The sequence below is a fragment of the Meriones unguiculatus genome, chromosome 8, assembly GCF_030254825.1.
Source record: "Meriones unguiculatus strain TT.TT164.6M chromosome 8, Bangor_MerUng_6.1, whole genome shotgun sequence".
NCBI lineage: Eukaryota > Metazoa > Chordata > Mammalia > Rodentia > Muridae > Meriones > Meriones unguiculatus.
Window position 1 is genome coordinate 106,042,617 of NC_083356.1, and position 144,179 is coordinate 106,186,795.

The window sequence follows — 144,179 nt, forward strand, 5'->3', positions numbered from 1 at the left end:
CTGTGGTCAGAGAGCATGATTTATGTGACACCCATTCTCCAATATTCATGAAGACCTATGTTATGGACCAGAAGATGTTCAGTTTTGATAAATTATCCCCAGCTTCTAAAAAGAATGCATGTTCTTAACTTACTGGGTAATGTTCTATATAAATGAAATTTGTTTAATGAAGTCTCACATTTTTGTATATATTTAAACAGAAGATATAGAACTGAATGTAAACAAACATAACACATTAGCATGTTAGGGTGAAACTAAATATAGAAATTCTTTTTTAAGGCATATTAGTCATGAAAAAATAATTTTCTACTGCACAAATTTAAGAACAGAATAATAATAAGTGAGCAGAAAGAAAAAAAAATCCTAACAATAATAGTAGAAATCAAAAAAAGTGAGAAAAGGAAACATGAAATCCAATGAAATAAAAATTGTTTTCAAAAAAAGATCTTAGAATAGATTAGCCTCTAAATAAAACCAAAATACATTCTGTATTAGTAAAATAGAAGACTAAATATGGAGACTATACTAATACCCAAATGAATTTCAAATTCAATGTGAGTCCTACTAAAAGTCTCTTTTTGCTCTTTCACAGATCTGACAGCTGATCATACATTGACAGGTAAGCATCAGAGATCTAAAGGGAGCCTAAAAGTTTTCACTCCTGAGTTTTGAGAATGAACATATGGATAAATTATTGTATAAACATTACTGTTACTAATTTTACTAATCTTACTGTTTCCCACTTCTTTCATAAGACTCCTTGCACTCTGCCCAAAGGTTGCCCACAAGTCTCAGCATCTGCATTGGTAGTCTGCAGGGCAGAGCCTTTCAGAGGTCCTCTGTGTCAGGCTCCAAACTTGTTCCCTCTTTTCTCCTTCTTCTGATGTCCACCCTATTTGCCTCTCTGGATAGGAATTGAGCATTTTAGCAAGAGTCCTCCCTCTTGATTAGTTTCTTTAGGTGTACAGATTTTAGTAGGTTTATCCTATATTCTATGTCTATATGAGTGAGTAGGGGAGCAGCCTTACCAGGCCACAGAAGAAGACAATGCAGCCACTCCTGATGAGACCCAATTGACTAGGGTCAGAAGGAAGGAAAAGAAGACCTCCCCTATCAATGTACTTTGGGAGGGGCATGCATGCAGAGGGTGAACGAAGGGAGGGATTGGGACGGAAGGAGGGGGGAACCACAGGGGGATACAAAGTGAATAAAGTGTAATTAATAAAGAATTAAAAAAAAAGATTTTACTAATCAGATTTGCCAACCTGTCTTTTAAAACAATAATACAAAACAAACAAAGCCGAGTGCACTTAGCAGGTGACATTTATTTTCTGCGGTATCTCAAAAGGAGGATGAATACACGGCAACAGTCTTTTAGAAAAGAAACTTCCTGCAGTATTGGATGTTGACTGCCTACCATTCCTTACAAGTAAAAACAGAATGATTTTTAAACTCAGTGTGTCGTCCACATGAGACTCACGGAAGCAGGTTGTGATTTAGTCTTGGTATCTGTAGCAATTTCCACGTTAAGGTGTTCCCAGGAAGTGGAAAACTGAGAAGCGGAGGAAACACGGAAGCTGGCACATGTCTCCTGTACCCATCACATGGCAGAGCGAAAGGTGAAAGAAGAATACTTGTATAGAAAAACAAACAAACAAACAAACAAACAAAAAAACAGAAACAGACTCCGAAACCCCATTCACTTAGATTGTCTTCCAAGGCAAGTTGGTAAAGTTATTAAGTTTCTGAGGAGCAGAAGTTGGTTACAGGAGTTAAGGCTCAAGACCATGCATTCATTAAAAATACAGTACGCCGAGTTTCATAAAACGCATTTTAAGCTTGTTACATAAGTCAACAGAATATATATTTTTTTCTTTTTTAATTCTGGAGGACTTCATAGGCACAGTGAAATCAGTTTTTTATACAAAATGGAGAAAATATCAGATTCTCAAAATACATGAGGGAAGTAAACAATCTTATCAATGAGTGAAAATCAACTATTTTTATTAATAAAAATAATATTAGTAGTTAAAATTAATGTCGGCTATTTTACAGATTCTCAAATATAAAACATTTAAGTGAGTACTTTTAGTGTGACTTTTATACAACAAATAAGAAAGGAAAATGTAAATGAGCACTAAAACTCATTTGCATATAACGATGTCATAAAACACCAACTTAAAATCCTTTGTTCACAGTCCTTGTTGTTTGACAGATCACTTTTTTTTTTTTAAGTTACAAGAAGCACAAAGTTCAATGAAAAGAACTTTTAAGAGACCAGTTTCCTAATTAATGTTTAGGGCACTGAAAATTCCTATACAGGCTGGCTGCCCTCAACTCTTCTAAATCATGTGATAGCATGCACCAGCTATGAATAAATGGTAAAAAATACATCGGTTTTAATAATAAGGTAAAGCTTTAGTCCATTAACATTTATCTCTATTATATTCTTTTCGTAAATGTGTGCTCTTAAAAAGGAATAAATGTGAAGAAAATACAGAAAATGTACTTAACGTGTAATTTCCTCTGTGCTTGCTCTGAAGGCCTCATCTGTTGCTGAGCTAGAGCTCATGTATTGGTTACCAGCACAATGAGGAACCAGTAGTCCTAAAACAACGAAATATCTAATATCTAAACTAACAAAGAGCAGCAAAACAAACAAACAAAAAAACCAAACATATCAAAAAACAAGAAGAAAAAAAGCAAGGATGATTTTCAATCAAACATTTTAAGAAATTTATCTTGTAAATTAGCCCAGAAGTCTCTATGACAGAACTGAAAGGCACTTTCTGAAGAACTGCATTTTCCCCTTCCACCCGGCAGTATTTGTTTGTGAATGTTTGTGATTTAATGCAGTATCTTCCTACTTCTGAAGCACAATCTCACTTTAAGTAAGTAAATGCCAGAAAAGCCATGTCGAGAAAAAAAAAATTAAGCAGCCCAAACATGACAGTAGCCTCCGTTAATACTGAAGTGCTGTATTTCCTGATGCAGCGGCGGACTGAGTTCACCGTGTAGATGTGTGGGTACACACACGTGATCATTATCTCTACTGTGTGGTCAGTGCTCATGCTTAGTTAAGCTTTTAGAGGCTGGGGGATGCGTGAAGAAAGTAGAAGTGTGAAGTGCAACTAGATCTGGGTTTGAAGAGACGTTTTTTCCTCAGTTTTGTCAGAATGGACACTCTTAGAGGCAGGATCATCTCGGTCATGACCTTTTATAGGGATATCTGATATGTTTTTGTCATTTTGCCTTAAGCGGTAACTTTTATATGCACGCTGGATGATGGTTGCTGAAACTGCCTCTTGTTTGCGTTTCAAGGTAGTTGTGATTGGTTCATAAGTGATTTTGAAAGGGTTTGCTAACAAAAACCCAGATTCTATCTCTGAAAGCATTTTTTCTACCCTCTCATCTTTTCCCATGACTCTTTTCGTAAAGGCAAGTAAGATGTCAAGGCAGTGAATCCTGTCCCCTGCTGCCATAGGGAGATCCATAGCCACAAGCTGGCCCTTGTTTGGTTTTGCCATGAAAAGAGGAGGATCAAGGGAAGCTGCAAAATCTGAAAGCTTGCTGGAGTCTATGTACTGGGTCCTATCAGGGTCAAACCTGTTCCATACCTGGAAGAATTTCTTAAAGTCATCTTCGCTCAAGGTCCTGGCTTTTTTCTTAGAAGGAATACTTAAAAACTCCATGATCACAACAATGTACATATTGACAATGATCAGCCATGAAATGAGGATGTAACTGACAAAATAAAAAATCCCAACAGAAGGGCTCCCACAATCTCCTCTGACCTGAGTCCCAGGATTAATTTTATCAGGATCACAGTCAGACCACTGACTGTTGAAAATGGCATCCAGCATCCCATCCCAACCAGAAAATATTGTAACCTGAAAGAGGCAGAGCATACTGCTTCCGAAGGTCTCAAAGTTGGACACATCATTAATTCCAGCCTCTTTTTTAACATAGGCAAAGCTGTACATTCCAAAGATGGCGTAGATGAACATGACCAGGAAGATGAGAAGACTAATGTTCAGCAATGCTGGGAGAGACAGCATCAAGGAGAGCATCAGATCATAGAACGCCTTCGGTCCTTTCCCGGGACGCAGGATGTGGACGACCCGAGAGAGAAGTATCAGTTGTACAAGTGAAGGAGGCACGAAGTATTGTCCGATTGTCATAGGCAGCAACAGCCCTTAGTGTGAGGAAAGATAGAAGGAGACACCAGAATTATCCAAATGCAACTGTATATAGAAAATAGAATTTATTTTGCAGATAATCTGGTTTTCTATCATTCATGAATCTATTACTCCATCACTTAACCCATCTCATGTATCAGAATAGTAAATATTGGGTTAGCTAAGTATTAAATACATTAATGACCAAGATCTGTACCAAAACTTAGAAGAAAATTCTTTTGCGCTGTCATCTTAAGATATTTTTGAAATCACAGATGACTAGATAAAGCCACACTATAGGTCAATATTTGAAACTTTTCTAACATTGTTGGATTAATAAATTTTGCTCAAATTTACTCATATCTAATGCTTTAAAATGTGTCATTCAAATATGGGAAGATGAATAATATTTCTCTCAAAGATTTTATAATCCATTATCTTATGATAGTCATTAAAGATGAATGGAATGCAAGTCCGGGAGACATTATTAATAATTATGACTATAAAATGTATGATTAAGTGTTTCAGAGATTGTAATATTTCTTTTATAAATATATTTTTAGTCCAAATAACTTCAAATATGAGTAGGATATATATCTCCTTACTGCTTCATGTTGGTTTTTTTATTGAGAAGGTCATGGGGGACAATGTCATGGAGATTTGGTATATTTCCTGAGAGGAAGTATCATGCCTCAAAGATGGCACATTTGTGGGGTTCTGACATGATGTATTTTCTCCAATGTATGTTAGTGACTCTTCCACATTAGCCAAATTTCCATCTCTCCCCTGTCTTCCAGATTGTTCCATTATTCAAGAGACATTCTCATGTAATTGTGCACAAATTTATCCACATGTACCCTACGAGGAAATTAAACCTCTTATCTAAAAATCTGACTCTTCTGGTGACATTATTTTCCATGAAACACTTTCGATCTCAGAGGACATATTCTTACTCTACATTTTGCAGGCAAAAGACAGAATAAGTGTCTTTGTCCCTTTCCAGTGTGACTCCCAAGCACAGTTTGTCCAATCATTTTTAGTAAGAGATAAGATACATTTCTGACTCTCTGGATTATACTGTTCAACTCAATCCTTTCTTATCATGTCCTGACTCTGTGAGCCACACAACCCTCACCATACACTCAGCCGAAGGCTTTAGTAACTGGATCACATCCTCCTTGTTCACCTCAGCATCTCTCTCAGTAAACCAATCCAAGGGAGCACCCCAGTTCTTTCACCATCTCAACTTTACACTACTCAATATTTTACTTCAGTTGACTACATCAGTGCCTTGGAAAGATGACTGACTAGCCCAGAAGATTAGAGATTTAAGTTTAAAACAGCCTTCTCTATGGCTGCTTTTTCTATTCCTGCTTATTCTTCAATTTCTCCTTCAGTCACTGTACATCTGTAATTCACTTGCTTTCTTTCTGTTGCCTATCCCGATCTCCATGTACTTTTCTATCAAGCTTCTAACACTTTACTCTCAGTAGTTCAGTGACATGAATTCATTATTCTACTGAAAGAGTGAAATTTCTGAAAGCAAATTTGGCAGGTAGTTTATATATGTTTTCTGTTATGAAAATTCCTAAATACTAAAATTCTAATGCTGGGAAAGTTGGGAATATTTTAAAAATTTCAAAAGTAAGGAATCTTAATAAACTTTAAAAAGACATTTCATTTTAATAAACAGAACTCTTTTTCATGGCAGCCTGGCATGTGACAGATTACAGACAAACAAGCAGGTATCATGTGTTTGTGACAGATACTTTTAAGATTTTTTTTTAACACATAAGATATATTTTCTCACCCAGAAAATAGTGATTGTACATATATATTGCAAATAGTGATCTATCCTTTTGTGGGAAAAAAAAAAGTGGTCTTATTATTTTGCTTCCTAAGGGTCACTATCTCTCTATGCACTGTGAGAAACTGAACTAATACAATAAAGGGAAATTTGACAAGAGCAAACACTACCTGTAATGGAGAAAACGACCACCGTAAAATCATGAACATTCCACGCATTGGTGAAATAGTGGCAGTGGAAGGCCGTGAGCTTCAGTATGCATTCCAGAGTGAACAGCATGACAAAAATGGAGTTCATCCAGTAGACAGCAGCTTCCATTTGTGAACCCTGCTCATCGTTTTGTATCATAATGGTTGTTGCTTGGAAACAGATAAGAAGTATGACGATCACATTAAAGACACGATGTGTTACTAGGTCAAAAACGAAGCCTTGAAACTTGTTCTGTAGGTAAAGAAAAGGGCAATCTTTATTAACAAGATACACGTGTATGCAAAGTTTCTGGATTCTAACAAGTTTCCTCCTAAACTAATAAAAAAAAAAACCCACTTGAATCTTTGTCAAACAATGTATTTTATAATCTTTGTCAAGAAGCATTATATATATATGCATATATATGCACATAGTATTGCATTGTATTTGACTCTTTACTCTGAGACAGGATGATGTAACCCAGCTGGTCTCAGACTTGCTATGTTGCAGAAACCAGCCATGACTTCCTGATCCTCCTCTCTCAACTTTCCAAATTCTGGGATTAAAGGCATGATCCACTACACTGAACCTACTTGTTAATAATTTTAAAAAAACACATTTTTTAATTCATAAAATGATAAATAAAAGTTTTTATTTTTATTTCTTAGCAAAGAGGTTTATTTATTTATTTATTTATTTTTTTGATGCCAGTGATTGAAGATAGGACCTAGAATTTGTTAGACAAAAACTCTGCCAGAAAGCTATATTTGTAGCCTGAATGAAATGAACATTTTTTTAAAGATGCAAAATAATATTTTCTTACTATGGGGCGGGGTGCTGGTCTCTGAGAGTCTGCATACAAGAGCTTCTTCAGTGACCGGTACTGTTTTTTCTGTTTCACTGTTATAAACATATTTGATCCTCCCTGGTAAAAAATAAATTGAGAAAAAGATATATGCACTGTCTTTGGTTGGTGCTTTGAATCCATCAGTCCCTCTGAGCCTGGTTTATTGGCTCTGATGGTCCTTGTTCCTACTCTTCCACCATTACCTCTGTCTATTCTGTTTCCCATTATGACTGAGATTTACATGTCCTCTTTAGGGTCCTCCTTGTTATTTATTTTATGGGGTCTGTACATTGTAATATGTCTATCCTGTACTATATGATTAAAATCCACTCACAAGTGAGTGCACACCATGAGTATCTTTCTTCTGGGTCTGTGTTAACTCACTGAGGATGATAATGGTTAGGTCCTCTACTTATAAATACCTGGTGGGCATCTTAGGCTTTGTGTTGGCTCAATAGTCAGGGGAGTGGGGAATATCTCTGACATGGACTATGTTACCTGCTTTTTGATCACTTCCCCTGGATGGGACTGCCCTGCCAGGCCACAGGGGAGGAAGACCAACTCAGTCCTCCTGTGAACAGATGATCTGGGGTGTCTGAATGGGGTGAGGACTCCCCTATTCTTAAGAAATAGGGGGAGGGAAGATGTGGGAGGGTGAGCAGGACTGGGAGGAGAAAAGGGAAGGACCTATGACAAAGATGTAAATTGAATTCATGAATAAAAAAGAATTTTCCACCAACAAAAAAGATACATGAAAATCACACCTCAGTTAATCCTTTCCCTTTAGTGATGTGCATTTTAGAAACCTAGACTTCATTCTTTACAGAATCAAGCTTTGGCAGTTAGATATGAAAATCCATAGAAAATACACGGAATATACAATGTTCAATCATCTTCAATGCACTTTTCTCTTTTCAGTTAGTGAGACGAGGAGACACAGTGAAGACACAGAAAGCCCCACCATAAAAAAAAACTGAATTCAATAGATAATGTTTGAGTTGTTTAACAAGCAGAAGTCATTGAAATTAGAATTGGGTAAATTTGTAATTTTTTATAAATTCAAATACAGCCATATTTTGCAAATGCAACGAAAAGATTTTTAAAAATGATTCTAGAAGCGTAGAAGACTTACTGAACAGCACTCTCTCTCATTCATTTGTATTTCTACTGCTAATTCAGTATCTCATATAAAGTACATAAATTGAAGAGTGTCTTTAATCAGAGAGTGATTGTTTATGCTCTGAGTCAGATCATGGACAGGAACTGAAACGTATCACCATCATGTGGCCCAGAAACAAACCTTAATATTCTATCCTATTGGGAGGACAGTCCTAGGATGCTACAGCATCATGTCAAATGAGTCACAGTCACTGGGCTTTCTGGTCCCTCTAAGTAGCAGACCCACACTGTTAAACATTCACATGGCTTGGGTTTATGGCCTACCACTTTCTCTACTTAAAAAAGAGTTCTCTAGGGGATCCACAGGGAGACTGAGCTGCCTACGGGCTACATCTGAGCAGGGGGTCTAGTCCTCTCCTTTCATGGTCCTTGGTCGATGCATCAGTCTCTTCAGGCTAATATCCATCCACTCAAAAGTGAATATATACCATGAGTGTCTTTCTGGTTCTGGGTTACCACAAAGGGAAGCGGGAGCTCTCTCTGGCATGAACTGTGTTGCCTGCTCTTTTATCATTTCCCCCCTGGCAGGATAACCTTGCCAGCCAACAGAGGAAGAGAATCCAAGTCCTGATGGGACTTGATAGACTAGGGTCTGAAGTAGGGGAGGAGGAATGCAATTTTCAGTGGACTACGGGTGGGGGGTAGGGGAAAGAGGGAGGGATGGTGGGCAGGTGAGCAGATGAGGGAGGGGGCTACAATTGGTATCTAAAGTGAATAAACTCTAAAGAAAATTAAATATATATAATTAAATAAATATATTTAATACTATACAATAATAAAAATACTTTTAATTGAATTTTAATATATATTTAATTTAATTATATATATATATTTATATATGTCATAGACTACACCAAACTGGTTATGACTCTGGAGCCCTAGAGCACATTGAAGTCACAACTCTTCCCGGGCTAGGGAGATGCCTGATGGCAACATGCTTGCTTTGCAAGCAAAAGGACCTAAATTTGATATTCAGAACCAAGGTGAAAAATTCTGCATGATGATCCCACAGGCAAAACCAAGGGTAGGGAGGCAGAGACAGATAGATCCCTGCGGGTGCACTGGCCAGGCTAACATACTTAATGAGTTCTGGGTCAGTGGCTAGGGAGAGAACTTATCTCAAGCAAGCAAGCAAACAAAAAGGAGATGCCACGCCTCAGGAATGAGACTGTAAGTTGACCTTTGTCCACATATGTTCACATACACCTGAACATACACACATATGTGCCAACACATGCACACACACACACATACAGAAATGCACATCCATCCTTTGGATAGGGATGATGATGCCTATAGTTGGAGACAGAAGTATCTTAAAATTGAATCTGAGCCCATTAAATCTCAATAATTTGATGTATTCCTGGAAATACTTCATTGCCTGCTCAATATCAAATCTAAACTACATTTAATTTCTATACGTCATAATTTATGTCCTGTGATTGACTGCAAAACTTACCTTACTTGTACTTTAGCAATGCCTTTTGAAATTACCATGTGCTTACTCCAAACAATAGTGAAAGAAAAAAAAAAGAAAAATTTTTTTCTGTGCATATGCATATATTTGTGTATGGAAAAAGTAAGGTTTTGTCATTTGACTTTCATTACTCTATTATTTACAAACACACACGGAAATGCAGGAGCTTTTAAAATTTAACTCTTGTCTGAATATATTTTGAATATCACAGATACAACAAAATTGAGCATTTTTGTAATGTTTACAATGCACAAGAACATTAATATTGTTCTATTATATTCATACCATGTAAAAATAGCAACAAACCAATAAGACAATTCTAAAGCTGTTTGATTTTTAAGCATGGAGAAAGGATATTTATACTTATCTTATTTTTTTGCTTGTTGAAATTACTGACAATAACACCAATCAGCATACACAGTGGGAGAAATAATCCAAAGACCACGAAGACGATAAAATAAGTATACATGTAGAGGTTGTTTTCAAAATTAGGCTGCATATTTACCTAAAATTGAATGTGAAAAAACGAGCACACTATGTATATTAACCTGTTAAAATATGAGACTCAGAAGACAAATGATGACAAGAAAAACCCGACCCTGACAAATAAAGGAAATGCTCTCCTGGTTTCTTGGTACAATGGTTTCAGTGGCTTTGTTCATTTGAAATTTTAAAAGTGTATTTGGTTTAGTTATTATTTTAAAAGATGATAATCCTTCAAGTGGGATAACTGGGCCTCAGTTTTTTGCATATGTTATTGGAATTATATTCAGTGCCCATGAAACACCAAATCTGAAATTTAATCTTTATAAATCACTGTTGTTACCTGTGCTTAAGTTATCACCTTGACAGTGACATTAGGAATGTCTGATACTTACACCAACAGAATCAACTGCTGAATTCATAATACTGATCCATCCATTAAATGTTGCCTGTTGAAAGTAAGATATATGTGAATCTTATCCAAAACTTTTCATGGTAAAGAAGAAGTAAACCTTAATTACTTTTTGTTTAGTACTCTAAAACACTGGACAGTGAGGCTTGCCACACTTCAAAAATACTGTGTAACTAAGACACTCAACACGTTCATTGTCAGATTACATTATCTTTACCTAATTCAATTAAAATTCATAAAATATTTAACATGGTTTTGATAAAACAAGGGAGACAAAGGGAACTGTACTAAAATTCTAACTATATAACAATAACCATCAAAACATTGCTTGTGGCCTTATGTGATTTTTGAATGGATATCAGAACACAAAGTAGCATCACTCAGTATGTTTAGTAGTGTAGAGACAGTGGCAATCCAAGCCAGACTGAAAAGCTGTGACCCTGTTACCAATGAGCAAGAGTGGCAATCGTGAAGTCATGCCTTTTCCTCCCCTTAGTCTGCACTGTCATTTCCACGTGTTTCACTCACAGGATCAAGGACTGTATTTTCTTGGAACTTCAAAGAAGCCTAGGAAAGCATGTATCTCATAATTGTTATCTATCAGTTAATAACGCCTTGGAATTTCATAAGTAATTCTGTTCATTATCCACATTCTGTTCTAACTGCAAGCTTGCTCTAGCTTGAGTGCAAATTTGATTTTAAATAGGTCAAAGAGTGTACTCACCACTTGGAGCAAAGAAAGAAAACTGTTTCCAACATTATCAAAGTTAAGTTTTGCATTCTCCCAGGGCATTGATTCATTAAATACGAGGCTTTCACATTGACTCTTATTCATAACCTCAAACACAGGGAATCTTTCTCCACTTGTTGGGTCAATGCATTCATAAAACTTGCCAGCAAATAAGTGTACTCCAATAATACTGAAAAGCAGCCAGGTCATTAGGCAGACCAGAAATACGCCCATAGTGGGCAACGTTGTTTTAATCAAGGCTCTCAGAACCACCTGGAGTATAAGAAAATGAACATTTTAAAAAAGAAAGGGGAAAACATTCAAATTCTGATCAGATTAAAGGTACTTACTTATACAGTATCATATTGAGTCAGTAAAATGCATATTTAGAGTTTGGATACTTTATATGAAAATATTGGAATAACTAAACAACTATTCAGTTTTAATAAAAATATGCTAAGTCAACATATTTTCAAATTTTTCGTACAACACTAGCAGGCAACAGAACTGATAAGTTCAAACACTAGGCTAAATCTTCATTTCAGTGAATTCTATACTATGTTAGAATAGCTAAGATAATTTAAACTCAGTGCGTGAATTAGACTGTATAAAATACATAAAAGTGGTAGGGAATGGACCGTGAACTGACTTTAGGGCTATGAGCTTTGGAAGGAAGGACTTGCAAAGGAGACAATGAAACAAGGGCACAGGAAATGCAAAGCAGAAACTGACAGATTAGTGAAGTCAAAGAAATAGATTGGCTCAGGAAACACAGTAGCTATAACTTAGACTCTGCCCTCCCCGCTGAATGATGCTACTAAAGAGCCAGACTGAGAGTTTAAGAGAATAAATCCCTAAAAGTGAACACCAGCTACCAGAGTGGGAAGTTGGGTTAATGAATCCATGCCCCAAATGTAAACACCAGTCTGAAATCATTATTTTCATTTTCTCTTCTCTCTCTAGCAATATAATTAGAACTTAGTTCTTATTACTGCACAGAAACGGTTGGGTCAAAATTGAACTGCTTTCAATATCCAACAGAATCCCTTAAACCTTGGCAGTCTGTTTTGCTTTCTTTAGGAATTTATATTTTGTATTTCTTTTCTACTCCAGAAGCCCCATCAATCCTTTTTTTCATCATCAGTCTAAAGATTTTCCTTTTTCCCTTTTAAGCATTAATGTATTTATATCTTTTCCATATTTCTTTGCTTATATGTAACATATTTGTTTCCTAGGGTTAATGTTTCTAATTATGTTATATTTTCAATTGATTTATTACAACTCTAAAATGAAGCCACAGGACTTTTGTTGATATTGTAGATATTTTGGCATCTGTATATTTGAATTCATTAGTTTTCTTCATATTGTTCAGAGAAGCCTTTAGAATCAGAGGGCGGGAGAAAGGACAGGTAATAGTTGACTCTGTGTGATATGTGACTTTAAGTGAATTTTAATTTAGTAATATAGATCATATAATATACACTGTACCCCAGTTTAGTTCAGACATGGGAAAAGCTGAGATGACCTTCAGCTTTTGGTGGACAGATAATTAAAAGGAGGTATCAACACACAACAGAATTTCATTCAGCTGTGAAGAAAAATGAACCTGTGGAATGTCTGTGTAAATGGATTGCGCGGGAAAGCATTATACTGAGTGTGGTAGCCCGCACACGGGAACACGAACACTGCATGTTATTTATTACTCGTATTGAGTCTCTTCATTGGTGTGTTTAATTTAAACCGAAAAGGGGCCATTGGTGGCAATAGATAATAAATATCTTCAGGGAAGGGGGAGAATAGAACATAGGTGATATGAAGGACAATAAAGGAATAATAAGGAACAAGGTTTAACTGGGGTAGGAGCCTGGGGAGGGACAACTAACAGCAAATATGTTTCTAAAGCTGTATGGAAGCCTACTACTTTATAAACTTATATATAAATGTATATTATATGTATGTATGAATATGTATACACATTTATATAAAAGTTAAATTGAAGCTTCCCTACATAGGGGATGATGCTTATTCCAAAAGCCAAATATTGCTAAATAAAAAGCCTAGGGCAGGTAGGTTGAGTTGTTGGCCAGAGGTGACCCTGAGGTCCCCAGTACAATACAAGGTTATGGTCATTGCCTTTTGTCTCTCTGCAGAACTCAATGACAAGACCCTATTGCTAAAGGCACCATACTCATTGGTCACAGGACCTGGAGAAATCACGTTGGTACTGACTAAGAATCTGCCTCCATACTAAATTTCATAATGCCAGAATGTGCTATGCAGACTGCTACAGGTCAAGTCCTCAAACATCTCCATCAACTGTGAATGCTGTGAACTGTAATAATGACTGATGAGACAAGCCATGGCCAAGGGGAGACATGAGAATGTTATAGAGATAATTACCTGATTTCTGGGAGGCTAAGGTGTCCACCTCAGGAGGATAGATGCCCTGTACTGTAAAACTGCTCAAGAACACATGCTTTGGGAATTAACAAACCCCAGGTATACTTCTACTGCTATTATTTTGCTAAATGGACATGTAATCAAAATGTCTTGTAAATCTGTGTTTCTCTATCTGTAGATTGATGTGAGTTTTAGACATCACCACAACTTCCTTTGTGCACTTAATAATGACTAAAGCAGAAACAACTGGTGAATGTAAAGAGAATGAATAAGTGAATGCAGAGTGTTAAGGCACAAGTGGAAAATTTAAATCATTCTTCCTCTTCAAGGCTCAGGAACCATGACAGAATAAAAGGCAGAAGGATTGTAAGAGCCATAGATTAGAAATGTGCAGAGTGAAATGACATATTTAAGACACGACAGGACCCCTGCATTCATGAACTGGCAGCAGCTGTGACCGCCAACACAGATTAAACAAGTCAACATTCCATCATGGTGTAGCGAGGGGTTCCTGAACCCTATTACTTACTGAAGAGCTAAGGAGAGGAATTGCTTTTGGGGAGTGAGAGTTTTCTTTAGGGGTGTGGCTCCAGGTGGGTCAACTATATTTCAGTAGATTGCTCTCACCTAGAAAGAATTTAGTCCATACAGGGTAGAGCCAATGAGTTATTAAATAAAAGAGAAAAAGTTGATGTAATATCAGTGGGAGATATAGAAAGATGGGGGTTGGTTTAGGGGAAGATAAAGGGAAGTGTGGGTCAACATAATCAAACTACATTTCTAAAATTAATATACAATTAATTGAAATGCTAAAATAGTTAATAAATGGAATGAAGTTTTCCCCTGCTCATTATACACACATTATATACATATCACAGATGTATATAGTAGATATCATATATACAATGTAGCACAATTATACAAATATAATACAAATGTGTATATATAGGGTTAGAAATATATTGTTACTGAAACTGCATCAATCTCTCAGCTTTTATCCTCTTTACTTATTTTGTTAATTTTCGTATCTTTAAAAAATTTTATTTATTCATTTCACATCCTGATCATAGCCCCCTCCCTCATCCTCTCCCATTCCCATGCTCCCTCCCTCTGTCTCTGACATGGACCCTGTTGCCTGCTCTCTGATCACTTCCCCCTGGCAGGGCTACCTTGCCTGGGTACAGAGAAAGAGAATGCACTTGGCCTAGTTTTTGTATCTTATGAGCAATAGGTTCCAAAGTGTTTTAAGATGGGACTGACAGCGCTTCTTTATTCATAGGTACTGGAATATTTATTTGTTTATGTAAAAATACCCCGTAAAAGCAGCGATGCACCTTGTTGATTCACAGAAGTTTGGTGGTCCTAACTGAAAACCCACAGTTGAGTTCTCAACCTTCTGTCCTACCTTCATTCTTTCAAACTGAGAGAGAACTCTGAGTCCTCGAAGGAACTTCACGGAGGCAAGGGTGTTCAGATCTTCTCGAGTTTTGCCTATTAAGCTAAGACAAAACACCTGCACAAATAAAAAAAAAGTTAATACGATCACAAACTTTGTGCTTGTAATAAAAAAACACAATATCTAAACCCGCCATTCAACCCTTGAAGCACTTAAATATATATTTAAACCGTAAGAAAATAATTTTGTAAAATAATTTTATAAAAGACAAAACTAATAATTTCTAGAAATAAATAATATTCTTTTATAAGGATGTATGAATCTGATATTCCACATGATCAATATTTACACTGTTTTTAATCTGAAGTAAGATAACTTGTAATACAGCAATGAAAATGTATTCATTAAAACAAGTCATAGAATATATTTACATATTTACCGATATATAATAAGGCAACATATAATAAAAGAATTCAGAAGCCAGATATAAATATACTAATTTAATTTTAACAATTATATATTTAAAAAGTATAATCTATATTTAAGTAATTGTCAAGTAAATTTATATCCATAAAATTGTCAGAGCTTACTATATGTTATTTAGAACTGAAAAAGATGTGTACAGCTATGATTAAACTTTTATTATATCTCTGTGATTCCTACATTTCCAGGTCAACACAGAGAAACTATTTTTGTTCTTAGTTCTGTCCTATAAAGATGGTGTTGAGGTAGCATCAGAATCACAGGGTTGCCTACATCAGCATACAGGGATGTAGACGCAAAGAGCATTGAGCAGAGGTGTGATGTACTGTTGGGTCTCTGTGGAGTCAAAAACTAATGGTAAGAACTGACTCGGAACACAGGGGTCACCTGCTGCAAGTCATTGATGATATACAGAAAAGCCTACATAGTTGTTCGTAACATAGCCAGGCATCTATTCGTTGGGTAAACATTATTACCTATATGATATGCCTAGATGGCATAGGCGATAAAGGAGGAAAGAATATTATTCAGAAAATTTCTGCCTAATAGAGATTATCTTCAAGTGTGGGAAGACAAAATATAAATAATTGGATAAATACATAATAGTCACAGGCACTAAGGAGGTGAAGAAAAATGACAGAGAAAATACTGTGCTGGTTGTAGCTTTAATTAGGAAGCAAACAATGACGGAACTTCAACAGTTTCACTTCATTGTAAAATTTCAATGGGAGGGAGTACCAAGGAAATAGGATGGAAATCATATTGGCTAATTTGAAGCACTTCAAAAATCCAGTGCTGGTAGATCAGCTACAGAGATGGCAGGAGGAAAGAATAGGGGTGGTTGAGAAGAAGGAAGGAAGGCGAGCTCATCACATAATGTAGGGTCTTGGAGACTTCGTTTTCTTTCTTTTTAATTTTTATTAATTATACTTTATTCACTCTTTATCTCCCCTGTAGCTCCCTCCTTCCTCCCCTCCCAATCCCTCCCTCCCTTCCCGTTCTCCACCCATGCCCCTCCCCAAGTCCACTGATAACAGAGGTCTTCCTTTCCATCCTTCTGCTCCTAGTTTATTAGGTCTTATCAGGAGTGGCTGCATTATCTTCCTCTGTGGCCTGGTAAGGCTGCTCCCCCTTCAGGGGGAGGTGATCAAAGAGCAGGCCAATCAGTTCATGTCAGAGACAGGCCCTGTTCCCATTACTAGGGTACCCACTTGGACTCTGAACTGCTATGGGCTACATATGTGCAGGGGTTCTAGGTTATCTTCATGAATGGTCCTTTGCTAGAGTATCAGTCTCAAAAAAAGACCCCTGGGCCCAGATTTTTTGGTTCTATTGCTCTCTTTGTGGAGCTCCTGTCTTACTATCTCCCCCTTATTTCATAAGATTCCCTGCACTCTGCCCAAAGGTTGGCCATAAGTCTCAGCATCTGCTTTGATACCCTCTCAGAGCCTTTCAGAGGCCCTCTGTGGTACACTCCTGACTCATTCCCTGTTTTCTCCTTCTTCTGATGCCTGTCCTCTTTGTCTTTCTGAATGGGGATTGAGCATTTTAGCCAGAGTCCTACTTGTTGTTTAGCTTTTTAAGGACTGTAGATTTTAGTATGTTTATCCTATATTATATGGCTAATATTCACTTATAAGTGAGTGTATAACATATGTGTCTTTCTGCTTCTGGGTTACCTCACTTAGGATGAAGACTTTGTTTCTTTTTGAGATAGGGTTTCTTTGTGTAGCCCTGGCTGTCCTAGAACTAGCTCTCTAGGCCAGGTGACCTTGAAGTCACAAAGATCCACCTGCCTCTGCTTCCCACATTCTGGGACTTGCACCACCACCAGGCTGCCAAGAGAGACTTTTAATTTTAAAGAGTTAACTTTTGGCCTGAGGAGGATAAACTGTTTTTTATAGGGTTCCACAAAGAGAAGTTCATTAGCTGACATTCACTTTTTTTTTTTTTGGTTTGAATGTGCTATTTTTAATAAAATTTTTTATTTATTACAATTTATTCACTTTGTATTCCAGCTGTAGCCCCCACCCTCATCCCCTACCAATCCTGCCCTCCCTTCCTCCCATGCCCCTTTCCCAGTCCACTGTTAGGAGAGGTTCTCCTCCCCTTCCATCTGACCCTAGCCTATCAGATATTATCAGTACTGTCGTTCAGTTTTTATTTTTAACTTTGGTTTCTGTGCATAGAATAATAGAAGCTGCACCTTGGCCAGAACACGAATGTCAATATAAAGTCTACCCGATAATCCATATGATAAACCCTGACACTCTGGAGGCTGTTTATGAAAATAAACATACAAATTGTAGATACATTATTTAAATGTCAGGTCAACAGTATTTAAATATTTTTAGTGATATTTTCATGATATTGTTCAATAAACTTCTGTTATCAGTAATTTCATGGCTGAATTATTACAATAATCTAAAACTGAATTCAAGTTGTGGAGCGACAGGATACGAATAAACATTAAACATTACAGATATGGTAATGTAGGAAATGAGATGTTGGTGTGGAGGTTGTATGGAGGGAAAAAGGAGGAATAAGAAGATGAAGGGTAAGAGTGTTAAAAGGTAAGTAGTACTTTAAGGTGTTCTTTGAAATACGTACGATAACAACCAGGAAGTCCAGCTTGTACCAGTTGTTAGAGAAATAGGCTTTAAAGCCATAAGCCACCCACTTGAGAAGCATCTCCAGAATGAAGATGTAAGCAAATATCATGTCCGCATATTCCAGTAATATTTTAATGGTTTTTCGCTGATCAATATATATATCTTCAAGAGCCTGGAATTAAAATTTGAAATGTTAATATAAAAAAAATTCTTGGAACTCTGATTTATATGGAATCAAATTTGACTTCAAATTTGATGAGGCACAAAACTAAAAATAAAGAAAGACATTTCATAATGGAAAGTGAGTGAATTTCACAAATTGCTATGTGTTGGCAATAGCAGGTTGTACAAACTTGGACACTGAACTGCCATGGGCTAATCTATGCAGAGGTTCTAGGTTATCTCTATGAATGGCTCTTTGTTGGAGTATCAGGCTCAGAAAAGACCCCTGTGCTCAGATTTTTTGGTTTTGTTGCTCTTCTTGTGGAGCTCCTGTCATTTCCATGTCTTACTATCTCCCCCTTCTTTCATACGATTCCCTGCACTCTGCCCAAAGTTTGGCTATGAATCTCAGCATCTGCTCTGATACCCTGCAGGTTAGAGCCTTTCAGAGGCCCTCTGTGGTAGGCTCCTGACCTGTTCCTTGCTTTCTCCTTCTTCTGATGTCTATCCTCTTTGCTTTTCTGAATGGGAATTGAGCAACTTAGCCAGAGTCCTCCTTCTTGATTAGTTTCTTTAGGTGTACAGATTTTGGTGTGTTTATCCTATTTATATATCTAATATCCACTTATGAGTGAGTATAAACCCTGTAAATTTAATAATGAATAAAACTTCATTAAGTGCAATAGAATCAAGTATCTATTTCACTTCCTTTTCACATTACAGTGTGTACATTTTGAAATGACTGTATATTTAACTTTGATACTTAAATTTAACATCAATATTAAATACCTGTACATATTAGAAATATAAAATTTATCAAATTCATATATCTTAAATAATACTGATATTACATTTAACAGAGAATCATCTATATACAACGATTCTAGTAAAGTGTGACATAGTTTCTAGTGCTAACAGATTGCAAAGAAAAAAATGAAATCTGCTATATTAAGTGTTCTGGGCAAAGCCATCTGGCATAGCGACAATCTGAATTGCTAGTCTTACGGCCGATTTTCGCATGACATTTCCTGAGGCTGCGAGCTCACCAGAGTGCCTGTGCTGAGCAGAGTGACCAGGCCGATGAAACATTCAAACCAGCTGTTCTCTACTATCTTGCAGCAAGTTTTCCTTATGTTCTTCCAAATCTTTCCATTCCTGGATTCTCTACTGAGTTGACCAAGTGAAGATTTTCGTTCATAACCTGCCAAGAATGAAACTGTTAGAGGTAACCATCTAGGAAACATACAAAAGGATAAACATCTCAACTTTAGCTGCATTGACGATGACTTATTTACTGATTCTGGTACAGATGCTCTGTGATTTACACACATTTGACTTTTTACCCCTGCTCAGTGGTGTGTGATCAGTGAAGAGACGAGAACTGAACCTGTGGGTGTTGGAAGAGGAACAAATGTACCACAGAAGGTGGAGATAACAGAATGTACTTCTACCCTAGAGATAAGAGAACTAATGCGAATGAAACCAGTTTGTCAACGCTACTCTCAAAGGTGCACACAAATGTGATAACTTGTGAATCACATTTTGAATAATTGGTATGATCATTTCAGACGCAAATGACTTATATGAACCCATGTAATAATAAGTCAACTGCATTTCCTTGAAACTGACTCTTAGGCAGCACAGGAATGGGAAACTTCAGTGAGACAGTTTAAAGAGACAGGCATCCAGGTGCTCATGGGGTGAGTGTGCGCAGCTGTAAAGCATGCCTTGTCAGAGAGCGTTAACATAAACTAACCTGTAGCTCGGTAAGTGGATGATTATTGGGGTCTGAAGAAATAGGTGTGAGTGTGGTACAAAGTTAAAAGAACGTTTTCACATTTTTTAGTGTATTTTTCAGAATATGCTTCTTTACTAAAAAACAGAAAATATTTCTGCCTTTTCCTTAGATGGATAATGCCCTTGAATGCTGAAATATTTGTGTGTGTGTGTGAGTGTGTGTGTGTGCATGCACACACGTGTGAGGCACGTGGAGTATGCACTTGCCCATGTGGGAGCTTGTGAAGCTGATTCAGGGCTGTCTTCCTCAGTTGCTTCTACATCTGTGGTTTGACACAGGTCATTCACTGAACTTGGAACTCAGCATTTCCACTAGGCTGGCTGGCCTGCTGGCTTCCTGGATCCACCTCTGCTTCATCAACATGGAGATTACAGACAAGCACTACCAGACTTGGCTGTGAAGAGCATGCTTGCGACCTAAATTTTGGTCTAACTGGATTGTGTAGCAAGAACTTTATCATCAGAGTCATCTTTTCAGCCAAACAATATTCTTATTTTAAACCTACCAATTGGGCTTTTTGGGAGGCAGTTAATAATGTGATGATTATTCACTAATTTCCAAAGTTCAAATCTGTAGTAATTTATTAATCTTGCTAGGAAACCAATTTGATTTATAAATCACTGAGAAGTATATGTTATATATTATACCTAGGATGCTAAAGGAATTACTGAATTTGCATATTGTATATTTACTAATATATATATAAATAAATATGTAAATATGCTTTATTTTCCTATAAAGTACATAGGAAATTAAATTGACTTAATGCAAATTAAAAGTATTTTGCTTGTAATATATACAGTCTAGTGTGGGTTTAACTACACTTTTTTGCTCTAGTATAATGTATTCAGTTGCCTTAACTACACATCTGCAATTAAATAAGAACTTTAGATACATTCTTAACACTTATATTATGAAAGTGTGTTTGAGAAAATGGTATCAATATTACTCCACTAATCACAAACACTCAGTTTTCTTCTGTATCCACTATGTCAGTCACTATCTCTATAGGCTGAGTCAATAAGTTAGGGTGATGAAAACATTGATGGCATCACTGAGTATTCCAATTCTTTGGAAAAGATTATCTTCTAGGATTGCACACACAAATGCTTACCTACACATAAACATACACACTAATCTTTTAAAATACCATATGAAGTTTATCACTATTTAGATTAGAAGGCAATGAGAAGAAGAATAAATGGACAGTAGACAGAAAGGTGAAATCAAGTTATTGGTTCCAGAGATAGCTTTGTAACTACCTCATTAGACTGTACCAAACACACTTATCCTCTTTTCCCAAAGACGACTTTTTGGGAGAGGGAGAAAATGGAATAAGACAGGAGCCTACCACTAAAGGCCTCTGAAAGACTTTACCCTTCAGGATATCGAAACAGGTGCTGAGACTAATAGCCAAACTTTGGGCAGAGTGCAGGGAATCTTATGAAAGAAGTAGGAGATAGTAAGACCTGGAGAGGACAGGAGTTCCACAAGAGAGCAACAGAACCAAAATATCTGGGCACAGGGGCCCTACAGAGAATGATACTACAACTAAGGTCCATGCATGGAGAGGACCTAGACCCCCTGCTCAGATGAAGCCCATGGCAGCCCAGTCTCCAAGTGGGTACCCTAGTAAGGGGAACAGAAGCTCTCTTTGACATGAACTCAGTGGCTGGCTCTTCGATCACCTCCTATTGAGGTGGGCAGCCTTGCCAGTCCACAGAGGAGGACAATGCAGCCACTCCTGAGGAGACCTGACAGGCTAGGATCAGATAAAAGGGGAAGAGAACCGCCCCTATCAGTGGACTGGTGGAGGGCCAGGTGAGGATTAGAGGAAGGGAGGGTGGTATTAGGAGGGGATGAGAAAAGGGGCTACAGCTGGGATACCAAAATGAATAAATTATAATAAATAAAAAAATAAAATGCTGGGAAAAAGATGACTTTTTCCCTTGATGGTTTTTGTATCTGTTAGGTTATAGGTGTGTGAATATGTACACTTTTCAATGTTTGCAACCTGTCTACAATGAATGTAAAAGGTGGATACTATAGCAATATCTAAATTCAAAGAAATTTGGTCTACCTTTGAATAAAATTACTACTTGCCATTTTTGTGGAGCTTTGACTTTTCATGTTCATAGACCATTTCTTCTTCTTCAGAGATAGCAATGTCAACCGTGCTGCATTCAGATGAACTAGATTGCTTCATTTTCTAGAAGAAAAATACATCCCCAACAACAAAAAAATTATAGCCAAATTTTAACTTGATTATTGTAGGTTTGTCCAATTTTCAGAAGTAAACATGTTATACAGGAATAATACTAAAGTTAAAAGACTTCAAGGAAGTTTGGGGGCTGATACTGAAATGATATGCATTTTGTGTAAGTAGATTTGCTTTTTAAATTAGTTTGAAATGATAACTGAAAATCAAAGGTTACCTAAAAAATAATTTTACTCATGGTTTATTGATATAATTGGGTTTTGAATTTTAAGGCATTTCACAGGAGCCACATATGTGTTGTTTTAATTAGACAAACATCACACTAATTCATTTTAATGTTGAGGAGACAATGAATTTCAATATAAATGTTTAATCCAGCCCAGACTGTTTTGTGCTTTTCAGCGTTGGACATGAGGTTATTATGATGTGAAAAGAAAACACACACACACACACACACACACACAGAGAGAGAGAGAGAGAGAGAGAGAGAGAGAGAGAGAGAGAGAGAGAGGACCAGGACAGAAGACAGAATGGGGTGAGTGGACAAGCTATACAGGAAGATCCTGGGGACAGACAGAGATCTTTCTTTCCAGTCACCCATAACTGAAGCTCAAGGCTGCTGAGTTAAGGAGCTGATTGCTTTAACCATGTGGCAAATGCTTCAAGTTGATACCTTATTTTGAGATGGGAACAAACATACCATCCTTTAAATTTACCAGGATCCCATAAGTCAATAGCACCAGAAAATATTTCCTAATTAAGACAAATCAAATACAAGTATATAAAATTTTTACTAATTCAGGATTATTTAGTTAGGGTTTGGAAAAGGACCTTATCAATATTTGGTCATTCTTTTTGTTCTTGTGTACTATCAGTATAATGGAAAGTTTTCTTTGCCTTAGTTTTTATATGGCCAGTTATCATCTCAGTAAAATGTGTCGCTTGAACAAAGAAACAAAGTGGGCAGAAAAGTATTATTTAGACAAACCCTTGTACTATGCTATAGATATGATGAAACACTTGTAATGCACTGTAGATAAGATCTTTCAGTAGCTTTACTTTATTACAGCTAGCTCAAAATATCAATTATAATTTTATTTTATTTTTGGTAATTTCCTAAGTGTCATGGATAAGTGTCATTGATTTTGATAGAGTACTATATTTTATTTTAATTTTTACAATCTGGTATGTAGTGTGCTCAGTCTTATATAAACACATAAGTATTTTAATGGAAGGATAGATGTATAAAAATAGAAAATGTATTTCTGAAATTAGTCTATTTTCCATGCTTCATTTGTTATATTTTTTAGGCCAATACACATTAAATATTCTTGTACTACATAACTGACAAAAGGTCTGATTAAATACATAATTAAACATTACATAATGGAAAATACAAATAAAGGCCTAAAATAAGCACAATTTATTATTGACAGATTCTGAAATCCAATATTTACAGTTATTTTACTTTCATATGACAGTTATTTTACTCCATATTTTGTGCTCTAGACCTTCTAATTATATTATCAAGATTTTCTAAGGGATACCTGGTTCAGTTTACTATGGTAAACAGCAGATTTATCTAGAGCTGCACAGGAGCCAAGTCTTCAGAGAAGAAAATGTGTAGACTTAGGAAGGAATAGGAATTCCCTTCATCTTTCTATACTTTTTTTCTTATATTTTTTTTATAAATGGTAGAAATTACTGGACTAGACTTTTAGTCTTAGCAAGCAAGATAATTGTGCCCTCTTCTAAGCAATTTTCACCTCTTGAAGATGATAATGCACAAGGAATTTGAATCTCTTAATTATACACATCTATTTTACAAACTTAGGAGTCTTAAATATGTTTTTCTTCACTGAAAATTGTCTTGCTTATTAATTTATAGAATGTTAGAATTATACCATCTAATATCTCCAGAATTACTTTATTGTAGGCAAATTCTCTGTGATACTATGATAATTTTCTTACTTATTCCCTCCAAAAGAAATATTTCTTCATTTTCATATGAGGAAACAAAAACTTGGACATTTAAGTAGTTTGGTCAAAACCATGAAATCTTGTAATATTTACTTTTATTCACCCGATGTAATTGTTTTCTCTGAGACTTACTGCTGAAGAAGTTAATCCTTTCAAGCTCTTTCTGAACTCTGACTGGCTGGTTATACTCAACTACTCTAGCTCAAATTTCTCTCCAAGCTGACTGATTCAAACTGGCTTCTCAGAGCTTCTGATTTTTCACTTGGTTGTCCTTGATTTAATTAGCAGTCTAGCAATTTATTCAAATCTTCTGGCTCCTCATTCTCTGGCTTCAACTGGCTGCCCTGCACTGAACAGCCCAAATTCAACTCCACTCTACTTACTGAACTCCACTGACTGGACTGAAGTGAACTCAACTCGTTTCCACTGCCTGCTCTCAACTGCACTGACTCCCAACTGACTCACTCTTTCTCCCTGTGCTGCTCTTAAATAGCTTCTCTTTCCCATCCTGTTCTTGTGAGAGTTGTGCATATCTTATCTCTGACTCATTCTGTCAAATCATTCTCTGATTCATCACTTTGCCCCTCAATTAGATGTCAGTTTCAAACATGACTACTTCCTTCTAATTTCACCTCAATGGTATGTACTAAGGGCAGGATTCCAGCCAGAGGGATTAAAGGTGTGCGCATTCTAGCCTGATCACACTGACCTAGAAGTTCTTTGGATGTGATCCCTGGCCAGAGCAGCATATTGCGGGACTGAAATTCCTCTACAAAATCCAGTAGTTATGGAAGGTAGAGTTAGGTTCAGATGAACAATTTAACTGTATAACTTCAATGTTGATTTAATTGTTTGAAAAAAAAAACCCACAAATCCATACTTAATAATGAATATAATAGAACACCTTACCTCTTTACTGTCTCCATTCCCAGACTTGCTCCGAGTCTCCTTGTTATCCAGATTTTCTATATCAGATTCTCCTGAAGCAATTGGCACAGTTTCTGAGGCACTGGGACTAGCAATCAGTGACTGGCTCTCAGATTCAGTCACTGGAGTTTTCTCTGTGCCACTGCTCTTTTCCTTATATTTGAGAAATGTTTGTGTGTCACTCACTTCAGAAAGAGTGGGGACAGAAATATTCTCTTTAATGCTTGCATCACACCTTTGGTCTGTTGTTTCTGTAGCAACAGTCCTTTTTTTGCACAATATTTTCATAAGCACACAGTTTATTCCTGCCTTTATCCTGGACATGGCAAGTTGAATGTTTATGGCTTCTTTGCTCACTTCCATTGTAGCATCATATGAACTGAATGAGCTCACCAATGCCACAAAGAGGTAAAGTATCTCAAGAAAAGAAAAGAAAAAAAAATTGCACTTAATGTATCTCGCTTATTTCATTTTATATGATAAAAGCAAGCCTCTAAAAATTCCATTCTGAGACATGAAAACTCAACAACTGCATCACAGTGCTCACTGTCAGGTGCCATGCTAGCCGATTAGGGGGACAGAACTCTGTTTTGTTGTTCTGTGGGCTGCTGTTGCAGCTGTTTTGTTTTGATGCTAGAAACCGCACATGAGGACATTTGACTGCTAGCAGGAATTTTACCACTCCACTAAACCACTAATTTTAAGTTCACCCTGCCCCATGCAGTTTGATTTATTTCTGTTTCCTTGGTGAAAAAGTAAGGCTTATAGATTTCAAATCCTAAGGCTACTCTAGTTTGTCTTATGCCCGAAACGTACTTCATCATGGAGCCAGGCATTCTCAAATGAGAGAACAAATGCAAACTCAGAAAGAGATAGCATTACAAGTACTGGAAAGCACTCTACTAACAAATGCCTATAGTAAAACTGTTCTCAGTTGAGCCCAGTCCTGGGAAGACGTGCAAAGACCCTCCAAATCAACCCTCCAGTGACTTACCCATGACACTGAGCGTCACATACTTTTTAAGCCAAGGAAACAGTCATTACATAAAATATTGTCTCACAGTAAATGGATGCAGACAAGTTATACAAAACTAATTTAAAATCATTGTATATAAATTATTTCAGTGCAACAATAGTATATATTTTGACTTTATTATCAATGAGAAATATAATCAAGGCTGTTTAATTTATAGGAAACCAGTTTTTAATTCTGTTTTCAATTATATATGCATAATACTTTTAGATTATTGTTTTTCTAAAAGTCTTTTGGGATACAATTGATCTTCAAGGCATATGACAAAGAAAATATCAAGTCCCTTCTTGTTCTGTGAGAAATTTGTTTTAAAGTTTTTATTCCATATCATTGTCTAGAAGCAGAAAAGAGTCCTTATTCAATTCATTTGATAGTAGTTCAATACTAAAGAAATTGAAAAGTAAAAAGCTTTCTTCTTTATACAATGTAAAATACTCAAATACATATTGGTATGTAATCATTGCTATGCTGTCTGGTCAAGTGAGAATTAAAAAAATCACTGTCTAATGACAAATCCACATATCAATAACATCAGAATCTCTAGACATGGATTCTTGAAATAAGTACACCATTAACCATTCCCCAGGTAATGCCAGTGTGCAGGCAGGTTGACAGCCAGTGTTGCATTTAAGTGTTTTTTTAAATTTTAATGGACGAATAAATCTTTTGCAAATAGAGTTACAAGGTGAATTATGTTTCCATATACCTGTATGGAATTGGAAACTGCAGGTCTAATGATTTCAAAGCTGACTAACAGTATTATGACCTAGTGCTAGCCAATAGAAATCACACATGCAATAATAAGAAAGAAATGTTAATTTCATTAAGCTATATGTACTTTAATACTATTATAATAAAAATACACACATTCTTTGGGGATAAAACTTCAAATCCAGTATGTATTTCTCAGTTACTGCATGGCTTAAATTGGACCAATTGTCCTTCAATTGATAATAATCAAATACCCACTGTTTTGGAAATCAAGCTACAGATTACTGGATCTCATTAACCCATCCCATACAAATATATATATAGTATACCAGGTGTTTTGTTAAGAAAAATACAAAGAAAATCGATACTTACCAATAAATTTCCAATTAAAATAACCATCATGTAAAAAGGAATACACCAAGACAATCCAGCGACCTCCATACAGTCCCATAATGTGTCTATCCACTCTCCACAGAGCATCCTGAAAACGTTCATGTAGGCATGGAAGAAGTCACTCATGTGCCAGCGTGGGAGTTGACAGTCTTGGTCTATGCGGCAGACACAGTCTTTGTAACTTTGACCAAACAGGTTCATGCCGAACACAGCAGAGAAGTAAACGAATATGAACAGCAGCAGAACCAAGTCTTTCAGGGCCACCAATGTGTTACCAAGGATACGCATCAAAGCCTTAAATGGCGGCCCATATTTTCCCAATTTAACAAATCTCAACTAATAGACAAATGAAAAATAAAAGGGGAAAACGACAAAAGATAAGTGTAGATTATAGTGCATACTTAAATAATCAGAATTATGTCATCATGTATGTACAACTTTTAAAGTAAAACCAATCAACATTATTATTTTTTAATTAAATTTTTATTTTTATATATAATTAGTTTATTCATTTTGTATCTCAGCTGTAGCCCCCTCCCTCATTCCTTCCCCATTCCACTCTCCCTTCCTCGCTCATCTCCTCCCATGTCCCTATCCAAGTCCACTGATAAGGGAGGTCCTCTTCCCCTTCCATCTGACCCTAGCTCATCAGTTCTGATCAGGACTTGTGGCATTGTCCTCCTCTGTGGCCTTGCAAGGCTGCTCCTCCCTTAGGGAGAGGTGATTAAAGAGCCAGCCACTGAATTCATGTCAGAGATGGTCCATGCTCCCCCTACTAGGAAACCCACTTGGACAATGAGCTGCCATGGGCTACATCTGAGCAGGGATTCTAGGTAATATCCATGAATGGTCCTTGGTTGGAGTATCCGTCTCAGAAAAGACCCCTGTGCCCAGAATTTTTGGTTCTATTGCTCTCTTTGTGGAGCTCCTTTCCTCTCCGAGTCTTACTAGCTCCCCCTTCTTTCCTAAGATTCACTGCACTCTGCCCAAAGTTTGGTCATGAGTCTCAGCATCTGCTTTGTTACACTGCTGAGTAGCATCATTCAGAGGCCCTCTGTGGTAGGCTCCTGTCCTGTTTCCTGTTTTCTCCTTCTTCCAATGTCCATCCCATTTGTCTTTATGAGTGAGACTTGATCATCTTACCCAAGGTCCTCCTTCTTGCTTAGATTCTTTAGGTGTACAGATTTAATATATTTATATTATATGTCTAATATCCACTTATAAGTGAGTATATGTGTCTTTCTGCTTCTGAGATACCTCACTCAGGATGATCTTTTCTAGATCCCACCATTTGCCTACAAATTTCATGATTTCCTTGTTGTTGTTGTTTTTACTTTTTTTTATTACACTTTATTCATTTTGTATCCCCCCCATTAGCCCTTCCCACCTCCCCTCCCGGTCCCACCCTCCCCCCTCCCCCCTTTCAGCTTGCATGCCCCAGCAATGAAAAATAAGGAAATCATGAAATTTGCAGGTAAATGGTGGGACCTGGAAAGGATCATCCTGAGTGAGTTGTCCCAGAAGCAAAAAGACACACACGGTATATACTCACTCATATAGACATACAACATAGAATAAACCCACTAAAATCTGTACATCTAAACAAACTAAGCAAAAGAGAGGACCCTAACTAAAATGTTCAATCCCCATCCTGAAAGGCAAAGAGGATGGACATCAGAAGAAAAAGAAAACAGGAAACAAACTAGGAACCTGACACAGAGGGCCTCTGAAAGCCTCTGCCATGCAGACTGTCAAAGCAGATGCCGAGCCTGATGGCCAACTGACGGGCAGAGTGAATGGAATCTTATGTAAGAAGTGGGAAATAGCAAGAGCTGGAAAGGACAGGAATTCCACAAGGAGAGCAACAGAACAAGAAAATTTGAACACAGGGAACTTACCAATCAACATTATTAATAAAAACAAGTAACTATTTTTACATTCATAATACATCTTACACATTTTATAATTTTTTTCTTCTAGAAAATATAAGGTGAAGATTTTAATTTTTTTCCTTTTTTATTATTTTCATTCATTACAATTCATCCAGTTTATATCCTGGCTGTGGTCCCCTTCCTCATCTCCTCCCAATCCCACCCTCCCTCCCTCTTCTCCTCGTATGCCCCTTCCCTAGTACACTGATAGAGGTGGGCCTCCTCCCTTTCTACCTGACCCTATCATATCAAGTCTTTTTTATTTTTTATTTTTTTTATTAATTACACTTTATTCACTTTGTATCCTTCCTGTAGCTCCCTCCCAATCCTATCAGGTCTTTTCAGGACTGGCTGCATTTTCTTCCTCAGTGGTCTGGCAAGGCTGCAACCCCATAAGGGGGAGGTGATCAGAGAGGCTGCCACTAAATTTATGCCAGAGAAATCCCTTGCTCCTGTTACTAGAGAACCTACTTGGATATTGAGTTTATGGGCTACATCTGATCCAGGGTTTTAGGTCCTCTCCGTACATTGTCCTTGGTTGGGGTTCAGTCTCTGCAGGGCCTCCAGGGCTCAGTTTTATTGGCTCTGTTGGTCTCCTTTTGGAGTTCCTATCCCCTCCAGGTCTTTCTACCTCCCCTTTCTTCATATGATTCCTTGCACTCTGCTGAAAGTTTGGTTATGAGTCTCAGCCTCTGTTTTATACACCAAATCAATACGTATGTTCATATCCTACTTGTTAATTCACATTCAATAATGTACTTTTGTTATTGTGATAGGTTTGGGTTTTAATATCTGGTCAGAGTAAATATCCAGTATTTTTGCTTTTCTTTATAGCATATTTAGTTTTTCATAACATTAAAATTTTCCCACATTTATTTTCACAGAAAACATTAAATACCATTTAGAAACTGAGTGAATTTCACAGACGACTCTGATAATTCCCTTGAGACCTGATAAGCCAGGGTCAGATGGAAGGGGAGGAGTACCTCCCCTATCAGTGGACTTGGAGAGGGGCAGAAAGGAGATGAGGGAGGGAGAGTGGGATGGGGAGGGATTGAGGGAGCAGGATACAGCTGAGCTACAAAGTAAATAAACTTTAATTAATATAAAAAATAAACAATTAAAAAAGAAAAAGGTTTCAATAAAGGTCCTTTTTATGTTTAAGAAAATAAAATATACCACAATAAAAATGAAAATTAGGTCTTGAATTCTACTTACCGGGTATAACATAGAAACTGTAATTCCTTCAATATTCATTAGCAAAATTTCCATTAATCCAAAAAAGACAATCAAACTGTCAAAAATGTTCCAGCTTATTTGGAAATACCCATAAGGATGCAGAGCAATTACCTTCAAAATCATTTCTATCGTATAAATTCCAATAAAAACCTTAAAGGAAACCAAACATGGGTGTAAGAACAGTTGCACGGTTGCCCCTAATGTGCACATACAGACCAGTGACATGGAGGAAGCCCCACACGACTGCCTGTTACACAGCTCTGGTTGGTTTGGGGTCTGTATTATAATTAATCCATGTATTTTGGCTAATGTATGGACCATGTTAGTTTAATGGAAGCTATTCTTGAAGAAAATGCATATCTGAGTAGAAGTGATTATATTTTAAATATTCCCTTTGAGTATACATTGAGAATATATACTGAGACACTAACCATTCACTTCATAAAAGAGTGTAAGCAGTACATGTGTGTGCATATACATACGTGCAAGCAATAAAACTTAGTCAAACAAAGAGCCCATGGATTTGATGGAGAGTGGGGAGGGAATATGGGAGTGTTTGAAGGGACGGAAGGGGAAACACTATTGTTTTTAATAATTCTATTTATTTATTAAAAATGTGTGTGTGTGTGTGTGTGTGTGTGTGTGTGTCTGGGTGGTGGTGGCATACACCTTTAATCCCAGCACTCAGAAAACTGAGGCAGGAAGATCTTAGAGTTTGAGGCCAGCCTGGTCTACAGAGTGAATTTCAGGACAACCATGGCTACAAAGAGAAACCCTGTCTTGCAAAACAAATAAAGTGTGTGCACACACACACAGTTGCAGGTAAAGGCCAGAAGAGTCAGATCCCTGCTGAAGCTGGGGATCACGGAGAGTTGTGAACTGACTGATGCGCCTGCTACAACTGTAGGAACTGAACTCAGGGTCCTCCACAAAAGCAGTATGTACTTTAGTCACTGAGCGTCGCTCCAGCATCCTGTTACTGTCGTATAAAGTAGGTGCACAAGATTTAGCAACTAAGTGACGAAAGCAGGTAAGAGATTTAACATTTGCTTGAGTGTTAACGTTCATAAATCCATAGGAATCTATTTTGTTTCTTGTGTTGGTATAGAAAAAAAACTACACATGAATCTCAAAACACCATGTTAAAATGATAAGCACCAATCTAAAGTGAGACAATTGGGAGAAATGGGTCCAGGGACCGCTATATTCAGGATTCAGGATTCTGAAGAAAGCTACTGTTGTCATTAGCACACCCCTGCACTATGCTCATTATAGGAGAGCCATACCTAGAATGTATGCTTGGGAAGGATTAAACAATAAATCATTTCCATCTAATTTAATTGCCAGGTGTCAGGATAGGATTCTGAATTTAAATGGTAGAATTTTGAATTCTAATTGAAAAACTGTTGATAACTATTTACGATGCAGGAGCTGAAGTGAACATGGTATGAACATAACAGCTTATTCAATACCAGCACAATCCATGCTTAGAGCAACAACATGGGCTTATAAGATAAAACAATCACAAAATAAAATTAGAAAATAGAAACCTGAAACTATGAATGAAAACAATGAATGATGAGTTCCTACCAAGTCTCCAATGATGAGGAGAAACATGAGCTCCTCGCTTATTGGAAAATGTTTTAGGGCCAGGAAACATATGTTTAAAGTGATGCATATAACAATGAAAAGATCAGCAAATGGGTGTGTTATGATTCTATCAGCGAACTCGCTCAGTTTTATCCAACAGGGAGAGCATTTCCAGATGAAGCAGGTTTTAGCAAACTTATACCAGCACTGTGGGCATTTCTTCCTGGATGTTTCTGGTTCTGAAATATGAGAATAAAAGATGAGAAAAGTCAGTTATTGAAAAATTGTTTAAAGCCTTGATAGATAAATTTAACATTTTCAGGCAAAGGGCTCTCACATCTTGATTTTGTGTCTGGTATGAGCAAATACAAATAATACAGTGATGCATAGCAAAGTGAAATCTATGTCTCTTATTTTGTTTATGATTATCGAGCTAGAAAAATGTATTGTTAATGAAGCAAACAATGTATTAGTAGGAAACCATAGATTTCTCCTAAATCAAGCATAGGTGAGAATAACATGCTTTTCAATTCCTGGATTATATGTTTTATATTATACTAGCTCTTGATATGGACTATGATAAACAACCATCGGTTAGATATGAAAACAAAAATTTTGGTAAATCAATTACTTCAAGATATCATGATTATACAGATGATCTTATACAACATGAGATGAGGACAAAGACCTCTGCAACCAATGGTCCAGATATAACTTCCCAACCCCTCAGGAGCGTTAGCCGCCTGAGGTTGCTCAGAAGATTTACTAACATAAGGAGTAAGTTAACATTCTTTGTTTTACATGCTCTATCTGAGGTTAAATAGCTGTGAAGCATGGGAAATGGCAATATGCAATTAACTGAAAAGACAGACTGCTCCTGCGCATGTGACTAGCTCTGCACAGACTTTCAGAAGATATTTGGACTCAGCCCATTGCAACAGCAACAGGAGGCGGCTACAGAATGATTGTGCTAAATATTGAAACTAATATCATACAGCCATGGTCTAATCCTGCCCTTCTACATTTGTGTCTATTTTTCTCAACTGCAAATGGCAGAGTGTCTGTGATTATTCTTTGATGCCTTGTAATGATACTTTCTGATGTTGGGTACTTTATTCTGAGGTTTTAATATGTTGCTCATCTTAATATACTCATGCTGTTATTTATATTTTACCTTTTCTCACCTAGATCCTAAAGGAACTGCTCAATTATTTAAGAACAGGTGTTGCAAATAGTTTCTCCATTACTGAGTACAAGTAGTTTTTTCCACTTTACCTTCTTTGTGTCCAAGCGAAGTTTCTTCCAGTATATCCAATGTGGTGTTTATAGAAGTTGGTGATCTTTTCCTCATTTCTATTTGTGTAGTTTTCATCTACAAGATGTTTAATGGGTTTAGTAGTAGCTCCCCACCTTCATACCATTAGATTATAACTTTAACACAATACAGAATTTGACCTTTCTATAGCTTCTTGCTTCCAGAGTATCTCTGTGTTCCATCACTGGCCTCTTCCTTTGGCATTGGATGTACTAGAATTACTTAGATTTAGTTGAAAAATAAATAAAAAAACATACTAAAATTGGAAGGCACTCAAAAATTTCCCCTCTGTGCTGAACAACAAATAGAGCAGGATAGTAAATGCTGGCAACACTATTTATATTCAAAAACCAATTTAAAATGATTATAGGATTACTATGAAATATCCATTTGCCAAATACGCTACTGAGTAATGAGAACATTTCCCTAAAGACACAATGTTTTTGCTCAAGGATATTCTAAGTTTATATTTATCTTATAACATGGCCAATTCGCTCAATAAAATTAAATTTATTTGGATATATGAATAAACAAAACTTGAAGAATCTAAGGCAGTGGAATGGATTTAAAGGGTTGTTTAGATAGAATTCGTGATAGAGCTAATGACTGGAAGTAGTCTAACTCCATAAAGAAATCATTTCTTCCAGCACCTCATGTCTCTTCAGCAAAGTTTTCAATAGATGCTCTGCTTTGTTTATCTCTTATATGTTTCACATTTATTTAGTGAAAAAATCCAACAAAAGTGATTTTTTTTCTATGATCTCACAAGGACTTCTGACATAATCACCTTCACCAACAGCACAGGCTCTAAGATCAACAATCAATAAATGGGACCTCACGAAACTGAAAAGTTTCTGTAAAGCAAAGGACACAGTCATCAGAAAAAACGACAGCCTACAGACTGGGAAAGGATCTTCACCAACCTTATATCTGACAGAGGGCTGATATCCAGAATATATGAAGAACTCAAGAAGTTAAAAAGCAACAAATCAAGAAATCCAATTTAAAAAATGGGTACAGAGATAAACAGATTCTCAATATAGGAATATCGAATGAGAGAAACACTTAAAGAAATGCTTAACATCCTTAGTCATCAGAGAAATGCAAATCAAAACAACCCCCAGATTTCACCTTACACCCATCAGAATGGCTAAGATCAAAAACTCAAGTGACAACACATGCTGGAGAGGATGTGGAGAAAGGGGAAGCCTCCTCCATTACTGGTAGAAATGTGGGTGTGTATGTGTGAGTGTGTGTGTACATATGTTAAGGACAGATTGTACAAACACCTTGGAAATCAATCTGGCACTTTCTCAGACAGTTAGGAATAATGCTTCCTCAAGATCCAGTTAGAGCACTCTAACTGGATAGACTCATGGCAGCTTAGTCTCCAAGGGGTTCCCCAGTAATGGGAACAGGGACTGTCTCTGACATGAACTCAGTGGCTGGCTCTTTGATCACCTCCCCCTGAGGGGGGAGCAACCTTACCAGGACACAGAGGAAGACAGTGCAGCAGTCCTGGTGGGACCTGATAGGCTAGGGTCAGAGGGAAGGAGAGGAGGACCTCCCCTATCAGTGGACTTGGGGAGAGGTATGGGAGGAGATGAGAAAGGGAAGGAGGGTGGAATTGGGAGGGGATGAGAGAGGGAACTAGCTGGGATACTTTGTGAATAAACTGTAATTTATAAAAAATTAGTTAAAAAATAAAAAGTCAAAAAAAGATAGTACTTTTGAGTGTAGTTCTCAAGTGATCACTTATGACACAAGAGATGGACCTCATGAGGCTGTTTCAGACAGCAGCAAGTTGGTGGAATCACACCAAAGAGCAGTCCAGTTAAGAAAATTACCTATGTGGGAGAGTGAAGAATTGGAGGTGACCCCAAACCTAGTCTCAATAATTAATAACATACCACAGACTCTGGCTTTCACATCTTATTTTCCAAAGATATTTAAGTGAAATAGACATCATATTTTTAGTTATGTCTAAAAAGACAATATCAAAATTCCAATTATTATAACCAACCACAGTAATTTCATAGGAGGATACGTGGGTGATGGGTATAAATATGATCACAATACACAGTATCTATGCAGAAAACTATCAAAAAGATGTTAAACTAAAAAATGCTTAAAATAATAAATTATAAGTTTTATAGTATAAAAAGAACTTGTGTTCTATCAAACATACAACTGAAAGAAAATTCCACAAATAAACAAATTTGGAAAAACACTAAAAAAATAATAATTTAGTAATATTTTCCAATGCCATATCTGATTCTTATATTCAACTTCCTCTTTTGTTCAAAGACATTCTAATATAGTTGATCTGTTCCAAATAAATACAAATAAGTTTTACACAATGTACTTAACTTAAAGGTATTTTGATGATCTTGTGTTCTTTTTAGACTTTTTTAAAAATTTTATTTATCTATTCTAATTTATTCACTTTGTATCCCCACTGTAGCCCCCTCCTTCATCTCCTCCCAGCCCCATCCTCTCTCCTTTTTCTCCCTCTATGCCCTTATCCTAGTCCCCTGATAGAGGAGGACCTTCTTCCCTTCTATCTGACCCTAGCTTATCAGGTCTCATCAAGGCTCGCATGATTTAGATGTTAAAAGCATTGGATCACTTATACTATAACATTTTCTACATCCTATTTATTTATTCCAATTTATTCATTTTTTATCCCGGCTGTATCCCCCTCCCACTTTTCCATCCACTCCTACCTTTCCTCCTTCCAGTCCCTCCCTCCCCCGCCTTCCTCCTTGCCTCCCTCCCTCCCTCTTCTCCCCATATGCCCCTTCCCTAGTCCACTGATATGGAAGGACCTCCTTCCCTACTTTCTGACCCTAGCCTTACAGGCATCATCAGATGACTGCATCATCTTCCTCTGTGGCCTGACAAGGCTGCATCCTCCCCGGGGGGGGGGGGGGATGATCAAAGAGCCAGTCACTGAGTTCATGTCAGAGATAGCCAATGCCTCCACTTGCTAGGGAATCCACTTGAAAACTGAGTAGCCTATGGATTTCCTCAGAGTAGGGGGTCTAGGTCCTCTCGTTCAAGGTCCTTGGTTGGAGTATCAGTCTCTGCAGGACCCCTGGGCCCAGGTTTTTTGGTTTTGTTGTCTCCTTGTGGAGTTCCTGGCCTCGCCAGACCTTTCTATCTTCCTCTTCTTCCATAAGGTTTCCTGTGCTCTGCCCAAAGTTTGACTATGTGTCTCACTCTCCTTCGATATGCTTGTGGGAATGTAACCTTTCACAACCACTTTGGAAACGATCTGGTGCTTTCTCAGAAAAGTAGGAATAGTGCTACCTTAAGCTCTGGTTATACCACTCCTAATCATATATCCCAAATATGCTCAACCATATAACAAGGACATTTGCTCAACTATGCCCATAAAAACATTATTCATAGTAGCCACAATCTGGAATCAACTGCAGAATGGATACAGAAATTGTGGTACATTTTCACAATAGAATACTACTCAGCAATTAAAAGCAAGGAAATCATGAAATTTCCAGGCAAATGGTGAGAACTAGAAAAGATCATCCTGAGTGAGGTATCCCAGAAACAGAAAGATACATATGGTATATACTCATTTATAAGTGGATTTTACCCACAAAATATAGGATAAACATACTGAAATTTATAGTCCTATAGAAGCTGACAACAAGGAGGACCTTAGGGAAGAGGCCTCACTCAGAAGGGCAAACAGGATAGACATCAGAAGTAGGAGAAAACAAGGAACAAGACAGGAGCCTTTCACAAGAGGCCTCTGAAAGACTCTACTTTCTTGATTTAGCTCCTAAATTAATCTGTGACTCTCATAGGGTCATTCAATGACAGGTAATTAGATTAACAGGTATATTAGACTTAGGTCAGTTTTTGGCACAAAGATAATTGCATAGTGCTATGGGGTTTCCTGGCAATAATATGAAATAATTTTTGTCCTAGGGATAACTCTGGGCTTCTGACAGTTTTCATAGTTTCTCTCCTTATTAGACTAGAGTTTTGTGCAAATAGTATACTTCAATTAGCTGAATCACATCTTATCTCCAATATTAGAGAACTGGCAATATTGTTAAGATTAATTAGATACATGTTATAAGGTTGACAGCTTATACGTACCCTCAAATTACTTGCATTACTCAGGTTTTTAAATATTCCCTTCCTTTCCTGAAGTTTTACCAGTGGCTATTGCTGTATAGGAGAATTACCAATGCAAACTGTGTCATTTTAGAATCATACTGCTTTGGCAATGACCCATAAGAACTGTTAGGTAGCTAGACAGTGTCCAACAGATTATAGGCCACTTATGATGAGCTACTTCATCATGGTGGACTTTGGATCACATCCCCTGTTTTCCTAGTGACATTAGGAATGCCCCTGTAAAATACTAGACGGAAATACGGATCAGAGCTTCTTTGAGATCCATCAATGGAATCTACTATCACCTGATCAAAAGAATGGAGTCTGAGTTCTACCTTTTCCCCTGGATGGATAAATGACATTCTGATTGGTCCCCAATATTAGAACATTTCATACCATTGTCTTCTACCTTAAGAGTTAATCAATCTGTGTGTCCTAATAGCCTTGTTCTTAAAAAAGGCTAGTCCATCTGAAGAGTGATGGCTAATAACTGTTCCCCTAAAGGGACAGCCCACTTTTCCTTTAGGAGCTCCAGTTTAAGAGCAGTTGTTTGCAAATCCTCAATCTATGTCAGTCCCACTTTTCTGAGTTTGAATTAAAAAAAATCATAACATTTTCTATTCCTTATGTATCCCAACTCTCCACCTAACAGAAGAGGAGTGTTTCTTTTTCTTTGTATCCATTCCCTTCCTTCTAATTCTAGTCTAATTTAAATTAATTAGATATGTTATAAGATTTACATTTTGCTGAGATTTACATCTTGCCTTGCCTGTTATTTTATTATCAATAAAACTGGCCTAGAGTTTCTTTCTACATCTGTTTTCAGATTCTGGAAACTGTGTGTGTATGTGTGTGATATGTTGTGTTTGTGTGTATGTCTGTGATATGGTATGTGTATGAGTGTGTGTGTGCGTGTGCATGTGCGTGTGTGTGTGTGTGTGTGTGTGTGTGTGTGTGTGTGTGTGTGTGTAACTCCATGTGCAGAAGTAAGAGGACAGCTTTGCAAGTTTGGTTCTCTCCATCCACTTTTACATGGGTTTAGAGCTCAGAATAAGATCATCAGGATTGTATGAAGAGCACTTTTATGTGTTGAGCCATCTCCCTGTCCCTATCTGTAAACTTTTCTCAATGAGATTAAGAACCTGTAAAGGAATACAAGTTTTCCTTCAGGAGAACTAGGTAGTCAAGTGATGAACCATGGCTTCTCCCTACTGGTGAAAAGTCCAGTACCAGGGTGTCCTGATGAACATTTGTACCTGTCATTCTTCAACAAGAATCACACTCTGGAATTCAACAGTTCCAGAGCAGAAACAGACTTTATATGCTGCCATTAATGTTACTATTTAAAATAATGCCATAATACAGCCAAAGATGTAAAGCTTTTACGTTGATGTACTTTTCTCCATTCAAATTACTCCGGGTTTTAAAACTTCCATTCAGTTATTCTCTACAATTAATCTCTGATCCTTTATAGTTATTATTAGATGTAAATCAAATTTGAATAAAAACAACTATGGGCATTTATAACATCTGGTTTATTATGTCACACACATCACTTGGAAACTAACCCTCAATTTTGCTCATTGGAGATTTTTTTGGAACTATATCTCAAAGTATTGGCACAAGTATAATGTGTTACAATATATGTTAAGCCTTTTTGCAAAGAGAATGGCATAAACTAAGTAGTAAATGTTTCATAAAATTAACATTATATTCTTATGAACTAGTTTATATATAACAGGAGGGTTTTTTTTCCCTATAAGTGTCATGTATTGTTTTAAATATCAGGTGTTCATGTCTGTAATTGCTGCAGGATGCATCCTGAGGAGGGAGGATGAGTTTATGACTGTGGTGAACTGCCTTGTTAAGTTCCAGAAAACTCTACATGAGAAACATTCTAAGACTCTTCCAGGAAAACAAATCTTCAGAACTGAAAGATTTTAATATAAAACAGGAAAGTTTTACTAGAACTAAATTTTACCAAAGTGAGAGAAGATACCAGGAAATGCCAAAGCTCTCTCATAATCAAAGCCCTTTCATAATCAGAGCTATTTCATAATCAAAGCTAATAGAACACTTGATCTAAGAATAAGAGAAGAATTGTTAAGCTGTTGAGCACACTGGGATTGAGGGGCAAGCTCTTGAATTTCTGAAATGCCACTTTAAAACAAATTACACAGTCAACATTTCCTTCAGACCCTTCAAGTTCAATCTGAAAGACTCAAGACTCAGACACAGAAATCTTTTGTAATATTCTTTCTTGTGATTTACTTATGATTGTTAATAGCCTCTTTTTTGGTACATGTTTTGTTCATACAGTCCATAATTGCTTCTTGTTCAAAGGCATGCATATTACGGTCACAGGAGTCTACAAAGTCATCGGGTACATGCTGATATCCTGCTATTCAAGTGCCACTTGAGGTACAGTTATGTCCCAGAGCATGTTCAGTGATGGTTGTTGCTTGGTTGGAGGAGTGAGCATTCAGCTGCTTTAACTCGAAAGGGACCTCTCTACCAGTGAAGCTCACAGCTATCCTTCCTCCAATTACTAACTCATGTCAAACTGCTTGTTGACCTTTCTCTTTCCCCCACCTATATTCTACTGTTTTTATACAAGAATTTCCTAATGTATTTTCTCTCTACCTTTTGTTTTCTGTCTCAATTTTGACGTTTTCCCAGTCTTCCTGAAAAGCTCTTCAAAGAAGAGGTGTGATCACCTGAAATGCCAGAAGCTACTCCTTGATGCATTCCTCCGGTCCTCATTCCTGTTCACAAGTGTATAGGCAATTAACTTTTAAAAGGATGTCACAGAATGTCCTGAACATCACTTCTGCTAATACTTTCAGATTCACAGGTTGAATTTTTATAGGTGGCCAACAATCTGAAAATTACTCAAGTAGAATAGGGGAATTCTAAATCACACTAAAATATTATTAATTTTATTATAATGGATTTGATCATCCTTGGGTAAAATGATCCCTTGCTTCTTGAGCAGAAGATTTATTTATGTGTTTATCTTCTTTTCTAACTTTTTCTAATTCAGAAAAAAAAGTCAAGTTATAAGAGCACAACATGTCAAGAATTTCTCAACAGAAGTATTGGAAATTTGGGTCAACAATTTTACCTATGAAATATTTAAATACATTGGCCATTCTCACCACATTATATTAAAAAGAACACATACACACAGAAGATTAAAGAAAGCAAAAGTGAGTCTTCTTTAATGAAAACACATTATGAAATATTTATTTTATTTTTAATGGAGTGGTCCTATGTGTGGGTGAGTGGGTCTCTCTCTCTCTCTCTCTCTCTCTCTCTCTCTCTCTGTGTGTGTGTGTGTGTGAGCATGTATGCACTGTTTGTGTTCATTGGGTATGTGTGTTTGTGAGTTCAGAAGAGAATGTCAGAGTCCCTTGGAGCTGCCATTTCAGGAGATTGTGCTGACTGACATAAATACTGAGCATGACACACACACATCTTCACGAGCAGTACATGCTTTTAACTGAATAGCCATCTGACCAGCCCCAACCAAAGCACTTGTTTTTCTGATAGTATGCCATGCAGAGATATGACCATCTGTCAGAAAGCCATACACTCCAAGACTTGAAGACAGTCTTCTAATATTTGGAATCTTAAAAGCAGAAATTTATACCTCAGCTGTTTCCATTCTTTCCTCGTGTTCTTTCCCAGGTTGTTGAAATTTAGGTTCTGTGTCTTCGGATTTCTCAGATTTTCTCTGCTTTTCATTTTCATAGGTCATTGTGACTATGCCCAAGAACAAACTTGCCATATAAAAGGCAAACCAGAAACTGACCATAACAAAAAATATCATGTAGACCTTTCCTGAAGCATAAAGGATCTGCAGAAAGGTGAAACACATAAGTTAGAGAGAGAAACACCATTATCTTTTGATATTATTTATGTAAAAATGAAAAAGAAAAATTTCTTAGAGAAGTTGTTTAATTATAAATGCAATATAATAAAAGTATAATTTATGTATTTATTTAGGAAATCAATAAAAAGTGCTTCAACTTTAGATATACATATAAGATATAAAGTATATGCTAGCAGTCAGGAGATAAAATGATGAATCCCTTTAATTTGGTGTGAGCACTTGAGTCATATTCATTACCAGAGTAAACACACCAAGGAAAAACCTCGATCCCGTGCCATAAGCTGGAAAATACCAATACAGAAAATGCTCTCTTTTTTTTAAGTATAGAAAGACTTTTAAGCGTGTTGTAAAAATCATTACTTTATGGAAGAGTAACAATGTGCAAATCCTGGATGATAGAAGACGTGTGTCTCAGAGCATAAGAGCACTCGCTCTGATGACTTCTTCAGAGAAAACTGATTAGGATACGGGAGATTTATGTGACATAAGTACAGAAAGAAATATTTAAGGATAATTGAATATCGAATTTTATGTTACTGAGCTGAACATGACTAGCTTTGATTTCATAATAATTACATGTGCTAGGTCAAAACAAATTTAGAAAAATGTCAGTAGAAAATACAACTGATTAACGCATATGAGCACAACTAAAGAAAACAGTTATTTGATTTTTAAGCATACATTTGAATAAATAGAAAATTTTATCTATAGATGATATTTTGTGACTATAGAAAATTAAAGATGGGTTTAGAACAGTAGGAAATCCCAAATATATACTGAAACAACATCTTATTTACTTAGAACATGTTAGTCTTTAAAAGTGATTTTATTAACATGTTAGGACATTGGGACAGTTACTCATGATTTGATTAAATGATTTTACTGAGTAGTAGTTGCTTTAACACTAACACATTCAGTGTCAAGAATTGAATAGTCTAGCATTTGCTACAGGCCAAGGGCAATAAAAGGATCATATATTTGTTATCTTATCCAGTAAAACATTCATGTGATACTTGATATTATTTTCAGTAGGCATACAATAGTCAGACTGTTGAAATATTGTTCACAATATTTGCACTTTAACAGATTATATTTTTAACATATGACTATAATATAGGCTTAAACAACTACAAAATCCCTTCTCCTTTTTAAAGACAAGGGCTCTTTTATAGCTCAGGCCAGCTAACATCAAATTTACAATCTTCCTGCCACAGTGGCTGGCATTACAGGTGTGGACCATCTCTCCAGACTCAATATATGCATCCTTGCTAGCATAATAAAGAGGAAATTATTGTTTTATTAGGCTGCAGTATAAGATTGGCTAATTCTAGAACTGATTTTATAGAGTAGTCACAGATATGAGGATAAAATGAAGCAATTCATAAAAAACCTTGGCACACAGCAGATCCAAAACAAATGTTAACTATACTCTTAACTCTTTTCATGAGTTTTGCTAAGGTGTCTCAAGGAATTCAGGGAACAAACTTAAAATTGCCTTAATATTGCCAAAAGTACATGAGGTGTACCTTTTGGTAACAACTACAACATACCCAAGCCTTGACCAGTTGAGGTTAGGGAAATGCAAGGCAAAATCTACCAATAAATCAAAGCAATTAGCAATTAGGACCAGAAATCAAAGTCAGGAATAGACTCCAAGACTGAATACCTTCCAGATTCTGTTCCTTTTCCACTTGAAGACCCATGGGGTTGACTTTAAAATAATGCTAACTAGGCAGTTTTATAACAAACCCTTGGATGTTTAAAAAAAGAAAAAAATAAGGCCTTCATTAGCAAACAGGTTGATGTAGTTCACAACATAACCTACTGTTGTTTTCCTAAAGTTAGAAAAAAAAGAAATGCCAACATAATTCTTTACAGACCTTGAAAATAATAATTCTAAATGGAATATGAAACAAAACAAAACAAAAAACCCAGAATACCTAAAACAATCCTGTACAATAAAATAACTTCTGGAGGTATCTCTATTCCTGAAAATAAGTTGTATTATAGAGCAATAGTAATAAAACTCCATGGTACTGGCATAAAATAGACTGGTTAATCAAGGGAATTGAATCAAAGACCCAGAAATAAATGCACACACCTACGGACACTTGATTTTTAACAAAGGAGCCAAAACTATACAGCAGCAAAAAGATAGCATTTCAACAAATGGTGCTGGTATAACTGGATGTCTACATGTAGAAAAAAATGCAAATATATCCATATTTATCACCCTGCACAAACTGAAGTCCAAGTGTATCAAAGACCTCAACATAAAACCAGCCTTGAGCTCATTGGAACAGGAAACAACTTCCTGAACAGAACACCAACAGCTCAGACTCTCAGATCAACAATTAATAAATGGGACTCATGAAACTGAAAAACTTCTGGAAGGCAAAAGACACTGTCAGTAGAGTGAAATGGCATCCTACCAATTGGGAAGATATCTTCAGCAACCCTACATCCAGCAATGGATAGAAACAGATGCTGAGACTTACAGCAGCTCCACAAGAAGACCATCCAAACCAACTGACCAAGACGTAGGGGGCTTGTGAAGATTGAAGCACCAACCAAAGACCCTGTATGGACTGGACCTAGGTCTCCTACACATATGCAGCTGATGGGCAGCATGATCTTCATATGGGTCCCTAGTAAAGGGAGCAAGGGCTGTCTCTGACATGGACTCTGTTGCCTGCTTTTTGGTCACTTCCTCCTGGTGGGGCACTTCAGCAGGCCATGGAGGAAGAGGATGTGTTTAGTCCTAATGTGACTTGATGTGCTGGGTTTGTGTTAGTAGGGGGACTCCCCTTTTCTAAGGAGTAGGGAAGAAGGGGGTGGTAGGAAGAGGGAAGAAGGGTGGGTCAGGGAGGTGAGGAGTAAGGGGCTAATTGGGGATTTAAAGTGAATAATAAAAATAATAAAAAGCAAAATCCTTTTGGGGAAGTTTGCTTCCTAGGGAGAGAAATACCTGAACAGATATTCAAAATAGAATATCATAAGGATCTACATTCTCTCTGAAAGGAGTGAGCGGGAAACCTAAAAGGAAACCTGACTATTTTGAAATTAATTAATTAAGTCACTTTACATCCTGGTCTTAACTCTCCTCACCTCCCAGTCCTACCTTCCCTCCGTCCCCCCACCCCTCTCCCTTATTTCCTGGTAAAGGGGAGCTCCCCTCTTCCCATCCACCTCAGCTCATCAAGTTATATCAGAGCTTAGCATGTCCTCTTCCACTGTGGTCCAGAAAGGCAGTCCCTTCAGGGGGAAGTAACTAAAAAGCTAAGATTCTGACTCTTAATCATGATAGAAGGAAACATTAATTCTTGTGGAATTTAAAATATATGTGGAAGCCACCACAATAAAGGACCATTCAGGAAATGTCTTATTCCATCATCAAATACAGCAGAGGCCTTAAAGCACACTGTATTACACATATGGGCTTTGAACAAAAGTCCAAAGACCAAAACAAAAATAAAGAAGATTATGAGGGAGGCTAATTTAATAAAATATCAAGACATTTTAGAAATAAAAAGCTCTGGGTGCTACAGAAGAAGCCAAACCACATCATAAATGTTAGAAAATAGAAATGTAAACGCTAACATAATGAACTTAGAAAATCAGCTTACAAAAGAAAAACAAAACGTTATGTGCAGCATTTTCATCATTTTATTTTATTTTATTTTATTTTGGCACACACTTTTGCCCAGCTCTCAGGAGGCAGAAACAAGTAGATATCTTCAAGCTCGAGGCCAGCTTATATACAGAGAAAGCTCCAGGCCAGCCAGCTATTCTGAGAGACTGTCTCAAAAAACAAAAACCACAACGGCAACAAACAAACAAACAAATAAAAATCCCAGAATACAATTTGACTTGTAACCATGATGTATAAAGACCCTGGTGGAACTGGATTTTAGTCTATCATTGGCCCCCATCTCAGGGGGATCAGACATGTGTTTATATCAATCAGAGTAACAGCACTCTCGACATAAAGTATGTGGAAAACACCATAATCTCAACTCTTAAGAATGTTTAGAATTTAGAGTGACAATTCTTTGTTCTAATATCTTTTGATATTAACTATCCTGCTTTTCTCATAAGATCACATATTTTATGGTAATGGAGATGGTCTTTAAAGGAACTCCCAATCTCTATCACAGTATTATCCCTCCTGAGAGACTGCTACACAAAAGTAGCTATGAATTCAAATCCTTAAAACCTGGATATTGTGTTCGTAACAATAAGACATCTGTCATCACAAAGGGAACACTATTTAGTATTTAAGTAGAAAGAATAAAATAGAATAAAAGAAAATAGAAAAATTTACCTAATAAATTATTGCTTAATGTGTACCAATCTCATAGGCTCACAATATTTTTACTCAATAGTTAACTGCTCATTGTATGTTTCACATGTACTGACATGTCAGCATCACACCCTTTGGAGCAAGAAGGTGAGCTCCAGTGCTTACATTTGGAAATTTGGAAGACATCATTCAACCCACTCAAATCTTATATATAAAAAAATAAGTAAACAGATGTTCTTCAATTGAATATGATATTATGTCGAAATAAATTCACCTTGGGCTGAAAGTGTGTAAATGACGTGTGCACTGATTGTGGCTGACCTGACAAACAGATTAGTATGATCACACACACCACAGCAGATGGCTGCTTCCAATGGGACTGCATGGCTGGTGGTGACAGGCATGCCACTGCTCAGCATGATGAAGACGTTTTAATGCAATAGGAAAGATCAGAATTAAAATCTGAGTGTGCTTCTGTGGAATGCTATCACTTGGCACTGCTGTAAACAGCAACAGCAATGTCCTAAGCGAAAGCCTTGTAAATGAGGGTCTATGCATTGACCTTGGAGCATTGCTGTAAAGATAAAATATCAAAAACCAAACACAGTCAGGGCACAGGAGTTGATGGAGATTTCCCCTTCAGCAGCTGTAATTCTTTGCTTCTGTCCCTGAATTCTTCTTTACACAATGCACCTTGTACATACTGTGTGTGTGTGTGTGTGTGGGTGTGTGTGGTCACAATTTCTTTTTAACAATTTGACTTACATTTGTCCTGTATTATGCAAGGGTGGAGAAGATATTGCTAACATATGCAGTGCAGATTATCTCAGATTATCTTTTTTACCTGGTGATAAAGTAATTCAGGATAATCCTGGGTCATCAATCGAAACATAGCAAGTAAGGCCCAGCCAAAATTGTCAAAACTCGTGAAGCCATTGTCAGGATTCATGCCCTTTTTTACACACACATAACCTTCAGGACACTGGCTAAAGGAGACAAAGAAAGGAAGAAATGTTTGATATCAAATATCTTTCAGGCAATGGACTAACAGGGTAAACATACTAAAATCTGTGCACCTACATAGGCTAAGCAAGAAGGAGTACCCTGGGTGAGATGATCAATCCTCACTCAGAAAGGCAAACAGGATGGACATCAGAAAAGGGAGAAAACAGGGAACAAGACAGGAGCCTACCACAGAGGGCCTCTGAAAGACTACCCAGCAGGGTATTAAAGCTGATGCTGAGACTCATAGTTAAACTTTGGGCAGAGTGCAGGGAATCTTATGAAAGAAGGGGGAGATAAAAAGACCTGGAGGAGGAGACAGGAACTTCTCAAGGACAGCAACAGAACCAAAAAATCTGTGCAGAAACGGGTAGTTTCTGAGACTGATTCTCCAACCAAGGACCATGAATGGAGATAACTTAGAACCCCTGTACAGATGTAGCCCATGGCAGCTCAGTGTCCAACTGGGTTCCCAACTTATGGGAACAGGGACTGTCTCTGACATGAACTCAGTGGCTGGCTCTTTGATCACCTCCCCCTGAGTTTGGCGGGGAGGGGGGCAGCCTTACCAGCCCACAGAGGAGGACAATGCAGCCAGTCCTGATGAGACCTGATAAGCTAGGGTCAGATAGAAGGGAAGGAAGACCTCCCTTATCAATCAACTTGTAGAGGGGCATGGGAGGAGAAGAGAGAGGGAGGTGGAAAAAATGTAAAAACAATAAAATAAATAAATACTATCTATCTCCTCCCCAAGAGCATAGAAAGAGCCCCTTGCATGAAGGTAATCAATTTTCTTTTTTACACAAAGCACTAAAAATGAAGTTATATTACATGTTGCACATGTAAAGTAATGAAAGAGAATTGTAAGTATGCTCAAATTAGCTTTCAAAAAGCCATTCTTTAAAGATTGATTTAAATTGGACAAATGTATATATTCACCAAATATATACTTTGAACATTAATACATGGCTGAATGTCTAAATGAGGCAAACATATGTATAGTTCATTGTGGCAAGAATAGTTACCAATTCCAAGAATATAACGTACTGTCATTACTCATGTTTTTGCTGCTCAAAATCAAATTAGAGAAGCTGGAAGTTTTAGTCTGTGATAAACCGTTTTGTCTTTTGAGTCCTTCTGTTCATGCTGCAATGCCATAAAAATAAAGATAGCAGAGGGATAGGGAGAGAGATAGGAAGACGGGAAACTCTCTGAATGTCATGGTGAAAGTATAAATGTTAGAAAATAGCATTGATAAAAATAAACTACGATATTCGAAGGCTTACTTTTTCAAGTGATCTCACCTCAGACTCTTAGTTCCCACTATTTAAGGGTGAGAAAACATTTGTCACATTAATAATTGAAAAATAGAGCTAGCACTTGGGAAAAGAGCGCATTAAATATTTATTTCCTTCCCTTTCAGGGAGTTCTCAAACTTTTATCTATGTTAAGGTTGGAGTAATGTGGTTCTTTATTATGATATTGGCTCAATAAATCCTATTTTCTCCTGTCCAAGGCTTCTGCGTAGCCCTTCCCCTGACATTATTTTGGGGCTGGCCATGCCACACACTTTAGACATATACTGGAAGAGGTGGTTTGAAGACTGTGCATGGAGGCTTTCTATACTGCAATCCTAAGAGCCAGAGTAAAGACATGCTGGTTGTCATATTCATTCATCTAATGATTTGAGGTGGCTCATCCCGCTGCTAACTATGGTGTTAGAGGTGAAACAAAACCATATGGCTTTTATTTCTTGCCTTGAAATATAATAGTATGGTCTTTCTATTCATAGACAGAGGTCTTCACAAGGCAGCGGGATGTATTTAAAGTGGAAGGCTACCGAATAAGATGTTACAAAGAGAAGGGCCCAGATTCTGGATCGGAGGCTAGAATGTAAACTACATGATAACACTTCTGAATCACCCAGGGTTATATGACTGTACAAGTATGCTCTCACTTCCCCAGTGTCCTAATCTGTTCTCAGAATGTCAGCGTTAGAAAGGAAGAAGAAAGGGCACTATGAACGGATGGAGCATCATCTCTATGGAGAGCAAAGCATCAAGGACCACTTCTAAGTCAATGCGGCGGGGCGGCAACTTCTTGCTACTTTTCTTATTTGTTCCACTCTATTCTACAGGACACAGCCAGTGAGGTGGCTGTGAGGATTAAGTCATTTGCCACCAGGCTCTGGACTCATAGGATAGAAGAGAGGATCAACTCCTGCAAGTTGTTATTTTAATTTCCATGGTAAATCACCTCCCCATATTAGTGTGTGTGTGTAATAAAAAGAGTATATATATATATGTGTGTGTGTGTGTGTAATAAAAAGTCTATAGTAGTAATACATAAGAATAATGTTACCTTGTTGAATTATTGTTTATTAATGGTTTTTTAAAAATAATTTTATTAATGTAATATATAATACATATAGATAAAAATAAAGAAGATAACAGTAATCTTTGATATTTCTTTTTTTAAAGCTCTTATAGAGAACTAACTTTTATTTTTTTTTTTTTTGTTAATTGCTGGTGCTGGGATGCACTGAAAATAAATCATCTTTGCTGGAGTTGCAGCCTTGTGATTTTCTAGATTCTTAAGATAGAATAAGTCTCTTTATTAATCAACCTTTTCTGGAAAATTGCATAATGGTATTTTATACTACACATTTCTGCTTTTGTTCAAAATTGACATTTTGGAATTCTGTCTCATGGTTATAGTAGTATCAGGTGGGGTTTTTAATGACGGACTAGACCAAAATGAGGTCTCATGTGTTCGGTTAATGCTTTTACAGAGTAAATCTGAGAGACTTTGTCCCACTTCTGCTATGAGGTTACAGCAAAAAGGCAACTTCTATGAGCCAAGAGAGAAAGCCTTGGGTACCTGGAGCTGAAGATTTAAATCTGCTCAACAGAGAAATGCATTTCTGTTGTTTCTAAGACTTGATATCTATGGAATTTTGTGAGAAACATCTGAGAAAGAACAGGACAGCTCTTCTGATTAGCTCTGATAATGAAGTGGGAAAATATGGGCAACTGTGAACATTAGTGAAGCAAATATTCATTCAGCAAGTAAGTGATGATGACATGCTATCAGAGAGCATTGACCCCACCTACCCCGCATCGGTCCTGTTGCCACAAAGGAGGGCATCTCTCTCGCTTTCCAAATAGTAGAAGTTTTCTCTTTCTGAAAAAGAAAGAAAGAAAGAAAGAAAGAGAGAGAGAGAGAGAGAGAGAGAGAGAGAGAAAGAGAGAAAGAGAGAGAGAGAGAGAGAGAGAGAGAAAGAGAGAAAGAGAGAAAGAGAGAGAAAGAGAGAAAGAGAGAGAAGAGAGAAAGAGAGAAAGAAATGAGGCTTTACAATTATTCTGGAATCAGCCATATGAAACCTGTCCGAATTTCCACAGGAGACACATGTCTGCCTATGTCCTTGAGAGAAAAGAGGAAACCATTGCTTTTTAATCTGCCATCTCATGACATGCCAGGAACCTTTGAGAACACAGGTGCTTTGCTGTTCTAAAATTGTTGTTGAGCACAAGAGAAATACACACGTCAGGAAAAATGGATAAAACAGCCACACATGACAGTATTGCTGAAGGAAGATACCTCAGATTACGTTTCTAAAGTTTGTTCCTGGTGATTTGCCTGAACTGAGGCCAGAATCCTCTGCTTCTAACTGGAGCCGGCCTTTCTGTATTGAGTGCCTAGTGCAGGGTGATGTGTTAATTGAAACCACAACCTTTGCTACTGTACTTCATAACCTACATAATATGTTAGCACATGCTGAACTGCTATTTGTGAATATACATCGTATTTCTAGATATTAGGTACTATAGCTATGAATAGGCAGGATTAGGAACATTGCATTGTCTGTTCCAAATTCAAATCACAGGATCCAAACTATGGGAGAAAAAAGTTGTGTGTGTGTGTGTGTGTGTGTGTGTGTGTGTGTATGTATATATATAAACTGCATGAGATTAAAATGATTAAAGCCTCTTAATACACAAACACAGACACATTCCCTAAATATTGTCAGTGGAGGTCTAATATGGGAGCAGAATCCAATATGAGTTTATTGCCTGGTGAAAAGGCATATGATTTTAAGGCAGTCTTAACCCAGCTAGATCCCCTGCCTAGTAGTTATAAAATCCCAGAACTTCATTTAATTCCTCTCTTTTCCTGTTCTGTTGATGAGGGTAGCACAGCCATTGCTATGTCCCTTCTGAAAAATTATGTTGATTACGCATGTATTTCCTGATATCTAATACTGGGATGTATTATTATTATTTATTGCTTTCTGTTTCAAATGTTTGCCTTACTTTAAAAAGTAGGACTAAAAGTATTTTAAAATACACTAGTAATGGAAATCTAAGCAGTGCATTTCTATACTAAAGTGATATTCTGACTCTTAAAGTAATCTCACACATTGTAACAGAAAAACTAAAAATTTACATTTAAATAAATAATTTTTTAAATAATAGTAAAAAAGATGAACTTTATGCTCCTTGGAGTAAATTTAAAAATAAAATTTACACGGCTTTATAAAATTTATGTTCTCCTGATTATCTGTCTAAAAACTGAAAACTTTGCTTTTGGTTTAAAAAAAGAAAGAAAAACATATTCAACTTAGCTCTTGAGTATAGTTACAAGATTTATAATTTGCTCAGAAATGGAGTGTTACTTCTCTAAAGACTTCTCCGTCATTATGTGGAGTCACTCTTACCTGGAATATAGGACTGGATTCCAGTTTTGTTGTGCAGGGTACCATTTTCATTCTCTTGGGGCCATCGCAGACATTTGTGCTTCAGGTTGCCCATGAAAAGACCCATCCCAAGTAGTGAAAACACAGTCAGAAAAAACAGAGTTAGGACAATGGCACCCAGTAGTTTCTTCAAACACTGGACCAGTGTCACCACAACAGACTGCAGGCCTGGAAAGAAAGACATGTTTTTAACTTAAGAAGAAAAACTACAGCAAACCTGTGCTGTGGCAAAGGTATACTCCTTTGAAATCAATATACCTGTCCTTCATTCTAATTTCTATTGCCTGGGTCTAACAGATACCGAGCCAAGTCACAGGTGGAAGATTCTGTGTCATGGGTGGTTATAATGCTTTGAACAGCCAGCTTGCCAATACCCAGGCTGTTCATATAGTAAAGAAAACAAACAGGCATTGATTTAAAATATTGTACCACAATTTCTGTATCCATTCCTCTGTTGAGGGACATTTTGGTTGTTTCCAGATTCTGGCTATTTTGAATAAAGCTGCTGTGAACATGGTTGAGCAAATGTCCTTGTATAATTGAGCATAATTTAGGTATATGCCTAGGAGTGGTATAGCTGGATCTTGAGGAAGCACTATTCCAGATTGTCTGAGAAAGCACCAGATTGATTTCCAAAGTGGTTGTACAAGTTTACATTCCTATCAGCAATGGAGGGGTGTTCCCCTTTCTCCACATCCTTTCCAGAATGTGTTGTCACTTGAGTTTTTGATCTTAGTCATTCTGATGGGTGTAAGGTGAAACCTCAGGTTGTTTCGATTTGCATTTCTTCAAGTGTTTTTCTGCCATTCGATATTCGTCTATTGAGATTTCTTTATTTAGCTCTGTACCCCATTATTTATTTATTTATTTATTTATTTGTATTTTATTTTTTCTTTTTATTATTAGTTACATTTTATTAACTCTGTATCCCAGCTGTATCCCACTCCCTCATTCCCTCCCAATCCCACCCTCTCTCTCTCATCTCCTCCCTGCCCCTTTCCAAGTCCACTGATTGGGGAGGACCTCCTTCCCTTTCATCTGACCCTGTTTTATCAGGCATCTTCAGGACTGGCTGCAAAGTCCTCCTTTGTGGCCTAGTAGGACTGTTCCTCCCTTGTAGGGTGGGGAGGTCAAAGAGCCTACCATTGAGTTCCTGTCAAAAATAGTCCCTGTTCCCCTTACTATGGGAAACCAATTGATTACTGAGCTACCAAGGGTTCTAGGTTATGTCCATACATGGTCCTTGGTGGAGTATCAGTCTCAGAAAAGACCCCTGTGCCCAGATATATTTGGTCCTTGTGGAGCTCCTATCCTTTCCACATCATACTAACTCCCCCCTTCTTTCATATGATTCCCTGCACTCTGCTGAAGGTTTGGTTATGAGTCTTAGTATCTGCTTTGATATATTGGTAGGTAGAGTCTTTCAGAGTCCCTCTTGGATTACTTGGTTTGTTGGTGTTTAACTTCTTAAGTTCTTTATATATTTTGAATATTAGCCCTCTGTCAGGTATAGGGTTGGTGAATAACCTTTCCCAGTCTGTAGGCTATCGTTTTGTTCTGATGACAGTGGAATATGGAATACTACTGAGCAATTAAAAGCAAGGAAATCATGAAATTTGCAGGCAAATGGTGGGAACTAGAAAAGATCATCCTGAGTGAGGTATCCCAGAAGCAGAAAGACACACATGGTATATACTCATTTATTAGTGAATATTAGACATATACTATAGGATAAACATACTAAAATCTGTACACCTAAAGAAGCTAAGCAAGAAGGAGGACCCTGGGTACGATGATCAATCCTCACTCAGAAAGGTAAACAGGATGAACATCAGAAGAGGGAGAAAACAAGGAAGAGGACAGGAGCCTAGCACAGAGGGCTTTTGAAAGACTACTCAGCAAGAATCAAGGCAGATACTGAGACTCATAGCCAAACTTTGGGCAGAGTGCAGAGAATCTTATGAAAAAGGTGGAGACAGAAAGACATGGAGGGGACAGGAACTCCACAAGGAGAGCAACAAAACCAAGAAATCTGGGTCCAGGCGTCTTTTCTGAGACTGATATTCCAACCAAGGACCTTACCCCTGCACAGAAACCCTGAACAGAAGTAGGCCATAGCAGCTCAGTATCCAGTGGGTACCCTAAAAATGGGAACAGGGACTATCTCTGACATGAACTTAGTTGCTGGCTCTTTAATCACCTCCCCCTCATGAGGGAGCAGCCTTACCAGGCCACAGAGGAAGAAAATGCAGCCAATGTTGATGAGACCTGATAGGCTAAGGTCAGAGGGAAGGGGAGGAGGTCCTCCCCTCTCAGTGGACTTGTGGAGAAGCATGGCAGGGGATGAGGAAGGAAGGGCAAGATTGGGAGGGGATTAGCTAGGGGGCTACAGCTGGGATACAAAGTGAATAAACTGTAACTAATAAAAATAAATAAATTTTAAAAATACTGTGTGTGAATTACCTACCAAAAGTACATTTCTGTTTTTAAAAAGCTTCCTTAAGTTAAGAACTCAAAGAAACAAGTTCTAATAAATCTTGGGAAAGCAGGTGTTTACATTCACTCTGTCTTTTTCATGGTCACCAATCATACAGACTGTGGAATGCAGTTTTTTCTCCTTGGTAATCAGCCTTTTTGCCGACTGAAAAAGAACCTCTTTAGTCTTCCTTCACACAGTGGCCCTGTGTGATCTGCTGGTAATGATTATATGACCACTTTATTCCCATCCAGCATATTGTAATTCATATCAGTTTTCATCTTTAAAATGCAGGGATTCATGTTCTGCAGGACAGAATGTTTTTCTTCTGTTGATTCAAAATCAGATAAATGCCTCAGTCTGGTGCCTGTCTCACGCTGGTAAGCGCAGCTTCTGTACATTGATGTGGGCAACAGCCATGTTATGCCCCAGTAAATGGCCACACACATGGAGAGCACTGACTGGATTCAAGGGTGTTTAAATAACACAAAAATATTGGGCTGGAGATGGAGTGGGGCTCTAGGGTGAGTTGGGGGAGGTGGTAGTGGGTGGGTATGATCAAGAAACAATGAAAGGAAAATAAAATTTTAAAGAATAAAAATGGTTTTAAAAGTGAAAAAAGCCAAAATCCTAGATGCATTTTTTTCTTGTTTTTATTCAATGCACAGATGAAATACTTTCTTTTGAATGATACACTTCTCTTTCTGTCTTTCACTATCTGTTCATGTAGTCTATACTGTGGGCAGGTATCCTACTCTGCTTTCCTTGGATGAGTAAGAGATACCCAACGTATGTTTCTTGAATTGACTAAAACTTGCTGTTCTTTCTTAACAGGTTCTCTGGCAAAAATTAAAATGCTGCCATTTTATGTTCTTATTGGTCTCAATGTACAAAAAAATTTAAAGGTATTATTTCCCACCAGAGCAGAACTTTGTAGTTTCTTCCCTGCCTTTGGTTGGGTTGTCATGCTAAAAGCTTCTTTTTTAAAACATATTTTCTGGGTTTTAATTCATAAATCCTAAAATATCCCTGCTTAATGTTTGTGACTTGATGCTTTTAAATATTCACAGGTTGGTTTTTCATCACATAACTCTGTAGTCTACTGGTCTTGTTGACTCATCTGTTGGTAAAAAATTCTCGTGGAATGTACCCTTGTTCATTCAAATGCTGATTTTTCTACCTCACCATCTGGTTTCAATCTGGACATTGCATTGTGATGCTTATTCTAAGCATCACCTGTCTCAAGTTTGTGTAAACAAACCATCATTTGTTCTCTGTAGTTGGCAATTAAATAACCAGCCAATGCTGTGCAATGGAGAAAATATGGTGGGACATCCTGGTCCAGAGGAGAAGAGAGGAAGTGAGTAAGTAGTAGGAGGAGGGAGAGATCCGCAAGCCAAGACTTGGAACCCTGAGGAGGTCTTGAAACCACGTGGAGAGATGAACTGGACCTAAGATGTGACTAAAAGCAAGTGTAACGGGTGAAATCTGAATGGTAGGAAACTATATGAACTTGGAGGTTTAGGATGGAGTAACTATTGGCCATCATTGAGCTCTAGATTAATTAAATAAATCCCAGTCTCTGTGTGGTGATTTGGGTATACAGCTTGTTTAGGAATTAAACTAACTAAAAAAAAAATGCTTAACTAAAAAAAAAAAAAATCAGTAGTCAATATTAATACCCACAACACTCGTCCTGTATTTCAAGTTTGTAATGTGGACACATCTGTTTTTCATAGTATTCTGACTAGAAAATCATCTCTATGCATCACTTTCAATACATTGCATCCACACTTGGGTGTTGTCAGGAAACTTGCGATGCTGTTTTTGCTTTGTGTCTTTTTCCTTCTTTTGTTGATGATGGTACATTGCATCCACTCTTGGGTGTCCTTCCCTAATAATTTCATCATAATGTAAGATTTATGACAGCCCAGTTAACTTGCTGCACTCTGATTGCTTTTCCTTTTGTCTTTTGTTTCTAAGGACATATCAAACAGTACAAGTGAGCAGAGCATCTGCCTGCACATTCAGGAATGGAAGCTCTAGCTGTTCCTCGCCATCCTCCACTGTCAGGTCCAGAGCTCTCTGTCTGTGAGAACATCCCTGACCCGAACATTTCTGTCTATCTACTTGGTACTGTATTTACATACTGAGAACAAAGGGGATTGTATTAGCTGAGGTCAGGCCACACCTTACTCTAGTACAGATTATGTGAAAAAAGTGGTTTCGCAAGATGTGCCTTAGCCTTGAAAGACCCCATTTCATGCAGAAAAATTTTGAACTGCATTTTGAGGGTGGAGAGGATTCCAGTCCCAATAGAACCTGCAACCAATGTCATCTGCCTGGCACTTGCAGATTGAAAGATGGCTTATTCTGGGAAGTATAAGGTGTGCTTTCCTTTTAATTTACCTGGTGAATTGAGACTGTGGGTGTGCATATGCTTATTAAAATCATATCAGGAAAGACAGGCCCAAGACTTTACAGGACATGTTGGGCTGAAGAAAGAGTGTAACTCTGTCACCTGAACCCAGAAAAGTGAGAGAAAGTCAGTGACATGGCTATCTGGTGTTTGATTAAGATCAACAGGCAGAGAACTCCTGATGACCCCTGGTACACTACCTAGGCTTAGTTCTTCCATTACTAATGCAACATGCTTTACTGGCATCTGCCTATCTCTGGGCTCACTTTCTGTCTCTGAACCCACAGTTTCTAATCTGACTCATTTCCTGCCCTTTTACCTCACAAATGGGCATAATTTTGCATCTCCACCTTCCGTCCTGACCCTTTCTGTGGTTTCAACAGCAGCTTCCTCCCTAAATATATTTTAGCTTCATTATGTTATCAATACATAAGACTCTATATACATTTTTCTCATTTAGTTCCAAAACTTCCTAAGTTCTGTTGTGTCTTCTCTAGCTTGTATTTATTCTGTAAATCACATAAATAAAAGATATAGATATATTTATTATAAGCTATGTGTTGTGTGATATGAGCATTAATATGAGCAATGATTATTGAAATAAGTTCATCTTGGCAATACTACCAAGGTGGACAAGATCCTCTTGCAAAATTTTAAACTGAAATTTTCAACTTGTGGATTTTTCTTTTTGTACTTTACTCAACTCCGACACTCTGTAAAGTCACTTGTTCACCTATGTTTCTCCTATAGCATGCTGATAACCACGTTAGTCTATGCTCATTCATTTCAACTGGTTTCGTGATGAAATGAGGAAAAGAAGGAGGCAAAAGAAGCACATTAGAATCCACCGCTGCTTTCTGTGGAGTTTATAGACTCTTTTATAAGTTCTTTTACAATTTGTAAGGATAACTGAAAAATGAAAGCATTATTGATTTTACATTTTTGCATTACAGGTATTGAATGCACAGCACAAAAATACCAGTTAAGCTTTTTATCCCCTTCTTGTCTTTCCTTGTTGACAAGCAGATTTAAGATTTAGATGACTTTAAATGATTTGCAAAGTGAAAATATTGTTCAATTTAACATCTTCTCTGAGGAACAACAAGACAGTTCAAGTGAATCCATGAATGCACAAAAACCACAATGGAGAAAACGAGTCAAATAGCATTTCTTACCTTGGTTCAAGGGAATAATCTTCAAAATTCTCAAGGTTCTTATAGCTTTAAGCATTAGAAGAGTGGTTACTGGTGAAAACCTTGTGATGAGTCTGTGGGAGTAAATGGGTGTTTATTAGATGTCATTGAACCTATGGTCTTTGAAAGGTACTATAAAAATTATATTTCCAAGGATGTCCTTTGCTCCCATGATCCCATTCAAGAAATAGTTTTATTAGACTGGAAGACAATTTTGCTCTTGAGAACATAACCTTACGTAGCAGTAGCATACAAATTCAAACTTAGAGTTTATAACACCTATACCTTATACTAAATTCGAATGAAACAACAGTCTATAATATATTCATAAAATCTTGTTACCTGACTATAAAATTGATAATGAAAATAAGAAAACCCACTAGCTGTTTTTAAAAATAGAAACATGGTTCATCTTAAGTGCTTAAACGCCTGATGATGAGGAACCTGATGATGAGCAGTGATGAAAGCAGAAGGCAGGGTGTGCTCTATGTAAGTGAATCTACCCTACAGCCAGAATGCCTGGGTAGAAATAACATCCACTGTTTACTAGCTGTATGACAAGATAGTAGTTGATATTCTGTGTCATAATTATTTCTGTTGTAAAGTGGGGGATATTCTCTTATTCAGAGAACTTTCATAGAAAAATCATATTCAAATTTCATACATGTGTACACACAATACAGGCTATCTGTTAGCAAGGTTAAATACCTGTTAGCTGGTAGAAACAAGAATGCAAATGACAATGATTATAATGACATATAGTAGACACTGCTTTTATTTTTTATAAAACTTGTTTTTAAGGAAAAGTAGAATCCCTTTTAAAATTATTTTAACAAAAATTTGGATCTACTGATCCCTTCCCTACCTACAAAGAGCATATAATCAATAAAAGCAATGGACAATTAAGATAAGAATTAACATTATACATAATACTCCAGGAAAGTCTGTGAGTACTTAAACACTTTATTCAGGTATTTAGCGTGTTTACTAGTTTCAGAACATGAGCTAAAGGAAATGTTTTAATACTGAGCCTCAAGTAAGCTAGAAACCTTATATGTCTTAAGGATATTCTTTGCTCAACAACAAAAATAAATCGTAAACAGCAAAAATAATTGTACACTTAAAATGTGTACTATTAGGACATATTATTTTTCTATAACACAACAAACCACCCATTCCTTTCATTTGTAATAGCCACCTAGAGACAACTGTCTGAAGGACACATTCTAACTGAAATCATTAAAACGTTACAACCTGAAATACTACTCACTCGAACAAAGTGACACTGAGATCCAGCCAGTTCCAGGGATCTCCTAGGAAGGAAAATGACCCTGCCCAGACACCTCTTGCAATGACTTTTACAAGTATTTCAAATGTGTAAATCCCAAGCAAAGTATTCCTGCAGAAAAACAAATCGCACACATATTAACTGTTGAGGATAGTGTATTGTCAACTCTGAAACATTATGTCTGTGAAAGTCATCCATTATGCAACGTAAGTTATCTGGGAAGAGAAGTGTTATGTGTTCGGCAAGGTGGAAACAGTGAATTAGACAAGAATCAGGTAGCCTGGTCCCCTTGAAACTTAGCAAAGAGCTGTAGAGTGGGCCTCAGTGATGCCTGCGTGGAAGTATTGGCTACTGAATTTGATTACCTACTTCTTCCCTGTAGTAGTCCTGACAGAGCTTCTATGCAATCTTTTTATAGTACTTAGGCAATATACTCCAAATACGGATTTTACCATAACTAATTGTGGTAGTATTTAAACCCTAATTTAATACAAATGTGTGCAAAGACACACACACACACACACACACACACACACACTTTTTTGATGAGGAAGTATCATAGTTATTTTGAGAATCAGCTAGTTGTACGAATGGTGTTAAAGTTCAAAGTTATTGTCAGAAAACCTGATTTTTTTTTAAATTTAATCTATATTTCCATTATTCTACTGAAAATCAGACTCTTTGGTATTTCCACGAACAAGGACAAATATAAAACTGACAATTTATGAATGCCTATGATACCATGGTACATGCATAGAGCAAAAGAGAAACATTCCAACTGATATAATCAGTTAATGTATTTAAACACTCAGTCTAACGATTGCTTGCAAGAGAGCTGCTGCTGTTTCCACAGAGCACAGTTTAATATAGGCGAGAGGACCGAAATGGAATCAAACAGCAGAGGTGCTGTGCTCTTGAAGCTTCTAGCTATGAGCAAAATAAGTCTCTTGTCTTTATAAATTTTCTTAATTTTAAAAATTTTTTAAAGTTAAATTGTGTTATGTTTCAATTCATGACACATTTTAAACTTTAATATAATACCATCAAGGTTAACAGTGCTGAAAACCAAAATATAATTATAGACTGTATTATATAGAATAAAACCAAGTAACTTACTCTATTGCTGATATCCATTCTGGTGGATTATTCATGCACATAAGTAGGCTGTCAGTGAGGACACTAATTAAAATTAGCAGGCGGAATAGAGTAAGCATGGTCAAGAAAAAATGGACAATAAATTACATTTAAAAAGCCATATTTACATAAATTGCACTTATAGATACAAGTGATAAGATCCTTTTACAAATACTGAAAATACATGCTATTCTTACTGAAAAACAAGAATTAACATTTTAACTATTATTGAAATTTTCTTAAACTATATTTTCTATGTGTTTTTCAGACATAGAAGAATTATCACAGAAAAATCTAGTGTTTAATATGGTGTCCCATATTACCAAGAAGAAGGAAGAGATTCTGTAGCAGGTGTTGAATAACAGAACATCTGGACTTGTTAGTAACACGTTGGAGACACAGCCAACCACACCTAGAAAGGATATGGATGCACCAAAACCTTGATAGCTGCTCTTCTCAGTGAACTGAAAGGCGACAGTGTGCAGAAGATAGAAACGGCATTGAACCTGAAGATAACTCTGTTTCTGTTTAAGACCATGAAAGTCTGTAAGAAACCACAGTAGATACAGTTAAACAAAGAACGCAAATCTTGAGCAACAAACTACCAATGCTCACCAGTTTGAAATTCGGTCATATTTTATTGGCTCTAATATTTAATTACTTTTAAGTCAAAAGGAGTGGTTTTTAACTGCTTTGTTTTGTTTTGCTGGTTGTCTACTTAAGAAAATCATTTGCCGTTGTATCCCACCTCCACCTCATCTCCCAATTGAACTAATTAATGTACTCCACATAGTGAGTGGATTTGCACTTAAAGGTATAAGAGGAACTACATATCATAACTTCATGAATGTGAGGTTTTTAATTTTATATCAGAAAAAGTCAATGTAGTGTTAAAACGCAAAAAAGATCAAATGTTTTGAAATGTTACATCAATCATTTGAATTATTTATGAGGGAGGATTGTAGGAGGAAATTAACTTACTAACTTTTTTGTAGGGGGAAAAGAGGATATTTGGTGCAATTCTATTTTTTAATAGTCTGTTTATTTATTTTTAATTAAATTTTTATTTTTTATATTAATTACAGTTTATTCACTTTGTATCCCAGCTATAGTCCCCTTCCTCATTTCCTCCCAACCCCACCCTCTCTCCTTCATCTCCTCCCATTCCCCTCTCCAAGTCCACTGATAGGGGAAGTCCTCATCCCCTTCCATCTGGCCCTAGCTTATCAGGTCTCCTTAGGACTGGCTGTATTGTCTTCCGCTGAGGGTGGGGGTGGTCAAAGAGTCTGCCACTGAGTTCATGTCAGAGACAGTCCCTGTTCCCCTTACTAGGGAACCCACACTTGGATACTGAGCTGCTATGGGCTACATCTGAGCAGGGGTTCTAGGTTATATTCTGATTATGTGAATTCTACTTTCCATGGTAGCTTCCAAAACAACTGCAGACTTGATGGGAGATTCAACATGCATGTGTGTCATTGTGAAGGGATGGGTAATTCCAAATTATTTCCTAATATCTTGTCTGCAGTTGGTTTTTTGTTTGTTTGGTTGGTTAAATAATGTGGTATTAGTGACTCAACACTCTATGCACTGAGTCCCTCCCACAGGCTTTACCCTTCATGCCTCACGGCCACTTGGACCACACATAACTCCGAATATGGTTTCATTTTTATTTATTTTTCTTTATGTGAACTTTTAGAATTGATTAATATTTAATTTTTCATACAATAGGTTTTGATAATATTCTTTCCCTTTTCTCAACTCCTCCCAGATCGTACCCACCTCTCTCTCCAACCAACGACATGTTCTATTAAAAAAATAAATTAATTAAAAAAGACAAAAAAATACCCATCATAAAATGCTCGTTTCGTTCTTTTTTGGTTTTGCCTTCAATAACAATATTCCCATGGCCAGAATGTCTGCATACATTACTCAGTATTGTGACTGCTGCTACAGTCACAGGCTTTTCTACGTTTACTGCCGTTTATAAACTATGACAACACAAGCACACCAAAAAGTGAGTGCTAAAACAAGTCAAACGAAGACTTAACTTGCATCTCAACTAAAATACTCTCAAAATAATTCAAGTGACACTTTTTACCATGACAGTATTAGCAGTGTAGTCGTGCAATATATTTATTTATTTATTTATTTATCTATTTATTTCTCCCGACATTTTCATTTGATTTCGCCCATTAGATAACATCAGTGAAAATAATACATGAATATCAAAATGCTAGTAGGTAATCCTCATGTTTCCCCAATATGATGTTGTTTGATATTTGATACTGTTGGTGGTAACTTCACTCTTCTAAGTTGTAAATGTTAGTCTTACCCAGCAGTTATACCCTGCTGTTTCTTTCCTGATTTTGTTTTCTTTCTTTCTCTCCCTCTCCCATAGTGTAAACATTTCGTGTTTATTTTAAAATTGGTAATTAGAAGAAAGTAATTATCATATTTCAACAAATGGCATTTATAGTAAGCAATATCAGTACATACACTAAGTTAATTTACAACATACAACTCCCTCCCTTCCTTCTCTCCCTCCATTTCTCTGTATCTTGCTCTTCTCTTCTTCCCATTCTCACCCTTTCTCTTCACCTCCATCTCTTCTCTGCCTTCTCTCCCTATTTTCCGTCTCCCTCTCTTTCACATTGTCTCTTTCCTCTTTTGGTCCCTTCTCTTCTAATATAGAAAGATGCTGTCTTACTTTTATTGAGCTGCCACATTCATTACATATGATCTTGATCACTACTGAGATCTCATCTTTACTACAGTTGGCAACCTAACTGAGTCTCCAGTAATGGCACCGTCCTCTCCATGCCCCCTTGCAGAATCAGTCTTGGCTGTTGCCTGTTCATTTGTCCATAAAATGTTCTACCTTGGCTTTATTAAAATTCCAAGTATTCTGTAAGCTGATTACCTTATTTCACTTTATTGGTTTACGTGGATAGCTATTTTGGCTTTATGTCTACCTATGAATTATGTCTGTGGATAGGTCCCAGGGTGACAAAGAGAGGAATTTAAATTCCCTGGAATTAGAGTTTCAAAAAGTTGTGATCTGCTGTTCAAGTACTAGGAATCAAACTCTGGTTTGACCTCTGGAATGGCAGCCAGTACCCTTAATCACAGAGACATTTTCCAGCTTCTAAGTTCTGCTTTTGAAATAAAAAACTCTCCTAGCTTCATCAATCCACATAAGATTTTTGTATTTTCTAGCAAAAATCATTCCCATACTTAGCATTTTGTACTTATTATGGGAGTCTCTCTCTCATGTGTAAAGAAAGTAAATATCTGTGTGTGTATGTGTGTGTACATGTGTGTGTTTAGGTAATTTGTAGGGTCTCTCAGGTCTTTTTAGAAATGAGATAGGTTTGAATTTGTGAATATATGAATGAGTGAAAACAAAAAATATACAATTTGAAAGTACTATTCTGACTAGTAAGTTATCAGATGTTTAAAATTGGTGCTCCCATTCTAAATATTTCATGACTATGTTAAAATTGAAAACTGGATAAAGGTAATCAGCATATTTCCACAAAAGTCACTTATATTAAGAAGTAATATACATATACTAGGTTCATTAACCATAACTTATTACTCAGGTTTATTAACTATCTTGACTATGTTGACCCCGCATAAAAAACATTATGAAAGAGCTCTTTCTCTATTCATTTTATCTAAGTCTCATCTCAATTCTATTTTTTTTCTCAATTCTATTTTAACGGGTTTAATATAAGCTAATAAAAATACAGTTTCGATTCCATTTTCTCCTTACATTTCTCTTAACGCAGTAGTATGGATCGACATCTTCCACGGGCTCTGACACGGCTCCACGAGGAAGGGCTCCGTAGGTAAATGGAAGTTCTTTGCCAGCTTCCAAATCAGGGCTTGGTTTTAAACCTTCGTCTTCGTGCTCCTCACTGCATTTCTTAGCAGTGTGATTTTCTATGAGTTCAAGTGACTCTGCTGTAAAGGGGACAAGGCTCTTCAGCTCTGGGGAAGTCAACATTTTTCAACTTGTACCTGTAAAAAAAAATACCATATAAAATTTGGTCATGTACAAAGATAATAATTATGGCGAATTGTCACCAGCTCATTGGCAGTGGGGGAGATGAGCCTGAAATTCAGCCATGTAAGGCTGATCCATGAAGATGAAGCTTAATGGAACACCCAGCTAGAGTGCCTCAATTTCCGCAGTCAGTCTCTGTGAGCTCTTTCTGTGTTGTGATTTCTCTGTGTTGCTATTTTTTCTTTTACTTGAAAGTTTCCCCTGAGACACTTCTCCAGCTGGAACCACCAATCTGGTACTCCAGACGGCAACCGCAGGGGGACTTCTCCAGTTGATGACTTCTGCTTCCTATTTTGAACATTTGATTTAATGTTCTCTCTTCTCTCTCTCAATGTCTAACTCTCCTTCCATCGATCCCTAGCTAATATTTATTCTTTTATTTTGTCTTCTTATATACATACAAACTCAACTCATTCAAAATAAAAAAGGGAGACTATTATGTATGATTCTCTGAGCCATATAGAACTTCCTGGTCTCAAAATTTAAATTTATGATTCAGGATGTAAAAATAGGGAGACCCCAAACTAAGTAGGTACATTTAAAGAGACTATGCCTCAATATTATAGATCTATAAGCCATTCTGAGTTTTATTAAACTTAATGTTAGACTCATTTGTAATTTCTTTTAGTCTTTCCTAGAATTCTTTTAATTGTACTGGTTTATTTCAGCTTCTCTACTACAACAGAAAAATTTTAAGGATGTAAGATTTTGACCATCTTTTAGTGGTCAGATCTAATCACTTCCTATGTATTTCATATAGCCATCACATGTTCTTTTGTACTTTAAATGGTCTCCAATGATTCTGGGCCCCATTCTTCTTGTGTTTAGATTTGGATTACTTTCTTCACCTCAAGCCCTGCATGACTTGCTATCATCCATCTTATCCTTTAGTTGTGCAGGAATCAAACCAGAGCCTTGCTCATTCTTAGAAAGTGCTCTTCTGCTGAGATATGTCTGCAGGAATATGGGTAAATTTTGAGCAGATTTTAACTCAAATATCCATACAATTCTTCCTTTCTCCTATGTTATACAAGTAGTCTTGGCAAAGGCACAGAAGTTGTGTTACTTCCTGTATATGGATATCTAACAACTACAGTTCTAAAATACTTCCTTCTCTTGGATGTTTGTGTGGAAATCTCAGGAAGAAAAGCAACATGGAAAAAGATTTTTTTTTAAATTTTTTACTTCACAATCATGACAAACAGCCTTTAATATTTCAGTCACTCTTTCGGCTGCTAAAAATAAAAAGAAAGAAAGGCTATAGAGTTGGGGAAGTGGGAAAGTGGGGGGATTTGTAAGAAGTTTGAAATGAGGAATCCAAACATATCATATGAAAAATGTAATTAAAAAATGCAGACAAAGGACTGAAGATATTATTTGGTAGTTGGGAGCACTAGATGCTCTTCCAGAGAACCAGATTCAATTCCCAGCATCTACATGGCTGTTGACAAATGTCAGCAATTCCAGCTCCAGGGGGCCTGGCACTGCTATATAGACCCATACACCAACAAAACACCAATTCACATAAAATAAAATTTAAAAAAAATGTTTGAAATACAGACAAAATGCAAAATATATACAACAAAACCACAAATTCATGACCAGAAAATTATTCATGATATTTTTTCTCTGCATCATGAACCCTTTTTTGATACTTTTTCACTATGATATTGAATACTGTTCATTTACCCTACTTCCTGAAAGCATCTCTAACTTCAATGCTTTCTTTGGCATACTTTGGTAATTGTCCGGTTTCAATTCTGCTCTTTACCTATGGAAACCCACACTGTTAGACATGGAAAGTTATGTCCTTCTACCTGCACCATCAATTCACTGAAGAATCAGTTTTCCACTCATGAAAGTTTTTAGATTGGTAACTAATTAAGGTTGTTGTGGGAAATGGCCTAGTAGATATAAATGAAACAAATAAAATCACCAATCTTGAAGTTGGGTAGATATATATACAAGTTTGAAATTGTTCCTATTGTTCACAGCAATCCCAGTCAAGTTAATTATATATTTGAGTTTGTTTTTTCAGCCATAAAATTGAGACTATTCCTTAAATCAAAGATAAAATTATACAGATTGACAAAAAGTTGAGTACAGGATTAGGTACACAGTGGGTAATAAATCAGTATATTTTTTTGAGATTTATTTTTATTTATATATATGATTTTTTTCCTAGACTGTGCAGTGTGTGCGTGTGGTGCCTTTGGAGTTCAGAGGAGGGCACCACTGGATTCCCTCGGAATTGAAGATATATCTATAGATGGTTGTTAGATAGTACGTGGGTCCTGGAAATAGAATATGAGTCCCCTGGAAGAGCCACTGATGATCTTAACAACTGAGCTATCTCTCCAGCCCCTAAAAAAGAATTTTAATTGTGACAAAATTTGGTACACAGATCAAAGGTAATGTAATCATATATAATGACAGTGCACATAAGACTCAGAAGTCTCTACTAGCTGTACCCATATGCACAACTATAACAGGTAAGAAATGCATTGTAGCACAGGAAACTGTCAAAAGGGTTTTATTTAATGACAATTTGAATACAAGTCAATACCAATTTCTCTTGCCTAGAAAGATAATATAACCTTAGCCTGTGTTGACAGAAGATGGAGAAGAAATCCTCCTCTATTCAGTGTGAGTAAACTGGAGCAAAACCTAATGAAATAAAATTTTTTGATTATAATAATATGACAATATGGAGAGCCTGGCTAAAAGAATGGAAGCATGTCATAACGATACAGAAAAACGCAAAGTAGAAACTTGTTGCTTTCAAGTATATGAAAAATTTTCTGTGGAAGAGAAACTACACTCTCATATTATTATAGAGGAAGAACTACAATCAATGAACCAATCACAGAACAGATTTGCTGTTAAGATAAAGTGTTTTCTAAAATTGAATGAGTTCATTTGGGCATGATGCCTCACTTAAGTAGCTATAGGAAGCATGCAGTTACTGATAGCTGGGTGAGACAGTTGCAATGGATACAAATATTGATTGGTAATGTCAATATCGTGTAATCTTAGAACAATAAAATGTCAAGGTATTTTTATTCAAGTTTCTGCACAAAGGATTATGAATTCAGAATACCTGGACTTACAGCACTGTCACACCTAGCCTAAAACCACTTAGATGGCTAGCCAACAATATTCAACCCATGTATATTAAAATTATATTTATTAGCGTTAGACATGGAGGAGAAGTTTCATGCTCATTAGAGTAAATAGTCTAGACTTCCTTGAAACCTCAAGATTCAATTTGGCAGTCTGTTTTCCTATCCTACAGTCCCAGCATAACCTCCATTTGCTCTACCATTTCTCAGCAAAATAATCCAATGATTCCTTGTTTTATTACTTATGATATATGAAACTTCAGTAAAATTCTCAATATCTTTCCATATATGTTAAATTTGGAATCCTTTATATATATTCAATGTAAAATTCCATAAGATTAATTCAGATAACAGAAACATAGGCCACATCATAGCCTTTATTGGGACTCATTCTCTTCCTCATTGCAGCAACTTATTTCAGATGACAATTTTCATAGTTACTCTGACACTTTAGCCAGTTGTTGACCTGAAGAATGAATGGACAGCAGGCATTTATCTTCTATGCACTGCACTGCAATTCAAACATTTATCAAATGGAATTGGCAGGCCTCTGACTTTTAGATGGTAGAGTGCAGGCTAAATTATTAATCATTAAAACATAATTCAGTAAAAGCATTTTTGTGGGGAATTTATATAACATGGTCCAGGCACTATCCTATCTGTTGCACTATCTTAATACAGCATCAATGCCTAAGAAAATAAAGATTAATAGTTAATCTGTCCATTAGATGGCCTTTCTGAAAAATTCAATAGCTAGAGCAAGCTTTTGACAATACTTATATCACATTCAAATCACAGTAGCACTCTTGATAAGTTGCAGTTGTATAACTCTTCACTAAAATGGGATCCATATCTTTTGAAGAATCAGAAAAGGTATAGAGAGCACAATCTTATAAAAAAAAGTTATTGAATTTTACATCAATAGTGTTGCAATCATAATTATGAACAAGCTTACTTAATAAGTGCCATTCCTGAGATAAATGTTTCAAGTTATCTTTCTTTCAAATTGTCTTTGTGACTCCTTTTCTACAGAATCAGTGGTATATTTTGGTGTCTTGCGCTGTAGTGGTAGAGCTGGGTAACTGGAGGAGACGAATGCTAACTCAACTGTGCTTAGATCTAACTTTGCTGGTGCTTAACTGAAAATACCCAACTAAACTATAAATACCTTAGGCAAAGGCAAACAACTGATACCCAAGTATGGCTTCTTTAGAAATGTCCAAAACAAGGATAAAGTTGAATGGCTCTATAGTTGACAGGCTAAAGGCAAATAGGCATCTCTAGGAAAAGAGAAACAATAAAAGCAGACATTAATTTGAAGAAGACAAGAGATTGTTATTATGCAATCCAATCTCTGGACTCCACTCTCTGGATTAAGGGGATTTGTCATTCTATGAATCATGGTAGGGGACCTCCTGAACAACTGAAAAGAAAGAGTTAGGTAATTGGGAGAACAACTTATGTGGCTTCACATAGATCTAAGTAACTGTATGCTTTTGGCAAGCCAATAAATGCAGTAGTTTAAGATTCTGAACCTGGATCCAAAGATATAAAGTATGAGTACCTTGGGTCGTCCACTTTTTTAAAATTTAATTTTATTTATATATTTATTTATTACAATAATCCTCTCTGCAGTCCCGTCCTTTGTCTCCTTCCAGGCTCATCTACCTCCCCTCTTCTCCCTTTATGCCCTTTCCCTAGTGCCCTGATACTGGAGGACCTCCTCCCCTTCTACTTAACCCTAGCTTATCAGGTCTCATCAAGGCTGAATGCATCATCTTCCTCTGTGGCTGGGCAAGGCTGCACCCCCTAGGAGGAATAGGTGATCAGAGAGCCTGCCATTGAGTTTATGTCAGAGACAGACCCTGTACCACTTACTAGGGAACTCACTTGGAAACTGGGAAGCCAATGTTCTTCCTTTGAACAGGGGGTCTATGTCCTCTCCATGCATGGTCCTTAGTTGGAGTATCAGTCTCTGCAGGCCTCCCAGACTGGGTGTTTTGACACTTGTTCTTCTTGTGGAGTTCCTATCTCCTCCAGGTCTTTCTATCTTCCTCTTCTTCCATTAGGATTCTGGCACTCTGCCCAAAGTTTGGCTATGAGTCTCAGTATCTCCTTCGATACCCTGGTGGATAGAGTCTTGCAGAGGTCCCCTGTGGAAGGCTCCTGTCCAGTTCCTTGTCTTCTACTTCCGATGTCTATCCTGTTTGCCCTTCTGAATGAGGATTAAGCATCTTCCCTAAGGTCCTCCTTGTTTAGCTTCTTTAGGGCTATAGATTTTAATATGTTCACCTATACTCTGGCTAATATCCACTTATAAGTGAGTATATATCATTTGTGTCTTTCTGCTTCTGGGTTACCTCACTCTGAATGATCTTTTCTAGTTCCCACCATTTGTCTGCAAATTTGGGTAGTCCACTTTTTTAAGGAGGCAGTATTTGTGGCACCTTTTTAGCAGTTTAGGGGGCTACAGTAGCAACAGAGCAAGGCTCAGTGTCCAGCACTGAGTGTTTGACACCTTGAAGTGGAAGAATTATGAATACACACTGGGTTGGTTTTGTCATTTAACATGGACTGTGGACTTAGCTGAAATGTATTCTTTCTTGTAAGTGAGAATATTTAAAAGTGATTTTTACTCTATCAAGTAATTTCATATTTCCTAGTGCTACTCTTCTGTTATCATTAAGCATAATTTGAAGCATTGGCAGGTTGTAGACATATGGATATTGAGAAGTGCCTTTCAGTTTGGAGTGGAAAATTAAAGTTACTCAAAAAATGATTACGCATAATTGTTCCTCCAGTATTTTTTCAAAATAGGAGGCATTCTCCCTGACAGTCATCTTACAGTTTTACTCCCCTACCAGCAATGTTTTCACTTTTCCTTGCCATTCACAATTTTAATAAAGACTTGGGACTGTGAGATACAGTTTATGTGGCCCTGGCTTTATTGTTATTCAACAACATTAAGAAGTTTGTGTATTAACAGTATTTTTGTTATGTGAACAGGGAGGATTCTCTGCAGGTTTGAGAGCTTTCTCCCTTGTATTTTGCATGCTTGGAGGAACACATGGCAAGGTATGGAACAGAAGCTTACACTAACCTTGGTTCAATCACTTTTATAACCAACTCCAATCCCAGACAGCTTAGCTATTGGAACATAAAAATAAGGTATGCATTGAAAAACTGGAAAATATTCTGAATGAAAGCATGCATTCATTTCTTTATAAAAATCTAAAATAGGCTGGAAAAAAAATGTCTCAGTATATAAAGTGCTTGCCAATCAAGTGTGAAGGCAGAAGTTCAGACCACCACAGGAAGGATGGCTTCAGATGAGGTGTGTTTGGTGCACAAATTGGCTAAGTGAACTAGCTAAATATATAAACTCTACATTCATCGAGAGTCCCCACATTGATAAATAAAGTAGACAGCAATCTAGGAAGACACCAGTGTCCACCTCTAGCACATACACCTGCCTATGACCCACATGCATCCAAACACATGCACATATGTGCACACGTACATACCATGCAATAAATAAATAAGTATAATAAAGTGTTGACATGCAGGAGCATCCTAGGAACATCTTGGTAGCATAAGTTGCTACAACATTTTCATGTAGGACTCTGGGTTGGAGTGTCTCAGATGCAGCCTCCATAACAGTATAGATAAACTTTTAGATAGGGTTCCTATAAATTATGTATGCTTCCCAAATCATAGCAGGTTTTTTGGAATAAATTAAAAATAGAAATAACAAGGAACTAGATGATAATGTTCTCTTTAATATCCTTTAAAATGCTAAATGGTAATAGTTGACATCTAGGTCCAGGTCAGAGGCATTGACAGAGGTTAATAAAACTTGGCTGAAAGTGATTAGGAGCTCTTTATAAAGATATTGTAGAACATGGGAAATACTATTTCAAATATTAGGAAAGAGCGATTATATATATATATATATATACACACATATATATGAAATACCATTTAAAAACTTCCTAAAGTGGAAATTCAGTGAGAAATTGTAAATAGAAATCTGAGGTTTGATAAAGTTAAGTAAGTTCTATTTGTGTGCATGTGTGGATACTGGATATTAAACCTGTGTTCTTTAGAAGAACAATCGGTTTTCTTAAACACTGAGTCATTTCTCCAGCTCAGCATTATAAATTTTAAAATAGTGGTTGTTCATTGTAAATGGTTATGCAATTTATATAACACACTTTTCTTCATCTTTGACTTTACAAAAGGTACTCCACCTCTTGATGCCTTGATTTTCTCACCTAAGAGTGAAAATGATAAAAATCAGAGTAATTCTAGCAATGATAAAGTGCATTTAGAGCCGTGTCTGTCAGGTACTCTAAACTCCCCTTATTATTATATACTTTGTTATTATTTTAATCTTTTAAAGTATACTAGTTTTACACCTACTAATCTTCGATTAAACCATTATCTGATACATTGGAATTTATAAGGACAACATGAAGAATACATTATAACTTTTTACTGTAACCAATAATTAATAGTAAAATAATAAATTACAGTGATCAACTGCAATGAAGTGATTTTCTTAAAGAGTTTCCAAAGCTCAGTGCGCTTTTTTCACCTTTATTTATACTTCTTCATGATTGGATTGGCAGGCTGTAACTATTGTCATACTGTTTGCTTCTGTTTCCTCTTCTAAAAACTGTCTCTAACTCATTACAATTAAACATTATAATGGAAACAACAGGCTATAAAAAGCAGCCTAAGACAGCCAATGAAAAAGTCAACTATGCTACCAATATTTTGACTCTTTAGATTCCCTTCTCTCCTGTGTGTAACCACATCCAATGGGCTATTATTTTCTTGAACTGAGCTGAGCTTGAAGGCTTGAGACTAATGGAAGAGGAGCCTGGTCAAGAAGCCATCACACACGTCTCTCTAGGTTTGAAGGTCTTAGTCAGATTTAGAAAGAGCAGATGATATTGCAAATACAATCTAAATTTTTCACAGTTATTATTTATATGGCTGTGAGTCTCACGAGTAGAAATAATTTTACGTGGAGATACTAAAATGTCTAACAGGAAATGGTAATGTCCACCTGTAAGGAAAGACTTTGGGGCTTCCAAAATTGGTTGATGTTTGCTCCATATCTCTTTAATACAACTTAACTCTCTTTATTCCATTTCTTCTACCTACTCCTGAAGGCAAATATTTTGTTTTGTATTATTCTCTTCTAATGTAAGCCACTGCTGATTTGCTTATGGCTTTTATTTTTGGGAGCCCTTGGAAACTGTGTTGTCTTCATAGTTCAGCAATTTTTGCTATTGCTCTCAATTGAACTTCCTGGAGAATAATATACCTCAGCACAATGGAACCAAGTGTGGTTCATATTTGCTGGATTCATATTTCCAGATTAGTTACATCTATTATTCCTTACTCCTCTGACTTACCCTGATCTGACTCTTTGGAACACATTATTGAAATAAGATTTCCTAAAGAGAACATTTGAAAAGAAAGAAACGTCTCCACAATATAATCTTACTTTAAAGAACAGATGATTTTTTGTACAGGTTCTCATGATGTAGTCCAGCTTGGCGTTGAACTTGAAAATTTTCCATTTTAGGCTTCATTGGGATTCAGTTACATGAGTTTTCCACCATGCTTGGCCATAAAGTGTTTTCCAGAATTTACAAAAGATTGTTCATCAATTTAATAGTCCTAAGTGACACTAAAATTAACCATAGTGTCATACATATATATTGCTTTTTTGAGACACAGTTTGGCTTTCCTAGACTCACTTTGTAGACCAGGCTGGCCTCAAGCTGACAGAGATCCTCCTGCCTCTGCCTCCTGGAGTGTTGGGATTACAAGCATGCACCACCACTTCCCAGAACATCATATATATATATATATATATATATATATATATATATATTTGAATTATACCCAATATTTGTACATAATTAAGGAATGCAATATGAGGTTTCGATTTGCATACACCGGGTGCTTTGCTTTGGCTTGCCATTCATAAAATATCTAATTATAGTACACCACACACGATACCACATATCACTGTTGCAGTTATAGAATAAGGGCAATGGGATACAGACTCTTAAACAAATTAAAACCACCTTTTACCTTGTTTATCCTTGAAAATTATTAAATCTTAAAGAGGAAAAAATCCCCAAAATTATTTCAAACACTGGTGAACCCGAATTGTATAACTTGTAAAACTGGACTGTACCCTTGAACAATAATTTAGTCAATGCCTTCCTGACATGCAAAGTAACACAGGCAGTGGACATCGCCAGCTTAGAAGCATACAGAGTCAGGTAGCAAAAAAACAAAACCACCCCTCCCCCCACTGATTGCAAACTTACAAATGCCAAGACTGACCTCAAGAGCCTCATAGGAGTCAACAGCAGAAAGAGATGCAGGTTGAAGGGCAGTGGCATCCTTTCAAGGAACTCCGAAGAAAGGATTATGCCATTATGTCCTATGACTATGATAAAAGAACAGAGCTTATCTATCAAGTTTACAGTGTATAGCTGGTTCTGCCCTAAATTTTCATACCCAAATCTTCTAGGATACCAATGGTCTTTCATTCCCTGCCAGGGATCCTAGAAAGTAGTCTAGCCCAGTCTTTCAAATAGCTTAGTTTACTTTATTTCTCCAGATGGTCTAAAAACTTCCAATGTATTGTGAAATCATTAGGATTGTAGGGCCATCCCTTGCTACTTCATCAAAATGATCAAGGTACAATAGAGGCAGGGCTGACTTAGACTTCTGTCTGATAGACCCCATCAGACAGACCCTTGACCACAATTTCCTGGATCATGATCACATTAGAGATAAAAATAAAAGTTAGAGAAAACTACCCTATCACTCCCCACAGGGAAACAAATGTTTCTCTCTAATTTGGCTTTTGCAATCTTTGGTAAAGCTGACTCTTCTGGGATGGATTAACTGTCTGAGGCCTGTGAAAAAGAAAACTCAGGAATTAAGAATATCTTGCAAGCACTCAAGAAGCTCTCACAGCCAGCTGGGCTCATGCATCTTTCAGGTGTCTTTATTCCACTAGATTCCTTTTGTTTAGCTTCTCAGCAGAGGAAATAAGCACAATAGATTCTAAAGAGGTATTCTGAATCATTGACCAGACCGATGAGTTTGAAACAGTTTTCCTGTAAACCCAACCCTAAATCTCGAACATTTGCACTGCCTACGTTAGCTTGTCCTAGACACAATGCCTTCAACAATCTGCGGGACCCTGGGAAGATGAGTCAATGTAATGGTGTCCAATTCGCTTTTCATGAAGCTCGTAGTCTCTAGGACAAAATGTGAGGTTCAACGGCTGGCTTGAACACTGTGGATGGACACAGCCTAACAGTGTTGCTGATGAGAGTCATCAGCACTTGGTTGTACACCAGAATTCTTCACCGCATATCTATAAAGAATGAGGAAACAGTGGTCCAACCCAGAAAACTTCAGAATATCTGGGTTGCAGCACCATGATATGCTGCTTAAGAACACCTGCTTTTCCAGGAGATTCACGTTCTTTTCACTTCTTTAGGTATCGCCTGTCCCTCAGCTGCTCAAGTTGTCCTCATTCTGAGTATTTGTTTAATGACAGCCTTTCCAGGTTGGTATCCGGATAACAAATGACCTCAAACACTTGGACACCGAAGCCCTCAGGTTTAAGATTAAGCACATAGGAACCTCCATCTTATACCATGCTTGATGTTTGCCTAGTTCGTAATCACCTTTTCTTCTTTTTTTTTCTTTTTTGTTTTTCTCTTCTTCCTAGGGTGCTCTATCTTAACTTTGAACAGTACAGGCAAAATTCTTTAGCAGCTGGAGATAGTTTGAATGCACACTAGTTGTGGAAGAAAGCTATCTTTCATTTTCAAAAGAATCCTGAGTTACATGAATTACATGGACACCTAATTGCTGAACTACTTCTAGGCTTCTCTGAACTCAGCTAGCTAGGTGAAGCTAGCGCCAGTAATATTCCATGTCCACAACTGTTGTTCAGTCATCTTAGAAATAATGAAAGGCACAAACAAACAAACACTAAACCAAAACAACAACCACCGCTCCTCCCCCAGGATGTTTGGTTGCTGTTTTCTTTCTTATTTTTAGTTCCAATACCCCTCAACACATAACCCTCTACACACACACACACACACACACACACACACACCCCATTTCTCAGTTTGATATATAGAGCAGAATCTACAATGATGCAGCAACAAAAAAAAAAGCAGTCAAATTCTCAGAGATCGTAAGTGACCACCCATTGCCTATGCATATCTATTCTTATTTTCAATCAAGAATTTAATCTACTGAGTGTAGATTATAAACTAGCAATCTTTCTGGGATCTGGAGGAATTCATCAGGAAACAAATGTTTAGGTTAGTTTTGACAGAGAATTGTAATAGATATCATACACACACACACACACACATCTGCATATGGATGTGCATATGCACATTTCTGACAAACTTCCAAAAAGCTTTTGGTTAGAAAATAAGGCCCACTTATGAAAACAAGCGTACAAATGAAGAATAAGGAAAAAGAAAAATTTAGAACAATGAATCCATTGAGCAAAGAAGGTATCACAGATGCCAGTTTCATGCAGACATAAGAGTATGAAACTATCACATATTAAATAGCTGTCAAACTTGTGAATGAAGAGAATTCAGTATCACACACTGGCAACGCATGAAGCTGTTATACCAGTGACATTCAAATAATGGTTTTCTAACATAATGATAACTGTAAGTCCACCATAGTATTTTAAATTAGATTTGCTTCAGACTAGAAGCATGCATAAAAGGTATAAAAATGCAAGCACTGAACAGGATATGAATTTTTGAGAATATAGGAAGCTAACTGCGAATCAATCTGACCATCTAATGGTCAATTTAGACTGACATCTTCTTTGGTTGTGGCCCCTTCTGTGCACTTAGCAGATGTATCATAGCTTATATTTCATCTTTGCTAAATTCTAGGATGACTCTCCGCCAGATTGTCTGATACATTTTTTTCCCTCAAGTCTCTCTGGCTTGAATTTATTTTCTCAATGGAGGATTGCACACAAATCTTGTTCGCTGCATTGTTCTTCTCTTTCTTCCTTTTTCTTTTCTTATTTTTAAAATGGGAGTCTTTGAAATATATATTCATTGATTTTTGAAAACGGAAGCTTACAAAGAAAGATGATTGAAGCTAATAAAATTCTGAGAAGCCTGAATATAATTAACATAATCAATAATTTTAATGGCAAAACTCTGTAGAATCGTGATGGAGACTTATCTCAGTGAACAACCTTTGGTTGGCCAGCCTATCGAGGTAGGCAAAAGGCACTCTGAAACACATAAGAGTATATATTTCTGCATATTTTTCTTCAGGGTAAATAATTTGCAGTCAGTATGGACTGTGAAAACGCAGAAATCGGAATGGCATACAGTAAAAATTTGAGAATAAAGGACATCTTGACTGAGATACCATCAGTGTACCTGGAATTTGGCAACCATCCGGAATGCCCTCTTTCTTTAATCTCATTGTTGCTCTCCTTTCACTGATTCTGGAATGGTCATTGCTGGTCCATGATGCCCAGTCTGTAACTTGTCCCCTATAGAATATGTAACCAGACCTATGAACTTTTGTCATACTGTCTTTAGACCTAAGCTTTATGCATCCGTGTTCTGTAGCCAGGTCAACTAATTTTGGCTGTGACCAGTACAGTGCATCACACAGCAGCATTAAGTCAGAGTTTGTAAGCAGTCTAGGGATGATGATATTGATGGGAAGAGATACAGAGATAAATAAAAATGCTACATGATATGATACAAGAAACTTGACATTCTATAGGTTTTTATATCCAAAAGAGGTCCTGGAATCATTATTCTATGAATGCCATGGTGAGTACATTTATTTACTATAAATGATAAATTAATGTTACATAATATATTCCAGATTCATCCTCAGCATAAAGAATGTTTGTGTGTATATGAAGAAGCTGAAATCAGAATTTTAAAAGGATTGTGAGTATGATCATATTAATTATAGCTTTATGACAGGAGTTACACAGAAGCAACCTCAGTGTCTATTGACAGAAGAACCAATAAAGCAAATATATAAATTTCACCCATAAAGAGGAGGGAAATTCAGTTATTTGCACTCACTTTTTTGTTTGATTATACATCTTAAAATTTTTAATTCAGGTTTTTTTCTCTATTATTATAAACTACAAATGATGGTCTGAAATGTGAAGGAGTGTCAGCAAAATCTGAAGTACAGACTCCATCAATGTTTTAAGAGACACATTTCACTGAGATTCTGGCAAACCTAAATTTTATAATGCCCCAATTTTTATAACCAGGGTTGGTGGTCATTGAGTATCTCTTGTGCTGAGGGAGGAGGGATTAATGTCACCCACATTCTGAGTAGCAGAGTCAATTTAATTATAAGAGCAGTCATAAGAAACACTCCTGAGATTGCTACTAGTGTCAGCTGTTTATCATTCAGAAAGGACCCCGAGAACAACACAACCATTCCTCATGTGTGTCCACTAGAACTACATGGTAAGAGATTAATGTAGAACAACACACGTATTGGCTGTGGACATGGAGAAAACCAGCTCCACATGAACTGGAAGCTCCCTCCCTGCTAAGTAGATTTCGTATTTTATGGAAGATGCTACATAGGCATCTGGGAGAGAAAAGTCAGGAGGTGCTTCCCAGTTGGTAGGCTTCGAATGCTCCAAAACTGACCCGACAGCAAAGACTTGTACTGCTACAATCGTAGGCACTGTTACAGAGTGCATCCATTTATTTAGATAGGAGGCTTGTCCCACAGAAGGCAATTCAGACCTGATACTAGAAATGCGACTGGGAAGATCATACGCCCTACAAGGACACTTACTACTATTATTTTTTCTAAATAGACATGTATAACTAACTTCAAAATATTTTATTTTTGTTATTATAGATAGGTGATACTCTCATCCTTGATCAGAGAAGTGGCTTGCCTTTTGGGAAAACAACAATGAATGCAGAATGGCTGCTCAGGGTGCAGAGAATAAGGAAATAATGACTGTCTATGACAGTGATTCTCAACCTCCCTAATGCTGTGACTGTTTAATGCAGTTGAGTATGGTGACCTCAACCATAAAATTATTTTGTTACATCTTTACAGCTGTTATTTTGCTACTGTTACAAATTGTAATGTAACTATTTTTGGAGATAGAGGTTTACCAAAGTGATTGAGAGTCACAGACTGAGAACCACTGCTCTATGGCCATACCAACCTAAATATTGTGTCACTTGAGAATAAGTGACTAAATAAAACATTTATATCAAGCCCCTCCAAAGCTCAAGGGGCATCGTGGAAGAAGAGGCAGAGAGGAAGTAAAAGCCTGATGATGTAAGAAACTGTATGTGGATGAGAGCATCGCTGGAGTCATGAACTCAGCTGGGGTGGTTTCCTGCAGTGGGATTCACAAGGCAGGGTCTTTCTGCATTCAATTGTGGAAGTTTCATCCATCTGATGAAACCATTCACCTCACTACCGAAGGATCCATCCTTCACTGTTGGAATTGTGAGATTTTTTTTAGTTGATATTGTATCACCCAGGAGATACAGAGGATGACTGAGATAGGAAAGATGGGATTTATTTCTATAAGTTAATTCCAGGTAAAGAAAGATACCGTGATAGTTGGGAAAGTAAGTACTGTATGCTGATAGATCCTGCAAAAGGGGGAAGTCCTCCCATGCCATCTCCATCCCCTTGCCCAGTGGTGACCCCACCCTGCTCCAGGGAATTGTTTCACACCCTGCCTTATAGACAGAGCCTTGGGTAAAATTTGTGAGTCACAACACAAAATAAAGGTCAGAAGTAAATGAAGGAAAATGACATGAGATAGCAAAGGAGACTTGCAAGGAGGAGGAAGACTTGACAGGGAAGAAGGAGAATAAGGGAGTGTAAACAGAAATGAGTATTCTCAGAATGCATTGTTTAAATCTATGAAAATGTCAAAGACTAACTTTAATTTAAAAAAAATGAAAAAATATCTAATTAAAATACAATATGATTTTGAAGAGCAGCAATGACACGCGGGGGTATTGTAGAAGGTGAGTTTCAACATGGTGAACTTTTATAACTAGACAGACAATATAATTAGGGGAGGACTCTGGGTACCAGAATGAAAGCCTCTTCATTTGACCGATGTCCACTGGAGCTTTTCTATGCCGATGTCACTGTTCCCTAGGAACATCTCTTACTGAGATGGTTAAAACTATCAAGCTGTGCTCGTCTGGTCTACAAAACAAGCATACTGGAAGAAAGCCAAAAGCTTTCAAAACTAAATATTCTTACAAGCCTAGTCTGTTAGACCCTTGACCAGAACGAGCTGGCCACAGGCCATATAAGACCTCAAAGGGGAAGAATGCATTCTTGTCTCTGTTAGAGAAATACAAGGGAATGCAGTAATGAATGTGGCTTGTACAGTCTCCAGCAACCTTATGACCTTTTGGACAATAGTATTAGATGCCAATGGATCTATGAAATGCTCTTCTTAAATCCAGAACTGGGATATTTTCTGGAGGCCTGAAGAGCTCTTGGAAATGCCCCTTTAGATCTGTTCATAACACTGAGTCTGCTTGACTTACCAGAATCCCTGAGAGCCCAAAAGCTCAAAATGGAAAACAAAACAAAATAAAGAAACAAAAAAATCTAAACACAATAGATGTCCACCTCTTCTAAAATTGAAGAGCAACAACAGAGGAACTTTAAAAACAACTGTGGTGAATGACAATAAATTGGCTTTTAATTTCACTTTGCATTGGGCAAACCCATGACCATCAGAGGGCTGTATGGTCAATGGAAGATAGAAGCTGTGGTCCAAAGTCAAGATTGTAATCTATAACCAGTGTTTCAGGCCATGTGGACTCTGCTGAACTAGAAGCTTTAGTCTTCATGTTTAAATAAAAAAAATGAATATTCCACTGGCAACAGTTTATTCATTCCAGGACTATGGCTTCCAAAGAATCAGCATCTGGTGTTCTAGTCCCAAAGGTCCTAATTACAGACTTTTCAAGTTTGGATTTTCATGAGCAGTTCCACATCTCCAGCTCTTCTTTCAGTCAAGATCTTTGATAACTACACAGTGAGATTGATACCCAACTCTGGTATGGAGCATTCCTTAGTTATTCTCTGCTATCTTCAACAGATTTTGTTCAGTCAGAAAGGCCTCACCAACAACACGAAGACACAATTGCTTGGTAGAGTAAAAGAGAGTACAACAAGATGAATCTTTATAAGAGAGAGAGAAAAAAAGCAATGGCTACATAAATGTACACAAATCAGAATCTTAACTGGGTCAAGAGATGTGACACAGTTGAGAAATATCCATAGAAACCATCATAGGAAAGCATTCTTTTCAAAGCCACAGTCTCCATATTTCAGTGTTTGGGAGGTGTGAATTTGCTTAGCTGACATCATATCACACAGGAGATACAGGAGAGAAGAGGACAAAGGCAAGGGATATGATGACTGTTTCTAATTTCATGTCAGGAAAGACAGCATCTTTCCTGGGAGCCAGTGGAGGCAAGCAGGAGTTGCAAACAGTCTCAAACTGATCAATATTGATATAGGCTAGTGGAAATAAAAGATCAAATTCCCAAAAACGTAACAGTAATTTAAGAAACAGAAGCTATGAATGTGTGAGAAAGCAGTGGGGTGGAAAAAGGGCAGAAATAGGGGGGAAAGGAAAAATTGCTTACACAAAGGGTAATGGTGTGAAAATAGGTTAAGCAAAGGGGGTAAAAATAATTATATTATGATTTCAAAAATTAAAATATATTTAAAAGAATGTTTGTGTACTACCTATAAGCTTTGAAGACAAAGTTTAAGTTGTGACTAGAAAGTTATGTGTGAATTTCCAAGTATTGCTCTGCTATGCAGAGCTTTTTCCAGTGACTCCTAGAGTTGGGATCCTTAACATAATTCTTATCCAAGGAAGGGGTTGGGCAAAGTATTGACCCTACATTTTTAGTTTGATAAAATCTGACTAGGTCTCATTTAGGCAAATTCAATCACAACACATATCAGTTACCTCTCCCTCCCCTTTTTAACCACATGAGAACCAGGAAACAGAATGACCAGTTCCCAAGTGTTTGGTTCTGACCCCAGTTCCCCAGGTCAGTCTGATAAACAGCAGCATGTCCCAGCCATGTCGTCTGAGGCCAGACCCTTTTCCAGAGCCGCATCACCAATTTCGGTTAATTCTATCATTTTAAACACATCCATGAATAAAGATGTGTTCGTGGTATCCTTTGCTAAAAAGCAAGATTTAATGGATTTCTGCAACCAGGGGGTTTTGGTGCCTAAACTTGATAGCACCTATATTAATAACTATATCAAATAAATTCTCAACTGTTAAACCCAGCAAATAAGGCCACACAACAAAAGTAAAATTATAAATTAAAAAGAGAAAAAAGGTGTAAGTTGTATTTAAAGAATACTCAGGTGTGTTACAATATGACTGGCACATCTTTTAGAAGGATGAACTCTTACATAAACTCTAATATGATTTCAAAAATACACGGTTAGAGACATATATGACTCTCTTGCTCTCATAATTCTAGAATGGTTTGTCCAAAGACCCGTTCTTCCGATATCATACTGAGAGCCACACTGGTGAAGGAGAGAAAAACCAACAGCTACACAAACTATTGCTTTCATAAAACAATTCATATTGTCTCTTTTAGTCTTTAGCAGGCATTTGTCCTAAACCATTTACAAACCAGGAGTAACAATTCAAATGAAGTTAAATATCAATAGTTCATATTGTCATACCAAATGCAAATAAAATTTTATAATTCTGAGTCCCCAAAATTTTATGACTGGGATCCTAGCTGAACTATTGAGTAGCCCAATACTTCATAAAATTATTACTTAGAGTATGAAAGTAGGAGGGTAACTGTAAACTTAAAGGCAGAAGCCCACAGAAGAGGAGGGCTACTATCTTTCATGAATCTTATCTATGTTACTTGTAAGAGCAACATCTGATAACGGCACTGAAGAGCTAGTGTGACAGTCAAGGTGCCAGGGCTCTGACCAGGCCACAGAAAGCTCCTTCTACTGTGCTCGAACTTCTCCCCACCAAAACGCTTCCACACATATTCAGATATTCCCGGCCAGTATCCACATGTTACATTAAACGGGCCCATCAGCTGAGAATTCTGCATGGATTCAGCGTGGGAACTGATCTGACAATTCCGTAAGTGCTGGAAGTAACACAATCAGAAGAGCAACATCAGTTCCCAAAGGAAACAGACCTGTAGAAGGACTGTGTTTGGGAGATCACACAATACAACAAACAAAACATAAAACCATATTGCACCAAATGATGCCAAACTCCAAGCTGTTCAGAATAAACACACCATTTCCAACTGCATCCTTCCACAGCTATAATACTGAGATAGTCACATCAAAAGCCCCAGTGTTGAAAGTACGAAATTACCCGAAGTACAGAAACTGAATCCTTTATAGCATACCTCCTGCTCCATGCAGTCTAACCATCACCACCTGGCGGGGCGGGGGGTGTCTAGATATTTTTACAGTAATGGAGCATTTCTTGGCTTCAGCTTACCTGGTTGGGTGATATAACTAACCACATATGCAAATCAAACACCCACCTTACAGCTGTTAGTTCAGGTCTAGATCTTAATGTTCTTTCTGGTTCTCAAACATTTCCTAAATATTGTACATGGGGTGGGGCAGGTGGAGTGGGATGGAAAAGCGGGGCAATGCCACAAGCTATCCCTATCCTGGGATTGTCACTACATGAAAAAAAAAATGCACTTACTTGCTGCCAAACGATAGTCTTCACTAAAACTCCACCAAGAACACCAGCAGCAAAGCTTTTGCTCTCCTGGCTGCTGTTTCTTCTCGGCTCTCTGCTTAGGAGGTTGCTGCACTGTGCTCGCTGTCCACTGCTAGACAATCAGCCACCGGACTGGCTCCACAGTCACAGAACCAGAGACCACCTACAGACACATGCCCAGCAAGCCTTGTGGCTGTTTTTGTTTCCTTTGCCTTCCTGCATCCCTTCTCCTGGCCACTCCCCCACCCTCATCTCCAGGCCAGCCTGTGACTCTAGAAGCTAGATAAGCGTGGGCGGGTGATATTGACAGAGACCCAGCTGCAGAGGCAATAACAGCTTCAGCAGTGGCTTTGCATTCTCCTGTTGCCTGGGAAGGAGCCAGTCAGACAAGGGGGATTGGGATTTAATGAAGGGAGAGGGAGAGAGCTGAGGAAGGGCATGAAGGAGCCAAAGCCAGGGAGAAGAGCAAGAACAGGCTGCATCTAAATTGTGTGTCTGTGTGTGTGCCACTGGGGTTTGTAGAAAAGGGGAGGGGAGTGTGAAGAAAGGAACACAGCAAGCTCAGGGTCTTTATCTGCAGGAAGCTTTGCCCATCCTGGTCAGATTGCTCAATAGAATATATGGGGCTGAATGTCAGCCTGGACTGTCAGCCTTCAGCCTAGGACACTGGTCATTGCTGTGGATGCTGTTCTGTGCATGGGTGCAACTGCTTAAGAAAAACATGATTGGAAGACGGTAAAGGCTTAGCATATTGTGTCCCATTCTGGCTCTTGGAATGCGAGTGAGGTATACAGGAGACCGTTATTATTGTTGTAAAAAACTGGCATGCACTACATCTAACGTGAGTTTGTGCTTGTAGGAAAGATGTACTAGACTCTTTTTTTAAAACTGAGATAGGAGGATTTTGACACAACATAGACCACTGATTGTATAATCCCATTTTGTCCAGATATCAAAATATTTTATTTTAAAAATATATCATCATAGGCCCATGAACAAAAATGTTTTACAGAATTTATCCCAGTTTTATTGTCATCCCTAAAAATAAAGGTAACAGTTTTGTCATGCCAAACATTTATTTGATTGTTTTTTTCTCAAAGCTGGCACATGGATTACAGATTTTCTTGCCCAAGTTTTGTAGTGTCAATGCAAAGACATTTCCTAGTGCAGAGAATACGACTCTCCTTGGGGCAATCTGCCATGGTCAACAACACAATCCTGTGTATCTTCTATGTATTCAAACAATAATGTAAAACATTCTCAACACTAGGCAAGAGCCATATGGAAAATTACCATAGGCCTGTGTGTGTGTGTGTGTGTGTGTGTGTGTGTGTTTGTGTGTGTGTTTAAGCACAGTTTAAATGGAGTTATCCTGTAATGGGAAAAATTGCCTTCCCCAGGCACCATAGGCTTTAAAATGCACAAGGCCAGATATGGGTTATCAACTTTTAAGTTGTCCGTCAGGTCTCATAGACACCATTTCCAACATTGTACACTATTGCTATTCCTTTTGGTTGCCATTCAGAAACTGATTGTAGACCCTCTTGCTGAAGACACCACATACTTGAATCATAGGACATGGGAAAATAAATCCAGTATTGACTTGGGAGTTTTGTACATACTGTTTAATTTTCATAGTGCTAGATAGAGGAACCTACATAAACTCTCCAAGCTACAATAATAAATGGCCTGGCACTTTTGCATTATGGCACAAGTGTCTTTAGGATATCCAACCAACCACTTACTTAAAGCTCACTCCACAAGACAGAACTTACAGCTGGCATTGTTCACTGGGCTCCAAACCAGTGTCCAGCGAGATCATAGACCCTAGGAGAGAACCTAACGATTTACTTTGCTAAGCAGACATTAACCCTCATCAATGAAGTTTGTCTGTGTATTAAATAGATGTATACAGTGACTTACAATTTGTCAACACACATAGGATAAGAGGGTATATGATGCTTAGCTCTAAAAGGGGTATCACCTTCCCTCTCTATTAAGGCTCAGGAATCATTATGGAAGAAGAGAAAGAAATATAAAGTCCAGAGGTAGTAGACATCTGCAGTAAAACAGTTTTGACAAGACATGACATGACAGTGGCATGTAGGAATGCACAGCACTATAACTGAATGCACAGACATGTATAAAGTCAGACAACTAAAACCCGAGCACAAGACAGGAAGTGACTCAAGAATCCTGCTTCTATCTGAGCAGCTATTGGTGATTGAGAGAAATTTAGGAAAAGACCCCTGAAAGATTATCTTGTAAATATACACATATAGGCAGTGCTAAATGGACCTAAGGGATTAACAACAAAAACAAAAAAAGACCACAAGAAATTTGGAGGAAAAATGGTTGGAGGGGGGAAACTGAGGGATTCGAGGGGAAGCAGTGAGGTGAACTTGGTCCAATCAAAATTTAACATGACATCCTTAAACAATACCCCGTCGATATCTCAATCCTTAAATAAGTTATTTGAAAGGAGAATAAACAAGGACATTTTTATATATTCTGTGAAAAACAGGCTGCTGAACACTCATGATATGAAATGTCAAGTAGAATAGAAACACTTTGTACTGGATCTATATTTCAAGATAGAGCTTTTATTTTGAAATGGTATGTTTAAATTGTTCTGAAACAAATATCTTGCTAACACTGATAATGAATTAGATGGAATATTCTTGAAATCATTATGTTTCTGGGAGTACACTAAACCATCTTTCCATTTTCTCAGCAGAAAGATGTGTGGATGGCTTATACATCTTGTTTTGGACCATGTCTAGCCTTGTATAATATAATTAGTATAATATAAAATGATTGACTAGCTCATTATATTTTCTAAGCTGTTCTGTTTTCAGCATATATCCAAAATTTTGAAGCTGTGAAACTATATGCTCTGCCTTATCAAGAAAAACATACTATTTTAAACAGTACTGGTCTGGGAGCAGTACTTTCCTTACTCTCCCTGCAAACAAGGGATGTTTGTTTTAATATAAGCAGATCATTATCAGAAATGCAGATGGATACTGACTCCTTTTTTATCTATATCAGCATCCCAGAATGTTCATAGCCACATGTAAATATTAACACAATAAAATATCAAACAATTCTACCAAACAAAAGTATATTCTTCTTTTGAAACTACACCTTGGGCTTTGCCAAATCTTTTCTTTTGTTAACCTCATCTGAATGTATGAGTCTTTTTATATATAAAGAATTTATTTTGTATGCATTGAAAATCATAATAAATCACATATTATCTCTTTCTCTAAAATTACATCTAACACATATAAATGTGTAGACATATTCCCCATAAATATAGAATTCCCAACTGTTCTAACAGTTCTCTAACAGTGAAAGAGGCATAGATTATCCCATAAGAATACCAATAGCAGGCAGGAGAAGCCCCCCTTTGAGTTGTTGTTCAGGGTTTTCAAGAAATCCTCCACATAACATAGGCTATTGTTATTGCCATTTGTTATCTCCCAGAGGTAGAAGGAAGGAAGACATCATTTCCGAAGACATCATGTACTTCAAATCCAGGACCTGGAGGTCCCATGCTGGAGCTGATCTGACAGCTTTCTCCACGAGGACTAGTTTTCACAGTACCAGAAGGTGCCATACAAACTTCCAAATGAGGGAAGCAACCAATAATTTTACAAAGATATGCACTATATGGTATCCTTAAGAACTTGAGTGATAACAAACTGCTGTCTAGGTAGACTTAAGATCCATTCAACAAGAAGGCAATCATGCCAGGTACTTGAAAAAAAGCCAACACTGCAGAACCTGGGCAGTCATTATCTTGGAAGATAGTCTGCAGATAACACTTATTAAACCTGCTTAATTCGCAAGTAGATGATAAACAGGTATCCTCAGACCCACAGGTAAGAACAGGTCTCAAATGTTATCAGATAAATGTCTCTTTGCAACAGACAGAAACCTTTAGAGGAAGTAATAACCAGTCAAATGGAAGAGAATGAGTGACTGTGTGGTGCCCAACCCCAACTAATAAGCCTACAGCACAACCCATGAACCTCATATCAGGAATCACAACAGAACATGGAGTGAAAGATTGTAAGAGCCAGAAGAACAGAAGCGTTCTCTGAGATTTTTGTCTACTACACATGCCAGAGTAGCTACACCCATCTTAAGCCTTCCTTAAGATGACTACTATATATATATATACATATATACTTGAAATATGTAAATATACTATATACTATCTATACTTGATTACTATATTATAAATATATAGAATATATAAATAAGTACTTGTATATATTCATAATTTATGTGTATACTGCACACACATATAAATTGTGAATATCTCTAGATAATCACAATAAAAAAAAGAGACCACAAATTTGAAAAAGAACATGGGGGATACACATGGCAAGGGTTGGAGGGAGGAAAACGGGAATATGGTGTAATTATGTCTTAATTAAGGCTGCATTTAAAAACAATTTATTTTGTGATTAGTAGACTCTTTTTTTTCCATCCAAAAATCTACCTGCTACTCTTAACAAACTTTATATCCATGTGAAGAAGAGATCCAACTGAAGAACGTCTCATAAACCATTCTCTTGCTTCTGTTCTTGGCTGCTTCCTAGAGATTGAAGTCACCATGCTTTTTAGACAAAGGACTTGGAGGATATGAGCTGAATTTCACCTGAAAGCTTTCTCCCTGAAGATTAGTTTTCATATTATTAGAAGATCCTACTCAAGCTGCCAAGGGAAGGAAATGGCCGATATTCCTACCCAGTTGTAATGCCTTTGAATCACTACAATGATCAGTATGTCATGATATCATTATGGTGCAATGGTGTCACTCATGTCTTTGTGGCAACCAACTGCTGTCTAATTAAACTTAAGGCCCTATCACTAGGCGAGAACCTGCATCTGGTACTGCAAACCTAGGCAGTTCCAGGGCTAGGGAGGTCATTGATGGTAAAGGAGAATCTGTTCCACACTTTTCTAAACGAGCATATTTTCTAATTGTACTCTTAATACTTATCCTTATGCCACGCATAAATATAATCTCTTTTTTCTCTTTTTCAGATAACCTTTTTATTAATTATTTATTACAATTTTTTCACTTTGTAGCCCAGCTGTGGCCCCCTCCCTCGTCTCCTCCCAAATCCTCCCTCCCTTCCTTTTCTTTTCCTATGCCCCTCCTCTAGTCCACTGATACAGGAGGTCCTCCTTCCCTTCTATCTGACCCTAGCCTATCAGGTCTCAATCACCTCCCCCTGGGAGGGCACAGCCTTGCCAGGCCACAGAGAAAGACAACGAAGCCAGTCCTAAATATAATCTCTTAATCATCATAAAAGAAGCTTCTCTTTGTAGCAGATAGAAACAATTATAGAAATCCAAAACTTGTTAAAAAAACAAAGATTGTGGGGTTCCAAGCCCCAGTGGACACAGCCATGATACAACTCATTCACCCAAGGCTTGGGGACTACCATAGAAAGGAGTTGGGAGGAACTGTAATAGCCAGAGGAGCAGAAGGACTCCTGTAAGATCAAACACCTTAGAAACAACACAGAAGATACATCTATGATACATCAACAATAAGGAGGCTCAAACAGATCCTGAAAAATGACAACTCCAGCAGACATTCTATTGTAGAGGAGGAAGTCTTACTGTAGCCCGCCCCTTTGACAAAGAGCTGCTCACAACTGTGAACTCCTGAGAGCAGGAAAAGTAGTCTTCCACAGGAAGGAACCTCCTAATTGGTTATCCAAGATGAAATGATAAGCCTTGCATGTAATCGTAGGTTTATACATATATGTAACAATAATGAAGAAAAGGGAGGGTGTAAATCTGAGAAAAAGTAAGTTAGAGGACATATATGGAAGGGGTTGGAGAGGAAAGAAAAAGAAAAATGTTATAATTATATTTTATTAAATATAAAAATATTTATACACTCTTGCATATAATTGCCTAAAATATAATGATGAAGAAAGTGTTGACAGTGATGTGGAAAATGGAACAGCACTATACAATTGATGGGAATGAAAGTAAGTGCAGCTATTGTGGAAAGGAGTAGGGAAGTTCTCATAAAACTAAATATAATGTTATAATGAGATACTATGTTATTTCTGGGTAAAAATCCAAAGGAATTGAAATTGATACATCTAAAATATAGCTGTTCTCTCATGTATAATTAAGTGTTACTCACAGGCTGCTTTTATTTCCTAACTACAGTGCTCCAACAACATACCAGTAGATAACGAAATGAAATATGCACACAGGAATATTACAGGACCAGAAGAAGAGGGAATTCTGTGATTTGCAGAAGATGAAAGGTTGCTTGCAATGGTACAGGAACTGAGCCTCATCCAGAAAGGCAAACGCTCTAATGATCTCATCCATATGTGGAACCGTCAAAGTGGACATTAGAAAGGTATGTTGCAGAGGCTGGAGTGGGAGAGGAGGTAAAATTGAAGACCCCAGCTGAAGTGTACAGAGACTTTAATTATCCTGAAGGGATAAGTTTTGGTGAAACACCAAACATGCTCTCCATGGAAAGAAAATATTATTGAATATTTCAAAATTATCTAGAACATATTTTTTTAAAGTCCTTGCCAGGCTCACAGTAACATGTTGGCAAGGTGGTGGATATGTTAATTAGTTTGACTATTTTCATAATGCATTTGCATGTCAAAACACCACAGTGTACATCACAAACATACCCAGTTGTCCTTTGTCCGGTATTAACAATACAAGAAGGAAGCTGTTTTCTTGACATGAATTTACAGGGTGGGTGCTCTGCCTACTCAGCATCCATTCTTTATCCTTGTTGAGGGGTGATAAGGAATACGTACTGCTTTTGGACTGTTGTCAAACCCAAGCTTTTAAGGATGAATCAATTATTAATCATACTGTAGAAGCATGCCTTCCTGCACGTTGGCCACACTACTGAACTACATTGCCTACCCCAGAGTTTATAATCCCCCAGAATTCAAACAATCTGTTTGAAAATGCTAATTGCTTTTGCAGGTGCAATTTGAAATGTCACTAGGAAAGACTTCCACAGTTGAAGCCTTTACATCTAAGGACAGGGTTTGTTTCTTATCATGCTTTTTGTATGCATATAATTCTATAAACAACCATATTTATAAATGAGTTTCTTGGCATTTCTTCATGAAAACCTTATCACCATCTTCAGCCCCATCCTGTGTTCCACAGTTGCTGGAATGCGGACCCAACTGCTGAATAAAATGGAAAAAGTTGTTTGGCTGTCAGAGAAAACAAAGTGAACAGTCCCAGTCCGTATCTCAGATCCTCAGGTACGGAAGACAGCCTGCTGCTAATTCAAGTCCCCCGAACCTCTTTAACAATAGATAGGCAGCAAGTATTTGGATAATTAATCATAACTGTTTGTGTCTCTCAAACAGTTAAGGTTTGAGGAGGGCCACAGCACTTCAAGGAATTTGCCTTACTCAAACTTGTTGACTCTCTATCTTTCAGGAACTATCCCTGTTTCCAGGATGCCTAATGCACTTGCAAATAAAACATCCAAATGTATGATAAGACAGCTCTCACGTAAGTTGGAATTATCAGGGGATGAGTTCAGATAGGTTGGTACAGTAATAACTTTCTATTGGTTTTGTAAAATGATTAGTTTTCCAAATTATATATTTGTTTTCAAAATTATATATTATTTACTTATTTATCCTTGCATGCGTGTATGTGCATCTACGCTCATACACACAAACACACACACACTTGCACACCATGGCAGAGCTGGAGTCAGTTTTCTCTTTCTTACAGCTGGCTTCTGAGAACAGAATCCTTGTCCTTGAGTGTGTTCTCCCTCCAAGCCATCTCATTGGACCTATTTCTTTCTTCTCTACCACTTAATCTTTGGTTAGATAAAACACCAGCTGAAAACTGCTTCTCTATTAAATTTCTCAAGGCAAAGACTAATAATCCATTAACGTCTAGGCACATTTTCAGTGAAACTATGCAGCATCTACAACATCAATGCTGGCCAGAGTGGAACACAGCAGAGCAATGATAAATGATTCAGTCAAGGAAAGCAAAGCAACTCCAAGTTTGTTATCTCTAGAATGTGACGCTGGTGAGAATCAAGTTAGTTTTCTCTTTAAACAGCTATATCTTTCTGAAGAAATCTGGCCACAGTGCAGCTGGGCAAGCCAGGGTGCTACAAACAGAACATTCTCAGGGAATCTTACGTCACCAGAAGTTCAGTTCTAACCGGTTCTGCTGGCTCCTCTCACATTCAGTTTAAAATGAGAAATAGACTCTTGACATTTTGCATCATAAAGTTTCTGAATCTGGTATAATTAGCACAGTCAAAGGTAAAGGCTGACTGAAAACAGCATTTGGGTAATGCTATGGGACAGAAAAAGATTCTTCTGTTGCAGTTTTCTCACCTCGGCCTGAGAATTCTAGTTGTCATGTTCTGAATTTTACAAGGGCAACTCTCAGGTCTTCCTCTGATGTTCATGACATGTACCACAATGTAAACCCAACAATATTACCATCCGGTGACTTTAATAAGGAAGTTAGATCATTAATCATCAAAATACATTGCACAACATTCTCAGAGAAGTAATGCAAATGTAAGGAAATGAAAGGTCAAATAATTACCAGATCAACAGAGAACAAAGCCTTTTCCTAATCGGTAAAGTTGGCTTCTTCAAGCCATGCACAGAGCACAGAACCTATGACTTGAATTTGCTTATCACCAAAACAGAGCCACTGCTGATTCAAAGAATGCCATGAGGATGGCAAATAAAATAAATACTAAAAATTTAAATCATATAAGCAAATGTACTGAAATAAGTGATTCAGTGGAAGTAAAAACAGTAAGGTTCATGAGCAAATGTAAATGACACCCGTCTGCTTTATAGTCTAAGTAGCTATGATTCTGTGTCAGCTTTAAGAGTTGGGAGCTGTGGTGATTGCTTATTCTCTTGATATAAGACAGAAACAAAATGACAGTTGTTTTTTTTTTTTATTGAAAATAGACTCTTTTTTCAAATAATATATTCTGGTATGTTTTCCCTTCTTTCTACTCCTCTCTGCCCCTCCCCTCCATTCCTCCAATCCTGTTCCACTCCCTTTCTGTCTCTCATTAGAACAAAACAGGTTTCTAAGACATGATAATAAATTACAACAAAATAAGATATGATAAGATAAAACAAACCCAACACATTGGAATTGGACTAGACGATCAAGCAGAAGGAAAAGAGCCCAAGAAAAGACATAGGAATCATAGATCCTCTATTTCCACACCCAGGAATCCCATTAAACACTAACCTGGAAGCCATAATACATGTGCCTAGGACCTGGTGCAGCCCCAAACAGGCCCTATGCTTGCTGCCTTAGTCTCTCTGAGTTCATATGAGCTTTGATCATGTTCATTTAAAGGTGCCCTCCATCTACTCTGGCTCTTGCATTCTTTCTGCCTTCTCTTCTGCAGGGTTTCCTGAGCCCAGAGCAGAGAAATTTGATGGAGACGATCTGTTTAGGACTGAAAGTTCAAAGGTCTCTCTCTCTGCCTAATATCTAGCTGTGGGTCTCTGTATTTGTCCCCATCCACAGCAGGAAGAATGTTCACTGATGCATATAGTGAAATGTTACCAGGAGTCACTTCATCACTATATTTTGTTTGTTTTGTCCTTTAGATCAGTGTTATTTGGCTTTACCCTACTCACCTGAGCTGTCTCGTCTCTGGTTCTTGATCACCCACGCAGTGTTGGGTATGGAATGGGTCTTAAGTCAAATCAGATCGTGGTTGGTTACTCTCACAAGCCACTCCCGCAACAGGGCCACCATTGGCCTAGCATATCGTATAGGGAGGGAAACACTGTTATTTCCTAAAGACCATGCAGTACTGGGCAGGGAGCAGGAAATATTTGTAAGGGGTTGATGGACAGGAAAATATAATACAATATACTTTATGAGAATGTCGTAGAATAAAAACTGCATGCAATAGCAAGAAAACAAAACAAAACAAAACAAAAAAAACAGAACAAAACCCTTTCTGTTTTGGACTGTTTTGCAATATAAAACAAGACATTAATCCCTTTACTAACCAATTACTGATAATTATATTGGTATAGTGATTTACTGATGTAGTTTGCTTGATTTTCAAGTCTGTAAGTTTCTGAAGGAAGCCTCCTCAGCTTTTTGGGTATGGTCACTGTATGTAAGAGGAAGCAATGAAATTCTCAATAGATCTCATCAGAACAGATAGTAGGACTAGGGGAGGGACATGGGGGGAAGAAGGAGGGAGGGTGTGACTGGAAAAGTTCCCATAATTCCATAGGCATATCACACACCAGAAATGCAAGAATTTCTTCCTAATGATCAGAATGGCTATTCCAGATGCATAATGTATTCTGAGGGCACATAGCTCAGGCCATAGGAACAGTATATACCACGGAACAATTCAAAGCAGGAGAAAATGAGTTAAATTAAAGAAAAAATTAGAAGCCCTTTGAATATTAACAGAAACATACAATATGTGCTTTAAGATTTAGAAGAATCACAACGGTGAATCTAGGCACTGTGGATTTAACCAGTGATCTGTCACCACATTGACAGCATGGAAAGAGAAGAAGAGTATGACGGCGATTAGTTTCCACCTTAGAAATGGTAGAGATTCCGTCAGAAACCGATGGGTCATCAGAGGTCAGCATGAGAGTTCACCAGCAAATTGGTAAGATGAAATAGAGCTCCACTGATTTGAAACTAAATGGCAGCTAGATTAATTGAAAGGTTTTGTCTTTTGAAAGAGTATTTAGGAACATGAGTGGTTTATTGAAAATCTAACTTTTAAACTGGGCTCATGTTTGGCCTGAATGAAACAAATAAAAAAATAACCAATGTACAATTTTAAGGAAAGTGGTAAGCAAGTATGAAATTATATTAGTGTCCCACCTCTTGTTCAAGAAAACACTCTGGGGAGATGGCCTTGCCTGTCTTTTCACCTGATTGGCTTGAGGGGAATGTCCAAAAAGCTGCCAGAGCTCCCTCTGCCTTCTGGCTGGGAAATTCTCCCTGGCAGTTCTTCCTTACCCCAGCTGGTCTTCAGGAAGCCCTCTAGACTTGGCCCTCTCTGTTGGCCGCTCTCACAGACATGGCTGTTTTTCTTTCAAAAACAACGAGAAGGTCCTTCCACCAGTAATGCAGTTGGAGCATGGAACACACCTTCAGAGAATCTACAGTGGATCCTTAGTGGAATGGTCCAGGGTGCAGGGCATACAGTGGCCCCTTTACACAGCAAATTTAGCTGGAGTACAAAAATAATCGATATGGCAACCCAGGGACCTGGAAAGGTGGGTAATGGTAGACAGAGACACAGGACTCTGGTTTTGCTTCAGGAATTAACAATTTTTTTTTTCAGTGTTGTTTACATATCACTTAGATAGCACTGCAAACGGAGCTTGAATGAACTGTCTCTTGGACACCTTTCACACTCCCCTGAGCAGTGCTTTAGTTCTGCTCCTGAAGACATCCTTCCTAGGCTTCCTACCCACAGTTTTCCAAAATCATGCCTCAGTCACGTAGCTACAGTTCAGGCGGGGCTTGTGCCTGAGAAAGGAACCACAGACCAGCCGGAGCCGAACAGTTAGTTGGATAACTTTATCATGTTGGCATGTTTACAAGAGAACATAAATAAACCTTTCTCCTCAGTATATGAATAAATCTGGAAGAATTAGCCATCACGTGTGAGGCAGCTTCTTCTACAGTAACGTATGGCTATTATGCCCTGCTTTATTCTGGCTTCAGTGGTTAGCAGGCCTATTTAAGAGTAATAAGGACTCCTTTGTTGCTACTTAATGAAACCAGTTAAAGATAGCCTATCGCACTGTGTGTCTATTGCAATGGTGTCATTGTTTACCTGGCTGAGAACATAATTCTCGAAGAACCACAAAACATGCCTCTTTCTTATCACATGTGCCAGCTTCTTAAAAACTTGTGGGTTTTTTTTTTTTTTTTTCCTGCTTTGGTTGATGGGCAATAACAAAAATGATGACCTTTGGAGACCCAAGAATTACTGTGTTTATTAAGCTACCTGAAGAGTACGATTACATACTTATATTCACAGTTACTGGAGATTAAATGGTTGCACCAACACAAGGCTTTCGACTCATAATTAGCCAATAAATGCCACAGCTGTGAGGTTTATCCCAGAACAATTAGACCAAAAGTACGATCAGGGATTGACTTCTGTACACCAGTTTTAGACTAAAATCAAGACAAAATGGGTTAAAAGGAATACGAGCACCACATTATAAACAAGCACCCTTCCTTGGAACTGTGGCTGCTTACTGCAAAGTACAACAAAGACTCCGGCTATGCCGGAGAAAGGGGGTGAAATAAATTATGTATCATAAATAGCAAAGATAAAGAATATTCCCAGATGTACTAAATATTTAAAAAAATCATTCAAGTAGTGCTACATCTCAACCTTTCTGAATATTTCTGGTCTTGGTACAAATAAGTATGTGCAAGAATAGTTTTTAAATTACTGAGTACTACCGGCCCATCAGACCCCAAATAATAAAGGTCGATAAGTTAGTTAAAAATCTAGGTTTTAACAGACACAATTTTCTTCACAGACCTTATCTTAACAGTGGTGTATGGAAAACACAGGAATGAAATGGAAAAGAAATACATAGCCCTGTGAACAAAGTTGTAGATTTTCTTTGGTTGATCACTCAGTCTTTCTCCAAGCCCAATACCTCCTTTCCCTTCAAATGATCAGGTCTCAGGATTCTGTGGTCCTCCACGGATCTTCTCTCCTCATGATTCTTTTTTTAAAAAATGTGTTTTCTGTGGCACTTTCTTAAATCACTTTTCACTTATTCCTGATTTTCCAATTTCTTCCATTCAAATATGGATATGTTGTACACTAATGCTACAGAAAAAAAAAAGACACAGGTGGCACAAACACAGAAAACTTCATATATTGTTCCATAAGGTTTGTGAACCAGTCCAAAATTGTTAGAGGAGATGACACAATAAAATCAACCCTTGATCCCTGTGGACTCCTACATTTTCCGTCTTTTTTTTTTTCTACTACCTTCTTAAATAGTTTCTTGGGACATTTTCATCCCATTCACTCTCTCATACTTCTGCAAAATTTGACTTTAGATTCTTTCTCTTACCCTGAAACGATCCTGTCAGGCACAACTCTGAGAACATTTGCAGGGTAGCAGTTGACACCATCGTAAGGTGTCCTTCTAGTTTCTCTTTTATTTTATCTTAGAAAAAAATTCACAGTTAAAGCAACAAAAATTAAAATTTGAAATGGCTCCAATTAATTAATTAATTAATTAATATTCCTGTGATATCTTAAAAGTCAGTACTCCATTTCCTTGAAATATTCGTTCCTCTGATAATTTAGGACATCCTATTACAATACTGGAAACTTAGAGACTTTGTATAAGTAATGTGTCAACGATTCCATAAATATCAGAACACAGCGCTGTTGAATCATTCCTTCCTTGAAATCTTTTATGTTTGCTGACACCACACTTTTCTGGCTCAATTTCTCTGGCGTATCTTGCAGATATGGCATATCTGGCATATGTGTTTTTATTACCTTTGGCTGTGAATTCCAAAAGAACATTTTGCAATGACAAAAATGTCTGAGTAACAAGGTAATTAACAGCCCGTGTAGGTATGGATCATTTGCATTATACAGAGTGAACTCGAATTTAATGCACTTTAAATGCTTCCGATTTATATATATTATTTATTAATGAATTTCCTCAATATAGTCTCCAAGGATCTGCATACAGTGGCATTTACTAAATGTGGGTGATTGAAATTTTCAAATTAAAAATTCATAGACGGTGTTATTTTAAACAAGAAAATACTCTACTGCCCCCTGGTGTTTGAGTATAGCCTTGCATGCCACCCAGACCAACTACTCCCATATAATTTGGGCATAGCTGTAATTTGAACAGTAGCTGTAAATTTTCAGGGGTCAATAATCAGATCCAACAAATTTTTCACATTTTTATTTATTTATTTGAAAATTTTCAATCTACACTTAACAGTCTGGGGCTGTACGTTCAGGTGGGAGAAATTTGTCTGGTAAACAAAAGGGCCTGGCTTAATAAACAACACTGAAAAAAATAACATTTCCCATTAAATCCCAACACAGTGCACACTCCTTTGATCCTAGCACTAAAAAGGTTGATGCAGGGAAATAGTGATTCCAAGGCTAGCTTGGGTTATGTAGCAAGACAGTATTTTTAAAATAATCAAACAAGTAAAGAAAATGGGGATGAGAGGGTTTGTGATCTCTCGTAGTCCGCTTTGAATCAAACTCTAAAGGAAGAAGAAGACAAGAGTGTAAGCTAGAAGATATTCTTTCTTTCAATCTATTCTAAGACAGAAGGTACACATTTTTTTTTTTCTTCATCTGCTAACACTTTAGATGAGGGCTTTCTAGACTAGGGAAAGTAATTTGCTTTGTCCATCTATTGCTCTACAAGTTAACCTACTAAAATCTGAACACCTAAAGAAGCTAAGTAAGAAGGAGTACCCTAGGTAAGATGATCAATCCTTATTCAGAACGGCAAAGGGGGTAGACATCAGAAGATGGAGAAAATAGGAAACAGGACAGGAGCCTACCACAGAGGGCCTCTGAAAGACTCTACCCAGCAGTGTAACAAGCAGATGCTCGACTCATAGCCAAACTTTTGGCAGAGTGCAGGGAATCTTATGAAAGAAGGGGACATAGAAAGACCTGGAAGGGAACAGGAGCTCCACAAGGAGAGCAACCAAAAATTACTTGGCCCAGGAGTCGTTTCTGAGACTGATATTCTAACCAAGGACCATGCATGGAGATAACCTAGAACTCCTTCTCAGATGTAGCTCATGGCAGCTCAGTGTCCAAGTGCGTTACCTAGTGAGGGGAACAAGGGCTGTCTCTGACATGAACTCAGTGGCTGACTCTTTGATCACTTCCCCCTGAGGGGGGAGCAGCCTTACCAGGCCACAGAGGAAGAATATGCAGCCAGTCCTGATGAGACCTGATAGGCTAGGGTCAGATGGAAAGGGAGGAGGCCCTCCCCTATCAGTGAACTTGGGGAGGGGCATGGAAGGAGAAGTGGAATGGAGGGTGGGATTGGGAGGAATCAAGAGAGGGAGCTAAAAAGTGAATAAACTGTAATTAATAAAAAATAAATAATTCTTAAAAATAAATGAAAGTTAATGTAATTCAGAAACAACCTTCTAGACACGGCAAAAATAATTTTTCCCCAAATATCAGGTCTCCCTCACCAGCATACCCCACTTTATATAGAAAAGTACTACTCTGTGCTTAGTTTATGCAAAGAAAATTCTCTAAGACATGTCTTTTTCCTCTTTTTCCAAATTATAACAGAGAGTACAGCAAGAAGAAGATTCTGATGAACTCTTAGAGCCAACCGTGATCTCAAGGCAACATCTGCTTTGTCTCATTTCAGTACTGAAACAATACACAACAGAAAACATTAAAAACAACACTGATCCATGATAAAAAGCTATGAATGCTTTGTTTCATCTCAGACCTTTCCCTCTGTAATGTCCCTTTGCAAGCAGAAAGAATTTTTTTTCTTATTTCAATAAAAAGGGATTTGCAAAGTGCCTGCTGTGTGCTGTGCATTGTGTCAGACACACAGCAAATCCCTTCCATAGTCCAAGAGCAGATACGGATAAATATGTCTCTACATTAAAAGAACAAGCAGAAAATACAATGGGGGCTGAACCCTGGACAGTTCAGGCTGGACAGATAGTCCAGTGTTTAGGAATGTACACGGCTCTTGCACTGGACTCGTTTGGCAATAAGCACCCATGTCATGTGGCTCACAGCTGTCTGTAATCCCAGCTCCAGGGAATCATATACCGTCTTCTGGATTCTTGGGATATGTGCACACATTTGTGCATTCTCACTGAGGGACACATACATATCCGCATAATTCTTTAAAAAGGTTAAAAATAACACAGACATTTCCAGAAGTGATCATGAATCTTTGAATAATCTAGAAATTTAAATGATGAACCTGTACCTTAGTTTTTTTTTATCATGAAGGATAAAGTAAGGGGAACATGCATATTGATTAGAAATGGGGACTAGTGCCTAGAGAATAAGACAAACGATATAACACAGACTCGTTCTCTTTCTAATAAGGAGCCTGTTCTCCTAGCACAGCCATAGAAAATATAAAGAAAGAGAAATAAATAAGTTGACAAGAAATAGTAGCATAGATATTAGAGTGTTTTAAACCACATCCATAAGAAATACTATGGCTGGAGTGCTTCAGGGAAAGAACCACATTTTGAAATTCCAGGTGAGCTAAAGAAAATGGATGTTAAATCTCTATTGTAATAAGATAATTTGTTTTGAGAAGTCAGAATAAAAGAAAATCATTGCTATACTTTGGGGATGAGTCTTTGAAAGAAAAAAAAAGAGTTTTTATATTGGATTCTAAGGGGAGAAAAAGGGAATGATATATTTGAGACATTTCTTGTTAAAAACTTGCTTTTTAAAACTGTATTTTGCATTTTACTAGTAATTGAGAATTTACCTTCAAAGATAAGTATAACTTCAGGTCTTGAAACTTCAACAAATGCTGTAATTATAACAGAAAGAACTTTCTACATATAATCGATTGTAATTGCTTTTTGGCTTCCACACAGTCATTAGGAATAAATGTCAGTATTTTTAATGGTACAAAATGAGTGTTGCTGCAGTGGTAATGATTTTCGATATTCTAAGAGCAAGGAGGAAAGACTGCAAATGCACTTAGAAGGTGAAGAAAAATGTGAAACACTTGTTTCCATCCTACCAGTTTCTGGGCCACTGGGACCTTGGCTCAGAGGGACTCCTTGTCTGAGGGCTCATCCGCTGGTGCCTGGAGTACAGAGGAATCATTTGTTTAGACTCAGTTGTTTAAAACTATTCTTTATAGCTTTATACGTTTTATTTTTAATAATATGTGTGTAAACCTCACGTTCAAAGTGGTGTTGTTTACTAAGTTCAGAGGTGCTCTTAAGCATGTGAATATTGCAATGTATTGTACTCTCAAAGCTGTTTGCTTAGTTGAATTAACCACATTGTTTTTTTAGGACTTCCTCAGTGCTCCCCTAATTCCTTTGTCCCCTCATAAGCCAAGATTCATTATTCTTTAGCTATTTTCAAACCTTAGCAAAGTCAGCAATACTTACCGAGGTTTCAGTGGTTCGACAGTGCCCTAGTCTACATCACCTGTCACTCTGACATAGAGTCCTCGGAGAGAATCTCAACTGATGGGTTATCCATATCAGATTGGCATGTGGCTATATAAGTGAGGGGTTGCCATAAGTGATGATTGATGTGTGAGTGCCCAGCCCACTGTGTGTGGCACCATGCCTAGGCAAGTGGGTCTGGGTTGTGCTGAAAAGCTAGCTGATCATGAGCCATTAAGGGAACAAGAAGTCATTAAGCAGTGTTCCTCCATGGTTTCAACTTCGCATCCCTGCCTTGAATTCCTGCCTTGGCCTCCCTTGACGGTGGCCTGGAATCTGTAAGATGTAAGAAAGATGTAAGAAAGCTTTTCCTGCCTAAGTTGCCTTTAGTCAGAATGCTTTATCACAGCAAGAAAACGCCACTATGGCAGATGGAAATTGCAGATTAACTCCTCAGACATTCATCACAACTGAACAGAGGTTCTCCTTAAGGACTATAAACTCTCTCATTCTTTGGAAAACATTAAACCATAATACCTACATCTCAAACCCTTGGAAAAACACAAATAACTTCATTTTTTTAAAACTTATGCATCTCCAGCTCTGTAGATTTACAATCCAGCTAACACAACCATTTAGAGAAATCATATAAGTGATACGGATTTTTTTTCCCAATGGCACCAAAGAGGAATCATGCTGAAAACCTTGGTCTTTGACTTGATAGGTCTCAGTACAGACATTCAGTGAGTATGTTACCTGCTTAACATAAAAGCACTCCTAATCATCCCAGAATGACTGGTGACCCCGAACAGACTTTTTCTGGGGTCTGTGCTCCTGACCTGCTGAGGACAATCCAAGAGCCATTTTATCCTACTGGAAGTTTCAAATTTCCCTTTGCATTTTGAAAGTCCAAAGAAGCTGATGAAAATCTATGGTACATATGGACTAGGCTCCAGGGCTTTTACACCTAACTGCGAGACAGAGCTAATGCTTATGCACACAATGTACGCTGCTAAACTGATTCAGCATATGGGGAATGTAATGCAATGAAGCGATTTGTTCAGATGAGCCCAATCTCTTTGTCTGCTGGCGTTTGGGGGAAGCAGTTCACATTCTTTAGTTCCTGTCGCCCAGTAGCTGCCTCCTTCATCATTGTCCAGCACCAGCCCAACCAAGCATTTCCCAGGCACTTTTCTTCACCGAGGAAGATGGTCATGGCATCTTCCAAACCCTTTCCTAATGTGGCTGTGTTGGCCAAGAACTGACATCTTAGATTTTGACACTTGGAAGAATATAATATCCGTCTTGGCCCTTCGGGACTGCAGAGTGCAGTGTTGAAAAGCAATCCGGTTCTAAGCTTTGCTAAGAGTCAGGAGTGCAAGCAAGATTTGTATCCATTTTGTAAATATCACTAAATAGAGACAATCAAAGGAAGTAGCCATCCCTTAATGCAGTAACACTGTTTCCAGCATTGTTGCAACTTCAACACAAAAAGACAAATGTTAAAACAGCATGTGAAAACAATTACTGTGTTGCTCCTTTTCCTGATTTATTTATATCTCTACTCAGCGGGCAACTTTGGCAGATTTATACATTTATTTCACAGCATTTCAAGGAAACCATGCTTTTGTTTTTACAACCCCAAGTTTTATAATGTATGAAAAGTGCACCACACACTAAAAAAAATTATTGAGTGTATGCAAACGCTATAAAAGCAAGAAACGCGGGCTTCCATTGGTAAAATTTTTGTAAAGAGGACCATCAACATGATCCATAGGAATTTCTACTTACGAGTCATCTTCCGCCAGCAAAATTAATTCGTATTTGGGCATGTTAGACAAGAATGAGTGCTAGGCTGCCACAATACTAAAGCTGTAGTAACATGAAATAATTATTAAAATGAAGCAAGGGGACAGTCTATAACTGTTTTTAAGCACTAAACTAAAAATCATCAAATAAATTCATTTTGTTTATTAATAAGGCAACAGTAGAAATACTCAATGTGTTTACAGGGGGTTCCAGGCAAACATAAACTATATTGATATGTTTGAGATAAAATATTGTTGCTACTATTATTTTTTGCTATGCAGGGTTTCACTGTGTGGCCCAGCTGGCCTCAGGCTTGAGCTATTCCTGCCCCAGCTTGATGCATTTCTGGGATTACAGGTGTGGAAACTATGCCCCATCTATTAACATCTATCACCAGCTCATCTTTTCTAACTTAAGTGTCTTTTTTAAGCAACGTTGATCTCCAGGTTTCATCCACCAGCCTTATAGTTTTGACCCCAACTGTTTCAGCATGAATACTGCTATTTCCATTACTCTGTGCCCAGGGAAAGTTCTCTGTAACAATGGTAAGGTGGAACTCACTGTCTAGAACTGAAACAGTTAGATGAGGTGCCTGCATGTGAATGAAAGCTCACCTTCCATTGGAAGCAAACAAATAAACAACAACAACAAACCTTGACCAGTGAAGGCCAGGAGTCCAGCAGTAACTGGAATAAAACCTCTCTGTGCAACCTTGGCTTGAAGTATTTGCAGAGCAGTGCCCCCATGGCTTCCATGGGAATACGTAGCGATATACAAGCAATATGCACCTTGGCTACCCAGATACAACCTCCTTAGTTTTGCACTTCTTAGATCTTAAGCAAACATTTATTTCTTGTGCTTTCCTGGTGACTTTAACTCCTCCGAATTGCTCCTATGGGATTGCAATCACCAATAAAACCAGGCACGTTACGTTTTAACTTCAGATTTATTTTTTATTATTCTTGCCTGAGTCACTGTGACTAGATGGCTATTGTTTAATATTTAATATAATTTCAGTTCTAATGTAATTTTCAGTGATATAGGAGTTGGTCCATTTTCCATTAGAGCAGCTGTGGAAAGCCATATAGGACTAACTTCCCCAAGAACCTTGAGCTTAAAAATTCATAATCTAACCCAGTAGGGAACATAATGTACCCAGAGCAGTTTCCTCAAGGCTCCCCAAGTGTTACAGAAGTGTTGGGAATTGCAGTTCATGGATTCCTTCATTCTAGGTTTAGAACAGCTTCAGAAGACAAAGAAAGGGGCATTTTGATAAGATGCAAATGAACTTGAAAAGAATCAGGAAGCAAACTTTGTGACTGGCTAATGATTCAGCTGAGTGAAGGGTTCAGCCAGGGAACAGGAGATTAGTCCAGACACACCAGCCCTGAATATGTAACCACAGCAATCACCATGTGCTCTCCTTACTACAGGTTGAGTCTGAGTTTCCAAAAATTTCTGTCATTTTATGCATATATAATCAAAAGGCACTGATATGTCATTCGTATTTTTAAAAACATCAGACTATATAGGCCTCAGGCTGTAGGAAAGAAGACAGTACTATCATCCTTCTAAATGGATACAGCATCAAAATGTCTTCTAATGATTTATTGTTATTCTCGTAATTTAGAGCATCTCTCAGACCTCATCAGAGAAGCTTTTCCTAGCAGTAGATGGAAATAACAAACACTCCACCAGGTGACCAACATGCAAAAAACAAAAGACTGTAGAGTGCTCAGCCCTAAATCAGACATTTATATGTCACCCCAAGTCTCAGGGAACTTTGAAAAAAAAAAAAAAAAAAAAGACAGAGCACCATAAGAGCCAAAGGCTGTGGACAACTTCAAGGAAACGGTTTTCCAGACACAGCAGGAAAGATGAACATATGAACTGGCAGCGATTGTGATTATAAGCACAAGACCTCTTCAAGCACCAGCTAGGAAAAAACCCCAGCAAGCGATGAGGGTGGATGGGTACATAATCCTACCATTAATTTAGGAGCTGATATTGTTTGACAGCTGATGGGAGAAGAAGAGTCAGGTCTTTAGTGATGAGACCACTGATAAACTGGCAACACACCAGGCCTGGACCAGAGCAACTAAAACTAGACTCCATGATGAAAGAAGAAAAGGAAAGAAGTCACATCTCTACCAAAATAATTAAACCAGGCTCAGAATCTGAGGAAGACATCAAAACACCTCTAGGAGAAAATAATTCTTCTGCCATGTAGAATGAAAAATATTAAATCAAGGGAGAAAAGAGACTTTATTATATGATGAAACATGTTAGAGCATGTGTGTGTGTTCTTTATTTAAAGAACAACATGGGGGAACCAGAATGTGCATGAAGGCTTTTTCCTAATTATGAACAGGAAAGGATATTTACTTGCAAAATAAAATTAGAACTCTGTTCTATTTTACTTCAAGGTGAAAGGTATTAAGATAGTGCTTGTTCTCTTTAAAAATTAATTATGTCTAATGTACTGGAAATATATTTTACTTAAACAGAAGTTACAGATGTACATTTGACTATTAGGATTTAATGATGTTCAGATTTATAAATCTGAGAAGGAGGAGGTAAAATCATTTTAGTGTGGGCTTATTCTAGGAATATTAAGTAGGGCAAACTGAAGCATTTACTGTAAAGCATATGAGAGGGTGGAATAAGTGGGTTGTCTATTAGCACAGAAATATTGTATTGTTTCCATATACAACAAAGGCAAAATGAAAGAGTATATTATAACAGCTGCAAAAGCAAGAAAAAGTTCCAAAGATTGTGAAGCTAAAATGGCAAAGTTGTGGGTAAAACTATATTGTGGTAATGTGAATTCTATTCCACTAGATGCTATTGATCATTCCTAAAACATCAGTAAATGCCAAAAGATAAATCTGTACTTTCAAGTACAATTTACAAATACAATTCATAGAAATTTTAAATATTTACCTTTTTTGAAGATTTCCAACCAACTTTTAAATGTGTACATGAATGAGCAGATAGAGAAGATTAATGACAATGCCCAAGGTTAATACATTTTAAATGTAAAGCATTTATGATATATATGTATATATATACACATATATGTATATGCATGTATGTGTATATACATATATGTATATATATGTGTGTGTGTATATATATAGTTTTTTTGAGACAAAATTTCTCTGTGTAGCCTTGGCTGTCGTGGACTTGCTTTGTAGACCTACTGGCCTCAAACTACCAGAGATCCATCCACTTCTGCCTCCCCAAATTCTGGGATTACAGGCATGTACCGCCATGCCTAACTCGCTTAAGGTATTTTTTATGAAACAGCTTTTTGGCTCAATTGTTTTTCTTAATTCTTTAATTTTCTATTTCAAAGTATGCTAGTTTTGTTTTTCTGCTTTAATCTTTATTAGTTCTTCCCTCTTGTTAGCTCAAAATTTCATTTGTTGTTCTTTGCCTAATTCCTTAGTTTGTAAAGTAAAACTATTTACTTGAGATCTTTCTTGGTGTGTGTGTGTGTGTGTGTGTGTGTGTGTGTGTGTGATTGTAAAGCCTTTGCTTTACTTCTTAGAGCTTATTCTGAACTATTCTATTCACATAGTTCAATTTCAATGAAACTCTCTATAGGACATTGTTTGTTTTGTATTTAACTAAGAAATTGACTGTAAAGATATATGGTAGCAAATAGCCAAGAACATGAAAAGTAATAACTCTGACATGAAAGGATTTATGGTGTCAGATACAAAGACTTATTTTAAAGCTATATAGTCATGTGAGGCTAGAAAACTCCAATAATCTATCCTAGGAGAGCACCCCAATTGTCGAAAGATGTGGATAGTCAAGAATTTATTCTGAAACTGATACACGATGCTGTACATAAAGAATAGTCTAGTCAATAAGGGATGTTGATATAACTAGATATTTATATGGAGAATATTGTTGTGAATGTGGGCATGATTTTGTTTTGATCCCAGGTGTAGGAGGTGGTACTGATTCAGATTGTCCACAGCAGCAAAGTATTTGCCTCATCAGGCTCTGGGAGGTGCTCTTTTCCAGCTGTGGAGAGTTTAATTCTGAGGACTCTGAGAGGAAATAAAGACCAGAGACCAGGGCTCCAAGAAAGAATGCTGCTGGTGCTCCCCCTGGCTGCTCCTGATTGTTGTTGATGTGGTGTATGAGAAGATGTTGGAGATATCCTGAAATGAAGACTGGACTTGTCCAGAGGAACCCAATGACCCTAACCAGCAAAAAGTAGCTAAAGAGAACTCGGCATCCTGGGGTGTTGGAAGTGGTTGGGCTGGAGGAAAGAGAAAGAGGCATACAGTAATCAAAATAAAATAATACAAAATGTAAAACCTTCAGAATGTGAATGCACACACAAAGACACACATTTAGACACACTACTACCTACAGACGCAAATGTAAAATTATCACAGAATTTTGATAAGTACTAAAATGATCTTTTAGGAAATTTATAATTTTCCTTTTCCATTTGTTCATCTGTGTCTTCATATTTTAAAAATGCTTTTTCATTTATTCAGAGTTTTCTACATAAAGACAGTGTAAGAGCACTCATTGTCATAGGGAGATATGTAAATTAAACACTTCCAAATTCTATCACAAACTCTCTTGGCCAAAACTTCCACAAAGGAGTAAAAGTCTGTGACCATAGAAAGATAGAAGACTTAAGTAGGCATACCATGAACATTCAGATTCAGAACTGTGTGTGACACTATTACTAAGGATCAGGAAATGACTTCGGACCAAAGGAAGGATGCCACCAAAGACCACACTGATGGACCAGGGGAATTTATTGGGATTTTTTTTTTTTACAGGAATATGGGTGAGGAGTTACTTATAGGAGCAGAAGTGACTCAGACAAACTATTACGAATCCACGGCAGTGTAAGTAGCAGCTCACAAAAGCTCAAAAGACGGAGCATACTGCAAAACTTTTCGGCATCTTGACAGAATAGTGGGTGTTTTTTATTTTTTTAATTTTTAATTTTTTTGGTTTGTCCGAGCCTCTTCTAGACAGTTCCTGCTCTCTGAATCCTCTAAGCAGCTCAGGCAGTCTTTTTTCCCTGGATACCGCAGCCAGTCTGAGCCCTCCTGGGCAGCTCACCTTGTCTGAGAATGCCTTTCAGCAGTCCATACAGCTTACATCTGCTTAGAGAGAAAGGACCTTGGTGAGCCTATTCAGTTACAGGGACTTCTAAAAGCCTTTGAATGACTTGTGTTTTGAGCTTATTGAAAATGAAAGACAGGGATCTGAGGGGTAGCAAGGAGGGATATATGGTAAGATTTAGAGGGAAGGAAGGGAGAAATATTGTAATTATGTTACAATCTCAAAATAAAAAAAAATTTTTTAAAAAGATCCACAGAATAGTGATTTCTTTGGGAGTACATGTGGAGAGTTTTGAGTTTGATCTGCAAGTTATACTGCTTACACCATATCCACAATGTGCAGATTCACTGAATTATATACTTATACACACAGATTTCTATGGATATGGCACATACATGTCTTATTAATGTGTTTCAAAACGTAATAGTTTTTAAAAGAAATCATAGTTTTAACAATATTCCACCTGGGCAAACTTCTCTGCCACTTAGGTAGTGTGAATTAATACGAGTGGTTCAAACTTCACTGCTTATGTTTTTGCTTATTAAATCATAAATCATGCCAGCTCACACAACAGTTTTGCTATTAACATTGTTGTTGTTGTTGTTGTTGTTTTTCCTTCTTGGAAGTGTCCATAAAGGACAAGGGCTTGCATTGCTCATTGCTCATTGTCATCATTGATAATCCACCTTGGTATCAGGGGAAATTGGCAATAATGCACTAGACTATTCTGTCCCAGCCTTGTTGTGGTGGTACCAGAGATGACTTTAGCCACCTCCACAAACTTAACAAGTCTTTTGTCAAGAAACCAAGGTTTGTGTGATGTTATTCTTTTCATGAGGACATGTTGTTTCCATCCATCCTAGCATGCTGTTGTATTTTTTATGTGTTTTGCTTTCATTCCTCATCATAGTCCCTGTAATGGCTATTCTCAGTTGTCAACTTGACTCCATCTGGAATGAACTACAATCCGGAAATTGAGGGCACACTTGTGACCTGAATCTTGAGGCTGGAAGATACAAGATTTTGATCCAGAACTTGAGGTGGAATGACACATGCTCTTAATTCATATTGAAACATACCTTTAATCCAGATCTTGAGGCCTACCTTTAGTCTGGGCCTTACCTTCTGCTGGAGGCCTATAGAAGGACAGTAGAAGAAGGAAGAGTTTGTTCATTCCTCATTTGCTTGCATTTACTTTGACAGCACATCCATTGAAGCCTACATCTTCAGGATTCAGCTTATACAGAATACCAGCTGAGACAACCAGCCTTGTGATACTGAGGATCTACTAGATTCTTGGACTTTCCACTCACAGCTGCCAAATGTTGGTTAGTTGGACTGCAGCCTGTACTTCCAATAAATTTCTTTTGTATGTACAGATTTATTCTATAAGTTCTGTGACTCTAGAGAACCCTGACCAATAAAGTTACAGAGTTACTAGGTGGTTATATATTGTTATTGATGAAGCCAGACTATGCTTTCTATGTGTCAATGAATATTACTTCATGCCATGGCTCAACATGTTTACATTTCCTAAAAACAGTTAGCTTTTACATTTAAAATTCAGAGTAGTTTTTCTATTTTCTTAGAAAAACTTTCTCAGTACTCACAGGTACACTATTTTCACCCTTTTTGTATGATTTGGGGGAATCCCCCAAATGCACTTTTCTGTTTCTCTCTTGAAAACCCCTTTTAAGTTTGCATGTGATTCCAACTTTCTATACTCCCTTTAATGTCCTGAGATCTTCGTCTGTTGAAACAGTGGTCTACCCATGGCTGGAGCTGTCATCCTTCACATGTAAAATCACACTTTTGTGATTCTTTAATTCCTAGCATCTCTCTTTTTACATAGCAACAGTGTGCTACTTATAATGTAAATTCCTCTATCCTTCGCTTTGCACAGAATAGTTTCTGAGAAAAAGCACCTTTCATTGTATTCAAATTTCATGTCTCCAGCTAAGTCTCTGGGGGCTCGGTTTCAGGCATCAAGGCATCAAAATGGCATTAAATTCATCCAGGCTTGTCCAAAACTGACGTCTTTCTAGCCACGAATCACTTCCTATTGTTTGAAAAATTGTATCTACACAGGTTGCATTAAAATGTTGTTTATTTCATAGTTTTAAAGAGACGATTCCTCATTTTTCTTTGCTCGGTGAAAATAAAAGGGAAAAAAGAATTATTTTCCAACAGATTTTTATGTTATCTCTCTTGATAAATAGCCTCCCCAAAGGAAAAACAAAAGCAAATAATGCTTCCTTGTATCACATGTAGTTTATACTCAAGGAAACCTCTTTTCAGATCATAAAATTGTGTAAGCATATTTCCTCATACAACAAAAGATCCCAATCTTGAGATTACTTCCACGGCCTCTCATGTTGTGCACCATCCCCAAAACTCCTTCTATTCTAACACTTGCCACAGTGAATGTAGACCAATGTCTCTCTTCATGCACCTTTTAAGATCAAGCTACGTTACCTGCAAGAATTCTGTGCATCCCAGAGAAATAGCTATTGACTATACTGAACAGATGACACTCACCTCTTTTTTTCCCCTTAAAGCTGCAACTGTTGGGCAGAGTGAACGGAATTTTAGGTAAGAACTGGGAAATAGTAAGAGCTGGAGAGGACAGGGTCTCCACAAGGAGAGCAACAGAACAAGAAAATTTGAACATAGGGAACTTCCCAGAGACTCATACTCCAACCAAGGACTATTCATGGAGATAACCTAGAACCCCTGCACAGATGTAGCCCAGGGCAGTTCAGAGTCCAATTGGGTTACATAGTAATGTGAAGAGGGACTGCCTCTGACATAATCTGATTGGCCTGCTCTTTGATCACCTCCCTCTGGGGGGGGGGGGAGCAGCCTTACCAGGCCACAGTAGAGGACAATACAGCCACTTTTGATGTGAACTGACAGACTAAGATCAGAAAGGAGAGGAGAACCTCCCCTATTAGTGGACTTGGGGAGTGGCATGCAAGCAGAGGGAGGAGGGAGGGTGGGATTGGGATGGGAGGAGGGAGGGGCTTATGGGGGCATGCAGAATGAATAAAGTGTAATTGATGAAAAATTAAAAAAAAAAAAAAAAGCTGCTTCAACGGTCATTTTAACATGCGCAAACTACCTTTTTCACTTATTCATGTGAGTTTTGTTGCTCTCCTGAATAGGTATTGAATACAGATAATAACCTGTTGCCTCTTTAGGTCTGTAGATGTTATTATGTTTATACTGTATTATATGGTTACCATCCTTTATAAGGGAGTCTATACTTTGAGTATCTTTCTGTTTCTGTGTTACCTCACTCAGGATGACCTTTTCTAGTTCCATCCATTTGTCTGTTAAAACAAGGAGGACCCTAGGGAGGATGCCTAGTTCTCATTCGGAAGGCAAACAGGATAGACACTGGAAACAGTAGAAAAGAGGGAACAGGATGGGAGCCTACGATGGATGTCCTCTGAAAGACTCCACCCAGCAGGTCATCAAAGCAGATGTAGAGACTCACAGCCAAACTTTGGGCAGAGAATACAGGAAGTCTTATGGAAGAATGGGGGAGGGATAGAAGGACCTGGAAGGGACAGTTGCTCCACAAGGAGACCAATAGAGTAAAAAAATCTGGGCCCAGAGAAGAGGGCCCCTGAAGAGACTAAGGCATCAGCCAAGAACCCCTGTTCAGATGTAGCCCATAGACACCTTAGTCTCCATGTAGATTCCTTAGTATGGAGATCAGGGGTTGCCTCTGACATAAATTCAGTTGCCTGCTCTTTCTCTGGGTGGCCTTGCTAGACCACAGAGGAAAGGAGCCAGGCAGTCTTGAAGAGACTTGATGTGCTAGGGTTAAATGGTAGGAGAGGAGGACTCCCCCTTTCAGTGGACTAGGGGAGGAGGATAAGGGGGATGAGGGAGGGAGGGTGGAACCAGGGGAAGATGACAGAAGGTCTACAATTAGGATATAAAGTGAATAAATTGTAAAAATTAATTAACTAAATAAAGAACCTATGTCTTTTTTGATAATCTAACCCCATTGTTTTAGCTCATTAAAAATTTGGTGACTGCATGAATGAAAAAATACTTATGTGACAACTTTAAAATTAATAAAGATAAGTTTGATGACCCAAGTTTAATTCCCAAAACTGACATAATGGAAGGAGAAAAACAAGTTCCTAAAACTGCCCCCTGACCTTCACACATAGTCAATGGCATGCCTTCCTGCTCCCTCTTCCCCACAGATAGAAAGATTGGTAGACAGATATAATACATGATAGATAGATAGATAGATAGATAGATGATAGATGATAAATAGATGATAGATGGATAAACAGATATATAGGTAGATGATAGACAGATAAATAGATGATAGAGAGATGATAAATAGATGATAGATAGATAGATAGATAGATAGATAGATAGATAGATAGATAGACTAATCCTAGGTGAAGAAAATGGATACTTCTTTATAGATTCAGGATGGATGCTGAGGGTGGGCAGCAATGATTTGGGGAATTCTAACCATCATCAGTCTCCTGGTGGAAAGCCACTACATTTGTGGAAATTTCCCACAGCAGCAATGTGAATCTAATGCCTCTATAATATGGCATAGTTATTTATTTTTTTCCAGATGGAGGTTTGGAAAGCAGCCAAGAACCACCATTAACTCCCTTGAAAGACTCAAATGTTTTTCAGCTGCTGAGGCAACAGCTGACTAAAGCATTTCTTGCAACCTTGGAAAATCAACCAAATCCAGTTCTGCTTTGCTCTTAGCCAGTGTTTTAGGAGGATTTTTCCCCCTAAAAGAGTATTCCATCAGGGGGAAGAGCTCGAGTCTGAGGGGAAGAAGGGGTGACTCATGAAGACGCAAGTTTATCATGACTCACTGATTTTGAAATTTGTGTAATTTTAGCCGTAGCAATCTATAAACTACTTTTCATATTACGTGAGATTGTCAGAAGAAAGACAAAAAGCGTGGGAAGTGCAACAATCCACACTATTCTGATATAAAAACTTCACTAAAAAAGAGACAATGTGGAATCCTATCATTCAAACTGAACGCTTTCGGGAAATCAAAAAGCAAGGCCAGCCTGACACCAATATTCACATCTGTGATTTCAGAACTCAGGAGGCTTAAAGGAGGAAGACAATGGCTTTTGAGCACTGCAGTGTGAAGAAAAGAGAGAATAAACAGAACAAAAATAGCAGAGTTTACGTTTTCCTCTATGTCTATTGTTCTCTCTCATGCATGCGCTAAACTAAGATCCATGCCTTACATTATTTACTTCCCGCCAATGTGTATGCGTGCATGTGTAAACTAAATATTTACTCAGTTCAAAGATATTATCTTCTTATTTGTTTCACACAAATCTCCTGGCCAAAGTCTCTGCAAAGACGGCTAAAGATATATTTAAATATTAGCGATTTAATCTTGATATTGTCTTATATATAAAGGTGACAGACTATATATATATATATATATTATAATTCCTTTATGTTAGTACAGATGATGCCACTGCCACAAACTGGTAAGGACCCTACAATGACAGCTGGCCGTGTTTGTTAAATGTTGCATCATTAGCAAGTCTTACCCCTCAGAATGATTTAAGGAAGAACTTTCATCTTGCCAGATGTCAGTCTCACAATAGCTAAACTTGGGGAGAATCCTTACAGGCTGGAGTTTTGCTTTTTCAGCTGTGGAGTGTGAACTGACAGTCTGCGATCTCACTAGACAGTGCCAAGATAGTGCTATTCCTGCCTGATTGCGTGAACACCTAGGTTTTGTGAGGTTCTCAATTCACTCATTTAGGCAAGATCTGCAGAGTCCAGAATCAAAAAGGAGAAAATAACCATTTAAAATGCCTCTGTGAAAAAGACAGCATCTTCAACAAATGGTGCTGGACCAACTGGATGTCTACATGCAGAAAAATGAAAATAGATCCATATTTATCACCCTGCACAAAACTAAAGTCAAAGTGGATCAAGGACCTCAACATAAAACCAGATACCCTAAATCAATTGGAAAAAAAAGTGGGGAACAGCCTAGAACTCATTGGCACAGGAGACAACTTCCTGAACAGAACACCAACAGCACAGGCTCTAAGAGCAACAATCAATAAATGGGACCTCATGAAACTGAAAAGTTTCTGTAAAGCAAAGGATACCGTCATCAAAACAAAACGACTGCCTACAGATTGGGAAAGAATCTTCACTAACCCTTTATCTGACAGAGGACTAATATCCAGTATATACAAAGAACTAAAGAAGCTGAAAAGCAGCAATCCAAGTAATCCAATTAAAAAATGGGGAACAGAGCTAAACAGAGAATTCTCGACAGAGGAATATCGAATGGCAGAAAAACACTTAAAGAAATGCTCATCCTCATTAGCCATCAGGGAAATGCAAATCAAAACGACCCTGAGATATCACCTTACACCCATCAGAATGGCCAAGATGAAAAACTCAAGCGATAACACATGCTGGAGAGGTTGTGGAGAAAGGGGAACCCTGCTCCACTGCTGGTGGGAATGTGAACTGGTACAACCACTCTGGAAAGCTATCTGGCGCTTTCTAAGACAAATAGGAATAGTGCTTCCTCCAGACCCAGCTATACCACTGCTAGGTATATACCCAAAGTTTGTTCAAGTACACAAAAAGGACACTTGCTCAACCATGTTTATAGCAGCTCTATTTGTAATAGCCAGAACCTGGAAACAACCCAGATGTCCATCAACGGTGGAATGGGTACAGAAATTGTGGTATTTTTATACAATGGAATACTACTCAGCAATCAAAAAGGAGGAAATCATGAAATTTGCAGGCAAATGGTGGGATCTAGAAAAGATCATTCTGAGTGAAATATCCCAGAAGGAGAAAGACAAACATGGGATATACTCACTTATATAGACCTATAAGATATGATAAACATAATGAAATCTATACACCTAAAAAAGATAATCAATTGAGCGGACATGGGGTAAGATGATCAATCCTCATTTAGAAAGACAGATGGGATGAGCATTGAACGTATGACAGGAGTCTACTGAGCGCATCTGAAAGACTCTAACTAGCAGTGTTTTCAAAGCAAAGACTCATGACCAAACCTTTGGCAGAGTACAGGGAATCATAAGAAAGAAGGGGAGTTAGTCTGATGGGGAAAGGATAGGAGCTCCACAAGGACGAAATATATCTGGGCACAGGGTCTTTTCTGAGACTGACATTCAACCAAGGACCATGTATGGATATAACCTAGAACCTCCACTCAGATGTAGCCTGTGGTAGCTCAGTAACCAATTGGTATCCCAAAGTGAGGGGAACAGGGACTATTTCTAACAGGAACTCGATGACTGGCTCTTTGGTCTCCCCACCCCCGAAGGGAGGAGCAGTCCTGTTAGGCCACAGAGGAGGGCTTTGCAGCCAGTCCTGAAGATACCTGATAAAACAGGATCAGATGAATGGGGAGGAGGTCCCCCCCATCAGTGGACTTGGAAAGGGGCACGGTGGAGATGAGGGAGGGAGGGAGGGAGGGACTGGGAGGGAATGAGGGATCGGGACACGGCTGGGATACAGAGTTAATAAAATGTAACTGATAAAAAAAAATAAATAAAAAAAAATAAAAATAAAATGCCTCTGTGAAATGGAGACTTAATTCTTCCTCTTCACTGAGGTCACTCATTGGCCAAATGCATCTATCACTTAAAGAACAAACCGGTGTGCTTGACTTAAATGCTTCTTACAGAGGGATTTGCACTGGACGGAAATAGAATGGGCAACTATTCTTCTTTATGTGGCTGCTTTCACATAAATCATCATTTTGTGGTTGAGCTTCATTACGTCAAGCCATTCATTTCAGTGATGACTACCATTGACCCTGGTAATTCATTCTCCAGTTCTTTGCAATTTTACATTGTCTCATTAGGTTGAGTTCTGGATCATTTCATGGGCAGACTGCAACTTGCCAGCCTTCCATTTACTTCATCATGGTCAAGCATTTAAGGCCCTCCCCAAGGACTTATCAAATGGGAGTGGGGCATACAGCATATTTCAGACTTACTCTGTCTTTGGGTATACTCAAGACAGATAGTGATTTTTAAACAACCTGGACTTGCTGTCAATCATGCTCCACAACATACAGTAATTTCTATGGTTTCTGTAATCAGGAAGTTTGAGTGAATTTAATTAGTTACTCTTTTCATCACCGAGAACTTGGTAAGTGGAGTCTAGACAAAAAGGCTAGTAAGGATGAAGATTAGACTCAGAATTTTACCACTGAAGTTGAACTGAAGATTATGATAGGATCTGTTTCTTTTATTCACTTACTTAAACCAGTACTTAACTCTAACTAAAGTTTGCAAACAGGTTCCATCAACTGCACATTCCAACTTGTAAATGAATTCATACGGAATTGAAAATGATGTTGAGAGATATATAGCTGGAACAGGAAGACAGCACATGACTCCCAAAGCTTGTTTTTCACCCGTGTTTAACTAGATAAAAGAAGTTTGGGCCTTGTACTAACGTCTGGGCAGACACACACATGGAACATTACAGATCCCAGCTTTCATAGTAAGAAGCAGCTCCAGCAACTCAAGATTATATGGAAGATCTAAACACTCTGGCTGATAAAATGATAAAAATGTGAATGTACCTTTAATGTGAGTGTAAGAAGCCAAACTTTGGCACTTGCTGGAATTATATAAACTTTCTTGTTTTTAGACCCTCCATCCAGAGATGAATAGTTAGGATATTGTTAAGTTATTGTTTTTTCATTAAATAGCCCTCAGCAAATATATACATACACACACACACACACACGTATACATATATTCTTTTTTTTTCTCAATGCAGTTTATTCAGGAACCTTGAACAATCTTCTGAACCTGGGGAAAGCCAGCCCACAGCTTAAATAGCCTCTGGGTAGCCAACCCAGGCGTGCCACGTGGGCAATGCAGATAGGTCCACATACATGGAAGCAAGCCAGATCCTCAGCCTTAGCAAAATGTGGAGTTGTTTGTGACAGAGAGCACTCACCATCGGGAAGATAGAAGGCGGAAACCAGCTCCATCTTTAAGGAGTGGCATTACGCAGCTCTCTGCAGTTCCCCCTTTTTGTTTTAGACGCATCAGGCAAGAGTAGAGGTCTGATCTCTGATATTAGAAATAAATTGGGACTTTGTACCAATGTTCATTTAGGTGTCATCCACCCAAAGAGCATCAGACCCGTCCAATACCTTTTTCTCAGAGGCGGGACCTGGGGCATCAACCCACATGCAATCAGACATTCTTTTTTATCTTCAGTAATTTTCTCTACAATTCTTTGCATTTTATAGTACTTTATGGTAAATGCAATCTCTCCTTTTATTAGCAATTAACAGTATTCTTCTTGCCTCAATAAACATATTTTTTTATCCCACAGCATAAGCTATAAATTATTTTTCTTTTTATTGTTACCTTTTTTTTAGTTTGATACTTGACTATGCTCTTTTAGTATTGCTATATAACTGTGAAAATTTTAAATTATTTTACCTAGCTATTTTATCCTTGAGGGTATGACAAAGTGGTATCTTACTTTCTGGATTTAAGACAATCATCTTTAGTCTGATAATGTAACCAGGATGGAGTTCTTCCCTAGCACATACAAGCACTTGGCTAGATCCTCACCACATCCTCCCCTACACAAAGATAATCATCTTAGCTAAGTGCATGACCAATGTCCTACAAAAATGCAAAAAGCCTTCTTCTCTGTTTAATTAAATTGAGATCCTTTCTCAATACATCATCATAGATATGTAATCAAATTCGTGATTGCATTATTCATGGCCTCCATGTCCTTTTGTGTAGTTTATTTACTGTGTCAATTTCAAAGTGGGTGATTGAAATCTACTTGAGTTTACAGAATAAAGCAGTAATATGACCTCTATCATGCATATGTGTGACTAGTCTTAAACATGTGCAGTCTCTCTGCTTTCCAGGATCCAGTGCCACCTGCACCTTGCACAACATATTGTATTGTATTGTATTCCCACCAAATGAGGACTTCTGTTTTAAGTCTTTTATTTCATTGTACGTGTTCACATATGTGTACACAAATGTGCGAGCAGGTATGTCTGAGTATGGGAATTTATATATGGGTGGCTGTGTAGGTCAGTGGTCAAGGCTGAGTGTCTTTCTTAGCAGCTGTCTACCTGATTTATTTAGATGAACTCTTTCACGGAGCCTGGAGCTCACCAATTCAGCTAGACTTCCTGACCATCAAGCCTTCCGGCAAACCTTCAGTATCCTCCTGTGTCTACTTCCCCAGAACGTGGAGTAAAGGCTGATGCTGTTATATCTGGCCTTTGTATGTGAGTTCAGGAGATGAAGTTCATATCTTCATCCTTGCCATACAACTACTTTGCTGATTGATCCATCTCCCTCTGCCCAAGCCTTCCTGTATTTAAAGCTGATACCTGACTGACTACTTTCATTTAGTGTCATCCCTTGGTTCTTAAAGCGGTTTCTCTTACTTGGACGTTTCTCAGAACAGTTACGTAGAAAGACGAAAAGTATTTCTGAGTTGACCTGCTATGTTTCACTATTCAAACTTTTGTTACACATATAATCTCTGTGTTTTACCCATCACGGATTTTCACGTCTCAGGTGTTATCCCACTGTTGGACGCTAGGTGCTGCTAAGATCTCACCAACTACGTGAACAGTATTTGGTGTATTTAACTGTGTACTTAAACAAATAAAACTTAAAAAAACTCTGTTGGTTTTTTTTTTTGCATTATTTTCTTTAGCCTTTTATAAAGATCAAATTCCACAGGGTGCTTTTTAAAAATTATTTATTAATTACACTTTATTCACTCTGTATCCCCCCTGTGGTTCCCTCCCTCCTCCCGTCCCAATCCCTCCCTTCCTCCACCCTCTGCATGCATGCCTCTCCCCAAGTCCACTGACAGGGGAGGTCTTCTTTTCCTTCCTTCTGATCCTAGTCAATTAGGTCTCATCAGGAGTAGCTGCATTGTCATTTGTGGCCTGGTAAGGCTGCTCACCCCTCAGGGGGAGGTAATTAAAGAGCAGGCCAATCAGTTCATGTCAGAGACAGTCCCTGTTCCTATTACAAATGGAACCCACTTGGATACTGAACTACCATGGGCTACATCTGTGCATGGGTTCTAGGTTATCTCCACGCATAGTCCTTGGTTGGAGTATCAGTCTCAGGAAAGACGCCTCTGCTCAGATTTTTTGGTTCTATTGCTCTCCTTGTGGAGTTCCTGTCCAATGCAGATTCTGAGACTTATGGGCAACCTTTGGGCAGAGTGCAGGGAATCTTATGAAAGAAGTGGGAAACAGTAAGATCTGGAGAGGACAGGAACTCCTCAGAGTGCTTTTAAAGACGACTGTAGGATTCTTGTTGTAAAAATCTATGTGCTGAGGAACAGAGAGAAGCGTGAGGGATAAAAATCAAGCTCCTTCACCCAAGCTGCTAAGGCGTAACTGTAGCAGGTCCACCAGCCTCTGCAGAGCAGGAATTAAATTCCTGTGGTGCTCAGGCTACGTTTAACAGTCTCCAAATCTTTGTGGCTAACATGTAGCAGAAATTTGCTAGAAAAAGACAAGATTTTGCTCTGGATAAAACGCCCTTGGACTTAGAACGAGTTCAAATTCCACGACAGTGAACCAGCTTTTTTCTTTGTTCACCTCATTATCTATCACGCATAATACAAACTAAATGTTACTTACAGTTTTTGAAAGGAATCTGGTTTAAGAAGGTTTCCCATTTGTTAGTTGTTACAGATTCTTTAAATTTTTAAATTGTATCCTCTCATAAATATTTCTTTATTTAACATGGAAGTCAATTTGTTGACAGTGAGGAAAAAATATGTGGTTAAGGAAAACGCAAGGGAGGTACTTGTTCACAATAGGGAGATAGTATGTCTTAGCCTGTCTATTTTGAGTTGGAGGAAGTAAAAAAAATACTTGGAAGTAAAACAAAAAACATATGAAAACTCCAATGAATTGAAGGGAGCTATAACAACCCTGAAGGAGAAATATAATGAATAACACCATAAAAGGAAATGTGCTATGTCAGATACAGGATGAGAAAGGAAAAATTAAAGGTGAAAAACATCATAAACAACAGTTGCGAAGTAACTTGGAGAAATACCTGTATTGAATCAGTAAAGAGAAAACCATAACAGATTAGAGTCTGCTTTACGAGAATTCATTTCTCTCAATTCAGGATCCTGAAAGTCCCACCCCAAACCATCCAGTGTCAACTCGGTGTCCCCAGTGAGGACTCCACATGTGGAGCAGAGGACAGCCTTCTTCCTGTGGTCTCACACCATAGAGGTAAAGGAGCCAGATGAGACCTCTCTTGTAGGCATGCCAAACCCAACATGGCAGACAGAGAGGAGTAGAAACTTCTACTAACCAAAGAAGGAACAGACGATGCAGTGGGAGGAGCGAAAACAGTGAAAGAGAAAGAGACAAACTTCCTGCCATGTTGCTCCTCTGGCTGAGCAGTGTTGTACAAGGCTCCTCAGAATCGCAGAAATGAAAATCGAGACAGCCAGGCGCTGCTCTTGTTAGAAAGATAATTAAACAAGTTCTAAGTATCCAGTGTGTGCGCATGCATGTGCACGTGTGTGGGCGTGTGTGTGCATGCACGTGGACGTGAGCGAGTGTGCATTCGTGTGCATACGTGTGCATGTGTGCACCTACGAATGTGTGCACCTGTGCTAACTGCATTTGCGGAAGAGCGTATTAGCGTAAGAATCAGCACTCACATGTCTACCATTTCACATGACTGAATACATGCATGCATCCCACTGAGAATCTGGAAAACTTCTGTACATCAGTGAAAATAAGAGTGTCTTTCTCTTCCTTTACGACATTATGGTGAAGGAGTGGATTCATGCCCTTGTACTTGATTATAGAATAAGAACATCAACGATGGTGGTTTTTCTGTGATGTACTAAAAATACACGTTCACAAAAGCACATTGTATATTTTACGAAGACAAATATATGTTCATAGATCAAGCATGTTTAGTCAGATGAGAGGATTAAATATTGATCATGAAGGAAGAGCAAAAATAAAGGTAAGACTGTCAGAGCTAAAGAAGGGTGTTTCTAAACTTAAAACTCACCCAACAAATACTGTTATAATTCAATATGAGGAGGAGGATCTGTGTGTTACTGCACAGTACGATGACTGTGGGGGATGAGATGAGACCCTGCCTCACACCGCTCTATGAGATGGAATCTATTCCTAACTCTGCTCTTGAGTCGAGAACCTGAGAATAGATAGGCCAAGGACCCAGGGGAAAACCAAATACTACAGCTCTACTAAAGGAACATAGCAATGAAACGACTCCTAAGGACATTCTGCTATATACATACATTAGTGTTGAGTTCAGCCATCTTCAGAGAAGTGCCTTCTGCAGTAGATTGAAATAAATGCAGAGACTGCAAGCAGACATTGTGCAGAGAATGAGAAACTTCTGTCCACTCAGTCCTAAATGGAATGTCCATCAGATCCCTTTCTTTAGATATCAGAGAACTCTGAAGAAGAAAAGACATAAAGAGTGTGAGAGCCAGAGGAGATGGAGGACACCAAGGAAACACACACAGCATGACAGATGCATATATGAACTCACCGAGGCTGTCAGCAAGCACCTGTACTAGTCCATGCTTGACGGGGTCCCGGAGATGACAGTGGAAGTGGACACAAGACCACATTGTTAACCCAGAGCCATCTCCGGCTGTAACTGTTAGTGAAGGCAAAATTGGTTTCACTGGGAAGACAAGCCAGTTTTAAGACCAGCTCCCGTCCCAGTAGTAGATGGTTGACACAAAATAGGCTCGATGAATGGTATTTATTGAGGTTCCTTGACTCATAATGTTTTTGTCTGGACATTTTGTCTTTACTCTACAGGTCTTTTGCTAATGGGCTTCTGATTTTGTGCTTATATAGGATTTCTGTGTCTGCCAATGTGTGGGTCTCTAAGTCTATTTCTGTTTTTCGTGACTTTTATTTGGCTCATTTTCTTCTGTTGGGTTTGTTCTATTCATGTTTGTTTTGAATTTTTTATTGTTACTTTCTTCTTTTTTTTATTGTTTTAGGCGCCTGTTTGTATTCTAATCAGAGTGAGAAAGAAAGGATGTGGACTTGGGTGGGTGTGAATGTGGGGGTAACAAGACAGGAACTGGGAGAGGGGAAAAGATCAGAATACATTTTATAAAAAATCTATTTTCAATGGAGGACATTAAATTAGGAACAAAGATATTTGGCATAGGGAATAGTGAGTGTTTTTTTTTTTTTTCAAAACTCATTACCCTCATGTATAATATTCTCAAAAAATAAAATAATTATAATTTAAAAATTCTATCATGGATTGGAGAGCAGATTTGGTGGCCACAGGAAGAATGAAAATCACTTTTCTTTAGGGATGTGGCCACTGCAAGGCTCCCCATGCCTATGTACCTATGGACATCACTAATTGTCCTCATTAAAAATAAAGAAATAAGACACGGGGATGGATGTGATGTGAGTCCAAGGGGTACTACGAGGAGGATAAATGAACGATAGAAATGACAGTATTATCCTGTATGCATGTATGACTCTTCAAAGGATAAGCACAATTAGAACACCATAAAAGGATGAATCTTGAATCTTCATTTTCTTTTTCAATTGCAAAAAAAAAGAAACAAAAATAATCTGCTAATGGCTTAAGGGAGATTTAATGTCATTTTAAATTAAATTATTTTCTCAAATAACGTTTTAAATACATAACTTTATTGCAGTTTTCAAGTGTTATTTCAAAATTATTCTTCTAGACTCATGTAAATTACTTTAAATCTGCTGGTCAATTATTTTCAAGTTCAAAATGGAATAATCACGGCTTTTAGAAGAATTAAGTCAATTTGTGAAGCATAATTGCGAACAGTATTTCTTAGTGGACAGACTTATTTTAAAGACTTAGTCAAAGTTGTTTAAGAGGATCTATTGTGTACACTGATCAATGAGTTTATGTGTTTGTTTGTTTGGTTGGTTGGTTGGTTCCCCTGTGTAGCACTGGGTGACCTGGAACTCACTTGGTCGATCAGGATAGCTTTGTACTCCGCCTCCCAAGTGCTAGGATCAAAGACATGCACCACCACACCTGGCCTGTGTGTGTTTTATGAGTCATTAGTTTAGGGGAATTTTTTTTTAAAAAAAGTGCAATTTTATGCTGGCCAGTGACAAGAGATATACTTCTGAAATGACTTAAAACACAACATTTTTAATTTTATAGGAATATTTTCGTCACTGAAAAATAAGTCTAGCTAGATATTATTAAGAAAAACTCAAATTTGCAAAAAACAGCCTGTGTCGATTTTGTTAATCAGACATAAAAACAGTTATTTTTGTGGATCATCCTTTTCACATATTTATAACAAATGTATGCATAAGTTTATGCTTATGTAATACCATATATATGACATCTGTGTATATATATAGTGTTTCCATATTAGATATGAATCACTGTAAATAATGATAAAGTTTTAAAAATTTAAAAACATTCCTGTTTCTGTAACATAATTAAAAACAATTAGCATATTAAAATATATTGAATTTGGGAGTTAGTAGTTATGTTTTAGGCTTTGAAAATTACTTGAGTGAAACTTCATTTTAATTTCAAATTTGCTTACTCTTCAAGTTAGCAAGTTTGCATTGTATAGTCTCTATAAAATTTTTATGGTTTTGTTTATTTTTACATTTATCAGTACACTAATCATCTAGCCTTAAGTTGATTCTGTGAGAAACAAACCTCATCAATCCTCTAAGAGTTACATATGAAAAGAACATGATTTCTGATGCTTCCATAGGTGAAAGGTAAACACCAACAAAACTACAAACCCTGAGGTCTACAAAGGTGACCAGCTTGCTTGAATGCTGGCTAGGAGCCAAATGTGTGTTCTGCCTACACCAGTAACTGCCTCTATAACACTAAAGAAGTTACGTCAATCTCAATTTCTTTGTCTGTAAGGTAACTAAGTCCCATGCTTGAGATAATGTGACCTTTGGTTCATGTGTCTTGGATGCTCTGTGTGTGATGACCCCATGAGATATGAAAGCTCCATGTGTCTATTTTGATCTGTTGGAATTAGAGCATCTGAGGTAGAGTACAGTCTTTTAACAGATACACACTTTGCTCTTGTTCCTTTCACACAGCTGAACATCAATGATTCTGTGTTTCACAGCAGAGTATGAAATAAATGGAGGGCATGGCAGGATATACGATCAGAAGCCCAAGATCAAGCCCCGGCCCCATCCCATCCTTTCTCTGTGTACCTGGACAATCACTTTCTCTCTGTAAGTAGAAAGATGAAAGTCAACATTTTCTTTGAACTTTCTGTCCATTTTTTTACTTTTATCTCAACACATCTGGTGGAATATTAATGTCCTGTTTGCAGGAATAAATCATTATCGACCAGAAAACAAATAGACACATACTTTAATCAATGATCATTTTGAATTATTTATGTGACATCATTTAGTCTTAATTGCTAAAAGTGTAAACATAATTCTTAACTCTGCTTGGGTGGGAAAGAATATTTATAATACAAAACTTTCCAAATTTTCTGTAAAAGGGAAATAGATTATTTTTATAAGAGGATGAAAATAGCTACTGTCCTCCTTTTTGTTCTCTTTCTGAATCTACCTTTTCTCACCTCTGCTTGTGCCTGTGGCTGAGCCTCTTTGGTCTTTCTCAGTGTACAACATATTTTTTTTTGCCTAAGTACTTCATGCCAACCAAAGGCCTTGATATTGTAGACTGTATTTTCTAATCTTCCTGGGTAACTACTCCATGTGCCTTAGAGGATGATTCCAGCTGGCTCAGTTTGGGTTTAATATCTTTCTATATCAATCAAGGTCATAGAACAGGCACCTACACAGAAGGGATGACAAGATTTGAGAATCAAAGAATGTCATCTGCATAGGTCAGGAGGATTTTTACTATTGAGTATTCTTTAAAATATTAAAAAATGTATGATTTATAAAAAGAAGCTTAAAATACTAGCAGAAACTGAATATATATATATATATATATCATATCTGCTTTATGTAAAACTTCCCATACCAAAAAACTTATTATACTACAGCAAAAAGGAATCATGTTTATGAGAGAGTTCAACAAACTACTATGCAAAGACATGAGTTCCCTACCAAAGGCTCCTGGAATACTGAAAACAAAAAGTAATTAAAAAACAAAAACAAAAATCAACCTTCTGAAAGCTTCAACACCGCATGCATTTGCTCATCTACTTCACTCACTGTGTTTAGATGATCAAGGACAAATACCATTTCTCTCTACCCTAATTAAAAATGTAAACTACTCTTCAAATCTCACCCAAGTGACTTATATTCATGTCAAAATCTGCACATATGTATCTTGATGTTTGTAGATAAAATAGTATTTAAGAAGGGACTTAGTTTTGCTAGCTAAATACTACATTAAAGTATAAACTAATACTGATGGTGAACAAAAGGTCCCATACTCTTTTATGCAAAGAATCAGTAGCTTATCTGGAATGTAGATGGAGATTAAGATAGTAAGATGAGACATTCAAAGACAAAGAGTTAAGTCAGAGGTAAAAAAAAAAAAAAAGACAGTCTGGATTCTGAACACCAATTAATTCCCTGGTGAGGATGATAAAACTTAAAGTGTGGTAGCCAGTGTGTCATCCAAAGTAAATAAGAGCTTACTTTCATTTTTTTTTTTTTTTTTGGTTGTACTGTTTTTAGTTTTTATTTCTAACTGAAAAACTTCTTTCCACACTTTATATTCTTTTTTGTTCAGTAGACTTTCTTGTTAACATTCCTTTTTTTATTTCTTTTTTTTTACATTTATTTTATTTTATTAATTACACTTTATTCACTTTGTATCCCTTCCTCCCTCCTTTCCTCCTGGTCCCGTCCTCCCTCCCCCTTCTTCACACATGCCTCTTCCCAAGTCCACTCATAGGGGAGGTCCTCTTCTCTTTCCTTCAGATCTTAGTCTATCAAATCACATCAGGAGTGGCTGAACTGTCATCTGCTGTAGCCTGGTAAGGCCGCTCCCCCCTCAGGGGGAGATGATCAAAGAGCAGGCCAATCAGATTATGTTAGAGGCAGTCCCTCTTTCCATTACTGTGTAACCCACTTGGACACTAAATTGCCATGGGCTACATCTGTGCAGGGGTTCTAGGTTAGCTCCATGCCTGGTACTTGGTTGGAGCATGAGTCTCTGGGAAGACCCCTATGTTCAAATTTTCTGGTTCTGTTGCTCTCCTTGTGGAGCTCCTGTCCTCTCCAGTTCTTACTATTTTCCACTTCTTACATAAAATTCCATGCACGCTGCCCAACAGTTGGCCATAAGTCTCAGCGTCTGCTTTGATAGTCTGCAGGACAGAGACTTTCAGAGGCCCTCTGTGGCAGGTTCCTAGGTTGTTTCCTGATTTCTTCTTCTGATGTCCATCCTCTTTGCCTTTCAGGATGGGGATTGAGTGTTTTAGTCAGGGTCCTCTCTCTTGATTAGTTTCTTTAGATATACAGATTTTAGTAAGTTTATCCTATCTTATATGTCTATATGAGTGAGTATATACCTCAACATAAAACCAGACACATTAAATCGGTTAGAAGAAAAAGTGGGGAAAACCCTAGAACTCATGAACAGAATACCAACAGCACAGGCTCTAAGAGCAACAATCAATAAATGGGACCTCACAAAACTGAAAAGCTTCTGTAAAACAAAGGACACTGTCATCAAAACAAAATGACTGCCTACAGATTGGGAAAGAATCTTCACCATCCCTTTATCTGACAGAGGACTCATATCCAGTATATATAAAGAACTAAAGAAGCTGAAAAGCAGCAAATCAAGTAATCCAATTAAAAAATGGGGAACAGAGCTAAACAGAGAACTCTCTGTAGAGGAATATTGAATGACAGAGAAACACTTAAAGAAATGCTCAACCTCATTAGCCATTAGGGAAATGCAAATAAAAAAACGACCCTGAGATTTCACCTTACACCCATGAGAATGGCTAAGATGAAAAACTCAAGTGACAACACATGTTGGAGAGGTTATGGAGAAAAGGGAACCCTCCTCCACTGCTGGTGGGAATGTAAACTTGTACAACCACTCTGGAAATCAATCTGGTGCTTTCTCAGACAACTAGGAATAGCGCTTCCTCAAAATCCAGCCATACCACTCCTAGGCATATATCCAAAAGAGGCTCAAGTACACAATAAGGACATTTGCTCAGCCATGTTTGTAGCAGCTTTATTTATAATAGCCAGAAGCTGGAAACAGCCCAGATGCCCCTCAACTGAAGAATGGATGCAGAAATTGTGGTACGTCTACACAATGGAGTATTACTCAGCAATGAAAAATAAGGAAATCATGAAATTTGCAGGTAAATGGTGGGACCTGGAAAGGATCATCCTGAGTGAGCTGTCCCAGAAGCAGAAAGACACACTTTATATTCTTATTATTGTTTCTCCGTCCCCAGCTCCTTTTGGATCTTTCTTACCTGCCCACCCACCCACCTCCACACTTTTTCCCCTCTCTCATTACAAAACAAATAAGCATATAATAATAATTAATAACACTAATATGAAATATAAAATAAAAATAAACAAACCAGAATAAGAAAAAAAATCCAACAATAGAAGAAAATAAATTAAAAAACCCCACATGAAATAGATATTCATACAGAATAGACATTTGCTCACAAAGAAATTCTATAAAAATCACAAACTGGAAATTGAAATACATATGCAAAAGACCTATAAGAAAAAAAGCCTAGATAAAGTACCATGAGACAAAGAACCTCCAAATATGCCATTGATTTTGTTTTGTGTTGGCTATCTACTGCTAGTAAGCTTGGCATTAAAAGTGGTTTGAATCCCCAGTGATAATAATTTCTTTGTGTGTATGTGTGTGTGTGTGTAACAAAGAAGAGAGAGAGAGAGAGAGAGAGAGAGAGAGAGAGAGAGAGAGAGAGAGTGAGTGAGAAGATAGGCCGTGGGTTAGGGATGTCGGCTTTTGTCCGCTTTCACTATCATGGCTGAGGCCCCATCTGGCATAGGTCTAGGCAGAGCCTGTACATGCTGCCACTGTCTCTGTGAGTTCATGCTCTCATCAGCCCTGCTGTATTTACAAGGCCTTGTTTTCATCTCTTCTGGCTCTTAAACTCTGTGGGTGTTCTCTCCTGCAGGGTTCCTCCAGCTCTAATAGAAGGGCTTTCAATGCCACAACCCAGTAAGGACTAAGTGTACAAGGTCTTTCGCTCTCTGCACACACTCCAGCTGTGAGTTTCTGTATTTCTCTCCATCTCTTGCAGGAAGAAGCTTCTCTGATGATGGCTGAGCAAGGCTCTAGTCTATGAGTATAGGAGAATGATCTTGGGAGTCATTTTACTGCCGTGTTCCATTAGCAGAACAACAGTATTTTGTTTTCCTCTAGGCTTGTGGCCTAGTTTCAGGTTCATGGCCACTGGAACAGTGCTGGGGTGGGTTTCATATCATAGAGTGGGTCACAGACCCATTTTTAAAAGTTTACTTCTCAGGTTGTGAAATGAAAATTCATAACATGTCATTCTTATGGATGAAACTTACTGTTTTCATGAAACCAAATTATTTAACTAGTTAATAAGCCCATCCAGTTCTTCCTGAATCCCCATCATATACAAGGTTTATACTAGATTTTGAGGCTAAAGAACTAATAAACATTACTGTTATCCTTTATGGATTTGAATATACAATAGCAAAAGAAGATTAAAAATATACCAAAGCACAGCTTGGTACTAGTTACTGAATGTAAATAGTGATGGCGCTCGTTGGTGGTACAAATATACATATATAAAGTTATCTTAGCAATCTATTAGCAGATTGCCTTTAACTTTTGGAAATTGGCCATCTTTGTTAGCATCACCTTACTGATGACTTTTTTTCTTTCTTTCTGTATGTTGATAACCTTGCTGCACTTCCAGGTCATTCTCTGCGCTTCATGTTTGTGGTTGAAAATCTGCTCTCCCAGCTTCCTTACCTGGTTGCCGGCTGCCATGCCTCTCCTAACATCATGCACACTCTCTTTCAAACCATAATTCACATAAATTGTTCCATAACTCACTTTTATTTATCATAGTAACAGAAGCCAAATGAGAACGGGAGAAAATTAATGTTTTGTGCCTGCTAGTTGGGATATCACCATGACTTTGGTGGGAAAGCCCTGTTTGTGTTAAACCTTAGCCAGTGATCCTGATGTAAGAGTTCAATGCACCCAGGTCCAGTGCTTTTAAATTCAGCCCCATTCAAATTCTGAAGTCGTGGGCAAAATCATTTGTAAATCATTTCCTAGAACATAACAGGAATATAATAGAGCTTTTATCTATATTATGAAAACTTTCTGTATGATCTCAGGTATATTAGATGATAGGTTATCAAAAATAAAATGTTTTAATCTAAAATTCCACTAAGCTGTAGGTAATGTATTGGTTATAAGTACATACAAGATAAAGCACACAGAGCAGTGTTTATAATAACTTGTATTTGAATATATTTTTTATTTTATTTTATTTTTTTGTTTTTCCAGACAAGGTTTCTCTGTGCAGCCTTGGCTATCCTGAACTTGCTTTGTAGACCAGATTTGTCTCCGACTCACAGTTTTCCACCTGGTCTGTGCCTCCCTGGGTGTTGGGATAAAAGGCGTGCACCACCATGCGTGGCTGCAAATATATTTTTAATATAAAATATTAGTAATTAAGACCAGTACCAAAGTATAGAATCGGTAATGTGATACATCAGTGAGTTTGCCAACACCTTCAGCTCTACCGTTTCCTCATGCATCCTTTCTTAGAGATGTCTTCTTTTGAAATATGTAGTCAGTCCATATTTTTAGATTCTTAAATATTACCCAAATTATCATTTACATATCATTTGAACCTGCTTGTTTGCATCATGCTTACAAAGGGTTTTTTTTTTAGATATAACAGAAAAAATGTACAGAATTAAGTAAGTTTAATGTCATTCATTTCTCCTGCCCTGCCTAAAATGTGAAATATATTAGACAAGCGAATTTTGTACTTAAATGAATTTGATTTAGTCTTTGCCACAGGGAAGGGGAGAAACATTACCTGAAATCCAGAGAGCTACAACATATTGCTCTGCCGAGCTTATACATGTGCACTGATTCTAGGTCTAAAAATGCAGCATTATTACAATTTTAAAAAACAGTATGGGAAGGTAAGCCTGAGTTGTTGTTCATTTTTAAATATATAATCGATGTCCAGAAGGTGATAGAGAATAACAAAGAAATGTTTGTTGATCATTTTCAATGCCATTGTTGTTGACTTATTGGCATTGGCTTCTAAGGCTGAAAAAATGCATATAGGTGTATATGTGTTAATGCCGCTGGACTATGAATGTTTGTCCTTTTATGTCTTATATATCTTATGAACATAACAGCACCAGGTAACAGTTTTCAAATTAGAGTGTGAAAGTACATAGAGAACTTAATTTAGTTTACCTTTGTGTTATATTTTCTTGAAAAAGGAGACAAAGGAGAGAAATGCAATAAGTTGATTATGCTGCAAATTGGATGCGATGGAGGGTTGTGCTGTTAGAATATTATACTTAAAAAAGGAAGAAGTTTAAAATAATATAAAGTAATTGATTAATAGAAAAATCTTGCTGTAAAATACATGATGATATCTTTTCTCATATCCCTTTGAAATAAGTTATTTCTTCTTGAGAGCAGCATCTGAAAATTAAAGTGTAACAAAGCTTTGTTCTATTATTTTTCTATAAAACAAATAAAATGAATTCCTAATATTTAAAAAAACATCACTTAACAGAAGCAATCTATTTTATTGTATTCAAGGATAAAAGCCCACCAATTTACTTTATGAAATTGTTATCAGAGCCACAAACAAACCAGTCAAGGACAGAAAATAAATAATTCATTAATGAAGCAAATAATATCTTATCATATTAAATCCAATACTAAGTCAAATTAGTACATCATAAACAAGTACATTTAAGTTATATTGGAGAAAGATTTTTCTAAACTGTGAAAAATTATCAATACTGAGGGAAAATATAGCATCATTCTTTTATTTTAAAGTTTTAGATTTTATATGAATGCTGTGTTTATATCATTTCACTTCTCCCTTTCACCTCTCAACTCTCCAGCTCATCCTATGTGCCCAATACTATCCTCCAAGTTCATAACCTCTCTATATAATATATAAATTTCTATATATGTATATGCATATACATATATACATCATACATACACACACTACAGCCTCCAAATTCTTTGGTTAATAGTGTGCACCACTATACCAGGCTAAGACTTTCTGTTAGGATTTCAAGTTAATGAAAATGCAAAAACCTACCTGCCTCCAGTTATCTTTTATTCACTGAGGGCTACTTAAAGAATTATTTATTCAGTGGTTACATGTCATCTTATAGAAAGCTGGTATAAAACAGCAGACTGGTTTCTTTCTAAAAGCCTTATGCTTAAAATTTTCTTAGTGTTTAGATGTCAACTATATTACAATTATTCTTTGTGTAATTGTGAGGGGATAATTACAAAATGTTTGTGACTTTTAAGGTAATTGAGATAATACTAATATTAAAGTCGCTCTGACTTTCAGACAAGATGGAGCAGAGTAAAAGAGGGCTCATGCCTACAAGGAGATGTGGCACAAGAGGAGAATCCAGGAACATGCTGGCAAATATGGAACGGAGAGCCAGGGATGCCATGTGCTGATGTATGAAGGAAGAATACCAGAAAGGCAACTGGATGCACAAAGTGCTCTCAATTTTACAGAAGGCCTTATAGCATCTGCCACTGAGCAGAACCCACACAAGGCGAGGAGAAGAACCTACAGAAGCTAGGAGGTGGAAAAACTAAGGGATCTTGAATAGGACCTGGAAGAGTTTCTTCTTCATAGTCCAGGAAATGTTGGCTTTCAAGGTCTAGCAACTCCTGTCTCAGTAGGGTTGTATAGTCTAGGTAAGAAGAGTCCTCAATATGCAAAAGTTGCTTGATTTCAGATAATAAAGTCTCAGTGCAAGCTTTGAAAAGACTGGCTCTTTCAAAAGTCTTAAGAATTTATAGAATACTGTTGATACATGAAGTATCAACAAGTAAGAAACTTGAAATCTACAATGTCTAGTATTGTATTGAAAAATACCCAAAATATCAATGACAAATATATGAGTAACAATAAAGGCAAGTCACCAAGCAAATAAAACAAGGAATTGAAATGAACATAGAGCCAGTGACAAAACTCATATGGAAAATCATTAAAATATTATCATGACTATATTTCACACATTCAGGAAGCAAAAAGAAAAAATGCTATGTTTAGTAATGACAAGTATCTACTTTTTAGAATTTTTCAGATGTGAAGAATCAAATTAAATATGGAGCCTCTTGCATGATTAGAATTGTCTGCAAAATGCTCTTCTAATGAGACAAAGCCCTCACTCTGATTTATAAATGATTCTGGTGAAAAATACTCTGAAAATTCAGAAAATAAGAGAGTATAAAAAGAATAATTAATTTGGTGATATAAAAATTTAAAATAGCAAGTTAAAGGCAGAAGATGAAAATTATTTAAAAACAAAGAAGTTAAGATATGTGAAACTAATTTGTGTGTGAGAGAAAGAGAGAGAGAGAGAGAGAGAGAGAGAGAGAGGGGATATGTATTTTTTTTTTACTCTTTTGTCTCTTTGCATTGATAGTAGTAGAATACAGTGTATTTATTATGGTAGGCAAGTAATCTACTAGGAACTAACACATCATAGAACTTGTAGACAAGGATGTTTAATATTATCATGATTATATTCTTCATGTCAATGTACCAGACCAAAAATCTTGGCAAGTTAATAAAATTGATACCTAATTAAAAAAAAATATATCCATTTGTAACACAGTGGTCTATCAAGAGAAGGAAGTCAGTAATGGCTGAAATGTTTGTAAATTATGATGGAAATTTTAAGCAAATGGGTTGGAGAAGCTCAATGGAAGACAATAAACATGAATATTTAGGAAAATGGCAGGAGGAGCCATTTTAATAAAATGGTTTGAAATAAATGTTCTGTATTGTATACAGGAATATCAGTGAACATCTTTCTAGACATAATACAGGCCGGAAGATAGTCTGCAACATCTCTAAACTTCTGAAAAGAATAAAAACATCAACTTAGAATAGTATAACCAATTGGAAATTTCTTTTTTTTTTTTAATTGAACACTAGCGGCTGGAGTGAAGGCTCAGCAGTGTGAGTGCTTGCTGCTTTTCCAGATGATCCTACTTCAGTCCCTGACTCCCACTTCAGGCAGCTTACAGCCATCTGTTACTTCAACTCCAAGTGATAGGACACAGCCATATGTAGAAAAGCCACATCACATACAGAAAAACAAAGTTAAATATGGGGTTTGAGCTTTGCTCATGGACAAGTTATTGTGGAAATTATGACACGCTCAGCGGCTACAAAAATGAAAGCTAAAAACAGTAGAGCTGCCAACACTACCAACAGCAGCCAAGCAACTATAAACCTGGAATTCCATGCCCACCAAAAATCCTGCAATAGAGTTGAAGAGAATATGATGCATACAGGTATGTGAAAGTCTGCAGACTGTGTGGTAAACAGTTAAGTGATACTATTTCATAAGTAATTGGGAAGGGATCCCACTACGGGGAGAGGGAACGTATGGAAGAAAATACATGTTCAAATTCTGAGAAGCCACTATATACAACTTGCATTTTTATAGGTATAGTCAACCCTTGGTTCCCTGATGTCCTTCTTCCCTTTCAATCCAAACAGCCCTTGTACATTACAGAAGTCACTTTCTTTATCGTATCTTAATGTCTTCATTAAGTTATTTCAGGAATTAAGCTGTTTTGCAGGAATTAGACAAAATCCCCGTAATCAGAAATCAATGGAAGTCCTTTTGTCTTGCAAAAACTTTCAAAATTTCAGCCAAAATTTTAAGCTTCATTACACTTATTTATGCCTCATTAACTAATGGTTAGTGTCTTTAACACTCTTAAGCCAAGCTAAGAAGACTCATACTTTTAAAAATTCATGTTATGCTTTTAGGCTGGAAAGACTGGTTAGGCATCGAAAGCTAATTAACCTGAGATCATTTAACATCGTTCCTTTATGGTTGATAGAGCACTTACATTGTGAAATCAATATAGAGACTATTAAGTAGTTTTAAATATTGTTAGACTTTGTTCAGCTTCATTAATCCAATTAGTCATCTTCAAGACAGTAAACATAGTTGCAGCTTTGCTCAGTTTTAAGGAAACTATTGTCCAAAACTTACTAAGTTTATAGGTAACTAACACGAATTCCTGTCTCTCTAAAATCAGTTAGACAGCTATCCCACTTTAGATATGAAGATGCTGAGCAGTGAAAGCAGAAGTATTTTCCATGCCAACTTGTGTTCAATGTTGCATACATGTGCTAACACTTTGGGTTGGAGTTGCGGCATAGAAACGAAGTGCTTGGCACAGGTCTGTATTTTTTTTTCTTTTCTTTTTCATTAAATTTTTATTTTTTATATTAATTATAGTTTATTCACTTTGTATCCCTGCTGTAGCCACTTCCCTCCTCCCCTTCCAATCCCACCCTTCCTCCCTCATCTCCTCCCATACCCCTCTCCAAGTCCTTGGATAGGGGAGGTCCTCCTTCCCTTCCATCTGATCCTGGCTTATCAGGTCTCATCAGAACTGGCTGCATTGCCCTCCTCTGCGGCCTGGCAAGGCTGCTTCCCTACCTGGGGGAGGCGGTCAAAGATCCAGCCACTGAGTTCATGTCAGAGACAATTTTGTTTTCTCCCATATTACATCCCAACTGCAGTTTCCTCTCCACCATCTCCTTTAGCCCCACCCCCAACCCGCCATTCACTCCTCCTATGCTTTCCTTCAGAAAAGAGCAGTCTTCCCAGGGATTATCATCCAAACATGACAGCTCCGAGTTCTAACCTCAATGCGGGGGGCAAAAGGAATGGAAGAAAAGAAATGGTTATCACACAGCTCATTTTCACACTTTATATCTAAAAAATCAATAAAAAATGTTGAATCAGCTAATTCTGTATGTACAGTTACTTGCCACTGTAGAGACTAACTGACCAAAGACCTGATATGCAATGTATCCATGAAGTGACTTATTTAACTTGATAACATGTGAACGAATGCTTAATCATTCCTATGCACCTTTCAGAAAAATATTCCTTCTGAGAGTAATATTTCCTTTCAGTTGAGTAAAGATATTAATCAGAACACAGTGTTGTAACTGGAAATGATTTTAAAAGTCCCGTTTCAAAGCTGGAGAGATGACAGAGCAGTTAAGAGTGAGGAAGGCTTGCTGCTCTTGCAGAGGCCCGGGGTTTGTTTCTTAGCGTGTACATGGAGATACACACACATCTGAAACACGAGTTCCTGAGAGTTTCAGTGCCTTCTTCTGGAGTTCACAGGTGCCAAATGCACAAGATGCACATCCATATCTTAGACAAAACATTCAAACACATGAAATAGAAAATAAAACATTTTAAAGCATTACAGTATTTACCTTTTAAACAAGTATATCTCAAATGCCTCACTTGATCATTCCGTGACCAGATGTCCAATCATGAAAGACCTTGCATTTGTCCCCTACTGTCCATAGCCAGCCCCTACCAGGAAAGGACCTGTTATTGGGAAAAATCTTGGCTTGTTTTTCTTTAATAACATTCCCACTTTAACTATTGAGCACAGTAAATAATAAAACCCAAATAGATCAACCAGTCCCTTGTCTGTAATGAAGTCTTTTCTCCAACCAGACTCCAAGCTAACCAGGCTGGAAAACAGGCCTGAACAGTATTCTGAAATATAATGTGTTTCTTTGAACCAACCCAAGAATGCAACAAATATTTTCCTTCTTTGCTTATGAGATATGATACAAATTGCTTCTTACCTGAGAAGGAATATCCTATCATAAGCTTTTTTCTTTTTTTAAATTAATTTATTTTTTCATTATAATTACAGTTTATTCACTTTGTATCCCAGCTGTAGCCCCCTCCCTCAGCCCCTCCCAAACACCTGCCCCCCATCTCCTCCCATGCCCCTCCCCAAGTCTACTGAGAAGGGAAGTTCTCCTTCCCTTCCCTCTGACCCTAGCCTATCAGGTCTCATCAGGATTTGTCTTCCTCTGTGGCCTGGTTAGGTTGCTCCCCCCTCAGGGTAAAGTGATCAAAGAGCCAGCCACTGAGCTCATGTCAGAGCCAGTCCCTGGTATGGTCAGATGCGGTTGTATTCTTGACACTACAAAGTCTATCTCACATCACCTTGTCTATTTGTTCCTTGCTATTAGGTTTTGAAACATTCAATCACTTGGTGTCTTAGTCAGGGTTATCTAGAGGAACAGAATTTGTAAGAATTTATAGAGTCCTGGTGAGACCTGATAAGCTAGGGTCAGATGAAAAAGGAGAAGGACCTCCCCTATCAGTGGACTTGGAGAGGCGCATGGGAGGAGATGACAGATGGAGGGTGGGATTGGGAGGGAATGACAGAAGGAGCTATAGTTGGGATACAAAGTGAATAAACTGTAATTAATATAAAAAAACAAAAATTTAATTAAAGAAGAATTTATAGAGTATATATATATATATATTTCTCTCTCTTTCTCTCTCACCAATTTCTGCAACTGTTTTTGTCAGTGCAATTTTTCTGCATATCTGGCCTGTCATTATTTTTTCCCCTGGGACTCAGCCCATAGGCATAATAGGTTGAATTTCTCTGAGAACTATGCATGGCCTGTGTCCATGGCAAAAGATACATGATCTTATGTAGTGTAAGGAAGTTGAGTGGAATGATTATATTAGAAAATAAAATCTTGAGATATTTTGAGATTCCAAGTACGTGGTTTTATAATTTTTCATCGAAAATTTTCTGTATGTTAGGTTTCAGGATCTATGCACAACTATTAGTGAGGGCACTTTTAAGTGGCATTGTGAATTCTGTAACCTTTATAATCATCTCCCCATCACTCACTTTATGGATATAGTATAATAAGGAAGCTTTTAAAGCTCCATAGAGGCTTTCTAATTCCTCTTGTTATCCAAGGTTTCAATGTTATTGTGTTTCTATTTCTCCTAGCTGCTGCTGAAAGTTTCAGAAGCAACTACTGCAGTCACAGACTTGACATCTCTTTTGTAGTAACAGTGTAACAAACAACACAAATGTCAATGCAAACATCTTCATACCAGCAGGGACCTGTTTCGAATACATATACTAGACATTTAGTCAACTATTCCTAACATAAAAATTGAGGAAGGTGATAATATAATCATAAGAATGAACAAAAAGCACGTGTTTAAAAGTCATGCTGACCTTTTGAAAATTCTTAAAGCAAGAGGTCAGCATAACTTTTTAAACACATGTGTTTTTTTGTTTGTTTCCTGGAGGGGATAGAAGCTCCGAAAGGAAACCAACAGAGCCAAAAAACTGGGACCTGGGGGCCCTGCAGAGACTGATACCCCAGCCAAGGACCATGCATAGAGAGGACCTAAAACCGCTGCTTGGATGTAGTCCATAGACTCAGTCTCCAAGTGGGTTCCCTAGTAAGGGGAACAGGGTCCATCTCTGGCATTAACTCAGTGGCCTGCTCTTTGATCACCCCCCCCCCGGGGGGGGGAACAACCTTGCTAGGCCACAGAGGAAGATAATGCAGCCAGGCCTGATGAGACCTGATAGGCCAGGGTCAGATAGAAAGGGAGGAGGACATCCCCTATCTGGGGACCAGGGAAAGGGCATATGGGGAGAAGAGGGAGAGAGGGTGAGATTGTGAGGAGACTAGGGAGTGGGCCACAGCCACAGCTGGGATACAAAGTGAATAAATTGTAATAAATAATAATAACTAATAAAAAAAGAAAAGAATTTTCTCCAATGTATTAGAAATCTTATAAGTCCTATGAGAATCTTGCAGCTTAGGTCTATAGCCTTTTCAAATGAGGGAATAATTAAGGCTTGAACTAAGCAGTAACTTCTCTTTCATAAAATGTTTTTTGGGTTTATAATTTGTTCTACTTTGTTCTGAAATATCAGAGCCACATCCTTTTTTTAAAATTTGATTTAATTTATTACAATTTATTCACTTTGTATCTCCTCAGTAGCCCCCTTCCTTACCTCCTTCTAGTTCTACTCACCCTCCCTCTTCTCCCCCTATACCGTTTCCCTAGTCCCTTGAAAGGTGAGGTCCTCCTCCCCTTCTATCTGACCCTAGCTTATCAGGACTCCTCAGGCCTGGCTGCATTGTCTTACTCTGTGGCTTGGTAAGGCTCCCCTTCATCCCCCACTCCAACCCTGCCTCCACGATGATTAGTTCATTGGAGACAGCCCCTGAGTTCAGAGCCATGTCCTTAATTTTTATTCTAGCATTTGGGCTTTGAATTCTCTCCAGATTCTTAGTAAGCACCACTGTGTTTTCGGCTTCTCGAGAGTGTACATTACAATGTTTAAGCGCTTTAAGACTTTTTTTTCATCTGTAAATTCCACTCATAAGTTTGGCAGCTTCCCTTAGTCTCTGAAATCCTGTTGAACAATGTCAGGTACATGTATCTCCAGTGTCCTCACTGCTCCCAAAGAATCCAACCTGGTGTATTTACCTCATTACTTTCTTAATAGCAATGGCTCTGTGTGCAGCGCCACGTTGTACAAAGAAAGCTCCATAATTTTCAAGGCACCCTTATTCCTTCAATTATAGCAATGACCAGTTTTAACACTGATCCACACAAATTTTCCTTTCTACCTCACAATGTGGATAAATTGTCACTTAGATACAACATTCAGTAAAGGGAATATGTTCTTGCTTACACCATTGACAAAACAAAACAAAACAAAAAACAAAAACAAAAACAAAACAAAAAACCCATGATTTTTAAATCAATCAAACCATGAATTAAAATGTCTTTTCCTTAAATAGATATAATCTTATGAGATTATTTACCATGCTCTATTTAGCCTTTGAACTAGATTATCCTACAGAAACAGAATATAGAAAACTTGATTTAACTAATGTCTGAGAATGAGATATAATTAGCATATCAATTATTCATATATAAATGTTTTCAGGCTACAAAGAATATGTATATAATTTGTCAAATAAGCAGGGCAATTTCTTCATAAGATAAATATGCTTAACAAATTATTTCTTCATAAAGCAAAGGTAAAATTAAGCCAAACTCTTGCTGAAATATAAAAATATGCGAATTGGGAGGACCCAAATTAGCTTTTCCTGTAGCCCTCAAAACAGTATGTAATAGTTTTTAAACCATGTGATGTTTAATATCCATGCATTTGCATACTCTTTAAGATACCTTTAATATTTATATGCAAAGATTGCTGAAAGATGTAGTGAATGTTAAAAGCAGCAATAAAACACCTCTAAGGTTTGAAAAATTGTTTCTCCTATGACTCCACCACTGAAGTCTGTATTAAATTTTCTTGGTTTATGCTCTCCAATGGCATTTTTCCCCTAATACTCTCGTGTCATAAGCACAGCAGGCCAGGACCGCAAATCAAACTATGCTTATTTTGCTTGTAGTCCCTAACACAGACATAAAACTTCTGGAGAAGGAATTTATTTGACAGCTTTATAGATGATGGAGTTGACCGTATCTGTTTGATACACAGTACCTCTTCTGGCTCTCATATGACAGCAAAGCCACTTGTGCATGCACACACACTAAGGAGATGAGAATGGACAACTGGGTAAGAACACGAAAGCTTCGTTTTCTGAGAAAGTTCAACTTGATACTTCTCAACATTTTAGCCTAGACTTCCTTACCATTTAAGAGAGATTAGAAGTCTGTGGCGCACAGTATGGTGTGTGTCTACTGAAATATTGACTGGTGTCTACTGAAATGCCACATTACAGTTGAGATTCTTGGGAGCTAGGAGTGTGACCTAATTTGAAATAGTGTCATCATATGTATAATCAGCTTAACGTGAGGTCACAATAACTTCAGAAGGCCCTAAACCTGCATGCTCCATCTTTAAAAAAAAGGAGAGAGAGAGAGAGAAGAAACTCAGAAGTTACATAGAGAAAGTGAAGTGGAAATGCTAACAGAAACTCTAGAGATTCCTTCATAAGCTAAGCAGTGCAGAGGGATGCTGAACACCATACTATTGGCAATTGAAGACGGTGTCCCTTTCTGCTATTGCAGGTCTTCGAAAAGTGTGACAATTGAAAGCACAGACATTTTTAGTCATGGGTTTGTAGTAACTTGTTACACCAGTCCTAAAGAATCTAACAACCCTGAATGGACTTTTGTGAGGTGTCCTGTTTGTCATTCAAAACATTTATGAAAATGTGCATGTTACTAAATAAATGTATTACAGACTGATAACATGTTCTTTTTGAAACATAAATCTCTGAACAAGTAAAACAAAATCAGACACATCTTTGTGGATGATTAAAAAGTCATGGCATAAAAATTTCAGTCAATTCAAAGGCTATTATTCGCAAACACAGAAAAAATGTAAAAAAGAAAATTTTTCCTTTTACATTGTGAAACAAACAAACAAACAAAAAAAAACAACGGCAGGCAAAACAATGCTGAAAAAAAATACTGTAGGAGGTATAACCATACCTGTTTTCAAATTATACTACAGAGCAATAGTAACAAACCAGCATGGTACTGGCACCAAAACATACCTACAGATAATAAAATAAAGTTTAAGATCTAGATATTACTCCATAAAATAATAGATACTGATTTTTGACAAAGATGCCAAAAAATTATTTTATACTGGATAAAACACAGCATCTCCACTTGCTCAAATAGTGCTAGCAAAAGTGGGCTTCAAAACTCAGAAAAAATGAAACTAGATTCTTCTCTCTCATTTTGCACAAAACTAATGCTATAAGAAGTAAAAGGGCAACAATAATAGAGGAGAATCACAATCACATTTAGAGGACAAGAGAATAGTTAATCCTCGTTCAGAAAGGCAAATGGGATAAACCTCAGAAGATGGAGAAAACAGGGAACAGGACAGGAGCCTACCACAGAGGGCCTCTACCCAGCAGTGTGTCAAAGAAGATACTGAGACACATAGCCAAACTTTGGGCACAGAGCAGTGAATCTTATGAAAGAATGAAGAGATAGAAGACCTAAAGGGGACATGAGTGACACAGGACAGCAACAGATGCACAAAATCTGGGCCCAGGGTTTTTTTTTTTTTTTTTTTTTTTCCTGAGATTGACACTCCAACCAAGGACCATGCATGGAGATAACCTAGAACCCCTGCACAGATATAGCCCATGGCAGCTTAGTCTCCAAGTGGGTTCCCTAGTAATGGGAACAGGGACTGTCTCTGACATGAACTCAGTGGCTGGTTCTTTGATCACCTCCCCCAGAGGGAAGAGCAGCCTTAGGAGGCCACAGAGGAAGACAATGCAGCCACCCCTGATGAGACCTGATAAGGTCAGATGGAAGGGGAGGAGGACCTCCCCTATCAGTGGACTGGGAGAAGAGCATAGGAGGAGAAGAGGGAGGGAGGGTTGGATTGGGAGAGGACAAGGGAGGGGGCTACAGCTGGGATACAAAGTGAATAAACTATAATAAATAAAATAATTTTAAAAGATAAAAATAAAAAAAATGCTGGACATTTACAGAGAGTGAGAAACTTTTGAGCACTAAGCAGTAAATGGATTATCTTCATTAAATCCTCTCCTTCAAGGTTCAGAAATTTATGCAGAAGAGGAGACAGAAATATCTTAACAGTCAGTAGTATTGGGGAGTCTAAGGAAACAATATTCCCCAGACACAACTGGGTAATTGCACATAAGAACTTGCAGACACTGTGGCAACGTGCACAGGACCCACATAAGTTTAACCCAGGCAAAATCCCAGAATGCTGAAGGAGAATTGTGCACAAAATCCCACCTATAACCAAGAGGCTATCTGCTATGGATAGCTTTTCAGATGGAGAAAATCAGTTTTCTTCAATGGAATGGCCCTGTGTAGATCAACAACACGGCCCAGCCTCGTTATCAGAGTAGTAGGCCAAAATGAGCTCTGTGTTTGGGATATATTGTTGCTTTGTTGTTTTTTTGTTGCTGCTGCTGTTTTGAAACAGAGGAAGAGCATAAAAGTTTGGTGAGCAGGAAGGAGAAACATTTGAAATAATTGAGGGAAGGGAAAGATGATCAAAATACATTGTATGAAAAATCACATACATACATCTATGTGATATAGAATATATATCATCTATATATGGTGATACATAGCAATTTTGGAAAATAAAATTCCTAATTGACCAAAAACATTAACCTAAACCTCAAATCCTAAAAATGTTAAAGGAAAAACTGGGAGAAGTATATTTAGCACAGGTAAGGACTTTTTGAATAATACTGCTGAAGATAGTTTAGGAAATAGACTAACATTTTACAAATGAGACTTCATGAGACTAAAAAATTCTGTGCACAAATGGTCAATGAGGTGAAAAGGCAGGTCTCAGAATGGGGAAATACCTTTTTACATAGCAGAGGATTAGTGTCTAGAATACACAAAAAACTAAGAAAATAAAGCACCAAGAAAATAAATTTACTAATTAAAAATGGAATATAGAATTAAATATGGAATACTTAAAAGAAGAAACACAAATGGCTGGTCTGGTAAACACTTTAAAAAGTTTTCAGAATCCTCACTACATCTTAACGTGTCATTAAGAAAACATCTCTTTGCAACCAAAATGAATATCATCAGGAGCAAAACTAATAATACAGTCATTGGTGTGGTGAAGGTAGACCTGTATGTACTGTTGGTGGATGTATAAACTAGTGCAGACACACCAGAATCGGTTTATACGATCTCAACAAACTAGCGATAGGACAGTTATATGATTCAGCTATACCACTCCTGAAGTTTACCTACAGGCACTTGACTATCCATGTTTATTGCCACTCTATTCGCACATACCTAGGAAACAAATTCAACCCAGATATCTATCAGTAGAAGTATGGATAACAAAACAATGCAGTACCTATACACAATGCCTTATTATTTAGTAGTAAAAATAAAATTATGAAAATTTCAGATAAATAGATGGAATTGGAAATATTACAATAAGCGCAATAACTTCAGATCCAAAAAATAAAAACACTGCATCTTCACATTGTCAAATCCTAGCCAGGAAAGTAAAAAGAGACCCTTTGAGGCATTAAGGGAAGAGGAATAGTAGAATATAAGAAAACTAAATAACGTGGTGAAAAACTAGGGGCAGATAGGGTTAAGTAAGGAGAGTGTGGGTAAGAGGAGAAATCAAGTTATGCAGGGGAAGACAAACCCACAGGAAGTGGCTATGAAAAGCAGCAGAAGCTCATTATTTCACAAATGCACTTGAAAAATGTAAAAGTAGAATTAATGTGATAAAAGGAAAAGCTGATGAAATGGTTAAGAATTAAACAGGCTGGTGATGGGGGGAGAGGAGTAGTTACACTTTAGCAGATTAACCAAAACCAAAGATGTACAAACTAAGCTTTATTGGAACCTGCTAGTGGTTAAGTTAATTTTAAAATACAAGTTTACAAACAGAAGGTGGTTTAAAGGGAAGTTTCTTACATGGGTAGACAATGTTGATCCCAGAAGACATTGGTTGTTAAGTTCAAATCACAGTACTAGACACGGGTTGCCTTCCTACATGATATTGGCTAGGGAGGTCGGAAAGCTCTCAAAAACAACACAAATTATCGTCATATCCCCTGATTATCCACTGTAACTTGATATAAAGGCTATATTGTTGAGGACATCATACCCTTGGGCTGTGGGATATAGAGATATATATCTCATACTGAGACTTCTCCATGATGGCTAACTTACACAGCGCTGGAAAGCGCTAAGCAGCTTTCCTGAGAAGAAAGCATATCAATGGTCTTACTCAGTTCTGGATCACATCCTACAATAAATGACCTGCCAGGCAAGTTCTGTATAATGCTTCCATCTGGACAAGACATGGCTGTCACAATCATGATCTCACACCAGCTGTAGAAGCCCACAGAAGATCAAGATATCCAAAATTCCAGCGTAAAGGGAGGAGATGATCTTCAGCCCCACCCACATATTGACGCCATTGACAGTGGATAGGTTTTGTGATAGAATCATTCTTTCTTGAAGATACAACTCATGGTAGGTTTCTTATAGCCCAATAGATGGACTAACATTCATTCAACTCTGAACAGCTCTCACTGGACACATGAGTGTTGTGAGGTATGACAGCAATTGGAGGGTGGACATGTGGGGTAGAATATGATAATATTGCATTATATCCATGTATAAAATTATCAAAATTTAAGAGAACTTTAAAAAAAATGTCATTGAATTAAATGGAAAATTAGGTCTTTAGGTATCATAGCACTCTATATTTATTAGTGGTAGAGCAAAAAATAGAGTAGATAACATTAAAGGAAGTAATATTCAATAAATTATATATTACTAATATGTCGTATAGTGATAATATTGATATAAATGATGTAGCTATAATGAATATTCAAATGCTAAGAATTGCCTTTTTAAAAGTTGTAATAATTTGTAATAATTTAACTAACCCTTCCATAAAATTTTCTTGAGTGCTTATGACAATTATAAGCAATTAGGCAAATGCCCTGAAAGTAGATGCCTGCAGGGAAAAGCTACTCTGGAAACGAAATTCTTACACTTTTAATAAAACATAATTCATGGCTGTAATTTTCATTTGTATTGTGTTATAAAGTTTATCACATTTAATTTTCTTAATATTGGCTTTTATCTTGGTATGAAGATGCATGGCAATCCTGAGAAGTTACTTAGGTTATTATTAAACTAAAACCCATTTGTCATTAGAAATAAAAGTGAATA

At 37.5% G+C, this 144,179-nt stretch overlaps 1 protein-coding gene across 1 annotated transcript; it reads right to left on the reverse strand.

Annotated features, from left to right (window-relative positions):
• Positions 1–1,305: 1,305 nt before the first annotated feature.
• On the reverse strand, positions 1,306–83,525 carry Scn7a (sodium voltage-gated channel alpha subunit 7). Its single transcript, XM_021657463.2, has 25 exons — positions 83,144–83,525; positions 63,884–64,131; positions 60,531–60,649; positions 60,088–60,177; positions 58,954–59,082; positions 57,666–57,757; positions 51,557–51,763; positions 49,953–50,022; positions 46,682–46,823; positions 41,292–41,498; positions 33,451–33,547; positions 32,176–32,414; positions 30,565–30,735; positions 27,395–27,751; positions 25,261–25,695; positions 22,257–22,362; positions 19,402–19,556; positions 18,192–18,365; positions 15,108–15,215; positions 11,297–11,575; positions 10,556–10,609; positions 10,045–10,182; positions 6,998–7,102; positions 6,156–6,426; positions 1,306–4,195 (listed from the first exon to the last, which is right to left on the reverse strand). Exons 2-25 carry the CDS (start codon positions 64,115–64,117, stop codon positions 3,132–3,134), a joined length of 5,043 nt encoding a protein of 1,680 aa, XP_021513138.1. The 5' UTR covers positions 64,118–64,131; positions 83,144–83,525; the 3' UTR covers positions 1,306–3,131.
• Positions 83,526–144,179: the final 60,654 nt, after the last annotated feature.

What these genes read in the sequence shown, in the direction of transcription:
- Scn7a (XM_021657463.2), bottom strand. Translation starts at nt 64,117, where the DNA reads ATGTTGACTTCCCCAGAGCTGAAGAGCCTTGTCCCCTTTACAGCAGAG. An exon ending in GTCAAAGCTCCACAAAAATG is followed by an intron (nt 19,557 to 22,256) that starts GCAAGTAGTAAT and finishes CATTCTTGGCAG; the next exon opens with GTTATGAACGAAAATCTTCA. An exon ending in TGGACTTCCTGGTTGTTATC is followed by an intron (nt 15,216 to 18,191) that starts GTACGTATTTCA and finishes TTATTTGTGCAG; the next exon opens with GTGTTTTGTCTTAGCTTAAT.